The 119,695-nt window shown below is 57.2% G+C and overlaps 2 protein-coding genes across 3 annotated transcripts; one reads left to right on the top strand and one right to left on the bottom strand.

Annotated features, from left to right (window-relative positions):
- Nucleotides 1-1,260: 1,260 nt before the first annotated feature.
- Nucleotides 1,261-65,070, top strand: AP2A2 (adaptor related protein complex 2 subunit alpha 2). Of its 2 annotated transcripts, none has more exons than XM_068556721.1 (22): nucleotides 1,261-1,460; nucleotides 27,114-27,182; nucleotides 36,350-36,492; nucleotides 37,874-38,067; nucleotides 41,097-41,226; nucleotides 44,237-44,338; nucleotides 47,414-47,522; nucleotides 48,844-48,991; nucleotides 49,888-50,056; nucleotides 51,194-51,331; nucleotides 52,307-52,489; nucleotides 53,040-53,137; nucleotides 53,528-53,759; nucleotides 53,868-54,041; nucleotides 57,115-57,275; nucleotides 59,852-59,934; nucleotides 61,432-61,523; nucleotides 62,196-62,317; nucleotides 63,268-63,384; nucleotides 63,473-63,542; nucleotides 63,687-63,821; nucleotides 64,671-65,070. In XM_068556721.1, the coding sequence occupies exons 1-22, from the start codon at nucleotides 1,394-1,396 to the stop codon at nucleotides 64,746-64,748; spliced, it is 2,814 nt and encodes a 937-aa protein (XP_068412822.1). In that variant the 5' UTR covers nucleotides 1,261-1,393; the 3' UTR covers nucleotides 64,749-65,070. The 2 variants fall into 2 exon arrangements, with proteins under 2 accessions (XP_068412822.1, XP_068412821.1); XM_068556720.1 differs by having other exon boundaries at nucleotides 48,841-48,991.
- A 2,506-nt stretch (nucleotides 65,071-67,576) lies between these two features.
- MUC6 (mucin 6, oligomeric mucus/gel-forming) lies at nucleotides 67,577-91,233 on the bottom strand. Its single transcript, XM_068556172.1, has 40 exons — nucleotides 91,176-91,233; nucleotides 87,921-87,983; nucleotides 87,273-87,513; nucleotides 87,077-87,203; nucleotides 86,685-86,775; nucleotides 86,495-86,604; nucleotides 86,113-86,320; nucleotides 85,804-85,926; nucleotides 85,125-85,245; nucleotides 84,879-85,017; nucleotides 84,686-84,790; nucleotides 84,470-84,542; nucleotides 84,245-84,382; nucleotides 83,804-83,965; nucleotides 83,631-83,725; nucleotides 83,406-83,538; nucleotides 83,068-83,317; nucleotides 82,938-82,990; nucleotides 82,737-82,846; nucleotides 82,128-82,279; nucleotides 81,838-81,979; nucleotides 81,631-81,741; nucleotides 81,096-81,281; nucleotides 80,772-81,011; nucleotides 80,493-80,649; nucleotides 80,179-80,322; nucleotides 79,890-79,952; nucleotides 79,625-79,636; nucleotides 78,674-78,907; nucleotides 78,351-78,578; nucleotides 76,895-77,188; nucleotides 76,478-76,776; nucleotides 75,904-76,381; nucleotides 75,146-75,829; nucleotides 74,048-74,812; nucleotides 73,064-73,714; nucleotides 71,065-72,871; nucleotides 70,309-70,931; nucleotides 68,084-68,186; nucleotides 67,577-67,754 (listed from the first exon to the last, which is right to left on the bottom strand). The coding sequence occupies exons 1-40, from the start codon at nucleotides 91,231-91,233 to the stop codon at nucleotides 67,577-67,579; spliced, it is 9,951 nt and encodes a 3,316-aa protein (XP_068412273.1).
- Between the last annotated feature and the right edge of the window lie 28,462 nt (nucleotides 91,234-119,695).

The following is a 119,695-nucleotide window of genomic DNA, read 5'->3' as shown; positions in this document are numbered from 1 at the left end:
AATCCCAGGAGGCTTGGGAAGCCCAGGGTCAGCAGTGAGAGGAGGTGGGATGCCTGCCCATCTCCAAGCCCCTCCTCCCAGAAGCCCCTCCACCGTGGGCTGAGCTTGCCCTCTGTCCATGCCCTGCATGAGCCCCTGCAGCCTCTCTGCATTGCCCCACCCTGTGAGTGGCTGCCAGTGGTGGGTCACAGTCTCCTCCTTTGAGTCCCCTGGCCTGGCTGTGGTAGGATAATCTTCCGGCCTGGGGATGCAGGCCCTAGGGGTCTCTCCCTCAGGAAGCTCTCTGCTGGCCAGCCCTTTGGAAGGTCTTGGAAGGTGGTGAAATTGCTGCCTTATAAGGATTCACGTCTCCATGGCTTCCGGCTCCCCCCAGGGGTCTCAAAGGACCAGAGCCTGGGTGCTTTGTCCTCCTGGCCAGGGTCCACCCGGGCCTGGCCTCTCAGTGGGAACTGAGGAAGTGAGCCAGGGTGGGTCTGGGCTGGTTCCAGGTACAGGGCCTGGGTGATCCCAGATGAGGAAGGATCCTCTTCAAATCCATTCTACTTCATGAAGGAGAGCTCAGCAGGGCCTCTTGCTCTCCAAACTCCCTGGATTCTGTGCCTGCCTAGGGCCCTAGGTGGGCCGCAGTGGCCGTCCTCACCTCCACCTCTCCAGGCTGCAGAGGTGCATGGTGCCAACAGTGGCAAAGGGTGTGGTTGGTCAGTGAGGAATCGGATTCAAGACTGGGCCCTGGTCACCTGGTGCTGTCAAGGGATGGGGGTGGAGAGTTTTCTCGGCTCGCCCTCTGTAAAGGAAGGGGCTGGCTCTGGACAGCCCAGGTGATGTGCAGCAGGCCCCCAGAGCTCTGATGGAGACTGGTCCCCCAAGGCCGGCAGCAAGCTGCCCCAGGACTTCCGCTGGGCAGGGCGGTGAGAGGTCTGGGGTAAGGGTCGGGGCGGTGGGGTCAGGATGGCGGCGCGTCCCAGGCAGGGGTCGGGCGCTGGGGTCTCTGGTGGGAAACAGGGTACTGGGGATCCGGCTCGGTGGAGACTGGTGGGCGGGGTCGTGGCGGAGGTGGCCCAGAGCAAGAGAACCCGCAACTCCCAGCGCAGCCCCGCCCGCGGCGTCGGTCTTCGGGGCCGCCCCGTGCCTGCCTTTACGGGCCCGCCACCGACGTGCTCGCCCCCGCGCCCCGGCCGCCATCTGTGGCCGCGCGAGCGAGCGTGCGCGTGCGTGCGGCTGCGAGCGTGCGTGCGTGCGCGCGCGCGCGGCGGCGGCCCCGAAAGCGGCGCTGCAGCCTGGGGCGGCTCGGCTCGGCTGAGGCGGCTCCTCCCCGCTCTCGCTCCCGCTCCCGCGGCCCGCGGCCCGCTCCTGCTCCGGGCCCGCCAGCCCAGGCCGCTCCCCGGGCCCGAAGATGCCGGCCGTGTCGAAGGGGGACGGGATGCGGGGCCTGGCGGTCTTCATCTCGGACATCCGCAACTGTGAGTGACCGGGAGCCGGACCCGGCCTGCGTGGGGTGGGGGCGCAGGCCGGGGTGAAGGGCTGGCCGGCGGGGGCCTTCGGGGGCTGGGGTCCGGGGCGCGGACCTGGCTGGCGGGGGTCCTGCGGCTGGGGGCTGGGGTCCGGGGCGCGGACCTGGCGGGCGGGGGTCCGGGGGTTGGGGGCTGGGGTCCGGGGCGCGGGCCTGGCGGGCGGGGGTCCGGGGCTTGGGGGCTGGGGTCCGGGGCGCGGACCTGGCGGGCGGGGGGCGGGTGGGGAGCGAGGTGAGGACCTGGCGCGGGGGCGGGGTCAGGGGTGCGGGGGTGAGGGCGGCGTTCCGCAGCCGCGCCGGGTCTGTGGCACCGCGGAGGGGCTTCTGGCGAAGGCGCCCCTCCCCAGCATGATGTCATCTCGAGCAGTCGGCCCGTCTTTCTAGCAATGGAGCATTTAACCCAGCGTTTTCCAAAACAGCGTGGCTTTTCCCTGGGAATGGGACTAGCGAAACCCGCGTCTTGCCGAGGAAGCAGCTAGCTCCTTGACCCGGGTTCTGGCGGCTTATTAGGCCCTGATTAAAATGACTCGTTCCCGAGGGAATCTGGACACCGGGCGGTGGGGGGTTGGGATGGCTTAGGGGAACTGCTCCTCTGCCCGCCGTCTTCCATCAGGGCCAGGGTTCTTAGCGATATGTGTCCCCTCGGAGTGGAAAAATCCACCCCAAAAAGTGCAACGGCCGGGAGGCCGGTGGGTGCACTGTTGGTCCACCGATACATTTGACTTTGGTGCGCAGAAACTCCTGTTGCTTTTCAGGTAGCTGTCCCCTTTATGTAGTTAAAAAGATAGACACAAAGCCAGTTTCCTGTCTGGTTTTATTTCTTGTTTGTTATCCACCAGACGTTTGCGGATTTCAACACCTGAGGTTTCGGTATGTTTTAAAGAATGCTTGTGACTTCATCTACTGGTAAATGCTGTTGTCCTGAACCCTCCCTTGATCCCGTCACCTCCTTAGACTGGGATGGAGGACCCAGACTGTGGAAGGTTAAATTTTCTGTCCCTTCCCTTTCTCTGCAAGAAATCAGTGTGGAAACACACCCTGAGGTCTGTGGTTTTACAAGTCGGGCAGTATCCTTTTTCTCTTTCTTTGCTGTGTAATGTGATTTCATAGACAATAATATTCGTAATCGTAATGCGTCTTGGAAAGCTAATTGTGGGTGTGCTACTGCTTCAGGAGACCCCTTGGGCCAAAGCTTAGCCGCCGTAAATTAGCCATCACATCTGTCCTTCCATTTTGGAAGAAAACTGCATTGGGCAGGTCACTGAGATTGAAACCCATTTTCTTGGACAAGTGATCATCTACGAACTAGATGTGTTCTGTGCTGGGTCTGCCACATAGCGGAGACTTGGCTGTGGACTGAGTGTAGACAGACTGTCCCCACCCCGCACGGTGGCATTTGGGGCTGGTCACTTGCTGTGCGGTGCTGTCCTGTGCTTTGCAGCACCCCTGGCCTCTGCCGCCTAAATGCTTCAGTTGTGACAACCAAAAGTGTTTCCCGCTGTTACCCTGCAGGGCACAACCCCTGCCCCCCCCCCACGCCCACCCTGAGTCCCTGGCGTAGACCCGTGAATAAGACAGTGTCTTCCTTGACGGAGCATCTGTAAGAAGAAGATGCGCCTAATCCTTCGAAGGGCGCGGGTGGGCGGCAGGGTTCTGTTCAGTACGGCCCCCTCCTCAGAGCCAGCTTTCCTCGCCGTCCTGTTACCCCCTTGTCGGCCGCGGCGCTGTCCTCTCCCCTCAGAGCAGCGTCAGCAGTTTGTGGCCCCGTGGCCCGCAGTGGAAGCCCCACGGGGTGGGGGCCACGTCTGTCCGGCCCACCACGGTGCTCCCCCCAGCTGGCAGTGTCTGGAGTGAGACGGCACCCGGTGGATGAGGAGACAGCGCCCATCTGGGGCCTGCACTGGCTGAAGGGCATCGCGGGCCGAGGCCGGGCGGCGGGCACACAGCGGGGAGGAGGAGCAGGTCTGACTGGGAGATGGGATCGGACGGCGAGCCCTGGCTGGAGCTGCCCCGAGCCGAGCCCTTAGTAGCAGGGAGAGGGGTCCCTGCTGCCCCCTGCCCGGCTGGCTCTGCTTTCTTGTGTGAGGGTGAGCCAGGTGGCCGGGCTCTGTGGGGAGAGGGCAGCCGGGGCCACGGCCACGGAGCTCGGTCTCCTCCACTGACACGGACGGGTGGATTTGGAGCTGAAGTATCACTGAAGCGTTTCAGCCCTAAAATCGCAGCTCCCTTTTCCCTTTCTGCACAGCGTAGTCTCTTGAATGTCCGCCTTAGGAGCGAGCTCTGCCTCGGGTTGTGCCTCACTTTGGGATCCGCTTCAGTGGACGGGCTTGTGTGCTGCGCCTCTTTGCGCTGGTGGCCGTGATTGTGCTCCAGGATTTGAGGGGTGCCCGTGTCCTCGTGTTCCGTGGAGCTTTGTGGCTCAGGTAGCGAACCAATTCCGTGCCCCAAAAATTAACTTGGGGACTTCCCTGGTGGCACAGTGGTTGAGAGTCTGCCTGCCAATGCAGGGGACACGGGTTCGAGCCCTGGTCCGGGAAGATCCCACATGCCGCAGAGCAACTAAGCCTGTGAGCCACAACTACTGAGCCCGTGTGCTGCAACTACTGAAGCCTGCGCGCCTAGAGCCTGTGCTCCACAGCAAGAGCAGCCACCACAGTGAGAAGCCCGCGCACCGCAACGGAGGAGTAGCCTCCGCTTACTGCAACTAGAGAAAGCCCGTGCACAGCAACGAAGACCCAACGCAGCCAAAAAAAAAAAAAAAAAAATTAAGGTTCATTTTACTCTTGTCTGTACATTTAAAAAATGCTGACTTTTTGAAAAAATTGCTCTTCTTGCATGTTTTCTTTTGCACTCTTCTGCATAATTTACATTCCTTAGAAACCGATTTAGGAAGTAAGTGGCGAGGCTCCTGGGAGGGACGGACCACCAGGCTGGGGGAGGAAGGAAGGCTTTGGTCTGGTTGAACGTTTCTGCTAAGGCTGGTGGTTGCTGCTTCTAGGAAATACCTGTGTATTCTTCCCTGTGTTTCCCTTCTGGCTCTTCTGAAGGGGTGGGGGGGGGGTCACTCTGCTTCTCTTACGAGACGTTGAAATGTCCTGGTGATAAGTGTTCTCATGCCACATACTCAGCATTACTTTTCTTTCCTCTTAAAATGATTTTCGCTCTGTTTTTTTTGGCACCGACACGTGTCAGGATTTTGTAGTTGCGGAATTATTGGAAAGGCTGTCTTTGTGGGATTAAAAGGCATTTCTGGGCTTTAAAAAAATCGAATAGAGTCAGACCCGAGGGTAAGATTCAGGAGTGCCGTGGGGAAAGGCGTTTTGCATTATTGTGACCAGAGAGAGGGGCTCTGGCGGGAGCTCTGAGCAGGAGGGGCTCTGTGTTCCTTGAATGTCACTTGCAGGTTCTTGGGCGCAAGGCCGGCCTCCCAGAGCTCAGATTTCAAAACTTCTAAGCCGCCAAGGGTGGAAAGTCTTTTTGTGAGTCTGTGGCAGACTTGTCTGGCGCTGTGCTGCCATGAAGCTGTGGGGTCCCTTCCCTGTGAGCTGGCCTCCGGGACACCCTGGGGGCCCACGGTCACATGCTGTGCTTCCTCCGAAAGGCTGAGTGGTTCTGAGTTCTGGGACAAGGTGGGCCTCAGGTTTTGGATAATGGGTGGCATCTGGGCTTGTTGTGGAAATGCTGCTGGGGTTCCGAGAAATGGAGCACGCAGCCCTGGTCTCCTGAGGTGCTTGCAGACAGATGGACAGACAGGGTGGGAGGTGAGTTCCCGCCAGCACGTCCGTGTGTATCGAGCACCTCCTGTGCTCAGGACTCCCGCGACAGGCACGCGCCCCTCCCGTCCTGCCCCTCCCTCTGGTCAGCGCTGGCGTTGGACACGGACGCCGCATGGGGAGCTAGAACGTCAGTGGCTTCTGTCAGCCTCTGGCGGCTGCAGCGCGGAGTAAGTTAAATGACTTCGCTGCCAGCTCAGCACGGTGAACGGGATGGTACTCACTGGGAAACAGAAATGAGCAATTTCCGCTAGGCCACGTGACGCCTACAACGTCGGATTACAAAACTGTATTTACTGATTTTGGCGTTTTTCCTCTTCAGAATCATCCTGACTTTGGTATGAAGGTTGGCACAGTTGAAACGTGTCATTTTATTAGGAGGAGAATTGAGGGATAGGTTCCAGTGGGCATTCCCTCGTGGAGGTGGGAGCTGAGGCTGTGTGAAGAGATCAGCTCTCGCCCTCTGTGCTGGAGAGAGGGTCGTAAGGGTTCAGCCAAGGTGCGTCAAATAAAGACCACGTAAGGAGGAAGTGGCCCTGTTTTAAAACGGTGCCTTGGAGACCGACTTGGGAAGAGGACCTAGAAGGGTATGGGGATGGCGCTGTGGGGTGCCAGCAAGGGAGAGGCGAGGCCCAGCCTTGCCCCAGGCGCCGTCACTGCCCATGGGGCACCCCCTCTACGCAGCACCTAGATGCGGCGAGGGAAGCGGGGCCACCGAGGCTTCTGCGGGAGCCGCCAGCGGGGACGGCGGGAGACACACAGCTGTGGGGTGGGCCCGTGGTCTGGCCCTTGCAGTTTGTGTGAGTCCGGGTGCTACGGATTTAAGGAGGGCAGTGACGCGCCTGCAGCTGCCCTGTGCCCAAGAAGGAGAGGAGCCCCTTTGCAGGGAGGCTGACACCCTCTTCCCTGGCGCGGTTCTGGCCCCGTGTAGCTCCCTTCGCCTCCTGGCACCTCAGGAAACAGGGAGTGGCTGGCTGACTGCTGGATGTGTTCATTAAGGCGGAAACTTCTGGCCAGTGGTTTGGGTCAGATCCTGATGCTGTCCCTTTTTCTTTCTCACTTTTGCAAATTGTGGCCCTAGACAGCCTGGAGTCTTCATTTTGCCCGACATTTAAACCCAGTGAGGGAACTCCCTGGCGGTCCAGTGCTTTCACTGCCGAGGGCCCAGGTTTGATCCCTGGTCGGGGAACTAAGATCCTGCAAGCCATGCAGCGCGGCCAGAACAAACAAACAGACAAACAAAAAAACCCCAGTGAGACTTGCAGTGGTTTTGCGTTCAGCCCTCTCCTTGTATTCGGGATGTTTCCCGTGTGCGGTTCTTTCCACCTACCCCCATCTGCAGGATTGCTTAAAAGTGTGGAGACCAGAATCCAAATTGGGTTGCTTGGCTTGTATTTTGCATTGCAAGGTCTTTTTTTTTTTTTTCCCTTTAAAATCCTTTCTGATGGCAACAGAAGGGTGTCGTGAGGTTTAGTTATTCAGTGTACTTACAGCACCTTGAGCTCCTTAGGGCGGGCAGTGCTGTGTGGGGATTTGTGTTTTGCTTTTTCTGTGGCCGGCCTTCCTTTGTGTGATGGGGTTCAGAGGGCAATTATGTGTTTCTATTGCAGTTTAAACAGCATTGAAAAAGGGCACTATGTTGATGTTGAATAGTTTTTTTAAAGCACAGTAGGAAAAATAGAGCAAGAAAATGAGTATTTTGGAATACTTTTAGATTGCATTTATTGCTATTGAAAAATACAGTTCAGTAGCTTTTTTGGGGGGGAGGGAGTCTTGTACAGTACAACCAGATCAGAACCTTCTTTTGAACCTCACTGTGCCTGTGAGAGCGAGCGTCTCTGGGGATGGAGCGCGTGCTGACTTGGGCCAAGTAGTCTGCATAAGCCCTCCTTCCCTGGAGCACATTTCTCACAGTCTCAGGGACTTCTGTCAGTTAGCTGGCAGCTTCTGTTCAGTTCATTCCTGGGTTCAAACTTGCGTCGCCTCATTACTTTACTACAGTTTGAGTCGTCCTTGCCTGGAGTTGCACAGCCAGCTTTCCCAGCACTGAGAACGTGGAGGAAGAGGGAGGTGGGAGGGTGATTGTCTGAGGGTCCGTTGGTGCTGAGTCGTTCAGTTCCCGAGGCTTGGCTTTTCTGAGGTTGTCGTCCATGGGGTGGGGCCGTAGGTCCCTTGCGTCTGTGGCTTCCTGAACTGTCTTACGGGAAAGCTGGTCACAGAGGGAGGAGATGCTCTTTTGTAGGAGCTGACGTCTGTCTGATGTGCGTTCTCTGATGTAGCATTTGCTGTAGATCTAATATAAATCTGCTTTATAACTAGCCAAGGAAACATTGTTTTTCATATTATGTTCTTGTTGTTTTGCTATAATTTGATACAACCCCAAGAGTGAAGGGTGTTTTGAAGGTGTGTATTTCAAAATTTATCTCTTTATTTTTCTGGATTCTATTTTTTGACATAATTGTTTAATTCATTCATTCATTTGAGAAATCTTTTGGGTGCCCATTGTGTGCGGGCATTATTCTAGGCACCGGGGATTCAGTGCTTAACCAAATGGACAAAATCTCTGTACTTTAAGAAACTTAAATTCTTGTGAGAGTAGACAGACAGAATAAATGACAAGATGGGTTTTTCTCATCTATTTTGTCTGTCTGCTCTCACAAGAATGTGCATTCTAGCCTCCTGTGCCCGTCTCCTCACTTCAGTGACACCTCTGGGCTCCATTTGGGTCCCCTGTCCCCAGGCAGTGAGCCGGGCAGTCGTAGGCTCCTCTTGTTTGTTTCCTGACTCTCAGTGACCGCTGTTTTCCATAGTCTGTTGTCCAGTGTCTGAAAGCTACTGTTTCATATAATTTTGTTCAGGTTTTTAGTTGCCTAAGGTGGGAGGGTAAATCCTATCCCTGTTTCTGGCCAGTAGGTTTTGGGGAGTTAGACAGCCAAGACTGGAATTCAGAGGCAAGGTCTGGGCTAGAGGTAAGACCACGGCTGCATTGTTTATAGGTGGCTTTTGATACCAGGAGACTGGGAAGCTGACCTGGGAAGCTGACCGAGGGGGTGGAAATCATCACAAGCGCTTTACCTTTGTTTACACATCTGATCTTCATGATGATACTGTACAGCAGGCACTGAGTTCCTTCCTGTTTTACGGAGGAGGGAGCCGAGGCCCGGGAGCCCAGGGCCCTGTCTCTGGAGTGGTTGCGCGAGGACCCAGACCCAAGCTGCTGGGCTCCAGGTCTTTCCCCTGAACCACAGTGCTGGGCCAGCTCTCCAGGCGGACGGCCAGAGCTCCCGACGTGCCAGCCCTAAGCAGCTGGGCAGCCTGGGCCAGTGAGGAGGGCTGGTCAGGCGGGTCACAGGAGAGAACTGAGCAGGGCTGAGCCCGACGGGGTGGTTTACAGGAGAAGAATTGGGAAACTAGAGTCTCAGGTCTCTCGGAGCTTTGCTGTAAAGAGGTGGTGACGCAGAGGGTAGAGGGCAGGTTGGCCCCTGTTGCAGCCCTGACACAGGAGCACGCTTTTAGCAGCGTCCAGCAGCACTCCTGTAACATCTCGTGTTCTGTGGATCAGAAGTGGGCACGGCCTGGCAGCACGGTGCTCTGCCTGTCTCCCAGGCTGAAACCAGGGCCCCTTCTGGAGACTCTGTGGGTGACGCTGCTTGCACTCGGGCCCCACATGCCTTCTCTCGCGGCCCCTCCCCGGGCCCCTTGGGGGAGTCCCTCTCCAGATTTGGCTCTCCGTGACCTCTCCCTCCAGGCGGGGGGAGCCTCTGCTCGGAGGGCTCTTGCGATTAGACTGGGCTGCTTGCGTGGGCTGGCTCATTCCCCAGCCTTAGTGACATCTGCGGAGTTCCTTTTGCCCTGCAAGGTAACTCACGGGATCCTAGTACTGTGTGGGTGTCTTTGGGGGGGCATTCTTCCCATCACAGTGGGGTCAGGAACGCTTTTTTAAGATTAATTCATTTGCTCAGCAAATTACTGGGTTCCTATTTTACACAGGGAGCAAAAAAACAGATAAGAGTGCTCCCATGTGGCTTACGTTCTAGTGAGGTAGACATAAGGTAAATAAGTGTAACGTACAGTGCATCACATACTATATTAAAGGGAAAATAAAGGGAAAAATAAAGGGGGGTTGCAATTCAGATAGAGAAGCTGAGGGTCAGGTGTCCCTGGGGTGCTGGTGGGCAGGTGGGGAGGCCACAGGGGCTGGACTTCAGAGCCGGGGGATGGGGAGAGGCGCGTGGTGCGGATCTCGGAGCCGGTTAGGAGAACTCTGGCTTTCACCCTGTGTGCCAGGCCGAGCCAGTGCAGGGTGAGCAGAGGCGGGACTTACCTCTGGGGAGAACTCCTGACTGCTGGGTTGAGAAGAGCAGGGGAGACCGGTTAGGAGGCTCTGAACCAGGTGAGAAAGGTGAGGACCTGCTAGGAGGTGGGAGGTAGACCGTGTTTGTTGGCTGATGGGAATGACAGGGGCCAGGGGGAAAGTGGAGAGGCAGAGAGCGGCAGAGGTGCAGGGGGCGGTGGTGCTGGTGAGGGACCAGGTGCCCCAGCCACCAGTGATGGGGGAGGGAGGAGGTGTCGGAGGAGAAGCTGTGAGGGGGCCCCTGGGAAGAGCTGGCAGGGCCTCCCTGGGCTTCACATGTGAGGCCAGCCCAGCAGAGCTGGGGGTGTGTCACCAGGCACGCTCACATCTCCAGGCTCACCTGCCAGTTGACCATGCATTGGATTCAGCAGGGAGGGGTTTGGCCAGCAAGTGCTTAGATGGAGAAGGAGGGTTGGGACTTGGTTTATGTGATGGGATTGAGGCTGGTAAGAGGGGTTGAGGACGGGGAGAGGGACAGAGAGAGAGTGGGTCGTAAGTCCTGGGGGCGGGGCAGTGGGGTTCAGAGTTTGCTTACCTGATGTAGTGAGCTGAAAGGATGGGCCCGTGGGGTCCCTGCAGTGGAGCGTGGGGAGGGTGACTGTTGGAGCGGTGGCTCTGGCGGGACCAGATCTTCTGAGGAGCCAAGATCAGGGCTGGCGGGTTTGGGGGGGGTCATTCATCTTGGTATGGCAGGGAGAGGGGTAGGGTTATAGTAAGTACTTGGGCAGGTCTTCCGAATTATATTCATTTTTGCTGTTTTCTTGTCCTCAATTAAATGTTTAAAAAAATGAAAAAAATTAAAATCAAGAATGTAGTTTAAGAAGTTAATTATAAAACACTTGACCCTCACCTCATTCCCCCATTCCTAACCTCTGAGTCAATTATTTTCATTTTTATCCATCTCTTCTAATATTTACTTTAAAAAATGTGATTATTCTAAATTACATACCATTCATGGGTGTTTTTCCCCATTTAGTCATTATTTATTAACCTCTTACTGTGGAAGATGAGGATTTAACTTACCTAAGCTTTCCTTTTCCCATTCTCTAGTAGGTCACAATATTTTATCTAATTAATCTGTAACATTTAATTAATGTCTGAAAATATTCTTCTTAGCTGAGAATAATGGTTTGACTTTTTTTAATTGAACTATATTTGATTTACAGTGTTGTGTTAATTTCTGCTATACAGCAAAGTGACTCCGTTATACATATGTATTCTTTTTCATATTCTTTTCCATTATGGTTTATTACAGGATATTGAATATAGTTCCCTGGGCTATACAGTAGGCCCTTGGTGTTTATTCATTCTATATATAATAGTTTGCATCTGCTAATCCCAAACTCCCAATCCATCCCTCCCCAACCCCCTGCCTCTTGGCAACCGCAAGTCTGTTCTTTTTGTGACTCTGTTTCGTAAATAAGTTCATTTGCGTCGTATTTTAGGTTCCAAATATAAGTGATATCATACGGTATTTGTCTTTCTCTTTTTATTTCACTTAGTATGATAATCTCTAGTTGCATCCATGTTGCTGCAAGTGGCATTATTTCATTCTTTTTTATAGCTGAGTAGTATTCCATTGTGTATATGTATACACACCATCGTCTTTATCTAATGGGTCAACTCTTAATTTGTTTGGCGTTAGCTCTTGCCCTTTTTTTTTTTTTTCCTGGCTGGGCCACGCGGCTTATGGGATCTTAGTTTCCCAACCAGGGATTGAACCCAGGCCCTCCGCAGTAAGAACACAGAGTCCTAACCGCTGGACCACCAGGGAAGTCCCTGACTTTGCTTACCTTTTAACGCACCCATTGCTCTTCAGCCCCAAGCTTTCGGACACGACTGTAAGATCCCCCTTAATGTGATTGGACACAGCAGGTGGCCTCTCAGCCCCTCCTTCCCCTGGCGGGAACGCCCTTCCTGAGTGGTCAGTTCTCTTGTCTTCTGGACAGGTCGTTGTTGCTCACACTGTCCTCTGGGGCCTTCCCTTCACATAGTCCTGAGGGTTTTGTCTCTGGCTGAACTCCTGTTTTTTTGGAGTCTGCCTGTCTGTCCTCTGGGCTTGTGCTGGTTTGCACTCGATTTGGTGGTGCACATCTTTTGTGCACGTGAGAAAGAGTGCATAGGAGGTAAAATGGTTTTGAGGTTTTGCGTTTTTGAAAAAACAAAAGCATTTTTTACCTTCATACTTAATTGAGAATTTGGCTTGGGTAGAATTCTAGACTGGAAATAACTTTTCCTCAGTTTTGAAGGCATAGCTCTACTCTTAGTTCTTAGTGGTTTGGAATGTTAACATGCTGTGCCCAGGTATGGCGTTCAGTGGCTTTACTCATTCTGGAAATTCATGTCCTTCGGGTTTGGGGAAATGTTTTTGTTTTATTTCTTTGATAATTTCTTTTCACTTTCTCCTTTTTCAGTAATCCTCTAATAATAGTTGAAATGTGGACCTCTTGGCTTACATTTTCTTACTCTTTTATCTCTCGTCTTCCATTTCTTTGTCTTTGTGGTATTCTTTTTTCTGTGACTCTAGCCCTTTTGAATTTTTCTTTCTCCTATCACTTTTACAATTTGAGGGCTTTCTTTTTTTTTTTATTGAACTATAGTTGATTTACAATGTTGTGTTAGTTTCTGGTGTACAGCAAAGTGATTCAGTTATACGTATATATTCTTTTTCATATTCTTCTCCATCATAGGTTATTACAAGATATTGAATATAGTTCCCTGTGCTATACAGTAGGACCTTGTTGTTTATCTATTTTTGTATACAGTAGTTTGTATCTGCTAATCCCAGACTCCTAATTTATCCCCCCTCTTCCTGCCCTTCCCCTTTGGTAATTGTAAGTCTGTTCTCTATGTCTGTGAGTCTTTTTTTTTTGTAAATAAGTTCATTTGTATCATATTTTAGATTCCACATATAAGTGATGCCATGTGATATTTGTCTTTGTCTGACTTACTTCACTTAGTATGATCATCTCTTAGTCTGTCCATGTTGTTGCAAATGGCATTATTTCACTCTTTTTCATGGCTGAGTAGTATTCCATTGTATATATGTACCATATGTATACCCATTCCTCTGTCGATGGACACTTAGGTTATTTCCATGTCTTGGCTGTTGTAAACAGAGCTGCTATGAACATTGGGGTGCATGTGTCTTTTTTTTTTTTTTTAAATATAAATTTATTTATTTATTTATTTTTGACTGTGTTGGGTCTTCTTTGCTGCGCGCGGGCTTTCTCTAGTTGCGGCGAGCAGGGGCTACTCTTCATTGCAGTGCGCGGGCTTCTCACTGCGGTGGCTTCTCGTTGCAGAGCACGGGCTCTAGGCGCACGGGCTTCAGTAGTTGTGGCACATGTGCTTAGTAGTTGTGGCTCGTGGGCTCTAGGGCACAGGCTCAGTAGTTGTGGTGCATGCACTTAGTTGCTCCACAGCATGTGGGATCTTCCCCGACCAGGGCTCGAACCCATGTCCCCTGCATTGGCAGGCGGATTCTTAACCACTGTGCCACTGGGGAAGCCCTGCATGTGTCTTTTTGAATTAGAGTTTTCTCTGGGTGTATGCCCAGGAGTGCGATTGCTGGGTCATGTGATAGCTGTTCTCCATAGTGGCTGCACCAATTTACGTTCCCATCAGCAGTGGAAGAGGGTTCCCTTTGCTCCACGTTTTTTTTTTTTGGCCCCACGTGCGGCACGTGGGATCTTAATTCCTCGACCGGGGGACCAGGGATTGAACCTGTGCTCCCTGCATTGGAAGTGTGGAGTCTTAACCACCGGACCGCCAGGGAAGTCCCCCTTTTCTCCACATTTTGAGGGCTTTCTCTCTCTCTCTCTTTTTTTTTTAATTGAAGTATAGTTGATTTACAATGTTGTGTTAGTTTCAGGTGTACAGTAAAGTGATTTAGTTATACATACACATATATCTATTTTTTAAAAGATTCTTTTTCCTTATAGGTTATTACAAAATATTGGGTATAGTTCCCTGTGCTATACAGTAGGTCCTTGTTGGTTATCCATTTTATGTATAGTAGTGTGTATATGTTAATCCCAAACGCCTCATTTATCCCTCCCTGCCCCCCTGAGGGCTTTATTATTGTCTGAGTGCTCCTCTTTTGGTGGTATCTGGTTCTTAAAGCTGTGTTTTCTTTTATTTATGTAAGAGTATTGATTGTTTTGGAGTTTCCGTCTCTCCGTAGCCTCTTTACTCTGCATTCTTTTCCTGTAGGTTTGTTTTGGTCTCTGGCTCGTGCTGTGAGACCGTCCTGGACGCCTGGTGGTCAGTGTCTGTCCACTCACGTGGACCAGTGTCAGCCAGCACGGGTGGGGCTTTGGTGGAGGCCTCACTGTGTGGTGATGGGTGAGGGCTGCCAGTTTCCCGGAGGGAAGCTGCGTGGCAGCCGTGTTCTCCAGAAGAAGGTCCGGGCTCCGCTCCGGCTCGATGGGCTGAGTGAGTGTGGGGAGTCCGGCGGCCGTCGTTCCGGGTGTGGGCGTCTCGCCATTCAGGGAGTCCGTCGCTCACTCGTGTTTTCCGAGTGTGGAGCTTCACCCCAGCACGCGGTGGCGCCACCAGGCCTAGAGCTCCCGTGTTCCTGCTTTTCCAGAGGGCGGGCCTGTTGTCTTCTGCTGGGATTAGGGGTAGAGGTGGCCTGGCTCTGGGGTCCGCTGGAGGGGCCTGCGGCTCCTTACGTAGACTTCCAGGCCGCTTCCTGATAGCCGCCTCCTGAGGCACCTGGCGTCAGGTTCTGTGACGGACAAGGTTTGCTGTTTACTGGTTCCCCCTCTTGCGGGCGGCTGGGTCCCAGTCTGCTCTGTCAGGCTGAGTCAGTGAAGCACTTGGCCATCTTTCCAGTGTCCAGAGCTGTTGTGGCGACTGCTCTCGCGCTCTTGTCATACAGTTTTCTCCTTTTAAATAAGGTTTTGACTAATTTTATATGTTACACACACACACACACACACACACACACACACACACACACACACACACACACACACACACACACACACACACACACACACACACACACACACACACACACACACACACACACACCCCCCCCCAACCATGCAGACCTTCATAACCTTTGGATTTATACTTTGGATTAACCGCTCCTTGAGGGAAGGTCTTGGGAGAGAATAATTTGACTTTCTGCACTTTTACCTTCTACTTCCTAAGTGGAGCAATAATACCTTTTATTATTAAATTAATTTGGGTGGGTGGTTCTCACTATGCAGCTCGTTTGGCACAAGTTTCTAAGCAGAACTTTAAAGAGAACATGTGACTCTGTGGCACTTACTTCTTACTTGAGGAAGGCAAGCAGGGTGGGCCTTGTTCTCCGCTAACAGAACACTGCAGCCTGTACTTCTGCACACCTACTTCTTATGGTTCAGTTTATAGGACTCTGAGACCCAGAAATCAAAGCAGGGGAGATAGGCATCTCATAGGATTTTGTTTCATAGACATGGTCTGTGTTAATGAGGCAGTTTCTTGCCGGTGGTGGAATATAGTAAATGGAAATTTGTTTTTGTGGTGAAGTCAGTGGATTCTATTATGGGTAATGATGAGTCAATCCAGGAGAGTTTGGATACTTAACTTTTCCAAAGAGTTACTTTAAACCCTGAAGTGAAACTTTTAAAAATAGAAATATTTTTAGAATATACTTCATCATGGTGGAGGATGGAAGGGAGACTCCCTTAGGTAGGGTGTTCATAAAGGGCCTCTCTGAGGACGCAGCATGTGAGCTGGGTCCTGAGGGGAGAAGGGCCTGGGGTAGTCTAGGGCTAGTTCTGCTTCAGGACCTGAAAGCCAAGTGCAGCTGGAACATCCTGAGTGAGAGGGAGAGGAGCAGAAAGGAGCCAGATTGCTGGGCCTTGGAGGCCCTTCCCTGACGGGAAATCTGAGTTCCTCTTAGGTGTCCTGTAGGAGGCGGCTGAAGAGAATCAGGTGAGTGACAGGTCTACCTGTATGTGAAGATCACCCTGGCTTCTGTGAGGAAATAGATTGGAGGAGGCCGGAGTGGAAGGTGGAGGTTGTTACAGTCCACACAAGAGACGTTGGTGGCAGTGGAGGTGGTGAGAATAGAGTCTTTTTCTGGAGGAAAAATGGACAAGACTCCCTGATAGGATGGATGTGAGGGAGAGGGAGGGCCTCAAGAGAGAGTTTTCTGTTGGAGATGAAAACGTCACCCGCATTGGTGGCAATTCTGGTGCTCAGTAAATATTAGTTGTTTCCTAGCTCAACTGCTTAAAAGCTCTTGGGGCAGTTTTTAGCACAAGTACTCAGATGTCTGCTGCTGTCATTGGGCACACGCTCTACACTGGGTGTGCATTCCTCACCAGATATCTGTTGAGCACCTATTAAATGCCAGGGGCTCTAGTGGTGAATAAAACACACAGAACTGCCTACTCCTATGGAGCTTACATTCTGGTGGATGGAGATAGAAAATAAAAAGAAAATCGTATCGTATGTTAGAAGACAATAAGTACAAGAGAGAAAAATTAAGGCGAGAAGGTGATGGGGAACATGGGGCTGTGGGTTTTCAACTTCAAATAGGCTGACCAGGATTGGTCTTGCTTTAAAGGTAACAGCTGAGCAAAAGACTTGAAGGCACTGGGTCATGTAGAAATTGGGGGGGGGTACATCTTAGACAGAGGGAACAGCAGGTACAAAGGCCTTCACTGGGGGGGAGAGATAACCAGTGTATGGAGGAAATAGTAGGAGGCCGTGTGTCTGCAATAGGGAGCCAAGAAGGAGGTTAGGTGGAAGGTTAGGTCGGGGGTATTGGAGGTGGGGAGACAGGGGTCATAGGGCCTGTGTAGAGCATTGTAAAGGTCGTGGCTGCTTTCTTCTCACATGCTAAACACTGAAGATAATGAGACACGATCTCTCTCCTCAGAGTAGCTCAAGCCCTTGTATCGCAGAGTGGTACGTGTGGGAGATGAATAGTGAAAGTGAGGGATGGTCAGCTCAGCAGGATGGGCTGCAGATGGTCAGGAGAGGGTGGTCAGGCATCGCGACATGGGGTGATGCCTGGCCTTGGTCAGATCTTGCTGAGCTGACAAGGTGTAGGGGGTTGATCCATGAAAGGGGGGAGCACCATGCGTCACACTGCAGAGCGGCGCGAGTGGCAGCGGGACACGCTCAAGGAGTTGTGGGTGCTTCCTGGAATGAGTAGTGCCTGGTGGGTCGGGGGATGTGGCAGGAGAACAAGGTGGGAGGAGCAGGCCATAGCCAGGTCATGGGGAACTTCCTCTGTGGGACGTGGACCATTGACATATCTTAAACAGGAGAGTGACACTATACAATTTATTTTTTATTAGCAGAATAATAATTTTGAACGTGAAGGATGGATTTTAGACTAGGTTTAAAGGCAGGAAAGCCAGTTAGGAGAAGATTGATTGCTCTGCTCTAGAGGAGATGGCAAGGGTCTGAATCAAGGCAGTAGGAGTGGAAAGGTAGGGGTGGATTTTGGAGATACAGAAATCAGAATTGACAGGGGGGCGAGTGGTGAAGTACTCTTTACTCATAGTGGCTTTGACTGCATAGCAGAAACGCCATTTAGTAAGAATGGTGGAGTGAGGACCTCTGTAAATCTACTCCTCCAGAAAAGCAGTGAAAACACTGGTAAAAATGGTCAAAATGAACTTTGTTGGAACTCTGGAAATGAACCAAAGGTTGACATAATCTCAGGAAGATTTATTCAAGAAAAACTGCTGAACCTCCAACTTGACCTACTGTCATTCTCCTCTCCCATGATCTGTGGTAGCATTGAAAGCCGTCAGCCTTACAGCCATGGTAACTGTGAAAACCAGCAGCCTTGCAGCCATTGGAAGGGACAGATGAGATTTGGAGCCCCGCAAAAGTCCTCTTCTCAGAGTGTTGTTACTCTGACTGGCCTTGCAGCTTTCTGGAAAAGCCCCATTTGCAGAGCTGTCATTATTTGATCTCACTCACTGGGAAGAGCCCTACCCTTAGTGTCTTTGTGGCAAACGATCAGTGGCGGTTAATATCGCAGTTGGGGGCAAACAAGAGCCTGGCCAAAATCTTAGAAGAAAGATACGAAGGATGACATGCTATTAGGGGGCTTTGAAAAGCTCTGATAGATTCCTGTGGATCTCGAAGGCTGCACAGAGGCAGGACTGTGTATATGCCTAGGAAAGACTTGAGAGGGCCATAGTCTCTCACCTCTCTCTAATCTTGAGTCCCTCCACAAATAAGAAGTGAAGGCAAAGGCAGAGTTATAGCTGCCTGAGTATCGAAGGTGTGCCTCAGTACTCGCACAGTTTCTTGGCAGTGTCTGGGACACTTATTAGTTCAACACATTTAAAGAAATTCCTGACCAATCATTAACTGACCGCTAAGCTAACTGAGCAAAGACTTATAGTAACTGTAAACTATAGGGAATTGTAGACTTTACAGAACTAGTTGAGGAAAGTCACTAAACAAATAACTATAGCAACAACAGTCCCTGGGAAAGAGGAGAGTCTGAATTCCAGGGTTGCCACAGTGTATTACCTGAAATACTAGTTTTCAATAAGAACTTATGAGATGCACAAAGAAACAGGAAAATATGGTCTATACACAGGAAAAAAGTAGTCAATAGAAACTATCCTTGAAAGGGTCCAGATGTTGGACTTAGTAATACTAGGCAAGGACTTTAAATTGGCTACTATAAATATGTTCTAAGAACTAAAAGATAAAAGAAACTATGTCTAAATAATTAATGTGTGAGAATATCTTACCAAGTAGAAGCTATCAATAAAAAGGTAGAAATTATTTAAAAAAAACCACCACATAGAAATTCTGGAGTTGAAAATACAATAACTATGAAAAATAAAATAACTATGAAAAAATGAAAAATTCACTAGAGGGGCTCAACAGTAGATTTGAACTGATAGAAGAAAGAAATCAGTGAATTTGGGAATAGGTTTGTTAATATAATTAAATTAAGATCTCTATTAAGGTAAGTTCAGATCCAATCTGAGGAACAGAAAGTAAAAAGAATGAAGAAAGATGAACAGAGCCTCGGAGACCTGTGGAACACCATCAAGTGTACTGATACACCCATAACTGGAGTCCCATAAAGAAAGAAGTAGGAGAAAGACGCAGAAAGAATATTTGAAGACATAAACTCCCCAAATTTGGTGACAAACATTAATCTACATATCCAAGATGACCTCCAAATAGGATACACTCAAGGAGATCAATACTTAGACACATCATAGTCAAACTGTTGAAAGAAAGAGGAAAAAAAATTTTTTTTTTTGGGCACGCCGCGCAGCTTGCAGGATCTTAGTTCCCTGACCAGGGATTGAACCCAGGCCACGGCAGTGAAGGCACCAAGTCCTAACCACTGGACTGCCAGGGAATTCCCTAAAATTAAGTTTGTATCAAGCTAGATTGTTTTAAGTTAAGTGTTGATTATAATCCCCAGGCAATTACTAGGAAAGTAACTAAAAAAAAAAAAAGTAAAAGAAACAAATGAATTGAAATGGTGCACTGAAAAATTCTTCTTAATGCAAAAGAAGACAATGATGGAAGAATGCAGGAACATGACAGAAGACATATAGAAAACAGCAAAATGGCAGATGTAAGCCCTACCTTATCAGAAACTATCTTAAATGTAAACGGATTAAACCCTCAAATTAAAAGGCAGGATTGGCAGAATGGGTTAAAAAAAACATGATCCGACTAAATGCTTTCTTCGAAAAGACACTATAGATTAAAAGATACAAACAAAAGATACTAGTGAAAGGAAGAAAAATGATGTGCCTTGCAAATAGTAACCAGAAGAGAGGTGGCGTGACTATACTAATATCAGACAAAATAGACTTTAAGACAAAAATTGTTATTAGAGTCATAGAACAACATTTTACTGTGGTAAAGCGTCAGCCCCTCAAGAAGATATATCAATTCTTTTTTTTTCTTTTTTTTTTTTGGCCGAGCCTCAAGGCTTGCAGGATCTTAGTTTCCTGACCAGGGATTGAATCCGGGCCCATGACAGTGAAAGCGCCGAGTCCTAACCACTGGACCACCAGGGAATTCCCAATTCTAAACATATTCATACCTAATAACAGAGCTCAAAATGCATGAAGCAAAATACATGAAGAGGGACTTCCCTGGTGGTGCAGTGGTTAAGAATCCACCTGCCAATGCAGGGGACTCAGGTTCGAACCCTGGTCCAGGAAGATCCCACATGCTGCGGAGCAACTAAGCCTGTGCGTCACTACTGAGCCTGCACTCTAGAGCCCACGAGCTGCGACTGCTGAGCCCGCGTGCCGCAACTACTGAAGCCCGCGTGCCTAGAGCCCATGCTCCACAAGAAGAGTAGCCACCACACCGAAATGAAGAGTAGGCCCCGCTCTCTGCAACTAGAGAAAGCCCATGCTCAGCAACGAAGACCCAACGCAGCCAAAAATAAATAAATAAATAAAATAAATTTTAAAAAATACATGAAGAATTGAAGGGAGAAATAGACACTTCAACAATAATAATTGGAGACTTCAATACCCTGCTTTCAGTAAGAGATACAAGTAGACAAAATCAGCAATGAATAGAAGACTTGAACAACACTAAGTCAGCTAGACCTAACAGACATCTATAGACTGCTCCACCCAACAAGTGCAGAATATACATGTTTTTCTCAAGTGCATATGGAACATTCTTCAGAATAGACTGTATGTTAAGCCATAAAAAAAAAGCCTCAGTAAATTTAAAAAGATTGAAATCATATGAAGTGTGTTTGCCAACCACAATGGAATGAAATTAGAAATCAGTAACAGGAGGAAATTTGGGAAATTCACAAATATGTGGAAATCAAACACCCTCCTAAATAACCAGTGGGTCAAAGAAAAAAACGCAAGGGAGATTACAAAAATAAGTGAAAATAAAATCACAACACACCAGGGGCTTCCCTGGCGGTCCAGTGGTTAGGACTCCGCGCTTTCACTGCTAAGGGCCCGGGTTCGATCCCTGGTCAGGGAACTAAGATCCCTGCAAGCTGTGTGGTGCAGCCAAAAAAAAAAAAACCAAACAACCCACAATGACATACCACTTCACACACACTAACTAGGATGGCTAGAATAAAAGTGATGGACAATAGCAAGTGGAGAAATTGGAACCCTTGCTCTTTTATAGTGGTGATGTAAAATGGTGCTGCCTTTTGGGAAAACATCTTGTCAGTTCCTCACAGTGTTAAACACAGAATTGTCATATGACCCAGCAATTCTGCTCCTAGGTGTCCACTCGAGAGAAATGAAAATGTACGTTCACACAGAAACTTGTACACGAATGTTCATAGCAACATTATTCCTAATAGCCAAAAAGTGGTAACAAGCCCCAAATTCATCAAGTGATGAACAGATAACAAAATATGGTATATCCATATAATGTGGTATTAATCAACAGAGAAAAGGGATGAGGTACTGATTCATGCTACCTTGAAAACGCTATACTTGAAAACAATCATTGGGATTTCCCTGGTGGTCCAGTGGTTAAGACTCCGAGCTCCCAATGCAGGGGCCCGGGCTTGATCCCTGGTCAGGGAACTAGATCCCACATGCTGCAACTGAAGATCCTGCATGCCACAACTAAAGATCCCACACACGGCAATGAAGATCCCGAATGCCGCAACTAAGACCCCGCGCGGCCAAATAAATAAATAAATATTAAAAAAAAAAAACAACAATCACGCTATCTTTTGTAAGTGGTGAAAGAAGCCAATCACAAAAGAACATATAAAGATTGTATTTATATGAAATGTTTAGAGGAGGTAAGTCTATGGAGATGGAAAGGAGATTAGGGGCTGAGGAGGGAGGGGTTGGTGAATGACTGCTGTTGGGTGTGGTGTTTCTTTTGGGGGAGATGAAAATTTTCCAGAATTAGATAGTGGTGATGGATGCAGAACTCTGAATATACTCAAAGTCATTGAGTTACGTGATTTAAATGAGTGAATTGTTTGATACGTGAATTGTATCACACTAAAGCTGTTAAAATAAGATATACCTGTTAACATTTGTCAGGGTCAAACGTGGTTTTATCTTCTGTGGCATAGCAGCTTTTAATCTTCTTTGCAGTCTTTTGTTCCAGTCTGCTGTTGTTGAGGCTTTCTGTTCGGAGGCCCATCCTTCCTGTGCACAAGTAAAGAGAAAACAGAGAGAATAGTCCCGATGATGTGCATGACAGCCTCCCGTGCAGGCTGCTCTGTGTGTGCTTTTTGATGGTCGTCTGTGTGGCCCTCATCACAGCACTCTGTGGTGCTCATGCGAAGAAGGAGAACTGAGGCTCAGCGAGGTTAGGTTGCTGGCCTGGGGACACGGAGGGGCATTCCAGGGCAGGCTTGCTTCCAGAGTTTGCTCTGCTTCCTGCTGCGCTGACCGCCTTCAGTATCATTTTAACAGTGATACCGTCCTTCAGAAATAGGCTTTTGTTTGCTCAGTTTGGGGCTTTGGGCTTACTCAGTGAAATCATTTTATATAGAGACTAAACTTTATTTCGACCAAATTTTACTGTAAATTTCAGACTTCCTGCCGCGCGATTTTGGCGGTTTGGTGTGTTAGTTATAATAAGCTGTGATAGGCCCCTGTGCCCTTTGTCTGGAATCAGGCTGTTCCCAGAACACTAGCCCTGTCAGTTGATGAGCTCAGCTTGCCGGCCAGAAGAAATCGTCAACCAGCATGTTATTCCGGAAGAATGACCAGGGGCGGTCATTCTAGAAATCCAAGGGCTTTATTCAAAGCTTGTCCCCCTAGAGTGCGTTCTTTGCTATTTACTGGACCAAATTGTAGCTTGTTTTCGGTCAGTGGTTGTGGGACAGTCTAGGTTACTCATTAGCTACCAGAGCGCCGACATCCATCGTGGGAATTGCCTGTTAGAAGCTTGGTATTTTCTGTGGCCGACAGACCTGCCGCGTTTTAGGTGGAGACAGCACGGGGTGGCAGAGACCAGAGCCTCTTCAGTGTGGAACAGAGATCAAGCTACAGGCATGGCGAGGCTTGTCACCGTGTCCCAGCTACTCTGGCTGATGCCTTTACCCTGTTAGAATGGGCTTCAGAAGTCAGGGTAGGGCAGTGACCTCTCCCGTTCTCCCAGAGCTGATTCTTCATCTAGAAAGATCGGATTTATTGCTAGATCTGCTGCCAGCAGTGTGGGGTGGCTGGGCTTCTGTCGGGAGGGAAGTGCAGCTTGAGTGAGCACGAACTGGGGGTGGGGAAAGACCCCCAGGGCCCCAGCGCTTGCGTTTCTCCCAGGTGTCCTCACCACCTGGAGGAGGATGGCAGTTCGGTAAATTTCGGGCATAAGTCTGATTTGAACGCGTTGATCTGTGTGCGGTGTCAGCCCCCCATGGCCATACTCGACTTTCTTTAAAGCCTCACCTTGGACGGGAGTGTGGCAACCGGAGCAATTCCCAAGGGTGTTCCCAGGGCTGCCGCTCAGGCACAGCCTCGCCCCGTCGGGCGGAAGCAGCCCCACCAGCCAGCAAGGGCCAGCGTTTGTGGGCTTGTGTCCTTGGCCCCCGAGGTCTTGTCTCCCCTGCGTGATGAGGGCACTCAGGCATAGTCCAGTCAGTGGACCAGGTGTCTAGCCCACACCTGAGCCCGCACCAGTCTGAGGTCTGAGGAAATCTGATTTTCTTCCTTGTGTATCAGCTGCTTTTTTCCCCAGATGTTCAAAAGATTCTTTTTTTCTTCTTCTTTTTTTTCTTTTTTTTTTTTGGCCGTGCCGTGTGGCTTGTGGGATCTTAGATCCCCGTCCAGGGATTGAACCTGGACCTTGGCAGTGAGAGTGCAGAGTCCTAACCACTGGACTGCCAGGGAATTCCCAGGATTTTTTTTTTTTTTTCTTTAAAGTCCAATAGTTTTATTAAAATATGTTTCGGTGTGTGTTATTTGGGGTCGGTATTCCCAGGTATGTGGTGTGGTTTTTTATGTGGTTTTAAATCTTTTATTTACTTTGTTTAGTTTCAGGAAAGCTTTTTCAAATGACGCGCTTTAGGCCGTTGCACTGCTCAGTTGGCTGTCTTCCTCAGGGACTCCTACTGTCCACGTGCTGCATCTTTGTCCATTTTCAGTATTTGCTACTTTCTCCTGTATCCTTTATCTCTTTATTCATTTCTTTTTGCTTTAAATAGTTTTGTTTCTTTTCATTCTTTTCACCTTCTGTTTCTCTCCAGACCTCTGTTGTGTTTTATTTCTTCTTCTGTTCCTTCTGTTTCTTAATTTATTTATTTTTAAAATTTATTTATTTTTGGCTGCATTGGGTCTTTGTTGCTGCGCGCAGGCTTTTTCTCTAGTTGCGGCGAGCGGGGGCTACTCTTGTGTGCGGGCTTCTCATTGCGGTGGCTTCTCTTGTTGCGGAGCACAGGCTCTGGGCACGTGGGCTTCAGTAGTTGTGGCTCACGGGCTCAGTAGTTGTGGCACGCGGGCTGAGTAGTTGTGGCTCGCGGGCTCTAGAGCACAGGCTCAGTAGTTGTGGCGCATGGGCTTAGTTGCTCCGCGGCACGTGGGATCTTCCCGGACCAGGGCTCGAACCCGTGTCCCCTGCATTGGCAGGCAGATGCTTAACCACTGAGCCACCAGGGAAGCCCTCCTTCTGTTTCTTATTCCTCTTTTTTTTTTTTTGGATGCACCACGCAACCTGTGGGATCTTAGTTCTCCGACCAGGGATTGAACCTGGGCCCTTAGTAGTGAGAGCGCAGGGTCCTAACCACTGGACCACCAGGGAAGTCCCTCTTATTCTGCATTTTTGAAATGATTTTTTTAAATTTCTAATTTACCTGATTTCTCTTACCTAACATCTGAGTTTTTCTATGGAGTTTTAAGTGTCTTCCCTGTTTTTCTTACTGTTCTCCAGCTTGTTTGGAGATGGAGGCCCCAGTGTTGCTCTGGTCTGTGCGCTGTCTGCTGGGTGTTGCTTTGCTCTTCCGCCTCTTGCTTGTCGTCTCTGTGTGGAGTGTAGCTTGCTTGTTTCACGTGGAGTTCGTCCTCTGGGCTGTGGCAGGGTTGGGGGGCAAGGTCCAAGGTGGCTTTCCTGCCGCACAGACTCCCTCCTCCACCGTCTTCACCAGGCGGTGCTTCCGGGCTTTCCTGGGCCCTGTCCACCGGCCTCTGTGGCCCTCCCTGTCCCTTGTCACCGTGCCAGCCCCCGGTGCTCACGCTTCGCCCCGTGTAGTCCCCCGGATCTGTCTGGGGCTCTCCCTTCTACCTCCCCTTGCCCAGATGTATTGCTGTGAGGTCTTGTGGCTTTTAGTGGTTTCCCTTTTGAGGGAACTGTGCTCAGAGATGTGGAGTCATTTCCCCTTGGTTGCAGAGTGAATCAGAGTCTGCTTTTGTCCTCGGACCCCTGTGCCTCTCCTCTGGGGGAGCCTGACCTCCCCTGATTGAAACAGATGTGTGTGTGTTTGCTGTAAATGGGCTGATTTTAAAAAAGCTTTGGTTGGAAAGCCCTAGCTTCTTGCCCAGCCCTGGTCTTGTTGCACAGAGGGAGTGCAGCTTATGCATTGGCTTCTGTTTCTCCTGCTGGTTACCCCTAAACTCCAAACTACATGCTTTTGGTTTTATTTTGTGATTTACCAGTCTCGGGTAATAGCTATAGATCCCTGTAGTTTGTTTAGCATGATGCCCCCTATCCACTACCTCCTAATCTTTTTATGATTTCTGCTCTGGATGTGACCCGTCTTGACGCTGCACAACACAAGTTCCTGCCACGCAGGGGTCTCTGTTTCCCTTGGGCTTGGGCAGAGTGCGAGTACCGGAGAGCAGCACAGACACACAGGTTCCTGCACCCTTCTGAGAAGCACACGCGCACACAAATGTGCACACGCAGGCACGCACACTTGCACACACACGTGGGCCCTCCTGTGCGCCGTGCTCCGTCCACACTCAAGCCAGGCTGTGGGCAGGAGGCGCCCATGACCTTGCTTTCGTGGCCCTTTCAGTCAGGTCAGAAAAGCCTACTTCAGCAAAGGTGTTACTTTTTCAGGAAAACTTAAGAAAAAATTTGCCCTTAACCCGCCGCCCCAGGGCATCAGGCCCGCTGCTGTACACGGTGCCCCCTTGGGTTCTCGGGGCGCCTCTTCCAGATGAGGAAGTGGGCACAGCTGGGAGCTGTCTCCCCGCAGGGCACTCAGGGCTGAGAAGGAGGGTCAGGGTCCCCTCCTGGCTGCCCCCCTGGTTCCCCAGAGCCGCCTGCCGGGCTTGTTTTGTTAAAGATCTGCAGCCCCCCCCCCCACTTGGAACGGCAGCTCCCGAGGGCAGGATGTGTTGTTTTAACCTAAGTCCTGGCACCTTGAACAGCACCTGGGGGGTAGCCTGCCTCTGTGCCCTGTCTGGGCCAGGGGCTTTCTAGGGTAGGAGTGGCTCAAAGGAGGGTTCCGTTACACTTGGGCAGATGTTAAACCCTGTTTATTAGCGAGTTAGTCGTGAAAGATAATGTGTTGTGGGAGTGCCCTGGGGAGTGGGAGGTTGCCTCACTGCGAGGTGAGATAAGCTCCAAGAGCGGCAGTGATGGAGGCTGGGCGGGTGGGCGGCGAGTCTGCAGGACGGCCTGGCGAGCCCAGCGTGTGGGCGCCTGTGAGGCCCCAGCCTGGCAGTGCTCCAGTGCGGGCGGTTGCTGTGGCAGCCTTTCCTTCCCCTGGGAATAGAGTCACCGAGCCAGGGGCTAGCCTGGGGAGGGCCTTTAATAGTGAACTTCATTCCTGCTTTCCAGAAGCGATGGAAATTTACACAAGTGTGAACTTACAACTCACCTGCCCTGTGTGATGAACAGCTTCTTACATTTTTACAGTACTTGTTAAGATGTGTGGCCCTGGAAAAATGGTCTCTGCTCTCTAGGCCTGTTTCCACACCTAGTCAAGGTGGGCTGAAGCGGAACACACGTGCCGACACTTGTTGAAGGAAGGCCGAGTTAGCACTGGATGCAGGGCGTAGGGGAAGTGTGACTGTCCTGTATTTGTTTAATGTACCTTCCATCCTTTTTTAATGTATTGGATGATTCCCAAACTTCATTGAATATTAAAAAAGTGAACCTATCAGATTTTGTAGATTGGTGAATTTCATAAAGAAAAAATTCGAAGCCTACAGTAGTTAAACCTTTATACTTTTAAAAATTATCTGTGGCAGTAAAAGTCAATTTTAGGAGTAAACTAGTAGCTGATGACGATAGCTAGCACTGCTTTGAGAGTCTCCAGGTCCAGGACTGTGGCGAAAAGGCAGAGCTAAACGTGTGCTGTGGGGTGGCAACTCCCCTCTCCCCTGGGGGCTTCGTGGACTTGCCGGTCCTGGAGGGGAGGGGCCGCACCAGACTGGGTCAGAGCCCGGCTTCTGCCTCACCCACCTCCTGCCTGGCTTCAGGTGGAGGCCGGTTGCTTCTTTCCTTGGGCTCCTAAGAGCCGTGATTCTGCATTTAATTCTGATGTGTCCATTTTGTCAGGGAGTGGGTGTTTGTTTAGAAATCAGTTAAAGCAAGATGCATTTGTGTTCTCTTTTTTTAGGCAAAAGTAAAGAAGCAGAAATAAAGAGAATAAACAAAGAGCTGGCAAACATTAGATCAAAGTTTAAAGGTAAGTGTTGAACCTTTGTCATGAAATGTTCTTTTGTCAAGTTTATAAAGTAGGGACTTCATCTCATCTTTATTTCTTTTTCGCTTCAAACCAAAGTGAAGGTGGCAGCACCGTTACTGCCCTGGCTTTGTTGGCGTTTCAAGTCAAGCCAGTGGTTAGTCTGGAGTCGTTCGATGGTTTGTGTAGAATTGATCAGACGGCGGGTCCCCTCCTGGGACCTGCCTTTTCCTGGAGCTGGAAGGACGCTCGTGTAGAGCGTCTGTCTCCCCCCCGGCCCCGGACTCGGCTCCACAGGGTGCCGGAGCGCGTGAGCCAGTGGACCCGATGCGGGGTGTGCGTCTCGGGGTGGGGAACTGCTCTGCGTAGGAGTCCTGCACGGTCACCTAAGCTCTTCCAACGTGGACGTGTCTTCCTCTGCGGCAGTGGGTAACGCACCATGTTGTCGAATCCGCTCAGGGAGACATCCGCTCTGCGAGCCAGGATTTGGGGCGGGCGCCTCCCCTGAGCACCCTCACTTTGAGGAATTGTCAAGTGTAGATTTTCAGTCTTGGGACATGTTTATGAAAGACCGGTTAATCCCTTAAGCCTTAATTTTTCAGTTGAGTTTTACAGATTTGAGACCTCGTTCAAGTCTCTGAGCAGACGTTAGCCACGGGAGTGGCTGAAATTGCCCAGAAAGAATGAGTAGAGGAGGGGGCCAGGACCGAGCCCCAGGGAACGGGGGGCAGCAGAAGACAGGGTTTCTTGGGGTGGGAGCTTTTTCAGGGTTTGAGAATGGACGTCCTGTGTGATCAGATGATGCGAACACTCGTGGAATTTGAGTTGTTACTAACATATATCCCCTGCTGAGCCCTCGGAAGGTATTATGCTTTACTGTTAACCAGGCCCAAGGATCCGCTAAGAAGGTCTGTGAAACTCTGAAATTGTATGTGAAATGGTTTGGTTTTGTGTGTGTGTGTGTGTGTGTGTGTGTGTGTATGTGGGGGGTGGTCTATAACTTTCATTGCTTAAAAAATTTTTTTAAATTTGGACTTAATTTTTTGTAGAGCAGTTTTAGGTTCCCAGCAAAATTGAGAGGAAGGTACAGAGATTTCTTGTACCCACCCCGTCCCCACACATGCACAGCCTCCCCATTATCTGCTTCCCTACCAGAGCGGTTCATTGGTCACAGTGAACCTACATGGGCACGTCATCGTCACCCCAAATCGATACTTCACGTTAGGGTCCCTTCGTGTTGTACGTTCTGTGGGTGTGCACAGATGTACGCCGGCAGTGCCCAGCATTATAGTGTCACACAGAGCACTTTCACTGCCCTAGGATCCTCTTGGCTCTCCTTATTCATCTCTCCCTCCCTCGACCCCTGGTGACCACTAACCTCTTTACTGTCTTGGTAGTTTTGCCTTTTCCAGAATGTCATAGGGTTAGAAGCATATGGTGTATGGCCTTTTCCCGTTGCCTTCTTTCACTTAGTTATACACATTTAAGGTTCCTTCATGTCTTTTAGTGGCCGGACAGCTCATTTCTTTTTAGCTGGATAATATTCCACTGTCCAGTGTACCACAGTTTCTTTATCCATCCACCTGTTGAAGGACGTCTTGGTTGTTTTCAAGTTTTGGCAATTATGAATAAAATTGCTAAAAACATCAGTGTGCAGGTTTTAGTGTGGACGTAAGTTTTCAGCTCCTTTGGGTAAATACCAAGGAGCATGATTGCTGATCACATGGTGAGGGTATGTGTAGTTTTGTAAGAAACCGCCCAGCTGTCCCCCACAGTGGCTGCACCATTCGCGTCCCCACCAGCGCTGGACGAGAGTTCCTGTTGCTCCACGTCCTCGCTGCATTTGGTGTCGTCAGTGTCTGGATTTGAGCTGCTGCGATAGTGTGTAGAGGTATCTCTACGCACTATTTTATAATATGCATTTTATAATATTTTATAATATGCATTTTATCATGTGCATTTTATAATATTTTATCATATGCATTTTATCATATGCATTTTATCATATTTTATCACATGCATTTTATCATATGCATTTTATCATATTTTATCATATGCATTTTATATTTTATCATATGCATTTTATCACATGCATTTTATCATATGCATTTTATCATATTATATCATATGCATTTTATCACATGCATTTTATCATATTATATCATATGCATTTTATCATATTATATCATATGCATTTTATAATATTTTATCATATTTTATCATATGCATTTTATCATATTATATCATATGCATTTTATCATATTATATCATATGCATTTTATAATATTTTATCATATTTTATCATATGCATTTTATCACATTATATCATATGCATTTTATATTATACCATATGCATTTTATCATATTATATCATATGCATTTTATCATATGCATTTTATATTTTATCATATGCATTTTATCATATGCATTTTATCATATTTTATCATATGCATTTTATCATATTTTATCATATGCATTTTATCATATGCATTTTATCATATTATATCATATGCATTTTATCATATATCATATGCATTTTATAATATTTTATCATATGCATTTTATCATATTATATCATATGCATTTTATCATATATCATATGCATTTTATAATATTTTATCATATGCATTTTATCATATTATATCATATGCATTTTATCATATGCATTTTATCATATTATATCATATGCATTTTATCATATATCATATGCATTTTATAATATTTTATCATATGCATTTTATCATATTATATCATATGCATTTTATCATATATCATATGCATTTTATAATATTTTATCATATGCATTTTATCATATTATATCATATGCATTTTATCATATATCATATGCATTTTATAATATTTTATCATATGCATTTTATCATATGCATTTTATCATATTTTATCATATGCATTTTATCATATTATATCATATGCATTTTCCCCTGATGACCTGTGACGTGGAGCATCCTCTCACGTGTTCATCTGCCATCTGTGTATCTTCTCTGGTGAGGGGTCTGGAACGTCCACTGCTTCCTAAAAGGGAGCGTATAATGTGGTGAGAGCTAGGCTGCCCTGACTACCCCCAGCTCGCACCTGCTCTGATAGCCAGTTACTAGCTGGGTTACCCGGTTGAGTGACTTAACCCCTCTGCGCCTCTTTTCCCAGCCGTTAAATGGTGTGCTGATGGCCTCAGGCTGGGTTCTCTGTGAAGCAGGCCCTGCGATGGGGTTGGAGGACGGAAGATTGACTAGAGAGTGACACCGCGGATTAGAAACAGAGGAAGCAGGTTGGCTGGAGGCGGGGGACGCCGCAGATAGAGGTGTTGGTCTGTCAGCGTTGTCACTAGCCCTCGAGGGAGCTTCGGAGTGCAGACTGCCTGGTAGAGGGTCTGGCATGGGCTGGGGACGTTGCTTGGCCGTGGCTCGTAAGCCGAGGAAGGCAGATCCTGACCCCGACAGAGCTGACCCACTCCTGGCACCTCCAGGCCTCCGCTGAAGGGGCGGGTGGTGTCCGCTGCTGCAACTGTGTGTGTGTGTGTGGAAACACGGGCGCATTCCTGGGGAGGAACACAGCGCCTAAGAGATGTTCACCATGTGGTTAGAAGAGGGTGAATCTTCAAACTGTCTTTAAATGTTTGGGGACAAACAAGACTTCTGTAGTTTCTTCTGCCCCCGAGCCTGTCTCAGCTGAGCCCTTCTGGGTAGGGAAGGAGGCTCGCTCTTCCCTGTTAACCAGTTGGCATTTATGGAGCGTGTGTGCCCTGAGTGGCAGCAGACAAGGGAAAACCTACTCCTTGTTCTCAGAAGTATGCGCTCTGGGGGCTGCACTTGCACTTCTCCGTCCGTGCTGTCCACCGGAAACGCAGGCACACACTGAATTCTCAGTTTGCTGTTAGCCACGTTAAAACAGAGTAAGAAGCAGCAGATGAAACTAAATTTAATATATTTTATTTAATCTAGTGTACCTAAAATATTATCATTGCAGCATGTAATGCGTAGAAAAGGCTATTGAGATATTTTACATGTTTTTCATGCCCGGTCTTTGGAACGTCCCGCATGGAACACATGCAGTTCAGACCAGTGCAGGCCAAGTACTCAGTAGCCCCACGCGGCTGAAGCTGCCACGTCGGCTAGCGCACACCTCAAGCAACTCTTCCACTGGAAGCGGCTTAAAAAGAGACACGGTATTAAAAAAATCTTGAAAGCATCATAGAGCAAGAAGAGAAGAGAACTCGTGGCCCACGAAAGCAAGCAGAGCACTCGTCTCTCTGTGCCGGGAGGGAGTTTGCTAACCCCAGGGGAGCAGCCCTGAAACAGAGCCTGGTTTGGGTGACCTTCAGTGTCTAGAGGGGCGGTTGTCCATCAGGGTGACTTTGCCCCCAGGGGACAAAGGCCGTCGGGACTGGGGATGGGCGTGCTGCTGCCATCTAGTGGCTGGAGGCCGCCGGACACCCCACTGCACACGGGACAGCCCCCCAGAACCAGCTGGCCTGAGGAGGCCCAGCGCTGAGGTTGAGCTGCTGGGGTCTAGGAGGGGAGTCATCCCAGAGCCCACAGTGTGAGACCTTCTTCCATTTTAAACTGAGGCCCTAAAGGCGGTGCCCTTAGGGCAGGAGAGACCCGGGAGCGAGCCCGTCCTGCCCCAGACCTGCAGCGGGACTTCGCACTCAGTCCTCTGGAGGAAGAGGTTACCATCACAGGCTGAGTGATTCCTACAGGTAGCTTCTCAAGGATGTTGTCCAGCACCTAGTCACGGACAGTCAGGCACGCAAAGAGTCAAGACTGCACAGCAAGAACCAGCAGAGAAAGCAGAAACAGAATCACAGAGGCCTCCGAGACCAGGTTCAGATTACAGTGAAGAACTAGGTTTACTGTTTTTAAAGAAATAAAAGACGAACTTGAAAATTTCAGTGGGAAGCTTGGGAAGTATAAAAAGTGACATAGCACATTTTGAAATAAGACCAAATGGAAATTCTAGAACTGAAAGATGCAGAACTAAAATGAAGAACTCGGGTGGCTATAACCACAGGCGTGTTCTGAAAGATGGGTAAGGAAACAGCCCGTCCTGAATGCAAAGCAGCAGAGCGGGTGAGAGACACAGGCGTGTGGTCCAAAGGCCTGCAGGGTTAAGTGACCTCCTGGGAGGAAAGGGGGGCTGGTGTGACAGAACTTTCCAGAATTCATGAAATGCACTAAACCTCAGATTCAATAAACACAGTTACAATAAATAAATAAGATGAAATCTACACCTAGACACGCTATTGTGAAAATGCAGAAACCCAAGACGGGAAATCTTTGAAGTTGCCAGAGGGGGAAGAGATGGGCCGTCTTCACAGGGGCCTCGTGGAAGCCGACTTGTCACAGGGACGAGGGGCAGCGGAGCGGAGGATGGTCCCAAAGTGCTGGACAGTAGCAGCTGGCTAACAATGTCCTTTAAGAATGAGGCTAAAAAAGACCTTTGCCAGACAGAAAAGGAGAGTTTGCCATCAGAAGGCCTGTGCTGAAGGAGAGTCTAAAGGATGTGCTTCGGACCAGAGACAAATGGTCCCGGACGCAGACGGAGGAAAGGTGAAGTGGGCGTGCAGGTGAGTGCACAGGCTGCAGGTGGCCGTGGCATCTGGTGGAGTCCTTGACGGCAGACACACAAAGGTGGTGACGCTGGGGCAGGGCCCGGGGCCTCAGGGCAGCGCCGGTGTGAAAGCCTTGCCCTTGACAGAGCCGGGCCATGCCCTCACGTGCGCTGTCGACCGCTGAGGGAGGACGTGGCGTCACCTTCTAGCCTAAGCTCGTCTCCCCGGGCAGGCCCAGAGCCCCTTGTGGGTGGGGCGCCCACCCTGCCCTGCCTTGCACACCCGCCAGCCCGGCCGGCCTGCTTGTGGAAGCCGCCGAGTGGGAGGTCATTAGGGCTGTAGTGGGCCTGCCCTCAACCTTGGAACCTCTAGAAAACAGCTGTTGTGTTGTCCTGCCCAGAGGTGGGAGAATGTCTTCTGGCTGGTGGCCTTCGGAGGTTTACCAGGTAACAGACGCTCACTTGCTCATTCACTGCTGGGCGCTCACTCAGTCCCAGGTGCCAGGGGTAGAAAGATGAATAAAAAGCGTTTCCGTAAAGAATGTATGTTTTTACAGGTATAGAAAGACTTGGAAAAGCCACCCCATTTTATCGAGGGAACGCGAACGTATACGTATGGGGGGGCGCTGTTCCCTTCCCCGCCTGGCGGCCGTCACCTGGCTTCACCGCTTGCCGTCATTTTGCCCATGTTCTTTTTTTTTTTTTTAATAAATTTATTTATTTTATTTATTTATTTTTGGCTGTGTTGGGTCTTTGTTGCTGTGCACAGGCTTTCTCTAGTTGTGGCGAGTGGGGGCCACTCTTTGCCGCAGTGCGCGGGCTTCTCGTTGCCGTGGCTTCTCTTGTTGCTGAGCACGGGCTCTAGGTGTGTGGGCTTCAGTAGTTGTGGCGCGTGGGCTCAGTAGTTGTGGTTCGCGGGCTCTAGAGCTCAGGCTTGGTAGTTGTGGCGCGCGGGCCCAGCTGCTTTGCGGCATGTGGGATCCTCCTGGACCAGGGCTCGAACCCATGTCTCCTGCATTGGCAGGTGGATTCTTAACCACTGTGCCACCAGGGAAGCCCCTTGCCCGTGTTCTTTCATCTTTTGCTCTTCTTTTTTTCCTGGGATATTTTGACAGAGTAATTTTTTAAAAATTGCTTTTCTGATATACAATTTGCTCACAATAAAGTTCACTTGTTTTAAGCGTGCGCTTTGAATTTTGGCAAAAATGCATGTGTTCGTGCACCCACCCCCACAGACAAAAAAGAGAACATTCCCACCCCCAAAATGTTCCCTCGTGTCCCTTTGCACCTAACCCCCTCCCTAGCCCCCAGCAGCCCCTGATCTGCTTTCTGTCACCGCACTTCTGCTCTTCCTAGAAATTTCACATGAAAGGAATCGGGCAGCGGGAGGCCTCTGGTGTCTGCTTGCTGTGACTTGCATTTGCGTTTGGGGTTTGCCCACGTCGTGGTGGGTTGCCCCACGGTGTGCTGGCTCGCCAGCGTGGGCGTCTGGGTTTGTTCCTGTGCTGACGGCTAGGCGTGGAGCTGCCGTGAGTGCTGGTGTGCGGGACTTGTGTGGACGCCTGGTGTCGTTCCCATTGGGAAGGTACCTGGGGATGGAGTGGCCGGGCCACGTGGAAGGTGGATGTTTAACCTTTTAAGAACCTGCCACACGTTTTCCAGAGTGGCTGCATCATTTTGTGCCCCCGCCAGCCGTGTGTGAGTTCCCAGTCCCTCCACATTCTTACCAGCACGTGGTATGGTTAATCTTTTAAATCTTGGTGTTTCTAGTGGGTGTGCAGTGACACCTTACTGTGGTTTTAATTTGCATTTCCCTTTTTTAACGACTGAATTCAGTTAAGCGCTATGGAGAATGAAGAAGACACCCAGGTCTGTGGGGATGCCGGGGAGGGAAGGGTTAATACCCTGGTGCCAGCAGTTCTGAAGCATCTCACAGCCCACGAGGTGCTTCACCTGAGATCCAGAAAACGACAGGGGCGCCCTCCTTGTCCATCCTCGGCATCTTAGTCTTTTTACTTCTTTGAACATAAGAAGATACTCGTTGAGGGTTAGGGTCAGGGTTGAACGCCAGTCTCAGTGAGAGAAGGGGTGAAAAAGGATCACAGTTAAAAGTCCTCCAGAAGGATTTGGTCACCAGGGCTCAGATGTGTTTCCCTAGAGACACTGGCTCTTATCCCGTGTCACGGCAGCACGGGGGCCGAGACCCTTGACTGTTCTTGCCTGCGCTGTGGCCCTCACCTTCCTGTGCGCTTGGCCTTCAAGTGCGTGCGTCTGTAAGTCTCCCAGCGTTGGGCAGGGCTGTGGGAGGGACCCTGGGTCCAGGTCCTGAAGCAGCAGAGAAAGAGCCCCTTGGGCCTCCAGGCCGCATCCAGCACACAGTCTGGCCGGCCGTTCCCTGGGCTCTGAGTGGCAGGGACCACTCTCCAGGGGGTGAGAGCAGGGGGCGGCACTTTTGGCTTGCTTGTCAAAGGAGGCTTCCAGAGGTGATGGAATTCAGGCTGGTTCTTGAGGGGTGGCCGGGTGGGTAGGAGATGGGGGGCTGCTGCTTGCCGTGGGCTGCGTGTCCTGCGTCTGCAGATGCTCTCCCATGGAGACGGGGACGGGTCCCAGCCAGGAAGTGACACAGCTGGGCTCCTCGAGTGCAGCGGGCAGATGAGCGAGTGGGGGTGGGGGTGGGAGCCAGACCTGGTCTGACGTTATGTTGTTTGGTCATTAAACCATATGCCAGTTTGCTGCTGGGAAGGAGGGAGGGCTTCTCAGAGCAGCTCCCCAGTGTAAGGTGTCCAGCTGGCTGGCTGACTCGTGATCCACTGTCACCGTGGGAAATCTTGGTGGGGGGTCTTTCTTCTAGGCAGCGCTTTGAGGTCGGCCAGCGCTTGTCCCTGGAGCACGAGCGACCTGACCCCTTACCATGAGGAGCTTTGCTGTCCTTGTCGTCCTGGTTCCCGTGTCCGGCCCTTGACGGCGTGGTGGTGGCGTCACTGTGATGCCTAGCTCGGAAGGCGGCCAGACTCTCTGGTTGTCATCTTTGTAGTCTGCTAAGGAACGTCTTACACTTCTCGGGGGAATAAGAACCTCTGGTATTTAAAATGGCAGTGTTTAGTGGTCCTTTTTAAAATGGCATCTTATATTCTGCCAGCGACACGTCATGAAGCCGCCTTGCTGTGGTCTCCTGTGAGAGGCGTAGTCGTGCTGTGATTAGGGTGAAGACACAGAAGCCCTTCTGGTCCTTTTGTGTGCGACTTTTAGGGTGGGTGATTTGTTCTGAAACTGGGTGTAATGAAAGATTATTTAGAATGTGTTCACCTGCCTGCCTAAATTAGTAAACGTGTTTAAAAGATTAAGCTGCTGGTTAAGACGGGGTGGCCCTGGCAAGGTTGTAGCGGGTGGGAGTGAGGCCCCGGGGCCGTCCTGGGAAGGCCGCGCTCCGGCTGCCAGGCAGGGGTTCTGGCTTCTGTTTTGTCAGGGAAGCCAGACATTAGGATTCCGACGTGCAGCACCTGGCTTAGCAACACCATGCACGCACGACGCTGGCCTCCTGGAGGCCGGCCCCGCACGTCCCGCTGTCTTGTTTCTGCCCTGCCCCCGCCTCCTTTCCACAGGCGACAAGGCCCTGGACGGCTACAGCAAGAAGAAGTATGTGTGCAAGCTGCTCTTCATCTTCCTCCTGGGCCACGACATTGACTTTGGGCACATGGAGGCCGTGAACCTTCTCAGCTCCAACAGATACACCGAGAAGCAGATCGTGAGTGCGCGGGGGCGGGGGGGGGTTTCTTCTCATCAGGTGGCTGTTCAGTGTCTTGCTCTTTCTCTGCACCTTCCGTCTAGTCTGGGGATTTCCCGTGGGTTTAGGCGGGAGCTGCACCAAACCCCCGTTTGACGCGAGGGGTGCCGTTTCCCATGGGTCCGCCTTAGAGGGCAGAGAAGAGCGTTTCCTTCCCCTCAGCGCCTTGCTGATGCGTGTCCCAGATGAGTTCACCCAGTGGCCCCTCCGGCCACTGCCTGTTTCTGAACCAGGCCCCACACCCACATGGTTTGAGAGCCAAGGGCAGGTGGGGGTCCTCGCCTTGCTCCCAGCTGGCCGGGTGCCTGGGCCCTGCCCACCCCAGGCTTTGTAATTGTAGCCCTGCATTCTCTTGGAGTAACGTTATTTGTATGTCTTCTTGAGTGTTACAAAGTAACATTTTCCTCTTGTCCAAAAATTTAACTTACAGAAAGTGAAAAAATACCCTAAATGCCCCAGGAGTTCTGTTAAGTATTGGTATTTACTCAACAGGAATTTATCGACTGTCTTCCAGGACCCAGCAGTGTGCTGAGGGTCCCTGGGGACATATGCCCATAAGCAGGTGTGGACCCTGCTCTGTTCCAGGGGGGAGACGGCATCAGACAGCCCCGTACACAGAGAACAGAGATGTGGGCAGCGCCCAGTGAAAGAGGCGTGTAGAACCCTCCGGACCCTGAGAGGCGGGTGGCTAATAGGGAGGGCTTCCGGGGGGGCGTCCTGAGCTGAGACTGAGGCCAAGGGGTGCACCGGGGGCCAGGGCAGACAGAGCAGCAGCACCCAGTCAAGGCGCGTACGCGGAAGGGTGGAGCGGCTGGAACCCAGAGAAGCAGGCGAGCTCCTCCTGAGACCGACGGGGGCTGAGAGGTCAGCGTGCCCCTGCGTGGGGAGGGCGTGGACAGTGGGGGTGACAAGGGGCTGGAATTTGGCCTGGTGGTAAGCGGAAGCTGGGGCCCAGAGACGGAGTGGAGAGAGGGGAGAACGGCAGTCAGCCGGGTTGCTGGAAATCACCATAGTGTCCCCGTTCCAGCTGAGGCAGACCTTTCCGTCCTGGTCAGGCCGAGGTGAGCACAGGTCCCCGTGGATGAGTGAGTGGGATGGGGGGCACCAAGGTGTCTGATGCCGGTGGGGACAGTGCCTCTTAGGTTCGTCCCACAGAATCGTTCGCAGCGGAATCCGGGGGCAGAGCTGGCACGTTCAGCGGAAGGCAGCTGGGTCCTCCGTGGCCTGCCGGCGGCAGACTGAGACGGTGCTGGGGCTCGCCGAGGGCCGAGCACGTCTGCCTGGAGTGTGGGGCGCGCAGGCCGTCGCGAGCGCTGTGCTCTCTCGCCCCTCTGGAACCCAGGGCTACCTGTTCATCTCGGTGCTGGTGAACTCCAACTCGGAGCTGATCCGCCTGATCAACAACGCCGTCAAGAACGACCTGGGCAGCCGTAACCCCACCTTCACGGGCCTGGCCCTGCACTGCATCGCCAACGTGGGCAGCCGGGAGATGGCCGAGGCGTTCGCGGGGGAGATCCCTAAAATCCTCGTAGCCGGGTATGTGTCCGGTGCCCTGTTGAGAGTGTGGCCACCTCTCATGTTAAGTAGATCAACTGCGTGACTGCTGAAGGATTTACGGAGTGCGCTAACCTCCCCGTCTCACGTCTTACGTGGTGGGGAGATGGGGAGGCCAGGTGGACCTTCCGTCCAGGCAGAGGGAGCGCGGCCGTCCTGCGGGCACGGGGCCCGTTCTCGCCCTTTCCCAGAAGCGTTCGCGCACCCCAATCCTGAGACTTCCCAGCACCCCGCACCCCCATCCTCTCCAGTCTGGAGGGAAGCTGAGTGGGGCTGAGCAGGCAGGTCTGGAAGAGTTTCCAACAGTGCTGTGCTGGGCTGGGCTCTGCCGTGCCCCCCGTCCTGTTCCAGGACGCTCTGCGCCTTGGGAGGGTGAGCCAGAGCCCACACCCGGGTGGCACGCCTGGCTGGATAGGGGTCCCAGCCCAGGGGGCGCGTCAGGACTCAGGGGACTGGCTTCTCTGGGACGACCCGCGAGCACATGGAGTGGGGCTCGGCACCTCCCAGCGCCTCTGGCCACGGGGACGCGGGAACGACCCGCGGGCAGCACCGTGGAGAGGCCGGGGGGTGTCGGGAAGCGCGCCCACACCTCGCCAGAGCACGTGGTGTAGACGCGGGGTTCTCAGTGAGTGCTGTTGCCCCAGCACGTTTGGTTGTCACCACAACGGGTGTCTTCCTGGCATCTCACGGGTGGAGGCCAGGCATGCAGCTACACCCCCTACGGTGCACAGAGAATGGTCAGCCCGAGGTGGCAGCTGTGCCAGGCTGAGCACCTTGGCCGTGAGCAAGAAGCAGTGCGGTGGCAGGGTGGCCACAGGCCCGAGGAGTGTCGGGTGTGTGGCTGCAGGCCTGGAGGAGTGCCACCGGGGTGTCGCACCAGAGGCAGACGGAGGAGCCAGGCTGGAAGAGAGGCCGCGGGACTGCCTGATGGAAAAAGCGTTCCCGAACGTGAGAGCTCAGAGGTGGTGGACCCCCAGTAGCACGAGCACAGGAGAGGCGTGGCAGAGCTGAGCAAGCACGTGGAGAACCAAGGTGACACCGTTACATGCCTGTGAACTGCAAGACGCAGAGAACACAGCGGGTGCCCCGAGAATCAAGTCACCGAGGTGGGAGAAAGACGCGGTGTGATCAGAGTGGGCCTGAGGGGCAGGCGGGGCTGGAGGTTGGAGCCAGTCAGGAGGCGGCTGTGTCTGGACCCCCTCCTCCAGCCCCGCGCCCACCCGAGCCCCGCCCCCGCCCCCGCCCGGGGCACAGTTAACCTGGCTGCGGGTTGCTGGTCTCTGCTTTCAGAAGCAAGCTCCCTGGGCTCGGTAAATACATACGTGTTGGATGAGTGAAATGTAAAATAGAGGTAATCTCTGCAAGTGTTCAGATAATTCCAGAACACTTCCCTGAAGTAAAGGGTGGATTGCACTGCGGGTTGAACGGACACAGAAGGGTGCGTGCTGAGACACAGCCTGGAGGGGCCGAACCCAAGGTGGAGAAGAGAGCCTGCAGCAGGAAGATCGCCGACGGGTGTGCGGGGAGCCGGCCTCGTTCTCTCAGTGTCAGCATCACAGGCAGCCGCTCTCCCCCCAGAAGCTCAGGTTGTGTGGACCTGCAAGCCCTCCTTGAAAAAAATGACCAGCGCTTGAAATCCAGCGACCTAATAGACTCAAAGTGGAGTTGTGGGGACGGAGGTGCCCGGGCGTGGAGCTGCAAGGCTGAGGGCGGCCGGGGCAGAGCCGGGAGGTCGGGGAGGGAGGGACGATGGGGCGCCCTCCAGGCCGGGACTGAGCTCTGGGCCCCGACTGGAGACAGAGTTGAAGCTCAGGGGGCAGCGGTCTCCTTGCCTCGCACCGTCCTCCGGTGTTCCCACCAGGAGAGGCTGTACGGGCAGGGTGGGCCGCCAGCTGGTAGGCCCCGCGGTAGAAACCGGCCGGCTTCTTTCAGCCGCAGTGTGTGGGCGCAGACGGCAGACGCCCAGGAGGCCGCGAGGCCTGGAGGTTGCCACTGCCCGCTGCTCCTGGTGCACGCGGCGCGGGGCCAGAGAGAGGGACAGGCGTCTCCCCCTGCTCCCCAGAGGGTTTACATCCAAGAGAGAGGTTTTTACTGAAGTAATTTTTCTTTGGCATGGAATGGGGGGCAGTTTAGGGGTTTGTCATATCCGTTGGGAGTTATTTAGGAATAAAAAAGCTGAAAGGAGGTAAATGGTAATGACAGCCCCCAGACCCTGCTCTTCCCTCCACGGAACAGGAACCCCACTGCTTCTGTCAGCACTTAGGGGGCGTGGACAGGTTCTTCTCAGGCGTATTTTGATGGCCGCCTCTGGAACGCTCCTCGGTGGGCCTGCTGCTTGCCTGGCTGCATGGCAGCGTTTGGCTGGGGTTCGGGAGGAGGAGGGGTAAACAGCGTTGGGACCATCTCTGTCCTCGGTCAGCACTAAAACCAGGACAGGAAACCTTCCAGACACCCCTTGCCCAGCGTAGCTGCAGTTGTTCCCGGGCCTTCCCGTGTGCTCCCGCGCCCGCCCGGTGTGTAGCGGAGGAGATCTCTAGGTGGACACGCAGCTCCATGGCCGTGCAAGGCTCTCTGATCCTCTCCCCTTTGGACTATGTGTTATTAAGTGAGCTTAAAAAATACTGTAATTCAGTTCATCAGTCCTTGGAACGTTAGCTGTCAGCCTGCGTAGCTGAGGTCGTGCACGGCACTTGGGGATCGCTGCTTCGGCGAGGGGCAGGTTAACGGTGGCAGGACCCCTTCCCGTCCACCGTGTTCGGGGCGACGTCCGTGGAGGCGGCCCCTCGAGCGGACGGCTGTCTGTCACTGTGCAGGCGTGGTCCCCACCGAGACCCAGCGCGGGAGGTGGGCCTGAGCTTGTTGCGTGGAGGGCTTGAAGCAGCCTTGCCCTGAGTGTCCCTGCAGCCCCCGCAGGGGTGCGCCTCTGCTCCCGTGGTGACTCGGGGGGTTGTCCGTGGGCTCTGGGCCAGGCCGCCGGCTGGGCGCAGGAGTGACGGCTGTCTGCCTTGCAGAGACGCCATGGACAGCGTGAAGCAGAGCGCCGCCCTGTGCCTGCTGCGCTTGTACAGGACGTCCCCGGACCTCGTCCCCATGGGCGACTGGACGTCCCGCGTGGTGCACCTCCTCAACGACCAGCATTTGGTAGGTGCCCCTGGGCCAGGCTGCCGCCCCTCCCGTGGAGTAGCCTCTTTCGGGCCAGCGCCGCGCGAGCAGCTGCGTGTGACTTCCGGATGCTTGGGGCGACGTCCACGACCCGTCCATCGGGCCCGGGAGCCCCTGCCCTGGGGACAGACAGGGTGGGCTAGACAGGGCCTCTGGCTCACCCGGTCCCCAGGCGTTGGGGGGTCTCCAGCTTGACGGCTGCAGGGACGAACAAGGCATAGCCCAGCATCTTCTGGAAACACCGCGTCCACTGAGGGCTTCACAAGGCGTGCCTGTCTGCACCCTGCTTAAGGCTGTCAGAGGGCCGTCCTGTGGCCCCCCCGGGCTCTGGCTGCAGGCTGCCTGGTGCACATAGCTGGTGCCCGAGCCAGGCCCGAGCCCTCCCCACGTCACAGGCCAGGGCAGGGAGACGTGGAGCGATTCGGTGGCTGTGGGTGGCCGTGAGTCACGGGCCCTTGTCCATGCTGACACCGGGAGGCGGGGCCGAGTAGGAAATGACGCTGGACAGAGTGGCCTTGTCCTGCCGGAATCCCGTTGTACAAACGAGAGAATCGAGGTTCCACACAGAATTTCCTGCTGAGCTGATAGATGTTAGCACGTTAGCTGGTTACTCCATTGTTTCCCAGAAAGAGAAATCTCCCTTAAAGATTAAATGAAAAGTAACCCATCGGCATATGTAGACTCAGAGACGAGAGCTGGTGGTTGGGCGGCTTGCCTGTTGGGCTGCCCGGCGAGCTGCCCCTCCGTCGTTTCCGACGCTTACCAGGAACGTTCGAGTCTGCACAGGGCAGCCCTTCCTCGGAGGGGAGGGGGCGTCTGCAGGCCGTGCTGCGGGGCCGGGGGCCTCGGGCCGCAGCGTTCACATGCGGGCCGCGCGGGCCGGGCCATGCTCCATCTCTTCGGGTTCAGGCCCTGCCGTGGAGCCGGGAGGCCAGGCTGGAGGCCGTGGGGCGTTTTCCAGTTTTGCAGACGAGGAAACTGAGGCTCAGGTTGGACGGCTTCGCACAGGTCCCGGCTTGAACCCGGAGCCGACGGCAAGGCAGGGCCGTCCAGAGCCCAGGTGTGGCGGGGACGCGGCCCAGTGCTCTGAGCAGGCGTTCTTGGGTACGGTTCGTGGCATTTTACCAGGAGTTGTCATCACTCCTGCCTTGTCGGGGGAGCTTTCTGCAGCCACACGCCGACAGGTGCCGAGGCCCAAGGCCAGCGACGTCCACACCGAGCGCTTTCCAGGGTGGCGGAGCCGTGTCTCGCCGGCCAGGAGGCTCTCCTCCTTTGACGCTTCTGTGCCCGGCTGTTTGGTTCGCTTTTGTATTTTCACGTACCCGGCTCTGTGGCCGGGTGCACCGCTTGGCGCCTTTGTGGTTCTAGGCCACAGGAGCCCAGCTTGCGTTGGGCGAGGTGGAGGGGCGTCTCAGCCAGCCCAGGGTGAGGCCGCGCCCGGCCGGCCAGCTGTCCCTTCACCTCTGCTGCTCTCTGCACCTGCGCTCTGTCCTCCACGGGGCCGTGGCTTCTGTGTCACACACCTCCTGACTTTGCCACCAAAGGCGGGAGATTTGGCTTCTTTGGTCTCAAGGTCAGGAAACCCCAGGAAGAGTGTCACTCGCCCACCCAGAGGGAGCAAGCCCTTCCGAGAGCAGCGGAGGAGGCGGGAGGGCTGTGACGCGCGGAGCCCTGTGCCAGGCCTGGCCCGCCCTGAGTCCTGCGCGGCCCGAGCCGTGTCCTGAGCGGGGAGAGGAGGCGGCCCGGGTCGGGGCTGGGGGCCGGCAGAGCCACGGCTGCGTGGGCCCCCAGCCCTCTCCTCACACCGCCTTCCTGCAGAGACCCTCCGGGCGCGCAGGGAACGTGAGGAACTGCGCCTCGGGAGCCAACCAGCCCCAACTGACTTCTGTCAGAATGTTGCCTGATTCATCCCGCAGGTGAATCTTCCTGGGGAAGCAGGCTGTGTCCCAAACACTCAGAAGCCACGGTGAAAGAGACTCTGCCCTGCGGAAGCCGCGTGTTGCAAATGCCTGTTTGTTAAAGCTCTGTGTTTGGCCCTTATTGCCCACTGAGAAGCGGACAGTGAGGCCAGTTAGGTCCGTTTCTGTAGCGTGGCTTTCGCGCTTCCATCAGAACGACGGGAGAATAGCACGGCGGCGGCCTCTGGTGAGGCCTGACCCCGCCTCGCTGCAGAAACTCTGCCGCCTTCTCCCACCTGCTCAGGAGTGGGGGAGGGGGAGGGACTGGGGGGATTATGTGATGATTCGAGGGAGCTTTGTTGGCATCTTTACACTCGTTTTTGTCAATGGGTGTCATTCGTTTTGTCTTTTCTTTCTTATATTTGCAAGAGACCTTCTCTACTTAGCCAGTGTCTCCCTCCAGGAGACGCGAGTTACTGGGAGTAAATACTAGTGCCCCAGGACGTCGGTAGAGACTCCCCTGGGCTGCGTGGAAGGTCCCCGTGTGCTGAGGCCAGGGGCCGCGGGGCTCCGTGGGGAGGGTCGGGTCTCATCCGGGCCCGGTGGTGCTTCCAGGACAGAGGGCAGAGACACGGCTTGGATCACTCTTCAAAATGGGGAAGAATGGGCTTTTCAGTTGCCGTTTTACACGATCTCAGTTTTGGGTTGTAAAGATTCATGTGAGTCTGAACACGGTGTGCCCACCCGGAATGATCTAGATCGGGGCAGCGAGTGCAGAGGCAGGCGATGGGCGGGTGGAGACTGGGGCCTGGAGCCGCTGCCCCGCACTGGCCTTCACTGAGGCAGGGTCTGGGCTAGAGGGGTGCTGGGTTTCCCAGTTTTCAGAGAGAAACTAGAACAAGAAAACAACCTATGTGTGCACCTCGCTTTCTAAGCACATTGAGAGCTGATCAGAGTGGGCCTGAGGCGGCCCTGGGCTGCCTCTGCCTTTGTTCCTCTGAGTTTAAAGTTCTGTTTAGAAAATGAGTTTAAAATGAGAGGGTGTCGTCAGGAGCTTTGGCGTCTGAATGTGTGTGTGTGTCTCCTCTCAGGGCGTGGTGACCGCCGCCGCCAGCCTCATCACCACCTTAGCACAGAAGAACCCGGAAGAGTTTAAAACCTCTGTCTCTCTGGCCGTCTCCAGGTTAAGCAGAGTAAGTCCGTCGAGGGGAACGGAACTCGGTGGGTTTTGGTCTTAGTTATTTTCTTTAATTAATATATGTACTTTTTGGAATGCAAGATGTTTGGGTCAGTTTGTAAGTTCAGGGGTGGACGTGTCTTGGTTAATAGCTGATCGGCTTTTCTTTCGACCTTTTTGTCAGAAGTGCCCTGTTCGCGCGGCAGAGTGCACAGAGCAGGGCGGCTCAGCCCCTGGCCCCGCTACGGGGAGGAAGCGTCCTCAAAGTGCATTCAGCTCTGCGCTTTAAGTTTTGTGTGGCAAGATCACACAGCATATGTTGTTTTGTGATTGGCTTGCTTTGCCCGACACGTGAAGTTGGCGAATTGTTTCGCGTGCCGACGGCTGGTCCCTGCTGCCGTGCAGCGTCTGTGCCCCGCCCGCCTGTGCCTTGTCTTGTCCAGCACTTAGCCCTCCCCCAGAGGTGACTCAGGAGCCTGGCCCCGCCCAGCGCTGGGCGCCCTCTCGCGTTGTGATCTGGTCTGCGTTTTCCTGATTACCTACGAGCTGGGCAGCTTTGCACGTTTACTAGCTCTTGGAATACCTTCTTTTGTGAAGAGCCTGTCCAGTCTTTCACCCACTTTCCCATGGCGTTGTCTTTTTCGTTGTTTTATAGAAGTTCTTGTTTTATTTTGTTAATTTACCTTAATTTTGTATTTCTTTTTACATTTATATTTACTTATTTTTTTGGCCGCGCCACGTGGCGTGTGGGATCCTAGTTCCCGACCAGGGATCGACCCCGGGCCCCCTGCAGTGGGAGCGCTGGAAGTGAGGAGTCCTAGCCACTGGGCCGCCAGGGAAGTCCCCTTTATATATTTTAGATATGAGCACTTTGTTGGTTAGATGGGGTTGAACCAAACAGAATTGCCAACTTTTAACCATTATTGATCTACAAAAATGCCAGCTTCGTACGGTTCAGCCTACTCTGTGTTTAAAAATCTTGTCCTGCTCTGTAACTTGCCATTTCAGTCTCTTATGAAGTCTTCTATGATCAGAAATTCCACATTTTAGTATAGTCAGACTTACTAATCCTTTCCTGTATGGTTAATGCCTTCGTGTCCTTAAATGTCTGAAGTTGTTCCCTGTTCTGAGGGCTCGCGTGCAGGTCGATGATCCCACCTGGGACAGGTGTCTCTGTGTGGTGCTGCTTTCTCCCCGCAGACTCTGCGCTGCCCCTTGGTCCCACACCAGCAGCTGAGTCTGTGCTGCACTGCCTTGGTTTCTCTGTACATCTTTGCACCAGTGGTGTGACTTTGGGTTAATTTGATGCCTCGTGGGGCCAGTGTTCCCCCACTCAACAGAATCCTACTGGGGCTGCCTTTAACCTGTAGGTCAGTTTTGGGAGAATTCAAATCTATGTAGTATTGAGATTTTCAATCTATGACCATGGTATTTCTCTCCATTTACTTAATCTTTAATTTCTCTCAAAAATGTTTCAACTTCTCGAGTAGAGGTTCTTTTATTTTTTATTCGTCTTGTCTTTATATACTTTATTTAAAAAATGCTGTTCTCAATGACACCCTATAAATGTTATTATACAATAGCGTATGCTGGTTTGCACAGTTGGTTTTTGTTTATTGCTCTTGATGTTGGCAATTTTGCTAAACTCACCTATTAATTTTGGTAATTGATACGTGGATTGCTTTGGGTCTTCCTCGTATTCCATCATGTGGTCTGTGGAGCATGACAGTTTTTTTCCTTTCCCAGTCCATATTTGTTTATACTTTCTGCTTTATGGCTCCAATCGGGACCTCCACTGCAGTGTTGAACATGAGAGGTAATTGGTGTCTTGTTTCTACTCTCGAAGGGGGAAGGTCTACGATGTTTCACTGTTAAGTACGACGTAGGCTGGTTTTGTCAGTGTTCCTTCTCTTTGCCACATTAAGGAAATTCCTTTCTGTATCTTTGCTAACATTTTTATCATTGATTAACTGGTGAAGCCATTTGAATTTAGGGTTTTCTTTGTGAGACAACTTCTAATTATGCATTCAATTCAAATTCAATTCTTGACATTTGCTAACTTGTGTAAATATTCAGACATATTGGCAGGAAGTGATTCTGTGTGTCGGCTTCATATTGAGGTCTCTCTTCTCCATTTTGACGCTGGATATTTGCCCTTTTCATTTTTTGCTTGATTAATCTCATCAAGTGTGTAAGAATTTCTTTTGACTTTGTTGGTCCTATTTTGATTTTTCTACCTTATTACTTTCTGCTTATATCTTTATTGTTTTCTCTACTTTCTTTGGGTTAATTTGCTAGTCGCTTTCCAAACCCTTGAGATGAATTTTTCAATGCTTTTGTTTTTGTATTTGTTTCATTGTGTGCATTTAAAGCTGTAAGTTTGTCTCTAAGTGTGGCGTTAGCTGCATGAGACGTATTCGAAAGGCAGCCTTTGTTGGCCGGCTGTGTCCACGCGGTGGCGCGGTCCTTCTTCCACTCGGTGCGCCCGCACCCGCTTCTGCTGGTCCTGTCAGTGCTTTACACGGCTTGGAGCTCACCCACTGCAGGAGTGGCCGTGTCTCAGGTCACTCATGACCTGGTGTCTCCACTGCGAGCTTTGTGACAGGAGCCGCTCCGAGCTCCCAGACGCAGGACGTGGGGAGGCGCCGGGCTGCGTGTTGGTGGGCGTGTGCTGCCTTAGGGACAGTCCCGTGTTCAGGAGGCTGAGGGGGTGTCTGTCCTGCCCAGACTGTGTGGGACAGGCGGGTGGCAGCGTGATGGGAGGCCGCTTGCTCTCGGGCCTGGGCAGCTCGCGGCGGGGCCTGTGCTCGGGGCGGTGTGGGTGCAGGGCCGGGACCGAAGGCCTCCCTTCTGCGTTTAATGCACTTTCCCAGTCCAGGCTCCGAGAACGCTGTACCGAGGGCGGGGTCGCTGTGGCGCTCTCGAGGGTCCGGTGCCCAGGGTTTGTGTCCCGCGGGGGAGGGGCGTCATCGCTCAGTGGCTCCTCCTGGGGCCTGGGCGGCTGTGCTCCTGCCCCTCAGACACAGACAAGTGCGCCGCACGCTCTCAGCACACCTGCCCACGGTGTCTCATCCCCCGTGCTGTTTTGCAGATCGTGACGTCGGCCTCCACAGACCTCCAGGATTACACGTACTATTTCGTCCCGGCTCCCTGGCTGTCAGTCAAACTTCTGAGGCTGCTGCAGTGCTACCCACCCCCAGGTGACAGCGTGCAGCAGAGGCCTCTCCGCAGGGGTTTACTGCAGCGTGTTAGGGTTAGGTCTCTTGTTTGCTATCTTTAAAGTCCTCTCCGGTGCTGGCTCTTGTTCTCTGGATCTTTCTGTGATGCTGCCATGGCTCTTGGCTTTCCCCAGCAGCTGGTAGAGAAATCACAATTTTGGTACGGCTCGGGGTGATCTCTGTTTTTATGAGTAATTCTGGAAACTGTTTGAAACCTTACATCCTAAGTTGTTAACAATCTGTGTAACCTTAAAGTACACATCACTGATATTGTTAATGTTCGTGTTTTATTCTAAAACGTTACGTTTGACTAGTATGATAGGTATCTAGAAATAGAATTTCCTGGTTGAAGAATGCACAAGAGAATTTGTGTTCAATACTTCCAAATTGCCTCTACAAAGATGGTTTTATTGTTGTAACCTTTACATTTTAATCTTCATTTGTGTTTGTACAAGGTATGTCTTTGTTAAATTCCAGTAACTTTCCATTCTGAGTCTGTTTTATGCTAAAGCGTGAGCCGCACACCCTGCGGCAGAGCCCTCACGTGGGAGCGGGAGCGGGACCCCACCGTTGCCTCCCCCTCCCGCCCGCCGGCCGCCCCCGTCTCCCCTGCGGCAGTAGTTCTCTCCGTGGAACTGACCTCTGCCTCCTTTATTCCGAGACCTGGGGCGACTCCGACCCCCGATGGGGGTGAATCTCATCACCCTCCTCCTCCTTTCAGGCCCCTGCCCCCCATCCCGGGGCGGCTTTGGGGGCCCTGCCCTCCGTCCGCTCAGGTGTGCAGGGCCTGCCCTCCCTGAGCAGCTGGTGGTTGGGTAGGTGCCATAGATGTGCTGCAACAGTTTCTGGAGTTTTGGTATTTTTATTGCTTTCTTAGTCTTTTTTTGGTCCGTTATTTCTTTTCTTCTGGTTTGACTAGAACTTTAAAATTTTCTTTCTCATTTTATTGCTCTTCATAGTGTTTTCTCTGTTTCTATTGGTAATAGCAGGTAGAGGAAAAAACCTTTTGCTCCCCCTTCCCTCAGACTTTCATATCATGTGTTTTGTCCACGTCTCTGAGATTTTATTTTCCTTGACTTACATAATCTATATTTCAGCAAAAACTTGTGTATGTTATTTGTGTTAAAATGTACGTGTAGTTACCCTGGCTGTCAAATCCTCTTATTTTAAGCAGCTACACGGTTTGAGTAGGGGTCCTCGCCCTTCCTTTTGGGGTTGTGAGATGAGGGGTACCAGTACGCAGGTGGGGCGGCCGTGCGGGCCGAGGGGAGCCGGGCCAACGTCTGTCTGTCTCGCCCAGAAGACCCTGCAGTGCGAGGCCGCCTCACCGAGTGCCTGGAGACGATTCTGAACAAGGCCCAGGAGCCGCCCAAGTCCAAGAAGGTGCAGCACTCCAACGCCAAGAACGCCGTGCTCTTCGAGGCCATCAGCCTCATCATCCACCACGACAGGTGGGCCCCGCGCCTGCCCCCCGCGCCGCCCTCCCCGGCGGCCTGAGGGCGCCGCGCTCTGAGCCGCCCCGTGCGCGCTCTGGCCTCAGAGCCTCCACGCCGTGAGCTTGACTGCCGTGCTCTCACTTCCCCCAGAGGGCTCCCCTGCTTCTCTTGGGCGTCCTGCCCGACCCGCTGCTCCCAGGGCCACCTGGGAATGCGGCGTGAGCACGTGCGCCCTGTAGGCTTTGTTGGTCTGAGGCTGTGGTGGGAAAGCGTGTGGAGGTGGCACGGGGAGGGGAGGGGGAGGGGGAGGGAGGGAAGAGGGTGGGGGGGTGCTCCTGCGGCCCCGCCTTCCTGCAGCGCTTCCGCCAGGTGCAGCTGCCTGAGCTCTGCGGTCCACGGGGCTGGGCACCGGTAACAAGACTGTCCCTCTCGGAGGGGCCTCCTTGTCCTTGTTAACTGTGTTCAGAGGGCAGAGTAAAGAGCGAGCAGAGACTTAACGCCAAGTTTCATGTAGTCGGTACTTAAATAGCCAGTAACCTCTTTTATATCATCTCCGTCTGTGCGTCTGTCTCTTGGCGTCGCGGCTTTTGTCCGGCTGTCGGCCAAGCGGGTTCTCTGGCTGAGAGCCCACCCCTGGGTGAGGCTTGGTGAAAGCCGGGTCCCCCTGCCGCCCCCGCCCCGCCAGCTTGGCGTGGAGGCTCAGGGTCTCAGCTGCCCTCGACCCTCTGGAGTCAGGGGTTCTGCAGATGCACTCAGAAATGCTCTGGGGGACGCAAGGCGCGCGGGTCCTCGTGTGGTGCCAACCAGAGTGAGCGTCAGGCCTTGCGTCCCGGGAGGCCGTGGTGGCCGTGAACGTGGCACGGCCTAGGCTGATGGGGGACCCCTGCCCACCCACTCTCCCGTCCGCACAGCGAGCCAAACCTGCTGGTCCGCGCCTGTAACCAGCTGGGCCAGTTCCTGCAGCACCGGGAGACCAACCTGCGCTACCTGGCCCTGGAGAGCATGTGTGCGCTGGCCAGCTCCGAGTTCTCCCACGAGGCCGTGAAGACGCACATCGAGACGGTCATCAGCGCCCTGAAGGCAAGTGTGCCCTTCCGGGGGCTGCCTGGCCACGGGGGCGCCTTGTCCCTGTGTCACTCGTGCTGTCACTCACGAGCTACCGGTGGGGGGGTCCCGCGGTCACTTGGGGCCGTGCTCTCAGGCCCCGGGCGATCTGCCCGGCTGTGTGCGTCCCCGGGCGGTTCTGGGTTCTGCCCGCAAGAGACCATGACCACACAGGGCATCTCCCGCTGGGCCAGGCACGCGAGCAGAGTCGCAATAAAAATTGGGATCAATAGAAACTGTTCTTTTTGGTAGAAGGATGAAATATTTTGTCCATGTCTCTGAGAAAACTCACTCCTTGCGGAAGAATATTTGCTTTTTCCAGGGAATTGAAATTCCAGAGCTGGAAGAACCAAGCTGAGGTCTTCTGCTCTAATGAGGGTTGGTTCCTCAGGGTCAGACACAGCCACATCCACTGCGTTCCTATGTGTTAGAAAACTGAAGGCAGGTGGGGAAGCTATAGAACCCACTGTCTTGGTCCTGGGCTTACTGCTGAGAACACGTCTGACCCTGTTCCTTTGGGTTTGCACGTATTTAATAGACATTTTTGGTGTGTGTTTTGAACAAGAGGCCGTACAAAGGTTTGGAATTTCGCTTTCTGGTGTTTCGAATTCCTCCTGGGTGGTTGTGGCGTCTCTTTCCGTCACTGCCTGGATGAGAAAGACTTGCTCTTGCCGTGCCTGTGGCTGGGCCCACGGCAGCGCCTCTCATACTGTCCTGTGCTGGGGAGCAGCCGTGCTCTTGCTTCTGAGGGTCTGCGGTGGGGCTGGGAGCCAGCACGGGGACAGGCTCTCAGGCGACGCGGAAGGGGCCGGTCTGTGACCACACGGCGGGCGGCCTCTGACCCACCCCCCTGGGGATGGAGCGGGGTTGTGATCTTGGCCGGTCCAGAGCCGCCTGGCCCGAGTGCCGGAGTGAGGGGGGCAGTGGGGTGGCAAGTGAGGGGCTCTCGGGGCCCTGGATTTGGGAGGTGAGTGGGGAGAGCTCCGAGTGAGCATTGGGACGGGGTCGGCCGGGCGGCTCAGGACCATGGGAGGGTATGTGTCACAGCGGACTGCCACCGTCCCCTGCCCAGGCTCCTTTCATGTGGCTGTTGGCTCTGTGCTCGTTCCCCAGACGGAGCGGGACGTGAGCGTGCGGCAGCGGGCCGTGGACCTGCTCTACGCCATGTGCGACCGCAGCAACGCCCAGCAGATCGTGGCCGAGATGCTGAGCTACTTGGAGACGGCCGACTACTCTATCCGAGAAGAGATTGTGAGTTCTGGCGGCCTCTGTGTCGTCACCGGCACCGATGCTTGTGTGTCTCAGCTGAGGTACCTTCTTACAGCCTTTGTTGGGAGTCTCCTGTGTACTGGATGGAAGAGTCCTTTGCTTTAGTTTTTTATCAGCGTTTTCAGTGGAGCCTTCCGGTCTTTCAGAATCACTTTGCAGAGGCCCTCCCCCTCCCCCACCTCCGCCTCCCCCTCCTCCCTCTCCCCCCTCCTCCCCCTCCCCCTCCCCCACCTCCCCCTCCGCCTCCCCCTCCCCCTCCTGTGCGGAGGTCCCGGGAGGCAGGTGCTCAGCACAGAGGGAGCAGGGCGTGCGTGGGGAGCGGGCACAGCGGGGACACAGGCCGGCGTGGCAGTGAGGGGCCCCCAGCGCCCAGCTTTGGGGCCAGCTCTGGGCTCGAAGGACTCCAAGCCGAGGGCGGTGACAAGGCGGGTGTCCTGGAACGACACTCTGGGGTCGTTACGGAGGGTCGACTTGGAGGCCAGAGGGTGTGCAGAGCAGGTGGACGGGGCCTCTGGGGCGCGGTCAGGAGGTCATGCTGGGGAAGGTGGGCGTGAGGGCGGCAGCGCGGGGGGCCGGGCTCCAGGTCGGCGGCAGTGCTGCTCAGGGCAGGCTCAGTGCAGGAGGAGGCTGTACCCTGGGGAGGTGAGGGGTCTCCTTTCCGCAGCCCGGAGCAGGGGCCCTGGGGAGCCGGTGAGAAGGGGTGTTGGAGCAGGAGGCCCAGCGAGTGCGGCCTGCGCTTTGCCAGCGGGGCTGCCTGGGCTGCGGGCCGGGTGGGTGGGGCGGGCGGGGCTCGCCATGCCTCCTGCAGCTGTGCCCTTCTCGCCTGTTCTCCCTCGACACGTCCTTCCACGTCTGCTCCTGGAACCTTAGACTTACGGGCGCCTTTGAGAAGTGGGGGTCGCTTTGGCATGGGTTCAGGCCCTTCTGAGGCCCTCCCTGAGTGGCCGTGCCCTGCAGGTGCTGAAGGTCGCCATCCTGGCGGAGAAGTACGCCGTGGACTACACGTGGTACGTGGACACCATCCTGAACCTGATCCGCATCGCGGGCGACTACGTGAGCGAGGAGGTGTGGTACCGCGTCATCCAGATTGTCATCAACCGGGACGACGTGCAGGGCTACGCCGCCAAGACGGTGTTTGAGGTGTGGCCCCGCCCCGCCCCCGCCAGCCTTCCCGCAGGCCGGGCTCCGGCACTGCTCCTGCCTCCGCTGGAGTCTCAGTGCCCTCTCTCCCTGATTGCAGCACCGCGGCCCTGGGTGGGAGGCTCTCGGTCAGCAAGCGGCCTCCTGAGCAAGCTGCCCGGGCCGGGGCCTCGGGCTGGCCTCTGTGTGTCCGAGAGCAAGCGTGGGGCCGCCGTGGGGGGTTCGCGGTCTCCGTCGGCGAGGGCTGTGTGCCCCCACCCCTGCCCAGGGCCCAAGCGTCAGTTTTTGGGAGCAGCTCTCATTCCAGGGGTGGGGTCGGCCGCGGCCCTGCCCGTGGGGCTCCCCTGCTACTGATTCCTCTGCCGAAGTGGCCAGGAGGGAGGATGGGGCGGGGAGTGCATTCGGGAGGGGCTCAGCAGGCTCCCCGGGAAGGCAGCCTGAGCCCGCTCTCCTGGCTCGTCACGCGGCTCAGTGGCTTTCTCCGGTGGCCGAGCGCTACCGGTGCCTCCTCTGCCTGGGCACCAGGCTCACCGCGCGTGCTCTTCCGTAGGCGCTGCAGGCCCCAGCGTGCCACGAGAACCTGGTCAAAGTCGGTGGCTACATCCTAGGGGAGTTTGGGAACTTGATAGCAGGAGACCCGAGATCCAGGTGAGTCACCCGGGGGCCGGGAGTCCCGCATCCAGTGCCGGGCCTGTGCCCACTGGTTCTCACCCGATGGCCTAGTAGAGGCCAGCTGATGTCCCGAGCTCCCCAGGACAGCCCGGAGCGAGGGCACGTCCACTCTGGTTGACTGTACGGAACACGGGGATTCTGGGGGGAAAAGGAGACGTGGCCGATGGCCAGCGCTGTTCAGAGGGAAGCCGGGGCTCGGCCTGGAGCTGGAACGCGCAGATTCTGGCGGAGCGTGGGCTCACCTCCCCGTGTCACTCTGCGCTCACTCCCCGTCCGGCGGGGACGCACGGGGGTCAGGCTCTGGCGGGGTGGGCCAGGCGGGGCGTGAGGCGTGGCGGTGACGCCGTGCCCTGTGTGCCCCCCCAGCCCCCTGACCCAGTTCCACCTGCTGCACTCCAAGTTCCACCTGTGCAGCGTCCCCACCAGGGCGCTCCTCCTGTCCACCTACATCAAGTTCGTGAACCTCTTCCCGGAGGTGAAGGGCACCATCCAGGATGTGCTGCGCAGTGACAGCCAGCTGAAGAACGCTGACGTGGAGCTGCAGCAGCGCGCCGTCGAGTACCTGCGGCTCAGCACCGTCGCCAGCACCGACATCCTGGTGCGCCACGCTGCTCTCTTCCCCCCCGCCTCGCCTTGGCCGCCCTGTTTGGGGGCCGGGGGCCATGGGGCTTTGTGCTGCGCTCACCCAGGGCTCCTTTCCCCCCAGGCGACTGTCCTGGAGGAGATGCCTCCGTTTCCAGAACGTGAGTCTTCTATCCTGGCCAAGCTCAAGAAGAAGAAGGGCCCCAGCACGGTGACTGACCTGGAGGAGGCCAAGCGGGAGAGGAGCGCCGACGTCAACGGGGGCCCCGAGCCCGCCCCGTCCAGCACCAGCGCCGCGGTGGGTCGCCTCCTGAGGGCCGTACCCTGCGTGAGCTCCTGGGGCACCTGGTCCCCGAGATCCGTGACCCTGGACTGTTGTCGTTGGGGGGGCGGGCTGACCCAGACACCTGTGTCTGTCGGCCAGACTGTGTCTGTCGGATGGTTGTCTGGGGTCCGCGGTCAGCTCCCACGTCTCCCCTCGGCTTTGGATTTAGAAGACGTGGTCACCCGTCTCTTGCACGACTGCCGTATAGTCCCGCGCCGCTTGCTGGTGTCCATGGACCCGCCTCCTGCTGTCCTCAGAGGGTTTTCACTAGTGAGCACATCAGCGCGCGCGTCCTGTTCGCGCACGATGCCCTGAGAACGTGTCCTTCGGCGTTCGTCGGGGAACATGCCGTTTGGAGAGTTGGGTTTCCTCTCTCGGCTCGCTGGAGGGAGCCCAGGGAGCAGGTGCGTCAGCCCGGCTGGGCAGCAGCCCCCGCGGCCCTGCGCGCGGCTCCCGAGGACCTTGGGCTTTACGCTTGGCCCGTCGGGAGGCAGCCTGGAGAGCTGTGTCTCCCCTCCAGGACGCCGGTCCAGTGCCATGGACGGTGCTGCTTACACTGTCCGGCGGCCTCTGTGAGGGCGGCGCGTGCCCGCGTGCGGACGGCCCGGGGCCCGGGTGGTTTGCTCATCCAGCACGTGCTCGTGTCTGAGTCCTGGTGCTCCGCGGGGGGCCGCTCGCCTGGCTCCACATCTCCCTGTGTGCCCCGGGGCCTCGGGCCCGCCGTGGGGCCTGTGCTCAGACCTGGCCTGGCCCTTGACTTGGGGCCCCGTCACAGTCAGGACCTCTCACCTGAGCCCTGATACCTTCTCTCCAGGGGCGCCCTTCGTGGCCCTGTGGATGTGAGTTCCCGTTTGTCCTCGCGGCTCGGGGAGCTGGGGCAGGGGGAAGGCCTTGACGGGGCTGGGGAGTTGAGGCAGAAGCAGCAGGACAGAAGAGGCTGGGGTCCCTCCTGGCTGGGATTCTCCTCCTGGTGTCTTCTTTCTCCTGTCTTCAAACTCAGAAGGGAGGCCCCGCCTCAAAGTGGCATTGAGATGTCTGGATTTTACAAGAAAACCTGTGATGCCTTTTGCTTTGTGTAATATTGGCCAGAATGCCTTTTATTTAGGCTCACAGGTCACGCCAGGAAGTGATTTTCTTTGTGGCCTTCCTGGGAGCTCAGCTCAGCTGTGGCTTCGGGGTGCTTGTCTGTGCGCCTTGAGGGTGGGTGTCTGGAGGCCGCCAGTCCTCCTGGGGCTTTGGGCTGGTGGAGGAGCCCGGAGCCGCCCTGCGCCCTGTGGTGTGCGGCGCTTCGAGCGGGTGTGACCTGTGCAGAGTGGGTGCCAGGCCGGCTCCTTGGGGAGGGTCTCCCCGAGTCCTGAGAAGAGGCGGGGGGTCCCAGTGCTGCAGGGTGGAGCCTGCACGTGGGGTCTGGGGAGGGAGCAGGCGTCCTAGCGGGGCCTCCCGAAGGAGCAGCCTTGCTTTTGTCTGTCTGTGTTTGACTTAACGGGACAGAAGGGTTTTCCTACTTTAAAAAGCATTTGCGCTGTTCTTCGGGAACCAGTGGAGGCATTGTGCAGTAGGTGGCAGAGGTGCAGTGACCCCGTCAGGCTGCGGGTTCTGTGGCCCAGGCAGAGGCCTTTCTCGCGTCACTCACAGGAGGCTCGGGGCCCCCCGGGAGCAGCTCCTAACCTTGGGTGGCCAGGCTCCCGAAGATGGCCTCGCTGGCGGGAGGCTGTTGTGAGGGGCTGTGTGTGCGGGAGTGTCGTCCCAGGTGCAGGGCTGAGAGCCCCCGTGGCCGTTTCATCCAGACTCCCCGACGGCGCAGAAGCTTCTGATGAAGCTCGACAGCTCCTCTGGGGCCCCCTCCCCTTCTCCTGGGGAGCCCGGCCTGGCCTGTCCGCTCTACCCAGGAGCCCCTTGCACCCGGAGCCGCCCGCTTCCGGCCGCAGCGTGGGCCTGGCGCGCTGCCTGCCCTGGAGCCCCGGGAAGGAGGGCCCGGCACGCGGAGCGGAGCTCTCAGCCGGCTCAGGCCCACGTCCTCTCTGCGCGACGGGACACGTGTTCTGTGACGCCTCTTTTGTCTCAACGTGGAATCCGTACAGAAGATCATCTGCCTACATGTGTGATTTTGCTAGAAATTCAGTGCAGTGCTCTAAATATAAAAGGGAAATAAGTAGTTATTTATGCTAACGTAATGATTCCCGCGTGTACGTCCTCAGCATGGCCTGAGGGCGGACTGGCCAGTGCCCAGGGTGGGTGCATCCACACTCCTGAGAAAGAAAGGGCGTTGGCCTCCTTTGGCTCTCAGCGTGGCTGCCAGCGTGGCTGCGTTCCTGGAAAGATGAGGGAGTGTGTCTTAAAACCGAGCAAGATGTTCACTGCAGTGACGAAGAGCAGCTCTCGGATGTAGCCTCAGGTGAACTGTAAGTGGATATTTGCCCTCAGGACGGTCCAGTGGGACATTTAAGCGTCATTCCAGATGAGTTCTCACAGGCCTGGTTCTTGCTGCGACACGATCCTCGTGGTCATCAGGACCCTGCACGTTTCTGGAACGTGTCCGCCCTGGCAGGGGCGGCGCCAGCTCTCTGTGCAGCCGGTGGGGGGACGTCTGGGGAGTGAGCGTATGGTGACTGCACTGTGGTGTCTCCTGTGAGTCTGGAGAGTGATTTGGGAAGGGCTTTGGCTTTGTTCTTTGTCTTTTGCCTAGGATCAAAAACCAGCTATTTAGGCACAACATTGTAAATCAACTATACTTCAATAAAAAAAAAAAGACAAAACAACGAAAAAAGCAATTATTTAAAAAAAAAACCCTGTTCTGCAGGCATTTTATCTGCTTTTTCTCTGTAACGAAATGGAACATAGAAATGATTAAGGATGCACCCTAATAAGCTGCTTGCTTTTACTCCTTTCATGTTTTCAGACTGTTTTAGATGGTTGACAGTGACGTGCGTGGGCTTCTCTCTGCAGCCAGACACCTCTTTTCAGGGTGCGGGGGGCGCAGGCCCTGCGCCTGCCCGGCGTGCTGCCCAGAAGGCTCCGCGCTGACCCTCCCCGCCCTCTCTTCCAGTCCACGCCGTCTCCGTCAGCAGACCTCCTGGGGCTGGGCGCTGCGCCCCCCGTGCCCACCGGACCGCCACCCTCCGCCGGCGGGCTGCTCGTGGACGTTTTCTCAGACTCACCCTCCGCGGTCGCTCCCCTGGCTCCCGGCTCCGAGGACAACTTCGCCAGGTAGTCTGCCGCCTGCGTCCCGAGGACAGGGGCTCCCCCCGCCCCCGCCAGGCCTGTGCCCTGGGTGCCCTGCCCTCAGGGAGGAAGGAGGCTCAGGCTCTGGGCGGGTGAGGGAGCGGCGGGCGCCCCGCGTGCTCTCTGCTGCTGTGGGCTGCGCCTGCCCTGCAGGACGCTTGTACTCTGCTCTCCGTGCTGTGCCCCTGGGCTCTCTGATCACGCCCCGTGTCTGCCCTCCAGGCACCTAGCTTTTTTTTTTGAAGAAACGCTCTTCAGTTCACAGTCACTGCTTTGTCCTGTGGGGTCTGCTTCCAAGGCCCACTTCCTGCTCCTCCGCTGACCCGTTCCATCCTTGTCACCTCTGTCTGACCGGTGTCCCGACGTTCACACCCCTGCTGTGGGCCAGCAGAGTCCTGCGTGCGGTCGACTTGGCCCCGTTCCCCCACTTTGAAGGCGAAATCCCAGGCTGCTCTTGGCCGCGCTTTGCTGCGCGGGTCCTGTCGCTTTTCCCTGCTTGCTCTGTGTCCCCCTGTCTCTGCGGATCTAAATCCAGCCAGGAGGTGGGGGCCGCCCTCCGAGAGGAGCGCGGGTGTGAGTTCTGTTGTCTCCGAGGAGCGGCTGCTTGTCCTCGGTCTTTGTGACCACGGAAGAGTTCTTGGGTTGTCTAGTTTCTCCAGTCTCTCTCCGTTCACCCCGCATGCTAATTCGTCTTTCCTGTTGCTTGTTGGAAATGACTGGGGAAGGGCAGGTTTGCAGTGCCGCTGGTTGTCCGTCTCTGGCTGAAAACAGACTCTCTTTTTTTAAACTGAGGTATAGTTAGTTGGTTTACAACATCATATTAGTGTCAGGTGTACAACGTAGGGACTCAACTGTTTTAGGTTATATTCCGTTTAAAGTTATTACAAAATAGTGGCTGTATTTCCCTGTGCTGTACAATATATCCTTGTAGCTTATCTATCTTATGCATAGCAGGTTGTACCTCTTATTCCCGTACGCTGTCTTCCCTCTTTCCTCTTCCTTCTCCCTGCTGGTAACCACTAGTTTGTTCTCTATATCGGTGAGTCTGTTTCTGCTTTGTTATATTCATTTATTTTTCAGATTCCACACGTGAATGGCAGCATGCAGTATTTGTCTTTCTCTGTCTGACTTATTGCACTTAGCATGACGCCCTCCAAGTCCATCCATGTTGCAAATGACAGAATTTCATTTTTGTTATGGCTGAGTGAGTGAGTGTGTGTATGTGTGTGTGTGTGTGTGTATTCCATTGTATATTATACCACATCTTTATCCACTCATCCGCTGACGGACACTTAGGTTGCTTCCATATCTTCACTTCTGTAAATAATGCTGCTGTGAATATTGGGGTGTGTGTATCTTTTCAAATTAGTGTTTTCATTCTCCTTGAATATACCCAGGACTGGAATTGCCGGATCATGTGGTAGCTGTATTTTTAGTTTTTGGAGGAACCTCCATACTGTTCTCCAGTGTTTGCACCAGTTTACATCCCCACCAACAGTGTGCCAGGGCTCCCTTTTCTCCACGTCCTCGTCAGCATTTGTTACTTGTGGGCTTCTTGCTGATGCCATTCTGACAGGTGTGACGTGTTGTCTCTTTGTGGGTCTGATCCCCGTTTCCCTGATGATCAGTGATGTTGAGCATCTTTTCATGTGCCTGTTGGCATCTGTATGTCTCCTTTGGAAAAATGTCTATTCAGGTCTTCTGCCTGTTTTTTAATTGGGTTGTTTGGTTTTTCGGTATTGGGTTGTATGAGCTGCTTATATGTTTTGGAAATTAGCCTCTTATTGGTCTTACCATTTGCAAATATTTTCTCCCATTCAGTAGGTTGTCTTTTTGTTTTGTTGATGATTTCCTTTGCTGTGCAAAAGCTTTTAAGTTTAATTAGGTCTCGTTTATCTTCGCATTTGTTTCCTTTGCCTTAGGAGCAGATCCAAGAAAATATTTGCTGCGGTTTATGTCAAAGTGTGCTCTGCCTGTGTTCTCTTCTAGGAGTTTTATGGTTTCAGGCTTACATGTCAGTCTTTAATCCATTCTGAGTTTATTTTTGTATGTAGCGTGAGATGTTCTAGGCTCATGCTTTTCCACGTAGCTGTCCAGCTTTCCCAGCACCAGGGGAAGGGGGAGCGGGGGAGAGGGGAGGGGAGGACGGGAGGCGCGGGGAGGGCCGCCTGGGTGTGGGCGTGGGTGTGCGTGGCCTGCGCACAGCCCCGGTGGCCGAGCCTGTGGGCCGACTTGAACAGACGTGTGTGCTTTTGCCGTGGCGCCCGTGTCCTGAGTCAGTGGAAGCTGTTCACGGTTGAGCAGCACCTTCATGGAAGGCAGACGACCTGCTCCTGCGGTCATTCCTTGGTTGCGCCGTGTCACCCTCTCAGCTTACCTCCCATCTCTAGCGGGCACTTTTAATGGTGTTTGTTGGAATATTTGCTGCTTTTCCCTTCCCTCACGTCCCAGAGAGGTTATTCTGGTCTTCGTGTTCTTTAAACCCTTTTTCAAAACTGATCTTGGTATTTTCGGTGGGTGGGTGGCTTTGAGTGACTCACATGCTGTCCCTTGTCCCCCAGGTTTGTCTGTAAAAATAATGGTGTGTTGTTTGAAAACCAGCTTCTTCAGATTGGACTGAAGTCTGAGTTTCGGCAGAATTTAGGTACGTGTTTTACTTTACTTAATGAAAACTTCTCTTAGAAGTTATGAGGAGAAAGTATTTCCAAATCACATATCTCAAAAGGGTCTAGTTTCTAGAATATATAGAGGACTCCAAATCAACAACAGAAAAACAACCCAGTTAAAAAATGGGCAAAAGTCTTAGACATTTCTCTAAGGAAGACATTCAGATGTCCAAAAGAGCATGAAAAGGTGCCCAGCATCACTAATAGTCTGAGAAATGCAATCAGACCCGTCGAGGTACCACCTCACACGCATCAGCACGGCTGCTATAAAAAACAAAACAAGTGTTGGCGAGGACGTAGAGAAATTGGAAGCTTGTGCGCTGGGGGGATGTATTTGCTGCTGTGGCAAACAGTCTGGAGGTTTCTTAAAAAACTAAAAATAGAACTCCCATATATATGACCTAGCAATCCCACTTCTGGGTATTTACCCAAAAGAATTGAAAGGAAAGCAGCGACTGGAACAGGTACTCGCACACCCATGTTCACAGTCACCAAAGGGTGGAGGCAACCCGAGTGTCCGTCCATTTGAGTGGATGCACAAAATGTGGTTTAAACACACAACGGAACACTACTCAGCCTTAAAAAGGAAGGAAACTGTGACACAGGCTACACAGGGTGAACCTTGAGGACACTACACTCAGTGAAATAATCCAGTCACAGGAGGACAAATGCTGTCTGATTCCACTCCCAGGAGGTCCCTGGAGGAGTCAGATCCATAGAGACAGGAAGTAGACGGTGGGGCCCGGGGTGGGGGAGGGGAGGGGAGTGAGTGTTCATGGGGACAGAGCGTCCGTTTGGGAAGACGGAACGTTCCGGGGATGATGGTGGGGAAGGTAACACGACCATGTGCATGTGCTTCGTGCCCTGCCTTGTGCACCTAGAAGTGGCTGAGATGGTAAATTGCAGGCTGTATACTGTATGTTTTACCCCATTTTTAAAAAAAGCCTTCTGTTTCCCCCAGCCCCCCAAAATTATGCCCACTGACTACTGGGGCTGCTGCCGAGGGGCCCTGTGGGCTGCTGGCCCCGCCTCCCTCTTGGCACCATCGTGGAGCCTTGTCTGTGGAAACGAGTGGAGGGTGGGAAGGCAGCGCGTCTGCCCCGCAGGGCCCCTCAGACTCCTTCTCACTGAGGACGGACGGAGGTGTTGGTTTCTCATTTGATGAAGGGGTTAGACTCCGGGCCACGGTGGCGTCACCCAGGAGCCGTGGTGTTTCTTAGGCTGTGGGAGAGGCATGCCCACCTGTGCGTCCTTTTCAGGAGATTGGAAGTTCACGTTCCATTCTGAATTCTGAGGGCGTAAAGGCGTTCACAGAGGTCTGTGTGGCGGTTTCTGCTGTGCTGGCTCCGAGCCCCCCAAGTGCCGAGGCTGAGGGCTCGGGGCGTCACTTGTGTGGGGCGGGGGCTCTGGGTTCCTCCGTGCAGCTCAGGAGCCTGTGGCGTGGCGTGGGAACAAGCTCCTCTGCTTCCTTCTAGGCCGGATGTTCATATTTTACGGTAATAAGACCTCCACGCAGTTCCTGAGCTTTACTCCTACGCTCATCTGTTCGGACGACCTCCAGGCCAATATCCTTGGTTCCGTTGCCCCTCGGCCCCTGGCAGAAGCGGGTGGAGGGTAGACCAGGAGGACGTTTCCAGGTGCTGTTACTGCAGCCTCAGGGGACCTTCCCACACTCACGTTGCTTGTTTATAACGCTGGTGAAGTTCATGCAGGCCTGTCCCGGCCTCCACATCCGCCGGGGCTCTGGTCTCCTTGGGGAGTCTCCCAGGGAGCTGCTGCCCAGGCAGAGCGAGTGATGGGCCACCTGGGACGAGCTGCGACTGGAGACAGTCCCGTATAAACGGCAGAACTGGGACGTGAGCTTCTCCAGCCCATCAGCCCTGCCATCCAGGTGTCTTGTTCCTGTGAGGACGGGCCGCCCGGGTAAAGTGAGGGAGAAGGAGGCCCAGCTTGACCACCAAGGATGCCGCCTTCCCTGGAAAAGCCGTGTGAAGCAGGAACCTCCTTACTACAGGCCAGATCTATTTTTATTTTAAGATAAGCACGTTTTAAACGTGGACCGTTAAAGCTAAGTGTTTCGGGATAGTCATTAAAAACACACGTACGGCAGGTTTCGTCCGAGGTCAGGATGTGAGCGCCGACTCCTGCCGGGCCCCTTCTGGAGCCTCTCTGACCTCGGGGCTCACGGGGCTCAGCCCGTGTTCCCAGCGTCGCCACAGCTTCCTTGACACACGCACATCTGAGCCTGCAGACCAAGCCCGTGGACCCCACCGTGGACGGGGGCGCGCAGGTGCAGCAGGCCGTCAACATAGAGTGCGTGTCCGACTTCACCGAGGCGCCCGTCCTCAACATCCAGTTCAGGTGGGAGCCCCGGCCGAGGCACCAGCCGCTCTTGCTGGACGCGGGGGTGTCAGGCTGGGCCAGCGCGTGGCTGTGACGCGGGACCTCTGCATCCTTCCTTCAGAGGGTGTGGTGAGGACCGAGGGGTGACCTGCCGTGCACACTCCGGCGTCTGCTACAGGGGGTGTGGGAAGTGGGGGAGGGAAAGCGTGCCCCGGGGTCTGGGACGCCGGGTGGGCGGGGCCTTCTTCCCAAGGCCCGGCGCTTTCAGGCCAGAGACCGAGGGCTTGTCGCGCCGCGGCGCTGCCCGGCCTGCTGCCCCAGAGGTCAGCTGCAGGGTGGTGGGCCCTCCAGGTCCTTGTCGGGTGTGTGAGCCCCTGCGTGTTGTACTCTGAGCACACAGGCCGGTTTGATGATTTTTTGTGACGTGTCTGTGTTGCTTCTCGGCTCGTTCCTGCCATCTTTCAGTGACTGCGGTAGAGTGTGCACACCAGCCTTCCCTGCTGGCTATTTGTAAGGTTAAATTTTGAAAAAGCACCTTTCCAAATACGAAGTATACAGAGACCTGCAGATGGCGTACTTTGTAAAATGTAGGGAAATAGACGTGCAGAATTTTTGTTTCATTCCGTAGGCGCACTGTTTTCTTTTAGTCTTTTCATGGAAAAAAGAAAAAACCCACATGATTTAAACTTGGAGTTGTAGGACATGGACTGCTCGGGAACGGGAAGAGGTGGCGCCTGTCCCCGGTGGTGCGACCAGCCCGGCAGCCTTGGCCGGGGGTGGCAGGGGCACGTTCCCCGACGTCCTCGGCCATCGATGACGGTGCGCCGGAGACGGACCAGCCTCCCTGGAGCCCCGGGCTGCCCTTCCAGATCTCTCCGCCCCGCCTTTTGCACGCGGCCCCTCTGTGCTCTGGAGGTGGCACGCTCGGGACCTGGACTCTTCCCAGCGTGCCTCTGTGTTGCTCACAGGTATGGGGGGACCTTTCAGAATGTGTCTGTGAAGCTGCCTATCACACTCAACAAGTTTTTCCAGCCCACGGAAATGGCTTCTCAGGATTTCTTCCAGCGCTGGAAGCAGCTCAGCAAGTGAGTGGCGCCCTGTGCCCCCGGATGGGCGGGGGGCCTCGGCTCTGGCTCAGCTGACGGCACCCGCGCTGGCCTCTGTTTCCCACAGTCCCCAGCAGGAAGTGCAGAATATCTTCAAGGCGAAGCATCCAATGGACACAGAGATCACCAAAGCCAAGGTAAAGGTCTTGCTGTGGACGTTCCCAGGGTCGGGACACGACCGGAGCCCTCGGAGGAGGCTGGCGGGTTCTCCCCTTGGAGAACCCTCCACCTCTGTTGGCGCCGGTGCAAGGGGCTCCTGTTTCTCCCGGTTCTTCCCACAGATTATTGGCTTTGGTTCTGCACTCCTAGAGGAAGTTGATCCTAATCCCGCAAACTTTGTGGGAGCCGGTATCATACACACCAAAACCACCCAGATTGGATGCTTACTGCGTTTGGAGCCGAATCTGCAAGCCCAGGTCAAGCGCCTTGAGGGAATCGCTGAATACGCTTAAATTTTTTTTTTTTTTTTTTTACTGTGGTGTAATTCATACACAGTGAGATGTGCAGATAGATCCCAAATGTGGTAGTTTGATGTGTTTCGACAGATGTGTACACCTGTGTAACCACCACCACCTGTTGGTGCGTGTAACATTTCCACTGCCCCAGAAAGTTCCCTGGCACGCCCGCATCAGCCCTGGCCTCCCTAGGAGGCAGCGCCGTGTGGCCCAGTGTGGGGCCCACCTGGCCCCGGTCTCCAGCAGTCACCGTGTTGCTGCCGTGTCCACGGTGGGTCCTCGTGGAGCATGTGGCCCTCCTTTGCGGGGAGGTGCCACGCTGGTTTGCCCAGCCCTCCTGTCGATGGACATCAGGCTGCCCCTGTTTCAGGAGGCATTGAATAGGGCTGCTGCAAACATCCGGACATGCCTTTGTGTAGGACACGGGCTGCTTGGGAACGGGAAGAGGTGGCGCCTGTCCCCGGTGGTGCCACCAGCCCGTGTTTTCATTTCACATGGGGAACAGTTAGGGTGGGATTGCCGGCTCATGGGGTCCGGGCACGGTCAACATTGCTGCCCCGACAGCGATGCGGTCTCAGATGCCCACCAGCCGCGCGTGAAGGTTCCAGTTGGTCCACATGCACACGAGCACTTGTTATTGTCAAACTGTTTTATTTTTGCCACTGAAAGCGTGTTCGATGCTTGAGTCTGTCAACAGTGGGCGCCTCCAGGGAAGGGCTGAGCAGGGGGCCTTGAGGGACCGCTGGGCGGGGCTGGCCCCGCAGCATCTGCCCTGGCACCGCCACTGACCCGCTGTGTCCTCTGTTTCAGATGTACCGACTCACGCTGCGGACGAGTAGAGAAACTGTCTCTCAGAGATTGTGTGAATTGCTTTCGGAACAGTTTTAATCAACAAGGACAGAGGGTCAGGCTCCTGTGTCTGCGTTTTTCTTCATCTCCACTATCGTCTTCGTTGCCATGCTGCAAGTCCATGCCCTGTCTAGCGTCGCAGCCCGGGCGCCTCCCAGCCCTGCTTCTCTGGCCTCGTCCCTTCTGGGGATGGATGGGGAGCCTGTGTGCCGCTGAGGAAGAAAAGGCTCAACCTGGACCCAGCCGGCCTGCCCAGTCAGGAGGAGAGGGGCGTGGATCCTGGGATCCACTCTTATAGAAATCAAGACAGTTCTGTGGTTAAGTCTACAAATTAAAGGGAATTTAGAAGTTTGAATGAAAATGGAAAGTTTTTTGAAATTTTATCAAGATGCCGGTGCTATCTTACTGATAGTTCATCTCTGATGCTCTGAGAGGAGAGGCGGCATTCTGTCTGCCATGGGAATAGATCTTGGCTACTTGGATGGGAGACGGGGAGGTGGCCCAGGGGCTGATGGGTATGTCCACATGGGGCCCAAGCGCCGACCTCGGCCAGGGTGAGAGCACAGTGCCTGGGGGCTTGCCGGGGCCGGGTTCTGAATCTAGAAGTTAGACAGGGTTGTGTTCTCAATGACAATCAACAAAAACACGTATCCTGGCTAGATTTAATTCTATTTTCCTTTTTCCCAGCACTGTGTTCTTAAAGTGAGATTTGTAAAGCCGCCTGACTGAGACCTTATGTGTGCAGTGCTGGGGGGAGGGTTCCTGGTGGCTCTAGAGGGTGTGTACCTAACCTCATGCATCTTTGGGTTTCAAATGAGTGCACCGTCACCACAGTGGCCCAGGACTGGTTCCCGATTGTGATGGCAGCGTTTGTTGTGGGCCAACAGAGAAGATTTCTGGAAGGTGAGCTGGTCTCTTCCCTGTGCAGTGGCCTAAATGTGCCGGGGTCATGATTGCAGGCTGGGGTGCTGTGGACCTTGGCCTGTGCAGTGGGAGGAGGGAGGCCTGCGTGTGGTCAGGAAGCAGAGAGCAGAGCGGGCATGAGCTGGCACCTGTCCCCGCCCCCGCCCCGTGCGCGCGGCTCTCACGTGCCGTCCCCTGCGCCTCGAGATGCCGAGGCGGGGCCCGTGTCCTGTTAGCGGCAGATGCACCAGGTGGGCGGCAGGCACAGGCTGCAGGTTTGTCCTCGACAGACAACGTCTGCTTTCGGCACTGAGGGGCCCAGGAAGAGCTGGGGCCCTTGTTGGTTACCCTGGCTTTCCAGCAGGGACCGGGCTCCCTGCTGCGCGGTGGGGAAAACCATGTGGGGCAGGGCAACACAGTGGCCCTCTGCCGTGGTGCGGGTCGCGGGGAGGCAGCTTCTGGGAGTCGCCATGTGGGTACTGGGGCCCCCCGCGCTGCGGACGCCCCACTCAAGTTTCCCGCACCCACCAGCCTGTGCGGCCCCTGCAGCGCGCAGTTGTGGAGGCTGAGGCCTTGCGCGTGTGGCAGCGTGGCCGCTGGTGGCACCGCTTTGCACTGCAGACGGATGGCGTGGCCGTCGTGCTTTTGTTCGAGGTGCTGGACGGTATGCGGTGCTTGGGCTCCAGTGTTCGGACTGCCAGCTCAGGGCTGGTTTCTTATGTCAGCCGACGCCCTCCCTCCACCCACCGTTCTGGGTGAGCGTCCATCAGCAAAGAAGAACAAATGCTGGGATGGCGATCGGAATGTGTGTGGTCTTTGGAGGGAAAGGCGCCCGGCATACGGCTCAAGGTCCCGTCCTGTGGGGCTGCATGGGGCGCTGAGAACCGATGACACGGGCCCGTCGTCCGGAACCTGTTCCCCAGTCACGGGGGTGGAAGCTTAGGTGTGTCGAGGTGACGTGCCTTTTGTTCTGCACTTGGGTTTGGGACGTGGGCTGAGCCTGTGGGACTCATCCTGGTGGGGCCTGCGGCCTGGCCTTGGCTCCCCCAACTCCATGGTGCGCGTTGGGGGCCTGCCTTCTGGAGGCCTGGGTCTAGGGGACCAGTGGGCCCAGGGGGTTCCTTCCTGGGGAGTGAGCCTGCTGAGCTCAGGCGGGGTGACCCCAGCCACAGGCAGGGTACAGGGTCCCACGGGACGGAGGGCCTCACAGGAGAGTAGTCCTGAGCTGGGAAGGGTGAGAGGGCCTGCAGGGGAGGGGAGGGGAGGGGAAGGCCGGGGGCCCGCAGTGGCATCCCTTCTTGGCCCAGACTGGTGCGGGTCCAGCGCCATGGGCCGGCCGTGGGTCTGGGGACTCAGGAATGCCCGAGGGGCGTGGGAGACAGCAGGAGCAGAGCTCAGGAGCCTTTGTGCCTTGACCAGTGCCAGTTTATTTGTTGTCTGTTCACGCGGGGCTCATGGTGCACAGGCGCCTGGTGTCCCCTCCCCAGGGTGAGCTTTGTTGGTGGGCAGGCGGTGACGCTGGCCTCTCCCTTCCCTTCCCCGACTCCAGGGCCCCTCTCCTCGCTGTGACCCGAGGCTCTCCCCAACCCTTCTCTGCTTGGGCAGCCCCTGTCTCCCCAGGAACCCCCTCTGCAGCAGCCTTCCCGGCTCCTGCCACCGGGGGCGGGGTTCTGGTCCCGGCAGGACCGGACGGCTGCCCTCAAAGGCCGGGAGGCTGTGTGGAGGAGCGTGGGCAGTGCCCCGTGCAGTCCCAAGGCTGGCAGTCCAGTGCAGCCTGCTGGGTTTGGTCAGGGTCTGCAGGACCCCCGCCTGCAGCCCCTTTCTCTTCAGATGCCCGGGGGAGCTGCATCTGAGGGCTCTTTGAGGCCATGCCCTGTGCCTAGGAAAGGGGCTGCTGGGCACAGTGAGTCGGGGTGAGCGGGTGTCGGGGGCGCGGCTTGGTCCTCACTCCCGGGGCCAGGTCTCTAGTCTCTGCAGCGCTGGGAGCGGCACGTGCAGCTGCTGAATACCTGCAGCGTGAGCGTCAGCCGCTGTCCCCTCACTCTGGGGTCCGGGCAGGGCAGCACGAGCTGCTTCTCGTGGGAGCTGAGCGGGTGGCAGCAGCCACAGTTGGTGTCCACTCGCATGGTGTCGGTGTTGAAGCTGCGGAGGGGCGGCGGCGGGGAGCGCAGGTCAGGGCCGCTGCCTCGGGAGCGCTCCTGCCCCTCCCCGGTCGCTCGGAGAGGTGGACGCCAGGGTCCCAGGCTGCGCCTTCGGGGAGGGGCTGGCCTCGCATCGCTGACCTCCCCGGCTCCCGGCAGGTGTGGTGGAGGTGGGTGCGGGCCGGGGCCACCCGATGGGGCGGCACGCTGCCTGGGCCGGGGGGAGCTCTCGGTGGATCTTCCCCAGCTTCCACTGGGAGCGCCTCTGTCGAGCAGGGCGGGTTCCAAGTCTGGGACCTGGACAAGGACCGCACGGGGCCGACAACTCACCTGGCTGAGGAGGCGCAGACGCCCTCGCAGCGGGTCACCGTCACGTTGGCCGTGCACCCCTGGTAAGTGACCTCTTCCTCAAACTCCCTCACGCTGCAGGTCCCTGGGAGCCGAGAGGCAGGCATCAGACGGCGGCCCCGCGGCGGGGCTGGAGGACAGGTGTGGCCTGTGGGGGCTCCGCTCCTGGCCCTCTCGAGGGCAGGAACTGACATACCTGGCTCTGGGCCTCGGGTTTTTAAATCCCTTTTCCTGTGGCACGGTGGACAGTGCCGGCTCCACCAAGGGAAGGCTGCCAGGTGCCCGACAGCTTAGATGATCTGGATGTGGCCGTGTGGGCACCCGCCAGCACTTTCGTGCCCACAGTGGCATCTTCCCTGGGCCCCCACCCTGCACTTGGGCCCCTGCCCCAGGCCATCTCCCCTTGTCCGAGCCCCACTGAGCTCAGACCTCATGGCTTTGCATGGGAACAAAGCCTGATATCAAGTCTCTCACTGTGTGTTTTCTTCCTGAAAGTTGGCTACACTGGGAGTCCCCCAGGGTCAAGGGTTTTCTCAGAGGACGAGGCAGATTCCCAGCACTGGCCCCAGCCTCCCTCTCCACCTCCCCTCCTGGCCTGACACCAACCTGTGGGCAGAGGTGTTTCTGGTCTGCTGGGCTCCGTACCTGCGGTCGGGATGGGGTAGGATATCAGCATCCCCTGAGGGGACACTTGGCGTCACAAGAGCTCCCTGCAGGGGTGTGGACCTGGCTGTGAGCTCTGTCCTGCATCTGTCCCAGGGGACAGGCTGTAGTGGGTGCCCCGACAGTCGGCAGAGCAGTGTTGCCATTAGGAACTGCCAGTGTGGGACTTGAGTGAAAAAGCAAAGACTGGACCGTCTCTCCTGCCTTCCCACCTGCCCCGCTCCAAGGTCTCCCTGTGGCCTCGAGCCCTGCCTGCCCTGCTTTTCCAGCGGAGGTGGAACAAGAGGCCCAGCGGGGATGGGGCTCTGGGTACTTCGCTGTGGCTCCCACTGCCCCCAGCTCCCCTCCCCTCCTGAGCTCCTGCCCCCTCGCCCCACGTCCTGGGTCCCCTCTTCATGGGCGGCCTCCACCCCGTCCTTGTCCCTCAAGAGGAAACACTTCTTTTTTCAACACCGCATGCGGTGGTGGACAGTCCTGCCGGGGAAAGGCTGGGGGTGTGAGAGGGGAGCCCGCTCCAGGGGTGGGGGCTGTGCAGGGGAGGGGGTGTCCCTGGAGGACAGGGTGGGCTTAGGCAGGCCTGGGGCAGGAAGGTGGAGCAGAGCTGGAGGCACCTGCAGCACTGAGACCTGGGTGGGCGCCAACCCTGGAGTGCAGGTGCCCCGGCCGCTAGTCCCAGCTCGGGCCCCGACGATCACCTGGGGTGAGGCGCGTGCCTGCTTTCTGCAACCAGGGGGAGGGTTGCGAGAGTTGAAACTCAGGGTCCTTCTGAGCTCTGCAGAGGGTCGCTGTAGAAGGCTGCTGAGGGGGTCACCTCAAAGGGAGGCCAGGACTGCAGCAGGGACGTGGAGGGGCGGGGGGCTGAGGGAGGCAGGTGCAGGACAGTCAGGCCCTGAGGTGGGGAAGGGGGCCACCTGGGGGAGGCCAGGCGCCCATTTAGGCCAGACTGGAATTCACTGGAGCTGAGCCCTGAGAAGAGGGGAGAAAGGATCTGGGACCTGGCCAAGAAAGGCTGAGGAGAGGCCCCGAGGACACGTAAGCAACATACAGCAGAGGACAGGCTGGAGAGGGGGTTGGGGGAGATGTGACTTGGCCACCGCCTGCTGGTGGGGGCCCTGTCCTTCTAGACACCCCCAGGGCACAGCTGAAGCACCAAAGCTCAGAGACCTGGAATGGCACTCCAGGGCTGGTCAGAGGCCAAGCTGGGGCTCCCCCAGGCTGTGCATGACCCCGAGTCTGCTCAGTGCCCTGTGCTGCCTGGCCATCCCCAGGCAAGGGAAGTGAAGGCTTTAGGGGGAGGAAAGGAGACACACCTGCTGCAAGGGCTGGGCCAGCCTCGGGGGGTGTGTGCAGGTCATGATGGGGCGCAGCAGAGGTGGGAGCAGAGGCCGAGAGGCAGTGCCCATAGGGTCATCAGGAAGTGTGAGGGGACGAGAAAAGGCGGAGATCCCATGGGAGTGACCCAGAGTGTTGTCCAGAGTGGAGAGACAAAGCTGAGAAGAAGTGTCCACCACAGGTCATGAGGTGGCTGCAGAGATGTCACTCACCTGGAGAACTGGGTAGAGATGTGATGAGAGAGGAGATGGATTGGCCCCTGGTGGAAAAGGACCCGGCAGTGGGCAAGGAGGAGCTTCCATGTGCAGTGATGGAGCTGGTCAGGAATACGGTGGCCGGCAGCCCGGTGGTACTTGGCTGTCTGGTGGTGAGGTTGGTGGCTGGAGAATTCGGGATGGCTGTCACCCCCAGGGTAGAAGACAGGAGGCCCTGCGTGGGGGCTCGGGTCGTGAGAGAGGTGGGCTGTGAGGTAGTGGACCGAGAGGACAGAGCTGAGGAGGTGGGGTTGCTGGCTGTGGTCCGGGAGGTAGGCAGGACTGTGGTACTGGAAGTGGGGAGAGGGGACAGGGTGGGAGAGGATGGAGGTGAGAAGGAGGACCTGACAGGCATGATGGTGGCTGGGGAAAAGGGGCTGGTAGACAGGGAGGCTGTATGTGATATGGTCACGGGTGCAGAGGGGGAAGGGCTGTGCGGAGCTGAACTAACGGTTGGGATGCTCTGTGAAGTGGAAACCGCTGAAGGTGATGGGGAAGATGATATAAAAGGAGGGGTGGTGTGTGAGGACACGTGAGAAGGAAGAGAGGAAGTCGTGGGCAGGGAAGAGAGAGTGGAGGTGCTGGATGAAGACGAGGGGTAATGTGGAAGATTCGATACAGAAACAGAAGTGGTGAAAGGACTTTGGCTTGGGTTTAGAGGAGTTGGAGAAGATAACGTAGAGCTAAAGCTAGAGTTTTGTGGGAGTACTGTGCTGACCGAGTTCTGGGCTCGGGTGGTCCTTGTTGTGGTCTTTGTCAATGGCGGGGCTGTGGGTGTGGCGGTCCCTGTTGTGGTCTTTGTCAGCGGCGGGGCTGTGGGTGTGGCGGTCCCTGTTGTGGTCTTTGTCCGTGGCGGGGCTGTGGGTGTGGTGGTCCCTGTTGTGGTCTTTGTCAGTGCCGGGGCTGTGGGTGTGGCAGTCCCTGTTGTGGTCTTTGTCAGTGGTGGGGCTGTGGGTGTGGCGGTCCCTGTTGTGGTCTTTGTCAGTGGTGGGGTTCTGGGTGTGGCGCTCCCTGTTGTGGTCTCTGTCAGTGGCGGGGTTCTGGGTGTGGCGGTGCCTGTTGTGGTCTTTGTCAGTGGCGGGGCTGTGGGTGTGGCGGTCCCTGTTGTGGTCTTTGTCAGTGGCGGGGTTCTGGGTGTGGCGGTCCCTGTTGTGGTCTTTGTCAGTAGCGGGGCTGTGGGTGTGGCAGTCCCTGTTGTGGTCTTTGTCAGTGGCGGGGCTGTGGGTGTGGCGGTCCCTGTTGTGGTCTTTGTCAGTGGCGTGGTTCTGGGTGTGGCGGTCTTTGTTGTGGTCTTTGTCAGTGGCGGGGTTCTGGGTGTGGCGGTCCCTGTTGTGGTCTTTGTCAGCGGCGGGGCTGTGGGTGTGGCGGTCCCTGTTGTGGTCTTTGTCCGTGGCGGGGCTGTGGGTGTGGCGGTCCCTGTTGTGGTCTTTGTCAGTGCCGGGGCTGTGGGTGTGGCGGTCCCTGTTGTGGTCTTTGTCAGTGGCGGGGCTGTGGGTGTGGCGGTCCCTGTTGTGGTCTTTGTCAGTGGTGGGGTTCTGGGTGTGGCGCTCCCTGTTGTGGTCTCTGTCAGTGGCGGGGTTCTGGGTGTGGCGGTGCCTGTTGTGGTCTGTGTCAGTGGCGGGGCTGTGGGTGTGGCGGTCCCTGTTGTCTTTGTCAGTGGCGGGGTTCTGGGTGTGGCGGTCTCTGTTGTGGTCTTTGTCAGTGGCGGGGTTCTGGGTGTGGCGGTCCCTGTTGTGGTCTTTGTCAGTGGCGGGGCTGTGGGTGTGGCGGTCCCTGTTGTGGTCTTTGTCAGTGGCGGGGTTCTGGGTGTGGTGGTCCCTGTTGTGGTCTTTGTCAGTAGCGGGGCTGTGGGTGTGGCAGTCCCTGTTGTGGTCTTTGTCAGTGGCGGGGCTGTGGGTGTGGCGGTCCCTGTTGTCTTTGTCAGTGGCGGGGTTCTGGGTGTGGCGGTCTCTGTTGTGGTCTTTGTCAGTGGCGGGGTTCTGGGTGTGGCGGTCCCTGTTGTGGTCTTTGTCAGTGGCGGGGCTGTGGGTGTGGCGGTCCCTGTTGTGGTCTTTGTCAGTGGCGGGGTTCTGGGTGTGGCGGTCCCTGTTGTGGTCTTTGTCAGTAGCGGGGCTGTGGGTGTGGCGGTCCCTGTTGTGGTCTTTGTCAGTGGCGGGGCTGTGGGTGTGGCGGTCCCTGTTGTGGTCTTTGTCAGTGGCGGGGTTCTGGGTGTGGTGGTCCCTGTTGTGGTCTTTGTCAGTAGCGGGGCTGTGGGTGTGGCGGTCCCTGTTGTGATCTTTGTCAGTGGCGGGGTTCTGGGTGTGGCAGTCCCTGTTGTGGTCTTTGTCAGTGGTGGGGCTGTGGGTGTGGGCTCTGTTTTTGTGACAGGGACATGTGTCGATGTGGGTGGGGTGGAGGAGGTAGCATGGGACTCTGTTGGGGTGATGACTCGGTGAGAGGTTGGAGCCGATGAGGTGGCAGATGTTGACACGTGGATGGGAAGGGTCTCTGGGTGTGATGTGATGGGATAGGTGGTAGTGGTCTGGAAGGGTGTTCCTGTGGCTGGAGCTGTTGTGTGGGAAGTGGTGGGGACAGAACGGGTGGGGATGGAGTGAGTGGTGAAAGGGGTGTGTGGCCCAATGTGGGTGGCCGTGGTGGTGTGTGTCACGGGTGTCCCTGTGCCTCTACTGGTGGATTTAAGGGAGATGGTGGTGAATGGTGGGGACGTGGTTACATGGAGGGCATTTGAAGTAGAGTGTGATACCGGGGCCGTGGAGGTTGTGGCTGTGCTGACCGAGTTCTGGGCTCGCGTGGTCCCTGTCGTGGTCTTCGTCAATGGCGGGGCAGTGAGTGTGGCGGTCCCTGTTGTGGTCTTTGTCAGTGGCGGGGTTCTGGGTGTGGCGGTCCCTGTTGTGGTCTTTGTCAGTGGCGGGGATCTGGGTGTGGCGGTCCCTGTTGTGGACTTTGTCCGTGGCGGGGTTCTGGGTGTGGCGGTCCCTGTTGTGGTCTTTGTCAGTGGCGGGGCTGTGGGTGTGGCGGTCCCTGTTGTGGTCTTTGTCAGTGCCGGGGCTGTGGGTGTGGCGGTCCCTGTTGTGGTCTTTGTCAGTGGCAGGGTTCTGGGTGTGGTGGTCCCTGTTGGGGCTGTGGGTGTGGCGGTCCCTATTGTGGTCTTTGTCAGTGGCGGGGTTCTGGGTGTGACGGTCCCTATTGTGGTCTTTGTCAGTGGCGGGGCTGTGGGTGTGGCGGTCTTTGTTGTGGTCTTTGTCAGTGGCAGGGTTTTGGGTGTGGCGGTCCCTGTTGTGGTCTTTGTCAGTGGAGGGGTTCTGGGTGTGGGCTCTGTTTCTGTGACAGGGACGTGTGTCGATGTGGGTGGCGTGCCAGTTGGCTTTGGGGTGGAGGAGGTAGCATGGGACTCTGTTGGGGTGATGACTCGGTGAGAGGTGGGAGCCACCGATGAGATGGCAGATGTTGACACGTGGATGGGAAGGGTCTCTGGGTGTGATGTGATGGGATAGGTGGTAGTGGTCTGCAAGGGTGTTCCTGTGGGTGGAGCTGTTGTGTGGGAAGTGGTGGGGACAGAACGGATAGGGATGGAGTGAGTGGTGAAAGGGGTGTGTGGCCCAGTGTGGGTGGCTATGTTGGTGTGTGTCACGGGTGTCCCTGTGCCTCTACTGGTGGATTTAAGGGAGATGGTGGTGAATGGTGGGGACGTGGTTACATGGAGGGCATTTGAAGTAGAGTGTGATACTGGGGCCGTGGAGGTTGTGGCTGTGCTGACCGAGTTCTGGGCTCGTGTGGTCCCTGTCGTGGTCTTCGTCAACGGCGGGGCAGTGGGTGTGGCGGTCCCTGTTGTGCTCTTTGTCAGTGGCGGGGTTCTGGGTGTGGTGGTCCCTGTTGTGGTCTTTGTCAGTGGCGGCGCTGTGGGTTTGGCGGTCCCTGTTGTCTTTGTCTGTGGCGGGGCTGTAGGTGTGGCGGTCCCTGTTGTGGTCTTTGTCAGTGGCGGTGTTCTGGGTGTGGCGGTCCCTGTTGTGGTCTTTGTCAGTGGCGGGGTTCTGGGTGTGGCGGTCCCTGTTGGGGCTGTGGGTGTGGCGGTCCCTGTTGTGGTCTTTGTCAGTGGCGGGGTTCTGGGTGTGACGGTCCCTATTGTGGTCTTTGTCAGTGGCGGGTGTGTGGGTGTGGCGGTCCCTGTTGTGGTCTTTGTCAGTGGCGGGGTTCTGGGTGTGGCGGTCCCTGTTGGGGCTGTGGGTGTGGCGGTCCCTATTGTGGTCTTTGTCAGTGGCGGGGTTCTGGGTGTGACGGTCCCTATTGTGGTCTTTGTCAGTGGCGGGGCTGTGGGTGTGGCGGTCTTTGTTGTGGTCTTTGTCAGTGGCAGGGTTCTGGGTGTGGCGGTCCCTGTTGTGGTCTTTGTCAGTGGAGGGGTTCTGGGTGTGGGCTCTGTTTCTGTGACAGGGACGTGTGTCGATGTGGGTGGCGTGCCAGTTGGCTTTGGGGTGGAGGAGGTAGCATGGGACTCTGTTGGGGTGATGACTCGGTGAGAGGTGGGAGTCGCCGAGGAGGTGGCAGATGTTGACACGTGGATGGGAAGGGTCTCTGGGTGTGATGTGATGGGATAGGTGGTAGTGGTCTGCAAGGGTGTTCCTGTGGGTGGAGCTGTTGTGTGGGAAGTGGTGGGGACAGAACGGATAGGGATGGAGTGAGTGGTGAAAGGGGTGTGTGGCCCAGTGTGGGTGGCTATGTTGGTGTGTGTCACGGGTGTCCCTGTGCCTCTACTGGTGGATTTAAGGGAGATGGTGGTGAATGGTGGGGACGTGGTTACATGGAGGGCATTTGAAGTAGAGTGTGATACTGGGGCCGTGGAGGTTGTGGCTGTGCTGACCGAGTTCTGGGCTCGTGTGGTCCCTGTCGTGGTCTTCGTCAACGGCGGGGCAGTGGGTGTGGCGGTCCCTGTTGTGCTCTTTGTCAGTGGCGGGGTTCTGGGTGTGGTGGTCCCTGTTGTGGTCTTTGTCAGTGGCGGCGCTGTGGGTTTGGCGGTCCCTGTTGTCTTTGTCTGTGGCGGGGCTGTAGGTGTGGCGGTCCCTGTTGTGGTCTTTGTCAGTGGTGGTGTTCTGGGTGTGGCGGTCCCTGTTGTGGTCTTTGTCAGTGGCGGGGTTCTGGGTGTGGCGGTCCCTGTTGGGGCTGTGGGTGTGGCGGTCCCTGTTGTGGTCTTTGTCAGTGGCGGGGTTCTGGGTGTGACGGTCCCTATTGTGGTCTTTGTCAGTGGCGGGTGTGTGGGTGTGGCGGTCCCTGTTGTGGTCTTTGTCAGTGGCGGGGTTCTGGGTGTGGCGGTCCCTGTCGGGGCTGTGGGTGTGGCGGTCCCTATTGTGGTCTTTGTCAGTGGCGGGGTTCTGGGTGTGACGGTCCCTATTGTGGTCTTTGTCAGTGGCGGGGCTGTGGGTGTGGCGGTCTTTGTTGTGGTCTTTGTCAGTGGCAGGGTTCTGGGTGTGGCGGTCCCTGTTGTGGTCTTTGTCAGTGGAGGGGTTCTGGGTGTGGGCTCTGTTTCTGTGACAGGGACGTGTGTCGATGTGGGTGGCGTGCCAGTTGGCTTTGGGGTGGAGGAGGTAGCATGGGACTCTGTTGGGGTGATGACTCGGTGAGAGGTGGGAGTCGCCGAGGAGGTGGCAGATGTTGACACGTGGATGGGAAGGGTCTCTGGGTGTGATGTGATGGGATAGGTGGTAGTGGTCTGCAAGGGTGTTCCTGTGGGTGGAGCTGTTGTGTGGGAAGTGGTGGGGACAGAACGGATAGGGATGGAGTGAGTGGTGAAAGGGGTGTGTGGCCCAGTGTGGGTGGCTATGTTGGTGTGTGTCACGGGTGTCCCTGTGCCTCTACTGGTGGATTTAAGGGAGATGGTGGTGAATGGTGGGGACGTGGTTACATGGAGGGCATTTGAAGTAGAGTGTGATACTGGGGCCGTGGAGGTTGTGGCTGTGCTGACCGAGTTCTGGGCTCGTGTGGTCCCTGTCGTGGTCTTCGTCAATGGCGGGGCGGTGGGTGTGGCGGTCCCTGTTGTGCTCTTTGTTAGTGGCAGGGTTGTGGGTGTGGTGGTCTCTGTTGTGGTCTTTGTCAATGGTGTGGCTGTGGGTGTGGGCTCTGTTTCTGTGACAGGGACGTGTGTTGATGTGGGTGGGGTGCCAGTTGGCTTTGGAGTGGTGGAGGTAGTGTCGGACCTTGTTGGGGTGATGACTCGGTGAGAGGTTGGAGTCACCAAAGAAGTGGCAGATATTGACACATGGATGGGGAGGGTCTCTGGGTGTGATGTGATAGGGTAGGTGGTAGTGGTCTGGAAGGGTGTTCCCGTGGATGGAGCTGTTGTGTGGGAGGTGGTGGGGACAGAACGGGTGGGGGTGGAGTGAGTGGTGAAAGGGGTGTGTGGCCCAGTGTGGATGGCGGTGGTGGTGTGTGTCACGCCTGCACCTCTACTGGTGGATTTACGGGAGTTGGTGGTGAATGGTGGGGACGTGGTTACATGGAGGGCATTTGAAGTAGAGTGTGATACCGGGGCCGTGGAGGTTGTGGCTGTGCTGACCGAGTTCTGGGCTCGCGTGGTCCCTGTTGTGGTCTTTGTCAGTGGCGGGGTTCTGGGTGTGGCGGTCCCTGTTGTGGTCTTTGTCAGTGGCGGGGCTGTGGGTGTGGTGGTCCCTGTTGTGGTCTTTGTCAGTGGCGGGGTTCTGGGTGTGGCGGTCCCTGTTGTGGTCTCTGTCAGTGGTGGGGCTGTGGGTGTGGCGGTCTCTGTTGTGGTCTTTGTCCGTGGCGGGGTTCTGGGTGTGGGCTCTGTTTCTGTGACAGGGACGTGTGTCGATGTGGGTGGGGTGCCAGTTGGCTTTGGGGTGGAGAAGGTAGCATGGGACTCTGTTGGGGTGATGACTTGGTGAGAGGTTGGAGCCGCCGAGGAGGTGGCAGATGTTGACATGTGGATGGGAAGGGTCTCTGGGTGTGATGGGGTGGGGTAGGTGGTGGTGGTCCAGAAAGGTGTTCCCGTGGGCGGACCTGTTGTGTGGGTGGTAGTGGGGACAGAACGGGTGGGGGTGGAGTGAGTCCTGAAAGGGATGTGTGGTGTGGTGGGTGTGGCCGTGGTGGTGTGTGTTAGGGGGTTGGATGCAGAGTGTGTGGTGTGACTGGTGTTCCCCTCGGCCCTAGCAGTGGTGGCTCTTGACAGTGGACTGGTGTGCATTGTGCTGTGGCCTGTGGTGCTCTCCGGGGGTTGTGGAGGGTCCGTCTGCTGTGTCTCCTGGCTGACGGGGGTTTCAGGGGTCCAACGGTGTGTTGAGGACGCTGTAGAAAACAGTGGTGGTCAGTTCACTCCCTCCTCCTCATTACCCTATCTTGGGGTGTGACCTGTTCATCACCCACACCTTCCACATCGTCTTTCTCACATGTGGCTTCTGTGTGTCCCTGGTGGTGTGTCCAGGAGTTTCTGAATGACTATCTCGTTCCTCTCCCAAACCCCACCCTGGCATTCTCTGTGGACCCTTGTTGCATCTTAGCTGCTTGTAGTGGGTTTTGGGGTCCCTCCCCAGCAGCCCTGCATGGCTCTGCCCCCTCAACGCTGCTCTCAGGGCGGCCGTTGTTCGGGTGGGCTCGGCTGTCCCTCCATGGCTCCCCTGCCACTGGCCTCGGGAAAGGGCTTCTCTTCTCGCCTGCTGTCAGGGGAATTGGAGGTTTGTGGCCCTGCCCCAGGGTCGGTGCCTGCACTTGGGTCAGGGGCCTTTTGGAGCCCTGGCCTCCCCTGGGGCCTGTGGACTCCCTTGGTGGGGGTGGCCGTGGTGGGTGGGGGCTTGGGTGCTGTGGCCGGGGAGATGTGCAAAGAGGAGCGTGATTAGCCAGCCAGGCTGCCCCCTCCTTCGGGCCTGAGCCAGCCCTGTGTGGTCGTGGGGGTGGCCCAAGGCTGCCGTCTTCCACGCGGCCCCACGCAGCTTGGGCTGGGCGCTGGGGCTGCCCCGCCGAGGCCCCTCTGTGGGGACAGGCAGTGGTGGCATGCTTACTTGCGGGGGACACTGTGGAGGTCCCTGATGTTGCCGGGGTTGGCGGGGCTGCGGTGGTTCGCGCCGTGGACCGAGCTGTGGACCGCGTGGCTGTGCTGGGGGAGGATCCTGTGGGCCGCGTTGTGGCCCGGGTCACGGTGGGTGCTGTGGCTGTCGACCTTCGAGTGGCCGTGGCGGTCGGCGCTGCTGTGGCCCGTGTGGTGACAGTGGAGGTGGTTCGAGACGAATCTGCAGAGAACAACGCCCGACATCCCCTTCAGCCCCGTCCGCACTGCCACGGGCGCCTCCTCACCCACCCTGGGGCCCTGGCCCGGGGGCCTTACCTCCCGAGGAGAATGTTGGTTGTGTCCGGGTGGTGGGGGCTGTGGCTGTGGCCGGAAGGCTGGGTGTCCGGGTCGGGGCCTCAGGTGTGGCCGGGGAGCTTGGCGAGGGTCTGGGGGAGCTCAGCCCAGTGGTGCTGGGGGTCACTGTGGTGCTGGCCGTGGCTGTGGTGGGCCTGGTTTCTGTGCCAGGCAAGCCTGAGTGTGGCACACATGCTGTTGTTGTGGGGTAGGGAGCTGCTCTGGCACTCCCTTTGGGAGGAGCCCTTCGCTTCCCTGCTGGGCCCCCAAGCCACGCAGGCTGGGCAGGAGCCCTCAGGGCAGTGGGGCCCCCGGCAGGGCATGTGTCCTTTGGCCCTGCTGTGCTCAGTGGCCAGGCAGCAGGGCCCAGTGGGGCCTGCCGAGCCCCTCCCGTCTGACTTCCTGGTCAGCACCTGCTGCCCCCACGGTGCTGAGCAGCCCAGGGCCAGCCCAGGTACACCCTGCCCCGCCCCACACCCGCAAGCCTGGCTGCTGCCGCTGGGCGGACAGACACAGGCTGGGCTGGCTGCAGGCCGGCTGGTGGAGCCGGGGAAGAGCCCTGGGAGAGAGCCTGCTTCACCTTGGCACCTTGCATGTGTGCAATCACTTGCTGTGGGCAGCGGCACGGTGGGCGATGACGCTGCGAGAGGAGGGGTGGTCGGGGGTGCTTCCTCCCGCCCCGCCTCCGCCTGCCTGGGCCCTTCAGAGCCTTCGGCTGTGTCCCCAGGGTGTGAGTCAGAGGACATGGGGGATGGACGTACCGCAGACGTGCCGGGACCCCTGCTCCCCACCCTCCTCCCCTCCTCATCTTCTCTCCCCTCCCCCCACCTCTGCATTGATGGGCCTGGCAGGGAGTGGAGGGGCCAGCCGGGGTGCTGCCCAAGGGTAGCTGCAGGTAGTGTCCAGTGCCCTCCAGGCCGCCTGTTGCCGAACTCCCAGGAGGTCCTGCTCTGCACCCACGCACCCCAGCAGGCTGGCAGGACCCGGGTGTGCCCTGTGGCCGCAGGCTGGGTGAGTGGATGTTTGGGGAGGGGAGGAGAGGCGAGGGCCAACCCCTTTCCCTGTGTCTCTGGCTGCCCTGGTCTCTGGCTGTGCCCCTGGGGAGTGGGGGTGCTGGGGGGCTGGCCAGAGGTTTGGGCTGGAGCTGGGAGCTCTGTGGGGGGGCATGGGGGGCTCTTGGGCAGTGGACTGAGCTTACTGCATGGCAAGCACATCCCCTTGTCGTGGTCGAAGTACTCGTTCTGGGAGCAGTTGTAGCAGCCTGAGGGGGGCGTGCAGAGAACAGGCAGACCTCAGTGTCCAGAGCCAGAAGCCCCTCTTCCCCAGGCCTGGTCCCTCCCCTCTCTCTGCCGGCCTCTCCCCCGATCCCCAGGCACAGGTGCCCGCCCGGGTCCCCACTGTCAGACACGCCTCCACATCCTGCCCGCCAGCACTCCCAATCCCTCCAGGCTTGCCCCTCCTCCCGTCTCCTTCTCTGCGCCCAGTACCTTCGATGTTGGCGCCCGGGACGCTCTGCGGCCACTCGGGGCAGAGGCATGGCTGGTAGTGCCATGTACAGTTGGCCTCCTGGGCATACTGGTACTTGCCGCCGCCCACCTGCGTGTGGGTGTTGTAGAAGTCGCAGTAGATGGCTGGGGGGAAGGGCACCGTCAGGCGGCAGAGCTGGCCCGGGAGCCCGCACCTGCCAGCGGGCCCCGGGCGCCTGTGCCTCCCTGGGGGTGCCGCCCGCCCGGGAGAAGTGCTGCAGCCGGACATGCCGCCTGTGGCCCCGCGGGGGCCTCTGGGCAGGCGCGGGACTCACGGCAGAAGTCTGGGGACCGCCAGTCCACGCACACGCCCTTGTCCAGGCAGGCCTGGGCGTAGGCGGCCACGGCGTCACACAGGCACTCGCAGTCCCCGCCGGCGTCACACCCACACGCGTCGCGCACGCAGGCCTCATAGTAAGGCAGGCGGTACACCTGCGGGGGCCGGCCCTCAGCGTCAGGCGGGGCCAGGCTCCTCGCGGCCACCCCTCCCCTGACGGCTTGGCCGCGGAGCCCGGGGCGCCGGCCAGGGCAGGACGGGGCACTTGGGGGGGCACCTGGCCGTGGCAGGCGGCGAAGGTCTGGCTGTTGATGATGCTGCACTTGCGCTCAGCCCAGGAGCGACGGAAGGTGTTGAGGCTGCAGGGGTCCAGCGTGAAGGTGGTGTCCCCGCACAGCGGGCTCTCCTTCCAGGAGTTCACGAACTCCAGCTCGCTGGACGCCAGGTACTTGCTGCGTGTCTGGAAGTCGTCCTTCATGTTTCCGTTGTAGTTGCCGCACAAGCCGCAGAGGGCGTCCTGCGGGGGCTGGTGTCAGGTGTCAGGTGGCCGGCAGGCAGGGACTCACCACTCCCTGGGGCTGTGGGGCAGGGGCGGTGGTACCTGGGAGGCACGGGCGATCTTGATGAAGACGGTCATGTGCTTGTTCCAGATGAGGGTCAGGTGGTACGTGCTGCTGATGGTGGCATCCAGCACCAGGTGCAGGGAGCTGGCCTTGACCCGGAAGTGCATGCTGGGGTCCTCCCCGCTGACCGTGTAGTTCCTATCCGCCAGCACGATGGACAGGCCCTGTGGGGTGCGGCTGTCACAGGATGCCTGCCCACGTCCTGGGTGGCCGCTAAGTGCCGCTGGGCTCTGCCTCCTGGCCTGAGCTCTCCGTGGCAGGGCCAGCGCTGGCCTGGGGGGTCTGCCCTCTAGAGCCTGCTGTCGCAGAAGATTCCAGAACATGCTGGAAACTGTGCCGAGGGCTGAGGGTCAGGCTTGTGGGAGAACCCCTCCCTGCTGCACGGTTGTCCAATTCCGGGGACACTGCTGCCGTGATGTGGACGTGGAGGCCAGGGCACAGGGCCGTGAGGGCCCCGAGAGGCCAGGCCCTGGGGCCCCAGGGGGAGGTTGGGAAGGCCACCCGCCTGCTCACCCCCAGGAAGATCTTGATGGCCCGCGAGCAGGTGACGCCTGACTTCCCACACACGACGTTCTCTGTAAGGATCTTGAAGGTGGGCTGCGAGTCGCTGGCACCGCAGCTGTCCTGTGGGGAGACGGCGCTGAGGAGGAGCCGGCCCTGCGGGCCCCCGGGCCCCCCGTGGCCCCCCTGTGGTCCCCTGGGGCCCAGGCCGGCACTCACTGTGGCCAGGATGTACTCGCAGTTGCCATCAAACACGAAGCGCTGCCCGTCGAAGGTGACCACGTGGCCCTCCCCGTAGAGGGTACAGGTGGATGGGCAGTGGGCACTCTGCTGGCACGTCCATGTCCCCCTAGAGCAGATGCTGTGGGAGGAGCAGGGCATTCTGGGGTGACCGGGGTACACGCACCCCCGCAGGACCCTGACCTCGTGGGTTGGTAGGGACCCCTGCCCGCCCCAAGGGCTCACGGGCAGTTGGGCCACCAGGGTCTGCGGGTAGGGCTGCGGCTCACCAGCTCTTGCAGTCCGTGTGGAGCTCGGCGCCCTTGGGATAGGAGACGCCTGCAAACTCGCACGGGCACTCCTCGGGGGGCACACACTGCCCGTTGGCGTTCTCGTAGAGCCCCTTGGCACAGACACAGCCAGGCTCACACTTGGTGGGCACCTGCAGGGAGGAGGGTCAGTGGCCCCTGGAAGGTGGCCCTGCTTGCAGCCCTGGGACCTTCTGAGACTCCCCAGCATTCTCCCCAGACCTGCTCCCTGCGTCCATCCTGCTCTGGGCCTTCCCTTGGCACAGCTGCCCCTCTCTGAGGGGCATCACCTCTGCGTCATGGCTGGGCTGTTGTACGCCCACCCCAAGCTGGCAGGGCCCACGGTCCTCAGGGAGCCCACAAAGGAGCACACCCGGCGGCCACGGCACCGGTCACGTGCATCACGGGATGGTGGGAACGGAGCACGGCCTGCCTTTCATGAGGGGTCTGTGGGAATCTTCTTGTGGGCCAAGGAGAAGATTTTGGGGCGTCTGCCGTGGGAATATCTAGCCCAGGGTGTCCCCGGCACCCCCAGGCAGTGGGACCTGCCCTCTGAGGAGCGCGCGTGCCCCTCGTTCCACCCGGTCTTACACAGGGGGTTCCGGTAGCCAGCATCTGACAGGTGGGGGCGCAGGCAGCCCCAAACTTGTCCTCCGAGGACTGGCTGCAGGACTGAAACGTCTTGGGGGCCGAGCAGGTTGCTGCAGAGACAAGGGGCCTGGGGTGAGGCGGGCCCGGAGGAGCCGAGGCACCCACAGTCCAGCTCCGCCAGCCTCGGCCGCAGCTACGTACCCAAGAGCATCTGAGGCTGTGCCGGGCAGCTCAGCCGCCCGTTGACGCAGTAGCTGCGGGAGAGAGGCCCGGTGAGCGCCGCCTGGGCTGGGCTGCAGGCCGGGGGCCGCCCTCTGGACCCCTCGCTCACCAGATGACGCCATTGACCATGGTGGACTGGTCGGCCAGGATGAACTTGGAGCCGTCCAGGAGGCAGGGACACTGGGCCTTACGTACACACTCGGTCTTGTGGTTCAGGTAGGTGCCCTCGGGGCAGTTGCAGCCGTCCACGGGCACGGCACTGGGGTGGCACTCAACCTCGCGGTCGGACAGCGACAGGCACGTGCGGTCGCAGGCCTGGCTGTCGTAGCTGAACGTCTGGTTGCCCGTGCAAGGGGTGCCTGCGGGGGGCCCGGAGTCAGGCCCGGTGTGTGTGTGTGTGTGTGTGGGGTGGCACCAGCCCCGCCAGCCCCGCCGGCCCGTACGCACTGCAGTTGTCCACACTGCTCCTCCAGCCCTGGAGCAGGACGCCCCGCGAGGTGCATGCGAGGGCGTAGTCGCCCAGGGCGGCGCAGATGTGCGGGAAGGTCTCCTCGTAGTTGCAGGCCTGGTACACGCACCTCTGTGGGCAGACAGGGGCCGTGGGTGCCCACCCAGGACCCCAAGGGTGCCCCCCGCGCCCCCCACACCCCCGCTGCCCACGGGGCCGCCCACCTTGTAGAAGGGCTTGGGGTCCACGGCGGCATGGCACTTCTCGAACACCGTGCCCTTCTTCACCAGCACCGCGCAGTGGGTCTCCGCGCACACCTCTGGGGGGCAGGCCGGCGTGGGTCAGCCGTCCGCTGGGGTCTCCCGCCCACCCCGCAGCCCTCCCGGACGGCACTCACTGTTGAGCTGGCTCATGGAGCAGGGGTCGGTCTCACGCTCAAGCGCGGCTGGGCAGTTTCCTGCCCGCCAGGAGTCCACGAAGAGCGAGGCGGTGCCCTCGGCGATGCCCACGCTGGTCGTGAAGTCGTCCGTCGTGTCCCCGTTGAAGTTGCCGCAGAGCCCTGGGCCGGCCGGGCGTGAGGGTGGACTGGCCCATGCCCCTATCCTGCCCCGCCCTCCCCAAAGCCCGTCTTCTCCCCTAACCACGCCCAGGGTGAGAGGCCATGGCTGGCTACACCCCTGGGAGGACCAGCCGGCTAGGTGGAGCCGGCCTGGGCTGTGAGCGCCCGACACATTGGGTCAGTGCAGGGCTCTGTGGGGCCCCTCCTCCTCTGGAGTGGCCGAGCCGGGTGGGGACGGGGCAGCTGGGCCGACCCTGGGCAGCCGGGGGAGGGACTCACCTCTGGTCTGGCCTCTGAACTGGGGCCCGACAGTGATGTACACCTGGAACACGGGCCACAGCTGGATCACGAGCTCCAGCCCGAAGGTGGTGACCATCTGGATGTGGGTGGATGTCTGCCTGAAGACTGTGATGTTGCCTGAGGGGATAGGGGGCCTCAGCAGGCGGCCTGCTTTGGGACCCGGCTCGTGGGGCCCTGGGTGCCGGGTGGGGGCTGAGGACGTACGAGTCTTATACGGCAGCCACTTGGTGTCCCTGTTGTTGGTGATCACTTCGTCCTGAGAAATCACAATCTTGTCCTGCGGGGAGGGTGGCTGAGTTACGGGGGGCCGGGAGTTGCGGAGGCCTCCGCCTCCCGTGGGCCAGGCAGGGTGAAGGGGAAGCTGGGACGCATCTGCTCGGGGCCCTGGGTGGGCGCAGGTGGCAGGCGGGGTGGCCTCACCTGGCTGGACATGTAGATGACAGCGGCCAGCGATGTCTCCGAGCGTGAGTACCCAGACTGGTCGTACACGGCCATGAGCGAGCCCCCGTCGGGGAGCTGGGGGCTCTGGGAGGAGGGGCGGCTCAGCACAGGGGGCCCGGCGTGCTCACGGCGACCCCCCGTGGCGGGCCCCCGGGCGGAGGCCGTGTCCTACCTGGAGGAGGATGTAGGTGCAGGTGCCGTGGAAGCGGTAGGGCCTGGCGTCGAATGTGGTGACGAAGGAGCCGCCCTCCAGGGCACAGCGCCTGGGGCAGGGCCGCTCCACGCACTCCCAGTGGCCCCCGGAGCACCGGCTGTGGGCGAGGAGGCATGACCCAGGTGGCCCCCGGGGCTGAGGCCGCCGCGTCCCCGTCCCTGTCCCCTGCCTGCCTGCACGCCTCTCCTGCTGCCCTGCACTCACCAGGTCTGGCAGGCGGCTGTCGTGACCTCCCCAGGGGCGTAGACCACCCCGCTGAGCATGCACGGGCACTGGGGGACAGGCACGCAGCTGTGGTTTTTGGAGATGTCGTCCAGAACCATACCTGCAGGAGAGGGGCTTCCTGGGGCTGCGGGCAAGGAGACCCCTCCCGCCCTCCTGCTGGGCAGCCCCTCCCCCCCCCCCCCCCCCGTCCTGTGGTGGGGGCTGGGGGCGGCTGGGGGCTGGGGGCCTGGGGGCTGGGGGCTGGGGGGCGGGGGCTGGGGGCCTGGGGGCCGGGGGCTGGGGGCTGGGGGCGGCGGGGGCCAGGGGGCTGGGGGCCTGGGGGCTGGGGCTGGGGGCGGGGCTGGGGGCGTGCCCCAGGAGAGCCTCCGCCTTCAGCCCCGCCTGCCTCGCAGACTCCCGCCCCCTCGTGCTAGGTGCGGCTCCTCATTGGGCAGCGGGCCCTGTCCAGCTCTGACCCCGCCTCTGCCCACTACCTTACTCCCCGTGGACGGGCACATGCGGCCGTGGCCCGGGGCGGCTGTGAGCACAGTGCAGGCAGAGCCCTCCCCGGGCCAAGTCCCAGCAGAGGGTCCGGGGGTTCCGAGCATGGGTGTGGGCGGAGCTGATGCCCTGTCTCTGGGCTCCTTTCCAAGGGTCCTGGGAGAGCAGCTGTCCTCACCTTCCGGGCAGAAGCAGCCGAAGGTGCAGAAGCTGGAGCAGCTGTGCTGCGGGTTGGAGCAGGTCCTCACGCAGGTCTCGCCGCACTCCCGGTACACCTGGTTGGCTGGGCACTGGCCCACAGCTGCAGGCCCGTGTGGCCCTCGTGAGAGGGGTCGGGCGCCCAGGGCCTGGCCACCCACCCCACCCTGGCCGAGGACTTAGGCCAGCCCCTCCTCCACCTGGATCTCCTCTGTCTCACAGACAAGGGGGGATTGGGGGCATCGTGTCTGGAGCCCTGGCCCTCCCCCCGACCCTCCCCAGGACTCACAACAGAGGCCAGGGCCCCGCCAGCTGTTGACGGGCTGGCCGGCCATGCTGCACTGGCGCGAGTACTCAGATAGCGTGGCACAGCTGCAGTTGTGCCGGCCGGGTTGGGCACACGTGGCCATGTCCGCCTGGCAGCTCAGCAGGAAGGGCTCCTTGGGCACGTTGCACTCGGGGGACACCAGGGTCAGCAGCTGGATGCAGGTCTGGGCCTGGGCACAGGGACACTCAGGGTCATAGGGGTCAAGGCCACATCCCACACCACGCATGTGACTTGGAAGTCTGGGGGTGTCGTTGGCCTCGGGACCCTGCCAGATCCCGTGAGCCGGCCCCACCCTGGCTGAAGGGCCCCCCTCGGCCCCGGGGAGCCTGACCGCCTCACTTACGTTCCCTGCCTGCAGGACCCGGGGGCTGGGGATGGCCTCATAGGCACAGATCTCGTTGGGGTCATCCAGCTTCTGGAGGGCGGCGTACTTAGGGGGTTCCAGGAGTTGGCCTGCAGTGTGGGGTGGGGCAAGGTCAGCACCATGGTTGCTGGGCCACAGAGGGGTCTCCCCGCCACTTCCCCCTACCTACCGTCCTCGCTCAGAAACTCATTTGTCTTCTCACCGTCGAAGTTCCCACACAGCCCACACATCTTGCCCATGTGCTTCTTCTCCACCAGGACCTGGAGGGGTCGGGCACCGCCGTCGGGTGGGCGGGGAGGCGCACAGGACTCCCAGGGCCCCAGGACCCCTCGGAAGCTGCTCACGCCTGCTCCAGGGGCCCAGAGCACCCCTCACGGGGAGGGTCCTGGCGCCACGCCACCCCAGGGTCTGCCCGCCCGGCTCCTCCCAGGGGACCTCCATTCTTGCTCGATGGAGGGAACTGAGCCAACAAAAAGCCCAGGCTCCTGGCTGGGGTCAGGGCCCCCATCCCCAGGAGGGCAGCTCCGCAGCCCGGTCCCCCGACCCCTGCCGCGTCCTCACCATGAGGTGGGTGCCCGGACCCCACATGACCACCAGCTCCAGCTCCAGCTGCTTGGCCACCAGCCGCACGCTCTGGCCGAAGGGGGTGATCTGGAGCCCGTTGCTGGTGTAGGGCAGGCTGACGACCCTGCAGGGTGACAGCAGTCAGCGGGCGCCCCTCGGGCCCCCAGCCGCCCGGCCCGGCTCTGCAGCCTACCCCCTGTCCTTGACGGAGATGACCGCCTTCTCCACAGTGACCACAGAGGCCCCCAGCTCCACGATGACCCGGGAGATGTTCCCGCTCGGCCCTCGCCGTAGCTGCACGCTGAAGGTGGACGAGGCATCCTTGCACATGGCCGCAAAGATGTAGTTGCAGGTCCCCGAGAAATCATACACGTGGCCGTCGAAGGTGGAGAAGTGGCTGGCCCCCCATGTGGAGCACCAGCCCCTGTCTGGAGCTGCGGAGAGAGCGGGCGGGGTCTCGGAGCCCTGCGTCCTCCCGGCTGGTGGGGCAGGTCTGGGGCCCCGGGGAGCCCACACTGGGAGACAAGAGGCTTCCCAATTTCTAGGCCCTCCTAGGGTGGGCGGGAGAAGGCCCCGCCCCACACACCCATCCCCTGCCTACGGTAGCGCAGGCCTCTGTTGTGGTTGGGGTCTATGGCGCCATCAGCCCTGGGGTCTGTAGGACATGAAGCTGCGACTTAGCCCCCATCCAGCAGGGGCAGCAGGGGCTTGTCTCCCCCAGGCGAGGGTGGTCTGAGGCTCTTCCGTAGCTGGAGCCTCTCGTGGAAACCCCAGACACGGTTACCCTGTAGCAGGACCGTGGCCGGTGGACACGGGGACAGGGGGCTGCCGTGACCCTCACCTGTCTGCGGGGAGTCCTTCAGCCTCTGGAGGCCTGGGGGCACCAAGGAGCTGTCGTCCAGACCTGCGTGGACAGGGCCCGCGGTCAGTGTGGGGCTGCCCAGCTCTGCTCGAGGGCTGTGGCCGGCAGCGTGTTTGGGGTGAGCCGGGCCCGGGGCACGGCGGGGAGCGCCAGCGGGGCCGCTCCTGGGCTGCACAAGCTCCGCCGTCCCCGCCGTCCCTTCCTTTGGTCGCCTCAGAGGGACCTCTCTGAGCTGTCACCTGCTGGGGCTGGGGACACAGTGGGGATGAGGCCCTGCCCCCAGGCACACGCACGCGTGGAAGGGTGGTGAGTGGGGCCAGAGGGTGAGGAGGGGGCAGCCGCAGGCGCTGGGAGCCGGGAGGTCCCTGGGGAGACGGGGTCCCGAGCGTGGGGCTCAGGGCTGGGCGAGCTGCGCCCCGGCTGTCCGTGGTGGCGTCTGGCCCGCAGCACCTGCAGGTCTGCCTGCTGGGCTCCAGGCACTGGCTCGCTCCCCAGAGAAGCCCGGGCGCTGCGCACGCAGGTGGCGCGTGATAAAGGGGCTCCCGGCTGCGCTGGCTCCCAGTGGGCTCCCGTGTGGGCCTCGTTGGGGGTGGTAGCTGCAGGTCGGGGTGAGGAGCCCTGAGCCCAGAGGGGCTCGGTGGTCTGCAAGCGGCGGGAGGGTCAGGGAGAGCTGGGCAGGGGTGCCCGGGCGTCGGTGGGTGACTTGGCCGGCGGCGTGCCGCTGTCCGGCTACACCCGCCGAGTTCCCAGCTCAGCCCACCTCGGGTCCACTCCCTCTGGGGTCCGTGCCCGCTCTGCCGCCAGCTCAGAGGCTGAGTGAGGCTGAGGCCCACGGAGGACTTCTCCCTCTTCTGGGCCCTAAAAGTGGCTGTTTCTTTGCTTCCTTCCTCCCTGTCAACCTCCCGGCGCGCTGGCCATCGCCAGAGAAATGCCCGGTGAGGCTGCTCACGGTGACTGTCGGGACAGGAAGCACGGGCCCAGCCTCGCCTCCCCCATCCCTGCCCTGCTGCAGTCCTCCCTGCGGCCCCGTGGGCCCCGTGGGAGATGAGGCCCGGTGCTGGCGGGCGGCAGGGTCATCCGCTGAATGCAGCCCCCCGGGGTCCCGTCCCTCCTGCTCCCCACCGCGCCCCCTTTTCCCCGGGGTCTGTGCGTTCCTGGGTGACACTGACCTCCCGAGTCACGGTGCTGGTCGCTGCCAGTGTTGTTTCTCTGGGTGACGCCAGGGAGCAGGGGTGCCTGCCCGATGGCACAGGGTCCCTAGGCTGGGCGGGTGGTGACACCTGGCCCCCTTCCTCTGCAGTGCCCACCACGCATGTCCACGCCTGGGGCCCCGCCTCTCGGCTCACCGCTGGCCCCCACGATGCCTAGAGTCGCGTCCACTGTGCCCCCGAGGGTCACTTCCAGGTGCCCCCTCGCAGCGGCTCCTCCCTTCCCTGCCTTGTCACCCAGCACCAGCGTCCCGAGCCCTGTTGCGTTCCGGCCCTCGGCTCTGCCCAGTCCCCGCCCGGCCCTGCGGCCCCACTGTCTGAACAACAGCCCCCCAGCAGCGTCGCTGCTGCCCGCCTAGGACTGTCTGAGCTTCCCATCGTGCTCAGGTCCCTGGCTGGGACCCGCGGGGCCTGCAGGGCGGGCTGGTCCGCCGCCCCTGGCCTTTCTCAGCCCCTGGACGGGCCCTGTGGTGGCTGGGGCACACGCTGTTTGTTCCTTCTGCACGCTTGGCAGCCCTGCATGGCCTGCCCGTTCTGGGTCAACCCTGGCCCTGCTCAGGGGCCTCTGTCCCGGAATTCCCCAGCCCCCAAGACCCTGATGTCTGAACTGGTGCTTTGAGGCCTCTGGTCCAGGAGGGCAGGGCCTGCCTCTCGCTCCCCCTGATGCCAGCACGGAATCGGTGCTCAAAGAGTGTTTGCTGAAATGTGGAGAGGCCCCTGTCCCCCCCGCCCCGTGCAGCATTCACAGCCTGGACCCCTGTGGCTCCCCAAAGCCACGCCCCTCACTACACTTGCTGGCCTACACCCCGCCCTGCCTGGCTCCTGGGCACCTCCCTCCTTGCCCTGGTTCTGGGTCCAGGTCTGGGGGTCCCCAGGGCCAGGGATGGGCCCAGGGAGGCGGCCTCAGATGGGCAGGGGTCCTGAGTGCTCAGAGCCACCCTTGGTGGGAAAGCTGGTGCCTGGGGGGCGGGGAAGGGGCTTCGTGGGGGGCAAGGGGTGGAATGGGCCCGGGGGGGCCTGCTCTACTCGGAGCCCCCAGCCTGCCCCCAGCGCCTGGGCCATGGCCAGACGGCAGGCCTGGCGCTTCTCCCTGGCTCCTAGCTGAGGCTGGTGGGGCTCTGGGGCCGCCAAGGAGAGGGCAGCGGGGCAAGGACCTATGAGGCAGGCAGGAGCGAGTCCCGCTGGCTCGGAGACCGGGGCTCTGGGGCGGGTGCCTGCAGTCAGCGGGAAGGGGCTTCTCCCCTGGCCATTGGGGACCCCTTGGGGCTGGCCCCTCCTGGGGGGCGGGGCCGGGGTGAGCGCCTCCTAGGCCTGCGGCATCTGCCGTGCCTGGGGGAGTTGGCCGAAGGGACCTGTGGGAGGAGGAAGGGGACCCCCGTCCCAACAGCCTGATGGGTGAGGCTGGGGGCACTCGGGCGGGGCGGCCCCTTCCAGCCTCCCAGGTCTTCAATCCTCCCGGCAGCCACACAAAAGGGAGGCGTCGCCCGCGCTTGTACAGACCTGGAAACTGAGGCCCAGAGCCCACATCGTGGTTTGTCTGTTCGCAGCCAGGACCCGGTGGAGCCGGGGTCTCTCCTGAGTCTTTTGACTTCAAGGCCCACAAGGCCCCCTACATGCCCTCTGGCTGCCCCTTGGGGACCCCCAGAGGCATCTCGGGACCCAGGGCCCAGTGGGGAGAGTGACAGGGCCAGGCTCTGAGCGCTGAGGCCCCAGCACTGTCCCTGCCTCGCATGCCCATGCCTGCCGCACCCACTACTGTGGAGGAGACTGCCTGTCGCATCTGATTCCCACGGGCTGGGCCAGGCTCCGAGGCCGCCGGCGGAGACCGGGGCCTCGGCAAGTGTGGGGCAGCCACGGAGCGAGGAGAGGCCTCCTGGGCCCGGCTTCCCCTCCCGTTCCCATTCGTCAGTGTCCCCACGGCCAAGCCGCAGAGGCGAGAAGGCCTGGGAGAACTTCCCACGCGCAGGGGCCCTCGGAGGGTGTCTGGCCAACCCTGGTGCACGGCCTGCAGGCCCCCCCTGCTCACCGGCGCTGAGCAGGGCACCCCCGCAGGAGAGGAACAGCAGCAGCCGGGGCCCGAGCATGGCGCGGAGAGGAGAGCGGTCACCGCCGGACCCGACACCTCCCACTGCGGGACACTGGGCAGGCTCGCCGCACCTGTGCGGCCTGAGTGGCCTCCCCCAACGCCTTATATAGGGGCCAAGGGCCCTGCCCCGCCACGCCTGCTTGTGCCCCACGCTCCCGTCCGGTAATTGCCACGGACAGCCAGTCCAGTGGTGGCCAAACAGGATCTGGGGCGCTGCTTTATCAGGACCTGGCCTTTGGAAAATTCTTCAGCGGGCAGCGGCCCCGTTGTCACTCACCTCTGAGCAGGGGGCTGGCACACACCCTCCGGGGTCCTGCAAACATCTCCGGTGTTTACTCGAGGCGAGGGGTAAACCTCGATTGCCAGGGGTCTCCCTGGGGTTCAGTCCAGGGAGTCAGCGTGGGCACCTGGGGACTGAGAGGGGGCTTGTCCAGGACATGTGGGGGGAGACGCCTGGGCACCCCCTCCAGGGTGCTACACAGAGAGCTCCTGGGGGGGCGCTGCATCCTCACCTGGACCCAGGACCCCTACAAGGTGCCAGCACACTGGGTCCCACCCCCACCCTGGGAGGAAAGACTGCCCAGTGGCAGGGACTCTCCAGAGGGCAAGCCAGTCCAGACTGCCCCTCGGGGTGGGGTCCAGGCTGGGGGGCTCTCATGCATGGGCCGCTGGCCTTGGGACTCAGATGGATGCCTCCCTGGAGGCCTGAGGAGCTTGTGGGGCTGACACCACATCCCTGGGGTGCAGGGCCCTGGCTGGCCAGCTCGTTGCTGGAGGCCCCCTTCTCAGCTGGCCCCCTGGGATTTTGGGTCGTGGGAGGGGCAGAGTGGTCCTGCTGGACCCTGGGGCCCCCTAATTACGGTTGTCTGAACCCACATGGCTCTGAGCTGCTTGCTTCAGGCACAGCAGGAGTGAGGCGGCCTTGGGGGGGCATCTCCTGTGCCAGCCTCAGGGTGCCCAGCCCGCTCAGGCAGAGGAGCAGGGGCTGTGCCCACAACCCCAGGGGAGAAGGACAGAAGGACATGGCTCCTGGGGGAGGCACCCTGGGGAGCAGGAGGCGGGTGGGGCCAGTGGGCACTTGTCCACGGGCAGCTCACACGCCCGCAATGAGAGGGGTCAGGGTGAGGGTCATGATCAGGGTCAGGGTCAGGGTGAGGCGAGGGTCGGGGCACAGGTGTTTTGAATTCTCCACGGGACCGTCTCGCAGTCAGGGAGCAGGGTGGGTCCGACCTCTCCAGGGCATCCTGACCCTGAGTAGGAGCCCGGGGGGCCTGGCACGGGGGGCTTCCGCCTTCTTGGGGCGGTTCTGCCCCACGTGGACCTGGGCTCCTTCCACAGAGACTCTGTGTCTGGGGCCTTCCCATACCTCACAGACCACCCAGCTCTGCGGGGCCACCCCCTCCCGGCTCACAGATGCAGAAGATTCTGTGTTATTTACCTTAAATACATTTTAGTTTTAATAGAAAGTTGTTTTAACAGGAAACCGCTCTCGGCAAGCTGCTGGCCTGGGGGGTGCCTCAGCCCTGGTGGGCGGGCAGGCAGGTGGGCTGCTCTGGGGACCCAGTTCTCTGTCATTTCTCCTCCATGCTCTTGGCACCCCATTTGGAGAACCCCAGGCCTAGGAATGCTCCCGGCCCAGGCAGGGCTGGGCAAAGGGGGTCCCAGGGAGGCCCCCCTGGGTGCCCCTACCCCGGACCCTCCCGGCCGGGGTCCCTGCAGGAGGGATGGTGCTGAAAGGGGCCTGTGGTCTGGGCATGAGTGGGCTCACGTGGCCATCTGCCCGGGCTTTGCCGAGGGGCCTCCGTGGGGGCTCCCCCTGCCCTCGGGGAGCTCCTGCTCACAGGGGGACTCATGCAGCTCCAGACGGAGGGCCAGGGAAGGCTGGTGGGTGGGGGCTCTCAGGGGCAAGAGGGTGGGCCCTTGGGCCCTCCCCTCCGGCCTCAGCCCTGGCCAGGGCCCCGCGAGGGTGAGCACACTGGGGGGCTGCAGGGAGACGGCCCATCGGGCCTCGGGACAAGCAGGGAATCGGGCTCCGAAGGCCACCCGGGCCGTCTCCCACCAGGCAAAGCCATCCCCGGGGCCTGGGTGCAGCCTACGGTGGGCAGTTCGAGGCTCCAGAATGGGCCAGGTGGGGCTGTCCCCCAGAGGTCCCCCTGCCACCGGGACTGGCTGTGGAATCAAGCCCCAAGCCTTTCTCTCTCATGGCCCCCATTCCATCCCTCTGCCTGGACCCTTCCGGGTCCCCAGCTGCTTCAGCCCTTGCCCAGCAGGCGCCCGACCACAGGGCCTTGGCGTCTGCTGCCCTTGGTGTCCTGCACACGGCCCCCAGATGTCCCCTGGCTCCTCCCCTCCCCTCTGACAGCCTTCTCTGTCCCCTTCTCCAGACTGCGCCCTGCACATTGGGTGCTGTTGTGTCTCCCAGCAGGTCCTCCCCCCACGGGCCCGTCCGCCTGTTCTCAGTGTGTCCCAGCACCTGCAGGGGGCCCGCGCCTCGGGACACATCAGGGGACAGGTGGGGCAGACTGTGGTCTCCGGACACTCCTGTGTCCTGGGTGGGGCGGGGCTTGTGGCAGGCAAGGGGCTCCCTCATTGGGGCCCAGGGTCACCTCCCAGCAGCCTGAGGGTTGCAGGCGTGGCCCTTGCTGGTGTGGGGTGTCACCGGATTGCAATCGGCTGCCCCCGGGGCCTGGATCAGAGGCCCGTGTATGTGTGCGTGTGACTTGGTTTGAGTTTCCTGGGAAAGTTATGCCGTGTGGTCCAGGATCTGTCACCGCAGGCGGCCCAGGCCCTGAAATTAGCGGACAGCTCTGACCTTTCAGCATTGCTGGCACCCGGGTTCAGTTCCATCCCAGCAAGGCAGGGCTGAGGCCCCTTTTCCCTTTCTACACAGTGGTTTGTCGGGAAACCACAGAGCATGGCATTGTTGCCTGCTGACCTGGGGGCGCTGGAATGCGCTGAGCAAACAGTGGCGGGGAGATAAGCATGTGTGTGGCCATTGTTCGCCATTGTGCCCCTGCAGCCTGGGCGACAGGAGTGCGTCCCGCTGGCCGGCCTCGGGGAGCGGAACCCCGGACACACGGGTGATTGTCTGCCCTCGCTCCCTCCGCCTGTGTGGCCGGCCCTGAGCAGCGCTGGTCACCCCAGGGCTCCCGCCAGCGCCATGAGGCAGGGAGCCCGAGGGGGCCTGAGCCCTGGCCGAAGCCTGCCCTGAGCCTACCCCCAGCCCCAGAGCCTTTTCCTGTCCAGGAAAAGGGCCCTACACACCGTTTCCAGCTTCCTGGCTCAGTTGGGAGGGTGGGCCCTGTCCCCTAGGCCGTGGCTCCCTGGGATTGGGGCCGAGGGCCTGGGTGGGGACACCAGCAGGTGCTTCCAGAAGCTCCCCTCTGGGCGCCCCCCGCACATGCGGTGGTCCTGGGGGAGGGCAGGGGGGCTTCAACCTCTGAGGCTTGAGGGCGGTGGCTTCAGCACATGCTGGGGCAAGATTTCAGCCTGGAGGGGAGTCAGCCTTGTGGCCACTGCCGGTTTGGGGAGTGGGCCGGGTGGCAGGTAGGGCTGTAAGGACAGGAGCGCTGGGATGACGGGCCTTTCACTGCAGAGCCAGCAGTGACTTCCTGCTGAGTCGGGACAAGGTTGCAACTGTCCTGGACCCCGGCGTTGAGGCCAGCGCTGAGCAGCCGGCTGGCTGAGCCTTTGCCATGCGGGAGCTGTGAGACCTCGAGTGGCCAGTGCCCCGAGCCTGGGCCCCTCCTGAGAGCTGATGCTTGGGAAGATGGTGCAGACCAGGAGACCCTGGGTCCAGAGTAGCCGGAGCAAAGATTCCCCGAGGGGCCTCGGCCTGGGGGTGGAGTCACCAGCCACCCCAGCCCCAGCCCTGCCCTAACATCCTGTGTGTGGCGGGGGGGGGGGGGGGGGGGGAAGGTCCTGGGCAGGCTGCTCCGCTGGGGTCCCGGCCGGCCCCCCTCCCCACTGTTGCTCTTGATCCCCAGTCACCTGCAGCCCCTTCCTCGAGACCCCCACCCTGGAGCCAGCTGGGAGCAGCCGCTTGAGGGCTGAGAGGGTGACCCAGGCTCTCCCCGCCACGTCCCAGCCACCTTACCTGCAGCTCCCTGGCCTCCTGTCCGCTCCCCGGCCAACTCCTGCTTCCCGTTGGCCCTTCCAGACCGTCATCCTGAGCTGCTGGGATCAACCCTGCCGGGCAGAAGTGAAACCACTGAGCCAGGGCCACAGGCGAGGGGCCTGGGCAGCCAGGGAAGGTGCTGCAAGGGGCTGGGGCAGGCCGTTCCTCCGGGGGCCCAGGGCTTCCCTGCCAGCCCCAGCGCCTACCCCTGGGCCCCAGCTCTCCCCCCAAATTCCTGGGCCTGGATTTGGGGTATGTGCTGCCCCCCACCACTTGGGCCCCTGCAGGGCAGCCCCAGTGCTGACTGCCGCCCACAGCCCCATCGTGTAGCTGTCAGATGGGCAGAACTTCATGGCTGTGGCAGCAGGAGGGGGCTGAGGTGCAGGACTGGCGCTGGGACAGGTTAGGGGGTCCGGGGTGGGGGAGTCACTGCCACAGGCTTGGTGGAACCGTGCTCCTGGACGGGCTCACCTCCGCCCTGCTCCTGGCCAGGGCCTCTGGTCCTTTGTGTATATTTTAGGTGCCTGGCCCCGGGCTGGGGCCTGATGGGGGGACCACAAGGGGACCGAGGGGCAGGTTGAGACACGGTGGGCTGGGAAAGCAGGCCTGGGGCTGGATGCCCATCTGCTGCCCAGGCAGCTCCGGCCGGATGGGGGCCTGGCCACCTGCCCCTCCCGCCAGGGGGGAGCGTCGCTGGGGTCGGGGAGACGTGCTCCCAGGAGGCAGTGCTCGGCCCAGCTCTTCGGTCAGCACCCGGGGTGCCCCCCGGCCCCGGCCCGTGCTCTGAACGATCCTCCCCCCGCTCGGAGTCTGGGCACCTCTGACCCCACGGCGATGGAGTGGCCCCTCCTGACCAGCACCCACTCCCACTCCCACCCCACTCGGGGACCTGGGGCTGCCCCTCAGGGGCTCCGAGTCACGTTTCTCCTGGGCCTGGCTTGCCACCCACCCGCCTCCAGCCCTGAGCTGAGGGTCCCGAAGTCTCCACCTCCAAGGTGCCGGAGGAGACTATGACGTCTTCAGCTTCTGGCCAGAGCCCCCTGCCCCCTCTGCCCCCTCTGCCCCCTCGGCCCCCTCTGCCCCCTGCCCCCTCGGCCCCTCAGCCGTGGGCCGGCTCAGAGCGCGCCCCGGCCCCCCCGGCTGAGCGGGCTCCCCCGGCCCCCCGCCCGGTGCTGTGCTGTGCTGAGTGCCAGCGGATGTTGGGTGAAAAGCAAACAGATAAGGTTGGTCAGGAGCAGCGGGACGGGAGCCTCAGACCGGGCCAGGGGTTATCGGGCTGCTTGTGGCTCCAGGTGCGGACGTGGCGGGTACTGAGTGTTTGCTCTCCGCTGGTGGCCGTGAGGGGCTGCCGGCCGCCGTGGGTGTGACCTGGGAGCTGGTGGCCAGGTGCTGGTGCCGGTTGGTGCACACGATCCGTCCCTCCGTTGGGGGGCGGGAGGGCGGCGGGGAGCACATGGGGGGCGTTCTCAGCAGGGTGTCCAGGTCGGTCGGGCTGCTGAACAGAGCCCCGGACCGGGTGGCTCGCCCACACACACCGCTTCTCACAGTCCTTGGACACTGAGGTCCGAGGTCAGGGTCCACACGGGACCGGGCTTTGGTGAGGGCTCCTCCTGGGTCTGGTGGGAAGAGGGGGGAGGGCACTGATGCCATCATGGGGCCCCACGCTCACGACCTCATCGCCTCCCAAAGGCCCGATTCCATCACCCTGGGGTCAGGGCTTCAACGTATGAATTTTGGGGAAACACAAACATGCAGCCCCAAACGGGTGGTACCAGGTTGTGGAGAGCTGTCAGGTTGGAGGGCCCGGTAGGAACCCCAGAAGCACAAGTCAAGTGGTCTCTGAGGGCAGACACAGCTCAGAGCTGGGAGGGCCCTGAGCAGCCCGGGAAGGCTTCCTGGAGGAGGTGGGCTAGAGGAGGGGCAGCCAGACCCTCAAGGCCCGGGGTTGGAGCTGGGGTGGGGAGAGGCCCTGCCGAGGCCAGGAGTGCCTGCTTAGCTGTGGAGACACTGGTGAGGGGGCCGGGGCCAGGCCAGAGGGTGTCCTGGGCCTAGCGTGAGCTGGGAGAAGTGGGTAAACTGCGGATGAATGGCAGGGTGGGGGGCCTGCACAAAGTGGCGGGGCAGCGATCCAGGTACCCGGCAGGAAGCAGGGAGAGCGGGCCGGGCCGGGTGGGGAGGATCCCAGGTCCAGGCTCCCAGGCTTACAATGGCCAGTCTGCCTGGCTGATCACGGGGATTCAGCACGTGCCACATGGGACCAGGTGGACTTCTGGGGCCACTCATGCCAGGCACTGGCCCAGGGGAGTCCTGGGGCCCAGACTTGCTGTCCAGCGGCCATGGTGTCACTCTGGTCACCTGGGGGAGGTGTCATGCAGGTACCTGCAGGCCTCAGACAGCGAGTGGCCGCTGGGCTGTGGGCACGGAGGCAGTTGCCAGGGGCTCCAGCGCTCGCGGGACCGGAGGGCCAAGCCTGGGCCGCAGGGAAGGCAGCCCCATGGCCCAGCCCTGGGACCTGGGGGGCCGGTTCACCTGGGAACCTGGCTCGGGGCACTAGCACCTGCTGTATACAAGCCGTGGCCTCACTCCACAGAGTTTCAGATGGGAGGCAGGTGCAGGAGGGCTCAGGGGCTGCTGGGGCCCCAGTCCCAGCCCAGCTGCAGAGGCACGACACGCCCCCTCCCAGCTGCTGCCCGGTCTGCTCCAGGCTTGGAGCTGGGTCCCTGTGACCCTGTGATCTTAGAGTTTAGGGATGGTCTACTGTAGTTTATTAAGTGTGCAACAGCATGATTTCTGACACACACACGTTACACATACCTTAACGAAAAAATGTTTTATTGATAAAAAATGCTAACCATCATCGGAGCCCTTAGCAAAGATCATTAATCACAGGTCACCACAACAAATATAATAACGAAAAAGATTGAAATACTGCGAGAATTACCAGGATGTGACACGGAGAAACAAAGTGAGCAAATGCTGTTGGAAAAATGGCGCCAATAGGCTGGCTCGGCGCAGGGTTGCCTCAAACCTTCAGTTTGTTTAGAAGAAAAAAAAAAAGTGTGATATTTGCCAAGCGCAATAAAATGAGTCTGCCTGTCCTTGAAGAGTTCCGTGTGATCAGCTTCAACCCAAGCACACACCCGGGAAAACATCACCGCCCCCAGGACAGCAGTCACCTCCATCCCCAGAAGTGTCCAGTGCCCCCTTGGGAACGACTCGTCCGAACCCCGCAGCAGCCGTGGACCTGCTCTTTGTCACTGCAGATTTGTTTGCATTTTCTAGAATTTTATGTAAATAGAATCATACAATATGTACCTTTTTGATCTGGCTTCTTTCTTTTTTTTTTTAATTTTTATTTATTTATTTATTTATTTATTTATTTGGCTGTGTTGGGTCTTCGTTTCTGTGCGAGGGCTTCCTCTAGCTGCGGCAAGCGGGGGCCACTCTTCATCGCGGTGCGCGGGCCTCTCACTATCGTGGCCTCTCTTGTTGCGGAGCACAGGCTCCAGACGCGCAGGCTCAGTAGTGTGGCGCACGGGCTTAGTTGCTCCGCGGCATGTGGGATCTTCCCAGACCAGGGCTCGAACCCGTGTCCCCTGCATTGGCAGGCGGACTCTCAACCACTGCGCCACCAGGGAAGCCCGATCTGGCTTCTTTCACTCAGCTTTTTGAGTGAAATTATTTTGAGATTCATCCATGTCGTAGTTTGATCCAATCGTTGGCTCCATTTTATCACTGAGCAGTACTTAGTGGTTTGGGTGAGCCGGCCTGCTTCTCTGTCCCACACTGGTGGCCACTGGGATGTTTCCAGTTTGGGGCCATTACAAATAGAGCTGCTGGAACAGGTGTGTCTGGTCTCGCTTGGGCATATGCTCCTGTTTCTCTCGGGTAAATACCCGGGGGTGGCATGGCTGGATTGCACGTTTGGCATCTGTTGGAGTTTTTAAGCCAAACTGTTTTCCAGGGTGACCCCACCATCTGCATCCCTGCCAGCCACGGATGAGATTTCTGGTTCCTCCACATTCTCGTCAGCACTTGACACCCTCAGTCTTTCAAATTTTAGCCATTCTTACAGATAGTGGTGTCTCGCATTCACGTGCTTACTCGCCATCCATATGTCTTCTTTGGTCACGTGTCCTTCAAATCTTTCCACATTAGAAAAATTGGATTATTTACTTGTTATTCAGCTTTGAGGGTTCTTTATCTATTCTGGATAGAAGTCCTTTACCAGATAGAGGCTTTGCAAAGATTTTTCTCCTAGTCTGTGGCTTGTCTTTTTATCCTGAATAGTATCTTTCAAAGAGCAGCCGTTGTTAATCTTGACAAAACCCAATTTACCAAGTTTTCTTCTACGGATTGTGCTTTTCCAGCGTTGCGTCTAAGAAATCGGATTTTATCATGATGAAGTGACCTCCATTATCCCTGGTGATACCCTTTGCTCTGAAATCTACTCTGTCTGATGTTAACATTGCCGCTCCATTTTCCTCCCATCTGTTTGCATGTCTTTTTCTATCCTTTTACTTTGAATGACTAGTGAGCAGCTGATAGAGGAGCCTTGCTTTTTTATGCAGCCTGACAACCCGTACCTTCTTACTGGGGTTTCAGAGGCTACACTGAACACAATTATTGACACAGTTCAGTTAAAACCCACCATCTTGCTGTTTGTTTTCTATTTCTTCCATCTCTTCTGCCTTGTTTTGGATCCACTGAGCAGTTTTTCACAATTCACTTTACCTCCTTTGCTGCCTTCTTTGCTGGAATCCTTCGTCTTGTTATTTTTGTCGCCTTCAGGGTTATAGTGTTTGCCTTAACTTGTCAGATCCCACCTTTAGAGACACAGCATGTGGGATGAGAACCCACAGTGCTGTGCCCCCTTCTCCCTCCTCCCGTGCTCTGTGTGCACTTTACTTCCACATGTTATAGACCCTCACTAGCTACGTGGTTATTATTTTTGTTTAGTCGGTTATCTTTTAAAGAGATTTAAATAAAATAAGCAAAAAATCCTATATATTTACCTGTGTAATTGCCATTCCAGCTGCTCCCATTTCTGTGTGAACCCACGCAACCATCAGGTGTTGTTTCCTTCTGCCTGAACCTCTCCTGTGTGATGGTGGCACATCTGTGAACACTGTCACTTTGCCTCTGTTTTTGGAAGATACTTTTCAGGATGGTCGCTTCTTTGTCCTTTTCTCTGCTGGTTTCTGTCGTCATCTTCTGTGTGCTCCCCCCTCTGGATTCTTTTAAGATTCTCTTTTCATCACTGGTTTTGAGCAATTTGATGATTTGTCTCGTGTAGTTTTCTTCATGTTTCTTGTACTTGGGGAGTGTTGAGCATCTGTGGGTTTCTGGTTTTCATTATTTTGAACAAATTTTGGCCATTATTTCTTCAGTCTGTTTTCTGTCTCTCTCTCCTTTGCAGAACCAGTTACATGTAAATTAAATTGCTTAAAGTTGCCCCACTGTTCACTCATGAGCTGTTTGTTTTTGGAATCTTTTGTCTTTTGTGTTTCATTTTGGGTAGTTTCTATTGCTGTGTCTTCAGGTTCACGAATCTTTTCTTCTGTCAGGTCTAATTGGACATTAACCCCTCCAGTGCATTTTTCATCTCATACGAGGTCATGGTTTTCATCCCTAGAACTGTAATTTGGATCTTTAAAATATATCTCTATTTATCCATCTATCCATCTATCTATCTATCTATCTATCTATCTATCTATCTATCTATCTATCTATCTATCTATCTATCCATCCATCCATCCATCCATCCATCTATCCGTCCATCTATCTATCTATCCATCCATCTATCTATATATCTTTCTGGTCTCTGCTTAACATGGTCAGTCTTTTCTATGGCTTTTTCAACACAGGGAATACAGTTATAATAACTGTTTTAATGTCTTTGTCTGCTCATTCTAACATCCATGTCAGATTTAGGCTGGTTTCGAATGACTGATTTTTCTCCTGATTGTGGGTTGAATTGTCCTTTTCCTCTGCCTTCCTGGTACTTTTTGATTGGATGCCAGACATTGTGAATTTTACCTTGTGGGGGCTGGATATTTTTGTCTTCTTGAGCTTTGTTCTGGGACACGGTTAAGGTACGTGGATGCAGTTCGGTCTTTCAGCTCTTACTTTTGTGAACCATCAGATGGGGCTGGAGCAGTGCTCTGTCCAGGCAGGGCTGGGGAGTGTCTACCAGCTGCACCGTGATGCTGAGGTTTTCCAGCATTGCCTGGTTCGGGGGGAGGTGGTGGCTGCTCCCTGCCTGTGGGAGCCCCGACCACTGCTCTCTCCGGTCCTCGCAAGTGGCTCCTCCCAGCCCGGGCATATCCTCCCTTGTGTGTCCTGCCCCGTGGGGCTCGGGCAGCTTCTGCCCACCCAGGGCTCACTCTCTGCAGCACTGTCCTCTCCGGCATCCCCTGAACTCCAGCTACCTTGGTGTCCAGGGGCCTCAGCTGAGCTCCTCCTGGTCCCCTCCCTGCACCTTGTCCTGGAAGCTATCTCAGGGCAGTGACCTGGGAAATTGTAGGGCACCCCTGGTGCATGCCCCATCTCCCCTGGGATCCCTGTTCTTCATTGCCTGATGTCCAGCATCTTGACCACTGTTGTTTCCCATGTTTCATCCCATCTTTTAGTTGTTTCAGGCGGGAGTGCATTCAGCCTGTGTTACTCTTTTTGGAGGTTGGAGCTGGAAGAACTTGATGAGATGGAATCTAAAAACCTTATAATGTGGTTCATAGTCACTAACAGAATGTGGGCAAATGCAGAAAAGTAGCCAGAAGAGAAGCACTGCCCCGCGGGGTCCCTCTGCCCACACCCACGCCCTGTTTGTTAGCCGTTAGCCCTGTGCGGTGTCTCCTCCTGGCTGTCTTCTGTGTGTGAGACGCTGGGCAGCACTGTCGTGACACCTGTTTTACTTTTCCAGGGTGCCTTGAATGCCTGGAATTTATTGTCTCCCGGTTCCAGAGGCTGAAGTCTGAGATCAGGGGTCAACAGATTTGGCTCCCCTGGGGCTGGGAGGAGCATCTGGTCCACAGCCCTCCTCTTCCTGCTGCTTCCTGGCTACCTTTGGAGTTCCATGGCCTGTGGACACATCACCCCCATCTCTGCCTGCATCTTCACGTGGCCTTCTCCACGTGTGCGTGTCTGACTAAAATGTTCACTCTTTTTATAAGGACACCACTCGTATAGATTAGGGCCCACCGGTTCCAGTGTGACCTCATCTTAAGCAATTACATCTGCAAGGACCCTACCTCCACGTCAGGTCCCATTCTGAGGTGCTGGGGGTCAGGACTTCGACCTGGAAATTTGTGCATTTCCACAGGAGGCCACGTACAGGGACTCCTCTCTCCTTTGGAGACTGTTTGGGGGGCTACCTTGTGCACCTTGCTCATCTCTGTGGGGAACGGGTGGGGCAGGCCTGTTCTTCCCAAGGCTCTGCCCGTACCCTCCATCCTGCCAACATCCTGGACCACTCTCCCGAAGGAGATGCCCATCTCAGGGGGTCCTGCCCGAAGTTGCTGGGGGGCCTCCAGAAGGCCATGGATACACCCTCTGAGCTGGATCTCTCTCCCTCGGGCCTCCCCACCTGCTGGGGGACCACGCAGGGTAGGAGTCTCCCCTCCCCTCCTCCTGGGTATCACTGAGATGAATGCGGTGCCCCCAGGCCTGGGCCTTGCTGGCCTGAGTCAGCTCCCAGCCCTCTGGCTGTAGCCTCACTGGGCACACACGGCTTGTAGAACAAGGGTAGGCTTCCCAGCAATAATAACAAGAAACATGGCAATGGCTGCCACTGCAGTCCACGCTTACAGCCCTGCGCCGGGCTCTGCCCTTTGAGTGTTTGTGGCTGGTGGGGGCACCTGGAGTCCGGCCCTGCCCGCTGGGCCCCGTTCCCGTGCTGCTGCCCCCGGAGTGACTCTGGCCCACAGGTGATGGGTAGGGCAGTCCCCCCCAGTGGCTCCTTGAGAGCTTTCTGTTGACTCTACCCCTTGGCAGCTCTGTAATCGGCTAGTGCAGAGGCCAGATCCGCTTCCTCGAGGCCTGCGCACAAGGCATGTCCCTGCTCCTGCGGCACTGCGTCACTAGGCCTGGCTCCAGGTCCAGCTCTGGGCCTGCTGTGCGGGGCTCTGGCCCCTCCTGGGGGGTCACCACTCATAGCTGCACTCCCCACCAAAGGAAGTTGGGACACCAGAGGCTCTCTGTACGGCCGCTGTGCCGAGGCCAGACGTGGCCACGCCTGGGGAGGACAGGCCCCCTTTCTGAGGGAAGGAGGGGCAGGTTCCAGTCATCCAAGCTTCACAGCCCACGGGCGGGGGTGGCGCTGTGGCCGACTCCAGGCAGGGTCCCACCTCTTCCCACCCCCAGAGCTGGGGCTATCATTCTGGGCACTTCTGAACCCTCCCGCGTCCCCTGCCCCAGGGGCTGGCCACCAGCGTGGCCCTTCTGCCTTCATCCTGCCCCCTGGCTTCCCAGGGAAGGGCTCAGGCCAGGTGGGCCCCAGGTAGCCTGGTCATGAAGGGCCTTCTAGGGTGTGGGCTGAGGCCTCAGAGCCCTGACTATCCCCAGGGGGCTGCAGGCAGAGCCCCAGGGCCTCCGGGTGGAGTAGGGCTCCCCTCTGGAGGAGGGAGGCCGCCAGGATGCCCAATGGCCTTCCGTGCGCTCATCTGGCCGAACGTCAGGAGTTTCCCCTGCACCTGCCCGCTGCCGCCCAGTTCCCCAAGCACAGGGTCAGAGATGGGCGGCCCTCTGTGGGGCAGGGCCGGGCAGGGAGGGCTCAGGGCCAGGACGGGCAGGGCTGCCCAGCTGGGGAAGGGTCCCCACCGGGTGTAATGCTTAGAGTGACTGATGCTTCCTGACCATCACTGTGCAGATGAGAGAGGCCAAGGTCGGGCAGGAGGAAGCGGAGGGGCCGACTCCCTCCGGCCCAGCCTGTGTGCCTGCCTCGCATGCAGTACGCAGACCCGGCAGCAGACGGCGCCCACCTGTCACAGGGGCCGCGGTGCAGAGACAGATGGGGTCAGGTGACCGCGGGAAGCCCTCTGACCGACCGCCCCCCACTCCGTTCCAGGGCCACTGAGGCCCAGATGCAGACGCAGGGGACCTCCGAGTGGGCGTGGTCCACTCAAGCCACACCCACGAAGGTCCGTCCGAGTGGGCGTGACCCGCTCAGTCACAGCCACACCCGCACACGCTCGGGCCCGCCCACGCTCCGGCACACGAGGGCGCACGCGCAGCTCTCCTCCCGGAAGATGTGCGGACGCTGGGCGCCACCTGCTGCACAAAGTCGGCATCCCGCGTGCCTCCCGCCTCCCGAACCTTCCGTGGGCCGGTCACGCTGGCCGAGGTGTGGGCCTTCCCGGATGCTGAGACCCTTCCTGCACACCCGGGACTGGGAGGGGGGCGAGCTCCCTGCACGTGTGGCCGCAGCAGCGCCCAGTGCCCAGAGGAAGCACTGAGGTGGGCAGACGAGGTGGCGCCGGGGGTGGGGGGCAAGGGCCCGCCCGGCTCCTGGGACCTCTGGGCCTGGCGGGCCCTGTGTCGGGCTCCAGGGTGGGGGGGGGTCCCAAGTTCCCCATGGCTGTGCCGAGCCCCCCTTGCTTGTGAACGTGCAGAAGGGGCAGCTGTCAACCAGACCGCAGACACAGGAGGCCGGTTCCCCGCCCCCGCTGCTCATGGCCCCCCCAGGGTGATGTGCGGTTTCAGAGCTGACCCCCATCCACCGCCAGGTCCCTGAAGACCCCCAGGCTGGCAGCAGCCCCCGCCCCTGCACCCCAGACTAAGGTTCCGCCTGAGTCTGCGGGGATTCCCCCCCCAGGACCCTGTTCCCTCCCTGCAGCTTGCCCGCACCCCCAGGGCCACTCGCTGGCCAGAGGGCACAGGTGGGGGCACGAAGTGGCAGCCCACGCGGGGGCCGGGAAGTGCCACAGTGTGCAATGGAACCGCCCTCCGCCGTCCAAAACCTCAGGTTTTTATTGAGTGCCAGCTGGATGCAGAGCATGCTGAGGGTGGGAGCCCGGGAGCAAACAGTGGGCTGGCTCTGAGGGCCAGCGGAGGACCTGTGGTTCCAGAATCCCCCCCAGACATTCACTCCCAACCCGGGGCGCCTGGGCGGAGCTCCTCTCCCCCCCTCCCCCTCCCACCTTACCCCAGCTGTTTGGTGCCCCTGCGGGCTGCCTGGCTGAGCTACTTGCAGGAGCCTCGGGGTGGGGGGCGGTGTTGGGAGTGGGTGTGGTCATCGTCCCCCCTGGCCCCAGCCCATAGATGGGCCTGGAGGAAATGATTTCCCCGGTGATCTTACCTGTGGCTGGAGAAGTGGGGCCACCAGGCTCTGCATCTCAGGCCCGCCCTGGGGCAGAGCCAAGATGGGCTGCCTAGGCACCAAGGACCCATCCAGCTGTTAAGGAGATGCCTGGTGGCCCCCACCTGGTGGCTCTGGGCCCGAGGGCAGCTGGTCTCCCGGTGGCTGCCTGGGCCCTGGCTGAAGGGAGGGGTCGGCTGGATGTGGCTGGCGTTCCCCCGCCCTCGCGAAGGATGCAGGGACGAGGAGGCCCCCCCCAGCTGACCACTGGAGGCCCTGCCGCAGGGGTGGGCGCCCGGGTCCCACCCTGCTGCCCTCACTGCTTCCCAGAGCAGTGCGTCCCGTCATTTAGTGGGTGACGGTGACCCCGGGTTCCTGATCCTAATTCCCCCCCTTCAGGGAATTCAGGGGGAATTCACCCCTGCTACACCTGCCCTAAATTCCCACCCCAGGTCCCCTTGGCTCTAACACTGTAGCCCTCAGACCCTGCCCTGTGCCCAAAGCTGTACCCCTTAACCCCCAACCCCATTCTCACCTCCCTCCCTAAATCCACCCCCCCCAGCACTCTGGGCTGATCCCCCAATTCTCCGGACCCTCCCCTATCCACCTCTTCCCTAGCCTCAGCTGACTTAACACATGGAGGCTCAGGGGAGGCAGGTGGGTCCCCACTGTGGCTGCACCCCAAGTGTGTGACCATGTGCCTCGTCCAGGACGTCTGCTCCCCGCGTCCACCCGGGGCGGAGGGCAGCCTGGACCATGGGAGCACCTGTCCTCTGCTCTCTGTGACACTGCCCCCGATTCTGTGAGCTGGATGGGGGTACAGCTGGCTGTTTCCTCCATCTCTGGGAAGTGAGAAGTGGGTGTCCTCCTGGCCGGGGCCTCCTGGCCCCCGGGATCCCCGGCTGGCTTCCGGAAGATGCCGGGAGGAGGGAGGGTGGTGGCGCTGGACCTGTGCCCCAACAGGACCTGGCCATAAACAGGCGGGGTGGGGGCTTTGGCGTGGACTGCTGACCCTCCCTGGCGGACTTTGCCCCCAGCCTGGCCCCCAGCTGTCAGCTCTTCCCAGGAATGGCCACCTTTGTTTGTTCCTTGAGAGTGTGTGTGGCATTGCCTGCCTGCCCAAGCCCTGGCAGGCTCCTCTGTGGGCCTGGGGAGGGGGCCGGTGGGGGCTGGGGCTCCCCTGGGGGCCCTGGGGCTGCAGACACAGGCCCCCCCAACCCAACAGTGGGGCACAGGCCTGGAGAGTGACCAGGCAGGCAAACAGGCCCAGAAAAGGCAGGGCCTGCGTGCGTCCACTTGGCCAGCCCTGAGCTGGGATCAGGGCCCGGGGTCCATCCCTTCCATGGCCTGGCCTCGTCTTGGATTGAGGAAGGTGGGGTCAGTTGAGGCAGAAATGATCACTTTCCTATTTTAGTCTGGAAAGGGGCCACATCGGGGGAGGTTATAGTGTTTCTTCCAGCTCCTTGCTGACTGCCCCTGGACAGGGTCCCCACCCAGGCATCAGTGTTCACCTGGGTGATTCTAATAATATTATCAGGTGATGCAACGTCTCAGCCACTCCCCAGCACGGTCCCCGAGACATTTTTTAGGGGAAGGCTGAGAGCTCTAAACTATTTTCATAACAAGACCGAGTGATCTGCCTTTTTCACTGGGCTCCCGTGGCACAGACGGTGCAAAAGCCCCAGTGTGTAAAGCTGTTGGCTCCTCAGCAAGGATCCCGGTGTCGCCACGGGGCAGGGCCCCCCGTCTTCCTCACCACACCCTCCCAAGGAAAGAAGCGCTTTCAGCAAACGTTCCTAATTTAACTGACTTCAGTCTGGGCCCTGGCGCGTGAGGAGTCGGGTGGCGCGAGCGTCCCGCTGCGCTGGGCTCGGGCGACGGGCGAGGGGTGAGAACCACTGACCGACGGGCCGTGGTTGTTCACACCGGGGTTCTTGGCAGACGTTTTCTCCAAAACGAGAAAAACAGCGGACAGTCTTTGTTGCCACGGTAAACTCGAGCTCTCTAGTGGGAATGAGAATTTTGGAACCTGCCAGCATCAGCGAGACAGCTTCCCGACCTGAAGGCCTTTCTCCGAGCTTGTGATGTAGGTGTGAGTTCCACGTGGACACGGAATGGGAGACTCTGAACCAGTGTTTTCCAAACGACCGATGCGCGATGTTACAGCATCACGGCGGCCAGAGACCCGTCCACGGGGCGAGATGGACCGAGGGTCCCCGGGGCCCCAGTGAGCCGTGCACGGGGTGGGCTCCCGGTCCAGACTGCAGCCGCCCCGAGAGACGCCACGTGCCGGGGTTTGGTGTCGGGGCAGAGGAGAAAGTCCGCGAGGATCCCAAAAGGCTGTTCACGTGCTCCTGCCTTTCCAGCTGCAAGTCTGGGCGAGGCCGGATTTTCTCCAGATGCTTCGACCAAGACGACATTTCGCAACTGACCGAAGGCAGACGTGGTGACGACGTCCAGCTGCCGCTGAGAAGCCTGATGTCAGGGAGATTCGCAGAAACGTGTATTCATGCCACTCTTCTTACTGAAAGTTTTTTTTTTTTTGAAAATATAGTTTTGGGGGGTAAAAATGTTATTTATGTTAGCATGTAGTGTATTTATTTTTAACTGAAATAAACATTTAAAAAATTTCTCAGTTTTATTGCCTAACATGGCAAATATCGAGAGATAGCACCCTCATAAACCAAAGCTCTTTGGGGGCTCTCAATGCTTTTTAAGGTGTAAAGGGGTCTTCAGGTGGAGGAGCTCGTCCTGTCCTGCTGGGGACCCCCTTCTTGCCAACCGCAATGCATGCTCCTTCTTGGGGGGGGGTCTCTGACCTTGGGGGGTGGCAATGTTGCCCCCATGCAGAGGTGCTGACCCAGCCGGAGCGCCCCACGATAGACCTGCCCCTGCTCTGGGCCCCTCCCTGAGGGGTCCCAACTGGGGGCTGCTTCCCTGACCTGCATTTATTTATTTATTACTTCAAATAAATTTTCTCTCTCTTTTGAAAAAACTGTTTTTTTATTTTGGTAAAGTACACGTAACGTAAAATTTACAATTTTAGCCATGTTTAAGTGCACAGCTCAGGGGCGTGAAGCACATTCGCGTTGTTCTGCGACCATCACCTCCATCCACCTCCAGAACTTGTTCATCCTCCCAAACCGAAACCCTGTCCCCATGAAACACTCACTCCCCTCCCCTCCCCCAGCCCCGGCTCCACCGTCTACTTTCTGTCTCTGTGGATGTGACCCCTCCAGGGGCCTCATGTGGGTGGAATCAGACAGGATTTGTCCTTCTGTTTCTGGCTTATTTCACTGAGTGTAATGTCCCCAAGATTCATCCACATTTACAGTACGTGTCAGAATTTCCTTCTTTTGTGTACCCATTCGTCCGTCAGTGGACACTTGGGTTGCTTCCATGTTTTAGCTGCTGTGAACACGGGTGTGCAAGTATCTGAGTCCCTGCTTTCACTTCTTCTGGGGACGTACCCAGAAGTGGGATTGCTGGATCAAGTGGCAGATCTGTTTTAAATTTTTTGAGGACCCTCCGTACCGTTCCCACAGCAGCTGCACCAGTTTACATTCCCACCAACAGCGCACGGGGTTCTGGTTTCTCCATGTTCTCGTCTGCACTTGTTATTGTCTGTTTTCTGGACAATGGGCAGCCTGGTGGGTGTGGTGCCCTGGCCTCTAGCTTGAGGTCCATCCTTGGCGGGCCCCAGGGCTCAGACCAGGCCCCTTTGCCACCTGCCAGACGCTCCCGCCCGGGCTCCCGCGCCCCTCTCTTGCTGCCGCCTCTTCCCTGGGGAGCCCCTGTCCTTGGTGCCTGTCTGCTCAGAGGCCCAGGGGTTCTGCCAGGATAGGGTGTCCCGGGGTCTCCTGCCCCTAGAAGGGCCTGCAGAGCTTCCCCCGGGGCCCGGGTGTCTGTGTGTCTTGAGTCTCAGAACCGAGGCCTGGAGAGCAGCTGGGATTCAGGCCCAGGCCTCCCTGTCCTGTCAGGGAGGGCCCCAGCCCCCAGCCCCCAGCCCGGGGGGGCAGGATGCTGGATGTGGGCCTGGGGACTGACGTTTGCCTGTCTTTCCGGTGTCCTATCTTTACTGTGCTGTGATTGCGTCAGGAGGTCCCCGAGGGGCAGGAAGCAGGCGTGTAATGGCCTTGGGCGAGCCTGGCCTTGGCGTCTCTGTGAGTGGTGTGACGTCACCCTGCCCACACCCACGTGGCAGGGGCTTGGAGAGACGCCAGACACACTGCTCCTGGCCCTGATGGCCTCCCTCCCAGCTCTTCCGTGCAGCTCCTGGAGCCGTTTCTGTGTCTGAACACCTTGAGGACAATTTGTACCCAGTTCTCTTTACTAAATAACATTAACTTCTCTGAACAGTCAGCGGCCTGGGGGTCCCATCCCGGCCCCTACAGAGGGGCCACACCCCGGCTCCCCCGCCCCTGCCTCAGGGCCCTGAGCCCCCGGTCCCAGGAGGCAAGGGTTCCCGCGCCTGTGTTTCCCTTGCAGTGAGCGTGGATCAAGAGTGACTGCTAGCCGCCCACGGACACCCCCACCAGCTGGAGGCCGCAGGGTTCCTCAGCAAGGAGCGCCCACCGCCCGGCCAAGGGGCTGCGGGCCAGGGTCGCCCGCCTGGCCCAGGGGCAGCTGGTGGGCGGGCTGACGGGGACCTCCGTCCTGGAGGAATATGGCGGGTCTGCGGGGCTGGCGACACCCTTGCTGGGTGTGGTGAGCCTTCAAGGGTGTTGGTGGGTCTCCTCATGCCCCGGCCCGCTGGGCGCTCCCCCCTTTCCCTGGCTGTCACCTTAGACTGTTTTATGACCTCGTTCTCCCAACAGTATATCGGGGAAATGAAATCAAACATTAGATATTCGCTGCGAACTTGATTTTTAACGGCTGTGGGCTGTCCTGGGGTCCAGCCTCACGGCCCTTAATCCATCCAGGCCTGGTGCAGGACAGCAGGCCTTGGTTCCTGATGGTGGACCCTTAGGGGGGACGCTTATTCTCTGACGTCACACAATGCTGCTCTAGGTCATCTCAATGTTCTTGCCCAGAAGCTCGGCTACTCCTCCAAGGAGCCCCGGTTCCTTTTATTGGAGGGTGGTGTTGAGAACACAGATCTGGGCTTTGGGTGTGGTCACTGCTTGTGAGGTGTCCTGTTTGCAGGCCCTCTCGGGAGACAGCACTAGAAAGACACCAACTGCATACACGTCTGTCACCCATCTATCACCCATCTGTCTATCTATCTCCCATCTGTCTGTCTGTTATCTATCTATCTATCACCTATCTATCACCCATCTGTCTATCTATCTATCTCCCATCTGTCTGTCTGTTATCTATCTATCACCTATCTATTATTATTATTACTATTATTATCTATTACCTATCACCTTTCTACCTATATCTATCTATCTATCTATCTATCTATCTATCTATCTATCTATCTATCTATCATCTATCTATCATCTATCTGTCACCTATCTAGCTATTATTATTATAACGATTATTATTATCTATTATCTATCACCTATCTATCTATCACCTATATATCTATGTATCTATTATCTATCCTGTGTTTATGGTTTGAACACGCTGGATTTGAGGTGCTGTGCTGTGGGTGATGGCTGATTTATACCTGTGGCTGGGACTTTGCAAGTTGTGTTTCTGGACTCCCTGGCCGGCTGGCTCCCTGGAAGGCACCGTTGGTGGGTGGGGAGGGGAGAGAGAGGAGGAACTCCCGTCTCCTTTCTGGCTTCTTTTGGAGTCCCTGCCGTCCCAGAGGGTGGCTCTTGGGCGGTCCCACCACCAGCTGCGCCCTAGCCCCAGGAGGCCCCTCCTCTCTGCTCCCCCAGCCCTGGGGGTGGAAGCCACTTCTTGCCGCTCCCCCAAGGCCTCCTTTTGTCCTCACAACCTCCAGCACTTGCGTAACCAGCTCTGTGCTGAATCTCGTCTGTTTGAAATACCTTCTGTGGTTTCATTTTTCTGATGGGACAGTAAGTGGTACCGGGTGGATTTCCGAGGTCAGTCCAGGGTCCAAAGTCAGGAAAGAGACTGGAGGGCAGATGGGCACCCTAGAGACAGAGCCCCAGGAAGGAGGGGAGGCTGTGAAGGCAGTGTTTGGGGGACCTGTCAGGCACGAAGCAGCTGCGATAGAAAAGAGGAACGAAAGGTCGCATATCAATGCCTCAGACTCCACCTTCAGAAATTAGAAAAGAAAAGGAGCATATTAAATCCAAAGTAAGTGGAAGAAAGGAATATCATTAATAAGATGAAACAGCAAACAAAGTACTAGAGAAAAAAGCAAGGAACCCAAAAGCTGGGTCTTTGAGAAGATCAATAAAATAGATAAACCTCTAGCCAGACTGATAGAAAAAAAAGAAAGAAGACACAAATTACCATTATTAGGAATGAGAGTGGTGACATCACCACAGATTCTACAGATATTAAAAGGATAATAAGGGAATATTATGAACAATTTTCTGCCAATAAATTTAGCAACTTGGGTGAAATGGACAAATTCCTTGAAAGACATAATTCACTCAAGAAGAAGAAATAACTGAAGAGCCTTATATATTCAAGAAATAGAAAACAAAACAAAACCAAAAGCCTCCCCACAGAGAAAGCTCCAGACCCAGACTGCTTCAGTGGTGAATTCCATCAAGCACTTAAGGAAGAAATAATACCAAATCTGCACAGACTCTTCCAGAAAGACTGAAAAAGAAGAAATATTTTTTTTAAAAAAATTATTTATTTATTTACTTATTTATTTTTGGCTGTGTTGGGTCTTCATTGCTGCATGCGGGCTTTCTCTAGTTGTGGCGAGCGGGGGCTACTCTTCCTTGCGGTGTGCGGGCTTCTCATTGCGGTGGCCTCTCTTGTTGTGGAGCACAGGCTCTGGGCGCATAGACTTCAGTAGTTGTGGCTCGCGTGTTCTAGAGCACAGACTCAGTAGTTGTGGTGCACGGGCTTGGTTGCTCCGCAGCATGTGGGATCTTCCTGGACCAGGGATCAAACCCGTGTCCCCTGCATTGGCAGGTGGATTCTTAACCACTGCACCACCAGGGAAGCCCCAGAAGGAATATTTTCAACTCTTTCTATGAGGCCAGTATTACCCTGATGCCAAAACCACACAAAGACACCCCAAGGGGGAAAAAAACTGTAGAGCATCTCCCCCATGAACATAGATGCAAAAAGTCTAAACAAAATTTTAGCAAATCAAATCCAGCAACATATGAAAATCATGACTAAGTTTTTTTTTCCCAGGAATACAGGGTGGGTTTAACATTCATGAATCACTATAATTCACAATATTGCCAGACTAAAGAAGAAAAATTATAGGATCAGCTCAATAGATGCAGAAAAAGGCATTTAACAGATTTCAACACCACTTCCAGATAAAATCCGTCAGCAAACTGAAAATAGAAGAGAACTTCCTCAACCTGATAAAGAGCATCTTCAAAAAGCCTACAGCTGGAGTCATACATACAGACTGAATGCTTTTCCCTGGAATCAGGAACAAGATTAGGATACCTGCTCTTATCGCTTCTAATCAACATTGTGTTGGGAATCATTGCCAGTACAACCAGGAAGAGAAAGAAAAAAAAAAGAACTAGACTGGAAAGGAAGAAGTAAAACTGCCTTTAGTTACAGGTAACACGATCTTCTATGTAGAAAACCTGAACTATACAAAAAAGCTACCATAATTAGTGGGTGAGTTTATCAAGGTTGTAGGTACCACAAAAATCAACTGTATTTTTATATATTAGGAACAAGCAGAGATTGACAGAAAAAGACCATTTACCATATGATAAAAAACATGAAATACTTAGACAAAAATCTGACAAAAGAAACGAAAGACCCGTACATTGAAAACTATAAAACATTGCTGAGAGAAATTAAAGATCTAAATAAATGGAGAGTTGTACCTTGTTCATGGGTTGGAGGACCCAGTATTGCTAAGATTTAATTCTTCCCAAACTGGTCTATATATTCAATGCAATCTCAGTCACTACTAGCAGGCTTTTTCTTCGTAGAAATTGACAAATTGATTCTAAAATTCAGATGGAAATGCGGAGGACAGAGAATAGCCAAACAAAACAAAACAAAACCAAACCCACAATTCTGGAAAAGAAAAACAAAATCAGAGGGTGAGCATTAGGTGATATTAGAATTATTGCAAAGCTACAGTGATCAGAACAGTGTGGTATTAGCACAAAGATAGACAAATAGATCAGTGTGACAGAAGAGAGAGTCCAGAAATAAACTCACATGTATAAAAAACTAAATTTTTACACAGGAGCAACACAGGGAAGCAAGGATAGCCTTGTCCAGAAAGAGATGGAACAACTGGGAAAGGAAAGGAAACTTCAGGCCATGCCTCACACCATATGCAAAAATAATCTCAAAATGCATTGTGTAAAACCTAAAGGTATAATACTTCTAGAGGAAAATGCAGGAGAAAATATTTGCGACCTTGGATTGGGCAAAGCTTTCTTACCGATACCCTATCATCCCGAAGGCACCATCCATAAAAGAGTAAATGGATAAACTGGACCTCATCAAAATGAAAACCTTCTACTCTTCCAAAGGCACTGTTAAGAGACTGAACAAAACAAGCCACAGAGAGGAAGAAGAATATTTGCAAAGAGTATCTCTAGTACCGAACTGGTATCTCGAATAGATAAACCACTCTTAGAACTCAGTTAAAAAAATCCACCCAAATAACCCAATAAATAATTGGCAAAAGATTTGAGCAGACAGTTTACCAAAGAAGATAGGTAGGTAGCAGGTAAGCACACGGAAATGTTCTCAACTTCATTAGTGAATAGAAATGCAAATTCGAACCAGGATGAGATACCACCATGCACCTATTAGAACAGCCAAAATGGAAAAGACCAAAGGCATGGCTGGGACGGGGTCAGGGAGGTCTCATCCACCGCTGCGGGGATGTGATGCACAACCCCTTTGGAAACAGCCTGGCCGTTTTGGAGAAAGTGGAACACGCACATGCTGTGTGGTCCAGACACTCCGCTCCCAGGTCCGTGCAAAGACGCCTGTGCACACGCTCATGGCAGTGTGATCTGTGATGGTCCCAAACTGGAAACAGCCCAAAGGCCATCAGCAGCTGAAGAAATGAACAGAATTTCCACCCAAAAGAAAAGAAAGAATTTCCACCCAAAAGAAAGCCACTCAGTAATAAAAAGGAATGAACCATCCATGCAAGCAACATTGTGGGTGCATCTCAAAATAATTATGCTGATTCTGTGAAGAGCTGGCGGCAATAACAGCAAACAGAGGAAGTAGCCAGAGACCAGAAGCCGGAAAATCAGAATAAAAACCAGTTGATGGGGACTTCCCTGGCTGTCCAGTGGTTAGGACTCCGTGCTTCAACTGCAGGGGGCCCGGGTTTGATTCCTGGTCGGGCAACTAAAATCCAGCAAGCCGTGCAGCGTGGCCAAAAAATAGGGGAAAAAAAAAACAAAAAACAGTCGATGATCCCCTGAGAAACTGACCACCCATGTTCAGAAAGCAGATCCCCACAAAGTAAGTTTTCTCTTCCCCACCAACGTGTGTGAGGAATACGGGCTGACCCAATGAATGGAAATAAGAGGGAAAATAATTCAAAGTTTAGACAAAAGTACAGAAGAGACCTCAGAATTTATAATAGTCAAAAGATATGGATATATCCGGAAAATAGGCCAGGGTTTCAAAGGCTTTTGCTCCACTGATTTGGAAGTGGTGCTTTCCTAAGGGTGATTGTCTGTTTCTATAACCTCTCCAAAATAAAAGTCACCTTTTTTTGGAAAAAAAAAATTATGCTGAGTGAAAGAAGCCAAAACCAAAAAACAGTACCTGTGTATGGATCTATTTACATAAAATTCTAGAAGATGCAAGCTAACCCTTGGGGCCAGGAAGCAGTTCGTGGGGAAGGGGTATGAGATTTCCTGGGCGACTGGTGTACATACATTGACCGTCCTGATGGTGGCGATGGCTTCAGGTGTGTATTTACGTCAAAACTGATCAAATCAACACTTTATCGTATATCAATTTCACCTCCGTAAAACTTCGAAAAAATATTTCAGATTGGTTCTGTTAGACAAAACTTTGTCCTGAGTTTTCCAGACCAGTGAATCCTAAGTGTTTTCCTTCTTGCAGCAGAAAATCATAGCCATAATTTATAATGGCTGCATGACGTTCTAGAATTATTTTAGCGGTTAGAGATCTAAAATTAATCATAAAAATATATTCAAGCCAAAACTATAGCGATGGTGAAAAAGATCAGTGCTTGCAGGGGTTTTGGTGGGGAGGGTTTAGGAGGTGAAGGGAGATTTGATACATAATGGGGGTGCATGACACTATGTATTTGTCAAAACCCATAGAACGTTGCAGCACAAATAGTGAACCTTAATGCATGCAAAATACAAGAGCTAATTAGGAGGTTGGGGGATCCCAGGATGGCGTGCAGAAATGTGACAAAGCCACCCACCTACCCACCCAGAAGCAAAGTCACTGAGTGTCTACTGTGACGCTCGCCCACAGAAGAGCCCACACAGGCTGCTGCCCTCAAGGTGCTCACAGCCTGCAGGCCAGCAGTGGTCACGCAGTGCAGCCAGGGTGGTGAGGCCAACGGTCAGTGTAAGGGCCAGGTCTCGAGGCGGGGATGACTGCTGGGAGGTGACTGGTCTCCTGAGGTGCAGCGGCCCTTTACCCCCAGGGAGGCCGGGCCCGTGCCGTGGGTGGAGGAGCAGAGCCCGCTGACCTGGCCCTGCCCCACTTGCATGGGAACAAACACCTTTGTGTGTTAACCCGCCTACTCTTCAAGCATGGCGGGGGCAGATAGGTAGTGTCCTATTGTAAACCCTTGCAGGCCAGGGGAGGTGGTGTGGGGCCTGGGCCTGCACACCCCCAGGTCTTTCAGATCCTCTGAGGGTGCTGGCCAGGTCTGAGTTACCCTTTCCAATGTCTCGGGGAGCACATGGGGAGGGGGTGGGCATGGCTGGTATTTTGTTTGCCTGCCTCCGAGTCCTCAGACGCTTACCCACCGGGGACTCTGTCCGGTGGCTGGCTGGGGCTGTGGGCTCCCTTGGGTGTCCAGAGGGCTAGGAAGCCACGGCTTCCCTGGGCACACCCTCCATCTGCCCACCGTGGCCGGACCACCGGAGCCGAGGGCCCGGGGTTGGGCCCAGGGTCTGAGAAGGGTCTACACATATAGATCCTTGTTCTTTTATAGACCCCCTCCGCCCCTCCTCCCTCCCACTCCCTGATGAGTCGCCCTCCCCCCCCACCCCTGCCCCCGCTCCCCACCCTTCCACTTCCTGATGAGGCAGGGTTTGTGGACAGACCGCAGTGGACAGTTGTTTTAGGCTGCGTTTCGTGATGTCTCTGTGGCCTCCTCCCTGTGGTCAAGACTGTGATTCCAGAGACTGTAGTCCTGGGAACAGTGTGCTGTTGGGATAAACACTGCTGGGTGTGGGGCCTGGCGGGGGGAGGCCCGGGGCTGCCCAGGCCGGCGTGCGTGTGTGTGTCGGGGCGGGTCTGTGCCCCGGGCGGGTCCACCTGACTGGTGGGCAGGCAGTCAGCCCCCTCAGCAGCCCCCGGCTGTGGCTGGCCAGAGTAGTGTCCTGGTGGCCTTTGGGCGTCACAGCCTTGTCACAGAGGGACCCTGGGCAGTTTCCTCAACTCTGCCTCAGCGAGGGGTGGGGGTCCCAGTAGGGCGGGAACGGGGCTCCAGCATACTGAGTGGAGCGTCACAGGCCGAGGGGCCTCTTCCTGCATCCACAAGAGTTAAAGTGACGGATGGATGGACGTGTCTAAGCACCCAGGTGTCCTATTCAGGTACTTTCCAGGGACTTACCTGCTAGGGGCCCGCCATGACTGAGTTTGCCCAGCGGCCGGGAGACTGACCAGAGGTCCCATGGGGGCACCAAGCCCTCTCCACCTCCTCCCGCCAGCTCCGTCCCTCCTGCCCTCTCCGCGCCCACCCCAGTCCGCACGCCTGATGGCACTGCTCATGGGTCCCACCCGAGAACCTGCGTCTGTGCCAAGAGGGGTGTGGGCCTTGGGACACCTGCTTCCCCACCCAGAGGGTCCATGGGGCCGGCCTTCTCAGACCCAGGGAGGACCCGACCCCACCTTCTCAGACCCAGGGGGGACCCAACCCCACCTTCTCAGACCAAGGGGGACCCTACCTTCTCAGACCCCAGGGAGGACCCCACCTTCTCAGACTCGGGGCTGTGCTGCGTGTCCTGTCTCTGGCCGGCCAGGCATCTCTGATTCCCACCAGGGCAGCGGGAGCCTGGCATGGAAAATCACTGCCCCTGGGGCCCGCGGAGGGGGCCCTGTCCTTGGGCTTCGCCAGGGCTCGGTGCCAGCCCACGCAAGCCCCACGGGGAAGTGGCACAACGGGCCTGCCGGTCCAGCTGCTCTGGTTTCCTCATCCCTGATCCTCCCGGTTCGAGCCAAACGCTGTCCCCCACGTGCCTGGATCCCTGGGCCCCTGGGCCTGGGGCTGGCAGCACAGCAGGACAGGACGAGGGGCTTTACCTCAGGCCCCCAGGAGGGTTAGGCCTGGGGACCATGGCTCCCAGTCACCCTCTCTGACCCTGGGGGTACCCGTCCTTTGATGTCTTGGCTCTGCGGGGACCCCGGGGATCGTCAGGTGCTGTGAGCAGGGCTCGTGGCCCTGGGTGCTGTTGCTGTGGTGTGGAGGGCCTGTCTGCAGAGGAAGGGCCCCCGGGAGGTGCCAGGCCAAGGCCCCGGCTTCTGGTTACTGCCTCTGCGGGGGCGCCGGACTCAGGGAAGCAGGGCTCAGGGTCCCACGGCCCCCACCACTGGGTAGCCCCCTTGTCCAGAGTAACAGCTGAGATGAACCTCTCCCACTCGCCCCTGAAACTCGGGGACCCCGAGGTTGGAGACCGAGGCCCCCCCCCGACCATCTGAGCTGTTGTCCACAATTGTGCTGGCCAAAGTCAAAAGCCGAATTCAAGATGCACGTTTGTTTTCAGAATGGAGGAATGCAGGGAGGGGAGGCCCCGACCTCGATTTACCCACCAGCGACATGGGTGCCCACCCAGAGGTTGCTAAGGTTTGGGGCCAGCGCAGCTCAAATGCCACGTCCTCAAGGCATTTCCAGACATGCTCGGGCTCACTTGGACGGTGTGAGATGCCCTGGAGGCCATAGCTAGCTCCTCTCTGGGGCAGGACCCTCTTCCCACCAGAGGCCCGGCCCAGGAGCACCTGCGTGGCTGCCCTGCCCTCCGCCCTGGTTCTCCCCACCATCCTGGGGAGGCTGCAGAGCCGGGCCTGTAGCTGTGCCATGTCCTGCCAGGCCGTGTCCATGTCCGGCCCCGGCCCCATTCCCCTTGGGGATGGCCACTCTCAGCCTCGAGCCAGATGCCCTGTGTCCCAGAGGATGTGATTCTGTCAAAGCATCCCCTGGCTGGGCTCCCCAAGTTCCAATTACATGTAATTACAGAGGCTGGCTTGGCCTGGGAAAGGAGGGGATTAGAGGGTGGGCCGGAGCCAGGGGCCCCTGACCAAGCTCAACAAGCTACGGGAAGGAATCAGTGCCGAAATGGGGCGCCCCCTGGACCCCACAGGAGCCCATGCCCTCCCTGCCTCGGCAGCGGGGTTCAGGGAGGGCAGGGGCCCCCTTACCCTGACCCGGAGCTCAGGCTCCTGGTTGGGGAGGCTGAGGTCCAGGAGGTCTCCAACAGGCCCCCAGAGTGGGAGCCCACACCGGGCAGTGGTCCGTCGGGGCCCCTTGGGAGGCACCCCATTTGACATTCGCCATGCCAGAGATGCTGGATGGGTGGGGTGGGGGCCTTGGGGAGCCTGCTGGCTGCCAGGACATGCTTCCGGACGTCCCTGGTGGCGCAGTGGTTGAGAGTCCGCCTGCCAACGCAGGGGACACGGGTTCGAGCCCTGGTCCGGGAATATCCCACATGCCGCGGAGCAACTAAGCCCGTGCGCCACAACTACTGAGCCTGTGCTCTAGAGCTCATGGGCCACAACTACTGAAGCCTGCGTGCCTAGAGCCTGTGCTCCGCAACAAGAGAGGCCACCGCAATG

Source organism: Eschrichtius robustus, chromosome 11, assembly GCF_028021215.1.
Source record: "Eschrichtius robustus isolate mEscRob2 chromosome 11, mEscRob2.pri, whole genome shotgun sequence".
Classification (NCBI taxonomy): Eukaryota; Metazoa; Chordata; class Mammalia; order Artiodactyla; family Eschrichtiidae; genus Eschrichtius; species Eschrichtius robustus.
The sequence above is the reverse complement of the archived record's forward strand: the minus strand, read 5'-3'. Positions and strand labels throughout refer to the sequence as shown.

Bases quoted from the DNA above. Each gene is read 5' to 3' on its own strand.
- AP2A2 (XM_068556720.1), top strand. From the start codon at position 1,394: ATGCCGGCCGTGTCGAAGGGGGACGGGATGCGGGGCCTGGCGGTCTTC. The intron at 44,339-47,413 runs GTAAGTCCGTCG...GCTGTTTTGCAG, and splicing joins CCGTCTCCAGGTTAAGCAGA to ATCGTGACGTCGGCCTCCAC. The intron at 59,935-61,431 runs GTACGTGTTTTA...GCTTCCTTCTAG, and splicing joins TGAGTTTCGGCAGAATTTAG to GCCGGATGTTCATATTTTAC.
- MUC6 (XM_068556172.1), bottom strand. From the start codon at position 91,233: ATGCTCGGGCCCCGGCTGCTGCTGTTCCTCTCCTGCGGGGGTGCCCTG. The intron at 83,318-83,405 runs GTGCGTACGGGC...GGCCCCCCGCAG, and splicing joins GAGCAGTGTGGACAACTGCA to GCACCCCTTGCACGGGCAAC. The intron at 80,650-80,771 runs GTGCCCCCCCAA...CGGCCCCCGCAG, and splicing joins TCGCCGCCTGCCACGGCCAG to GTGTACCGCCTGCCTTACTA.